General features: G+C 37.0%; 3 protein-coding genes and 1 pseudogene across 11 annotated transcripts in view; 1 reads left to right on the forward strand and 3 right to left on the reverse strand.

The window, feature by feature from the left end:
• tor2a (torsin family 2, member A) overlaps positions 1-3,310 on the reverse strand; it is a 3,989-nt gene extending 679 nt beyond the window's left edge. Inside the window, exons 1-5 of the mRNA XM_052557147.1 lie at positions 2,808-3,310; positions 2,017-2,282; positions 1,730-1,905; positions 1,057-1,184; positions 1-934 (exon numbers count right to left, since the gene is read on the reverse strand). The exon at positions 1-934 is cut by the window's left edge and continues 679 nt beyond it. Coding sequence (XP_052413107.1) covers positions 690-934; positions 1,057-1,184; positions 1,730-1,905; positions 2,017-2,282; positions 2,808-3,030 — 1,038 coding nt within the window. The 5' untranslated portion in view covers positions 3,031-3,310 and the 3' untranslated portion in view covers positions 1-689. The remainder of the gene's footprint in view (positions 935-1,056; positions 1,185-1,729; positions 1,906-2,016; positions 2,283-2,807) is intronic.
• Positions 3,311-3,685: 375 nt separating this feature from the next.
• On the reverse strand, positions 3,686-14,641 carry LOC127958322 (SH2 domain-containing protein 3C). Of its 8 annotated transcripts, none has more exons than XM_052557143.1 (11): positions 14,482-14,641; positions 9,180-9,219; positions 8,004-8,132; positions 7,231-7,664; positions 6,489-6,565; positions 5,924-6,405; positions 5,440-5,555; positions 5,174-5,345; positions 4,879-4,990; positions 4,601-4,801; positions 3,686-4,336 (listed from the first exon to the last, which is right to left on the reverse strand). In XM_052557143.1, exons 2-11 carry the CDS (start codon positions 9,204-9,206, stop codon positions 4,167-4,169), a joined length of 1,920 nt encoding a protein of 639 aa, XP_052413103.1. In that variant the 5' UTR covers positions 9,207-9,219; positions 14,482-14,641; the 3' UTR covers positions 3,686-4,166. The 8 variants fall into 8 exon arrangements, with proteins under 8 accessions (XP_052413103.1, XP_052413104.1, XP_052413100.1 ...); XM_052557144.1 differs by lacking the exon at positions 14,482-14,641 and adding an exon at positions 10,655-10,828; XM_052557140.1 differs by lacking the exon at positions 14,482-14,641 and adding an exon at positions 10,338-10,628 and having other exon boundaries at positions 5,924-6,402.
• On the forward strand, positions 14,061-16,776 carry LOC127958180 (cilia- and flagella-associated protein 157-like; annotated as a pseudogene).
• Positions 16,777-21,422: 4,646 nt separating this feature from the next.
• Positions 21,423-100,617, reverse strand: col27a1b (collagen, type XXVII, alpha 1b). 2 transcript variants are annotated; one of them, XM_052557044.1, is made up of 61 exons: positions 100,126-100,611; positions 96,663-96,733; positions 90,991-92,243; positions 85,955-86,008; positions 79,154-79,207; positions 77,033-77,086; positions 76,194-76,247; positions 66,116-66,160; positions 64,927-64,980; positions 63,848-63,892; positions 62,837-62,890; positions 61,982-62,026; positions 59,280-59,333; positions 57,112-57,156; positions 56,937-56,990; positions 56,366-56,410; positions 55,233-55,286; positions 54,901-54,954; positions 54,727-54,780; positions 54,146-54,199; positions 53,987-54,040; positions 53,007-53,051; positions 52,175-52,228; positions 48,402-48,446; positions 48,249-48,302; positions 47,978-48,031; positions 47,240-47,293; positions 46,574-46,627; positions 40,585-40,638; positions 39,947-39,991; positions 39,579-39,623; positions 39,417-39,470; positions 37,811-37,864; positions 37,312-37,365; positions 37,083-37,136; positions 36,037-36,090; positions 35,804-35,911; positions 35,243-35,296; positions 34,996-35,103; positions 34,611-34,664; positions 32,888-32,941; positions 31,474-31,530; positions 31,039-31,092; positions 30,880-30,933; positions 30,426-30,479; positions 30,255-30,308; positions 30,077-30,184; positions 29,857-29,964; positions 29,631-29,738; positions 29,177-29,230; positions 28,343-28,405; positions 28,196-28,249; positions 28,064-28,099; positions 27,937-27,954; positions 27,794-27,829; positions 27,646-27,672; positions 26,117-26,182; positions 25,761-25,929; positions 25,535-25,644; positions 25,120-25,338; positions 21,423-23,196 (listed from the first exon to the last, which is right to left on the reverse strand). In XM_052557044.1, the coding sequence occupies exons 1-61, from the start codon at positions 100,176-100,178 to the stop codon at positions 23,050-23,052; spliced, it is 5,052 nt and encodes a 1,683-aa protein (XP_052413004.1). In that variant the 5' UTR covers positions 100,179-100,611; the 3' UTR covers positions 21,423-23,049. The 2 variants fall into 2 exon arrangements, with proteins under 2 accessions (XP_052413004.1, XP_052413005.1); XM_052557045.1 differs by lacking the exons at positions 21,423-23,196; positions 25,120-25,338; positions 25,535-25,644 and having other exon boundaries at positions 25,770-25,929; positions 28,196-28,266; positions 100,126-100,617.
• Between the last annotated feature and the right edge of the window lie 21,279 nt (positions 100,618-121,896).

The raw sequence follows: 121,896 nt of genomic DNA on the forward strand, positions 1-121,896 counted from the left end.
ATTTCATTAAAGTGCAATTATTGAAGGGTTATATAGGAGCCTGATAAAAATGCTAATTTTAGAATAAAATATCTAACAGCACTTTCGCATCTTGAACTCTTCAAATGATGACAAGAATTCAGTTTGTGCGAACTCTGACTTTCAGACATTATTATTATCTTTGTACAAATACTTTCAGATTAATCTGGTTAACTATTTAAATACTAAAAGAAAGCTATTATACATTATTTACAAATTTAATATGATAAAAAAAATACAATGGTATTGTGGGACAAAAGAAAACCCTTGCTTCAAGTAGGCACTGCTGCCACCCTGTGGTCAGCATAAGAAATACAGCACTTCGTTCCATAGTTAAATGAATATCCCATGATGAAGTTCTGAGAGCACTTGATTTGTAGTTAACTGCACACTGAAACTGTGTGTCGTAGGCTGTTTCACTGGTCACACGGCTCTCCTTACTGTCCTTTAATTAACTAGCAACAGGCTTAATCCATGCTGGATTAAAAATGGTAAAACCAGAGCTAAATTATCAAATTCTGCTCACTCTTCATCAGACCTCATCCATATGGATGAAACATACAAATAAGAGAATGTCCCCAAATACAGGTGACTCTACTATGTAGCTCCATCATCAGGGGCTCTGTGCTCGGAGTTGCTGTTAAGATCCTAAAGGGATTTCACTTGGACCCTCAAAGGAAAAAGTTAACTTTAGCCGAGACCAATTTGCAGCCAGTGCTGGAGAAGTATTGGCTGTCATTTGGTGTGTAAGTCATGGCGCCCCCTACCGCTGATGCCAAATCTGCCCGCTGACACTCCCCACGCTGACAGAGCTCCCGCTGGGCACAGCGCTCCACGTGGCGCCGCAGCAAGGGGAGGAAAGGCACAAAACGTGTGATAAGCTTTTCTGTAATTACTCTGGAGTGGTAGAACCCACCTGGGAAACAAAGTTCACCCACAGATTAGATTGACTTAACAGAGGAAAATTGTGCAACATATAAAGCACTAAGATTAGCAGCTACAATTAACATGATTAAAATGAAGATCTATGACACGCACTGTTCTTGTTGTTGTACACCGCATCAGCAACACTGTCCTCCAGCTCTTTCGGGAGAATGTCCTCTCGATCTCTACCTGCCTGGCGGCTCTCCAGCGCTACTCTGTTAATTACCTCCTGCCCTACAGTACTGAGAAAAAAAGAAAAAAAGAAAACCGGTAAAGGGATATGGCAAAGTTCATCCAAACATGAAAATTCCTTTATCATTTACTCATCCTCTTGTTTTTCCAAACTTACAAGACTCCAGTTAATCTTCAAAAACATCAATTAAAATATTTTTTTTTATGAAACCTGAAAATTTTGAAAGTCCAAGTAACCAAAACTTAATCCAAAAAGGTCATAAAGGCAACGGAAAAAACTAATTTATATGAATTGATTAGTTTCAAACAAAGCCACTGTTCAAATGGATTCATTTTACGAAGCATATATGACCTTTTTGGATCCAACCCAGACTTTCACTGGAGGGACAGAAATCTCTCACGTTTCATTCAAGTAAAAGTCAAAGATTAACCAAAATAATAAGGGCTTGGATTGATATAATGGACAGGATAAGAGTATTTTTTTGGTGAACTATCACTTTAATACATAAAATTATTTGCTTTGAAATGTTATATTGCACTGAAGGACGGAAGCCTGTCCCATATACGCATTTAAAATAATATTCGATTGATTTACCTGATAAATATATAAATGGCTTTATGGTAGTTTGTCTGGAACAGAACATGAAAGGGGCCTAAATGTTGTTCTAAAACATCGATCACCCCAGGAGGCATTTTCTCCATCTCATCGAAGATGAAGATTGAGCGAGCACAAGCTGTGAGGTTTCCCTCGACCCAGCGTTTTAGATCTGACTGAGCGCAAAAAAAGGACAAGTTAATGAACAATATCTAAAGAACTGTATGGATCCAGGAACTAAACATTAAAGTGTTAACTGGTGTAAATATCAATAAACACACACATACCCTGTACTGCTGCACCCTGTCAGCCGAGGGGAAGTGTAAGGTGGGAATAAACTGATGGATGTATGGACTGCCCATCGCTGTTCCGTAGATGTGTCGTCCTATCATAGAGCTGACCAGACTTTTTCCAGTCCCAGATGCTCCGTGGAAAGACAGCACTAGTGGTCTGTCTGGGTTTTCATCCTGTAAAAAATTCACCACTGCTTCCGAGACAATATCCTGGGCCACATGTTGACCATAAAGGTTTTTATAAAGGTCCCACTCAAAACCTGGGAAAACACAGGCACGGTTGGGATGATTTCAATTAATATTGTTTAATATAATCACTGATGCATTTATTGTTATGATAAAATGTCTGTTACTCTAAAATATGTGTAATTTGCCCAGCTAAATTGATATGTATATAATTATGTGCACTTCAGTATTACATTAAAAAGTATTTATAAACATAACAAGTAATAATAAGTCAAATAATGGAGCAAACATCAGAAAGAATATATCGCAAATGCATTTTAGCATTTATTCTAGTCAAAAAGTGATCTGTGTACAAAGCTGCAGACATATACTGTGAACTATGCAGCATTTCGTTTTACATTTGTCATCTACCATTAATGGTTGAGTTAAATCTGGCGTATGTGGTATAAAGAAATAGTGTTTCATGTTTATCTTGAAAGAAATCCTTTGGTTTCATCTGCTGAAGCTGTAAGCCCCACTGAGTAAGTTACTAGAGAAGCTAATGCTAGCTGTCTTCATTCTGAAGAGACAGCTGTTCATATCCCACACACACACCTTACCTTTAATGTCTGGTTTGTAGTCACAGTAGCAGCTGTCAGATATTGAACAAAAAATAGACTTCATCTCAAAAGCGGTACCTAAGGACGTACAATAAATTAAAAGAAGTATAAGTATCATTGTAGCTATACCCTCGGAGCACCGCTCCAAGATGATGTGGCTGGAGGAAGCACAACTGTTACAGCTCCACAAGACACTAGAGGGCAACAAACTGATCTCACACATTCCCACGAATCGGTTCTTTCGAGCGGTTCGAGCAGAAGGGCGATTCACTGAATCTTTTACGTTGTGACGTAGTTGCGTAAGTCCGTGGCCCCAAAACAAAATGAAACCTTTTGTTTTTCTTTTCAAATAAGTTTCTTAACGGTATTAATTGTAATATTACGTGCTCCAATACCTTTTTTTAATATGCAGCCATGATTTTTGTCATAAAAATCATAATTTACAAACGAAATATGCATTTACAAACTGTATTTGCACCTCTTTGCAGAATTATTTAGCAAGTTTTAATAAAAAAAAATATTAGGTTAGACTATATTCTTTGTATAGCCTTAGTGGAAAATCAAGTGGTAAACATATTTCCAGTATATAAGTAACCTTTCCCCATATCAGAGCATGACTGTTACAATCATTACGAACCGGCATGAACGAGAGAAAAAAGTGTGATTATGATCAGCACGATAAAAATGAAAGTTCTTACACAAGAACTAGGGCTGTCTATATAGGCCATGACGAGAGAAAATGATTCTGAATCAATAATGTTTAAATCAATTAGACATTAAGAGATTCACTTCACCCAAGATTCACATGAATATGATGTGGCGACTGGTATCAAAGTACATGCACTATAATTACAAATCAGTAAATGTTTGACAATAAATCAGATAAACAAAATTTTTTTACTTGGAAACATACACCACTACACAAATGGAAGAAAAACAAAGAATAAATCATAATTTTTAAATGATGTGTAAGTATGAAATAATATATAGACTTCAAATCTCCAAAAACTGTACCAACGAGTAAATATTACCCATTATCTGATTATTATTGATTTTAAGAACCAATAACAGACAATTAAACACATAGTTCAAAGTTCAAAGTTAACGATATTAGCAAAGTTAAGGTTATTTTGTCTTGAAAATATAACTTTGGGTATGAATTTTATATACACTATGTAAATAATAACACTGAAAATCAAATAAGTTAAAATTGCAAGAAATGATGAGTTTATATACAGTGGCAGTAATTTATCCCCTTTATAAACCTATGAACAAAAAATAAAGAAAAATCAACATAACTAAATAAATTGATAAAACATAGTGGATCTTCTGAAAATAGCATGTGAGTCATCCATTCTGTCATTTTGCTGAGTCTGAAAGCTCAAGCCTGTTGGATAGAGCTGTTAGCACTTCATCAAACTTTGAATAACGTTCATCTTTATTTCTTTCCACTCCACGGCTTCCCCACAGGAGACGCATCTGAAACTCTGTGAGGAAGACCTCCCAAACATCTGCTTCCTCCTGAAATCCTGCGAATGAAAAATTCTGAAATAAGTAACATTATATATACCTCACCTAAAGCATAACGTTCACTGGGTGTTACTCAAATGACACCCAGTGAACTCAAATGACATTTCATTTATAGCATGCAAATTTTCTGATTATTTTTATACCTTGTCTTTAAAGCAGTCAGGGTTTAATAAATGCAACCATTTGTTGTCTTTATGCAGATATATTAAATAGTACAAAAATTCTGTACCCATTAGAAACTGTTTACGTAATGAAGCCATTACCCTGCAGTTTAGCCTCTGCATTTGCACTGAAAATCCTCCCATTGCATGCGATCATACGTGCAGCATCCAGATGGCTCAAGACCATGGCCACTCCGGTGTCTGCACTTTCCCATGACTCCTCAAGAGCCACACTATTTCTTTCAAGAAGAGACAGCAGAGGGAGCACATGGGGAAAAGTTGTGTCTGTGGGTCTACTTATCTCTGAAAGAGAGTTTGAAGTTGTCACTTGAAATGTTAAGCCAACAAAATCTTTAAAGCAACTTTGTGTGAATGAATACCTTCTCCGTCATTCATCATCCTCATTGAGGGTCTAAGGGTTTTCTCATAAAGAACAGCACTTTCGGTGTACTTCTGACGTAAAACTGCCCATGTCTCATCCAAGCGAGCAATCTAAAAACGAGAAGATTGATTCATTAGAAAATTATAAACACAGCATTTACTATTATCATTTTTTCTATTTATTCTTACGAAAAATTATTTTCATAAAAAATTTATTTTTATTCATTAAAAAGACTACTTAATAAAACGTTTTCCTCATAGTTCAAGAGAAATGTTTTCATCAGTCTTCCTAACCTGTGGTAACTCAAGGCATTTCATAACTGTGGCAAAGCCAAACAAATTGCCCAAACTGCTCTTGAGTTCAGAGGCCAGGCAGATGGCTCTGTGCAGCAGGGTGGCTCTTTCATCAGCACTTCCTGTGCAGCCCAGCAGCTGAACAGCCAGCATTATGGACATAGTGTGGAACCTGAGGGGCAAAAAAAAGAGTTATTTGGTGTCATTTAATGTACAGGTTGCCATCTCACAAAAATAATTAATTGAACAAAGTGGGGATCACCAACCTTTCAAGCAGATCTTGACGGAGATGATGTCCATGTGGGAGGGTAAGCAGCTCCAGTCCTGAACTCACCCCCATCCCTTTCATCATATCATCAGATGTATCCAGAATTCGAGCAACCTGCAGAGTGAAGATGAGTAATCATGTTATTCAAATGCACAAATGTCTTATTTGTCATTCATAATGTAACTGAAAAAAGAACATATTTAAATGTTCAGAAAATCAAGTATTTTTGTGATCATTTATCAATATGACTATAATAACAATAATAAACAAATTGAGAAATATTACCATTTTAATATTTCACCTTTAAAAATAAAAAAATATTTTAGTATTGAAGAAAAATAATAAAAACTGAATTATAAGCTGGTTGTGTATACATTTTCACTCTGAAACATTATGATTAACTGTGCAGGCCTTATAAATGCCAGTTATTTGAATGAATGAAAAGTAATCTAATCACAAAACATTAATGCAATCAAACTTGCCATGCAGTCAACTTTGGTGATATGTAATGCCATTGTCTTTATATCAACTTCAAACAGGACATGCTTCACTTTTTTCAGTATTGTGGTCTCCAAAGGTTTATTTTCTGGGGGCATCAATGGTGATTGGTACACAATAGGTTTGAAACAGGAAACTGTGTCCATGGTGAAAGGCACTAAATAATCCTCATCATACTCCTCTCTGCGATCCAAAGTCTGCATTTCATGTCTTACAATGGAATAATTTGTTGCCACAAGGTCATCTTGAGAAATTGCTAGGTGATTTTTGGCATGGTTTGCTACTCTGCTGTTTTGATGGGAATGTGTTATGGAGGACAGAAGATGCTCTGTTGGCTCCAGATATATGAGAGTGTTTTCAGGGGGAGATGAACAAAGCCGTATTTCACTGGACTTCTGGAGAACAGGTGATGAAGGAACTATCACAAACTTCCTGTTTTCAGAGGGGCTTTGTCGCCGCCTGGCTACTGGAGACATAAGCAGATGCACAGTCACAATGCTATTCTCATACTTTCTGGTTTTACTTGATTTGATGGGAAATGAATCTTACATGTGCTCATTTTTATTGGGGAGGATGACACTGCAACACACTGCTCTATGGTACCTTCAAAACTCCTCACAACATCACTGTGGAATACAGGACAGGGCAATCAATTATTAAACCAAAACCTAATCATTTACAGGATGAGAATTATGAAAAAAAAAGTTTTAATGTTTTTGACAGAAGCCACTTCTGCTTACAGAGGCAGCACTTATTTAAAAAAATACAATAAACATAGTAATACCGTGGAATATTATCACAATTTAAAACAACAGTTTTCTATTTGAATGTATTTGTGATTTATTCCGGTTATGGAAAGGCTGAATTTTCAGTAGCCATTACTCCAAGTGATCCTTCAGAAATAATTTTAAAATGCTGATTCTAATATGCTCATTTATTATCAGTAAGTATTGGTACTCCATTGCTGATTAATGTTTTTGTGGAATCTGTGATACATTTCTTTAGGACTCTTTGATGAATGACATTTTCAAGTGAACAGCAGTTATTAAAAATCTTTGTCTTTACCGACAAAGGAACTGTGTCGCCATCAAACATCGTTTGTTTAAGCACCCTGACTAGCCCAAAAAACCAATGGCTCAACCAATGGGATGTGTTAGGGGTGTGGCTATGGGTTTGACTGACCAACTGTAGTCATTATTTTTGTTTGTCGACGCTTAAGTATCAGAAACGACACAGTCCACTTTTAATATCAATGACTGATTTTCTGAACAACTTCTATCATGGAACTCACCTCTGTGGTCTTATCAGCTCAATTCCCAAAGCCTCTGTCACAGTTATGCTTTCCCTCTTCTTTTGGCTTCCCTTCTGTCTGGTTGGTGAGTTCACTGGGCTGTTTTCCACACCTGGAAGCCCAAACATGGTTTCTAGGTATCTGAGTGGAAGTGTCCTGTTAACTGGTGAGTAAATGTAGGCACCACTCTGCTTTGTCAGAGGCCTTTTATTTCCAACACAGGACTGGACCAGTGCTGGCAGAGAATCAAACGTTTCCTCCTCCAGAAAGTACTGTACATGAGTATATGTCTTATAAGATCTGAGCAGAACCTTGTGGATGAGGAAATGAAGAGCTTTCTGGTTCCAGCAGCAGGTTAAGACATAGTCTCCAAGGCTAGTGAGGGAGTCACGGACCAGAAAATCCCCATCCCGTTGCAAAAGAGACTCAGAAACCTGTATTTTAAGATGGGAAAACAATAGTCAAAACAAGAACATGTAAATATGTGAGGATGTTAAATATTACTCTCTTAAAATAATGGTTATCTATCGTTCCATGAACAACCTTTAACATCTATGGAAGCTTTCCATTCTGCAAACATTTTTACGATTAAAAAGGTTTCTTTAGAATACTAAAAAGTTCTTCACCGAAAGATAAAATGTGGTTCTTCTAAGAACTGGTAACTAAAAGATTATTTTGAGGGAACCAAAAATGGTTCTTCAATGGCATTGTTAGGAAAAAATCTTTTTGGAACCTTTATTTTCCAAAAAGAGTACAAATATTTACAAACTCACCTCCCAAGGTATGCGACCATGGTACCAGCCATGACTTGATAAGTTACAGCTGCTTAATTTCAACTCTTGTTCCAACTCTTGCTTCAGTTTGTCTGATGGGGAATTCAGTTGGCATGTCTCTTTAGAAAACTAAAGAAAATAAAGCAATGATGAGAAACCATAAGAACAAAGAAATCATGAGAACCTTCCTTTGAAACGAATGACTCAGATTGCGGTTCTCAGCTGTTAAGGTAACATCACTGTGTTTAGAGTTCTTAATAGACCAATATATATCACTGCAGTAATATATGCTAACAGCATTGTGTAGAGTCTCACAAGCAACAACTGGCCCCATTATCCAATCTATTTATATGTTCTTCTGGAGCAATAAAACTGATAAAGTTCGACTTAAATGATGGGAAAACGTCCTGCATGTTAAGTAACTATTGTGCAGAAAGATAAACGACAGTAATGGTGAAAATACTGCCTTTGTTCTAGATGCTACAACAACTATCAGTGGTATAATGTGAAACATTTTTAATTAAATGCGAGCCTGTATTCAGTTGCTCTAAAATAAACAGCAACATTTGGCACCGTTGGTTGCCTACAGTAACCCTGTTTGTCCTCGGCCATTCTGAAGTAATGGGCAGCAGTCCAAGCCCTTTTGTGTCACCCATCCTAATTCAATTAGAGTTTAATAGCGAAGCTCTCAAATTCCTTTGTGACCAACACTTTGTGTCACCAGCAAAACAAAATAACCTTCATAATGCAGCAGTTTTTAGCTTTAATTGCCAGTACTCAACCTAATGTTGAAGGGATAATTCATCTAAAAATGAAAAGTTTGTCATTTGTTTATTCACTTGCATGTCATTCCAAACCTGTGACCTCCTTTCATCTGCAGAACGCAAAAGGAGGTATTTTGTAGAATGTTGATAACTAAACAGTTTCAATTCTCTTTAACTTCTACCGTATGAAAAAAAAATACAATGGAAGTCAATGGGAATGGTTTGGAATGTAAATGATGGCAGAAATGTCCCTTTTGTGTGTACTATCCCTTCATAAAAATGATATATATGACTGAAAGCCATAAACCAAAAACTGAAAGTTTCCATTTAAATAAATTTCCGCATAATAATGTCACAATGTCACCCTAAAATCTGTCAAGATGTAAATTACAATTCTCAAATGGTAGCCTACCTTTACATAAACGCCACTGTTTTCCATGAGACCTGAATGCCTGTAAATGCAGAAAAGTGATAAAATTAGACCGGTGTCGTAACCAGTGTCAAAATATTGTAATGAGCTATGAGTCATGTGTTAGTTGCTGAGTGGAAACACTTATTCATTAGCATAACTTCACATAGAATATGAAGTGACAGTCAGGTGGCTCCAAGACAGCAAACTGTCACCGGAAAAACACATGCTGCTCTTTCCCATGAAAACTATTTCATCAGTGCATTAACTGTGGACCACAGACACATCTGACAACACCCAGTTACAGCCTGCTATGTCCATTCCCAAACAAAGAGCCTCCATGCCAGACTGCCTGAATATCTTAGAGATTACAACACCAGTTCCCTCTCACGGTTTCACAATCAGATATTTAACGTTCTGTACTGAACATGGGTTCAACCTCCTGGGGTGAAAAAAAAAGCTACTTAGAGAACAAAATGCTACACACATTCCTCAATGCAAATTCAGAAAAAAAAACACAAAAATCATGAAATCTGAATTTCTTAACAAGTGTTTTGTTGTTTTCCAGTATAAATGTAAAAATATATTTTTTTGGTTATAGAAAGTATATTAAAGTACCAATAATATAGGCCTACCACAATTTTGTTTGCATTGAAATGTAACATGTTACTTTATTAACTGGAAAACAAAACAAAAAAGCTCATTAAGCAAATGACTTTCCAGTACATTAAGACATGTGGCATAAGAAGACACTTCCACACCTTATGCTGATGTTTTCATTATAAACCAGACTTCTCCTATACAACAATAAATAACCTCCACTCAGAAAAGGACTTCAAAAATCACTTGTTCTCAGTAGAAAATCCCTCTGCTCACAAACACAACATCCTTTATAACTGAATGAGGATGAGCATGCTTTGTTGTTCTGTAAAAAAAAATACAGTATCAAAAAGTATATGGCATAAACATATTAAAAAAGACACTTTAACTCCTTAAACCAATAGTATTCAGACGTCCTTCAAACTGATTTTAATCATTTTAAAAACCATGAAATAACCTCCTACCGCGAAGGGATTCTCACCAAAGTCCTTCTCTTCCTAAAACCTTTGTTAGACCCTCCAGAAGAGCGACATGCGATGTGACAGGATGAGGAGCACGCACTCTGCGCACATAGTTTCTCTGTGATCTGCTCTCGCTGTGTTGTCGAACCGAATTCCACTGGAACTGGAGGAATGTCAGACTCAAAAAGCTGAGCGCGAAAACACTTTTCCAAACGGCAGTTACATAATAAGCAGACTCCCCTCCCTGAACCTCTCTACTCCTCTCAGACACTCATAAACAAGCACCATCTATCACTATAAACACAGAAGTCTTACGGACAATGTAACTTTACCCTAACATACCCATACAGGGAATGCAACTTCTATGATTAGAAGACCTTAAAGTTACATTTTCAAAGTAATTTTGTAATACCAGACCTCAGCGATCAGTGTAGAACGCATTGCTATAGAATTTCACTTTCATTCCATGTTTTAAAGTTGTTTAAACACCCTCAGCTGTCATTAACCACTACATGGCCATGAGGTTTGTCCCGCGGTGAGTGAGGGAGTTCATCGCTGTCATGTGTGCATTTCACGCGCATCTCTTTTGACCGCTGACGCGAAGCGCGGCTATCATTCTTTGCTACAATGTCATAGTGTCTCATGAATCATGAAGACATCGTTTTTTTCTGTTTCATCGTTTTTTTCTTTATCATCAATGCCCCTACAACTTGGAATCATCATCATACTCAGAAAATGGCTGTTATTGTACACCAAAAGCGTTTGTTTAGACAGTTCAGCAATTATTCGCAGATGCCCATGCTCTCATTTAAATCACTAGCCTATATTATTCCCTGTGCCAGTCTCTGAGTGGATCAGCTTGCAGATAAAGCACAGAGGTTTTTTTTTTTTTTTTTTACTTAAAAAAGCGAATTATTATTTAGCATTTAAAAATGGCATAAAATAAATAAATAAATAAATAAATAAATAACCTATAGGGGGAGACCTGGGATGATAGTAACACTTTTTATTTGAGGGTCACCAACTTTTAGTGGTTGTTTAATTATACCTCTCAAACTTTGATACATTGTAGCATGGCCGCCATGAGGTAAACGCGGTCCGGACCTCTGTAAATTTTTCATGTTCGTAAATAAAATGTGTTCTCTGATTGACTAATTTGCTGCTAGACTCCTCATATGAATGTCTGCATGTATAATTCAGAATGTTTAGCGTCCGTGGTATGAAAATGATCGCTGCGAGACACTTCCGAAGTGAACGAGTCTTCAGAGAGTTGTGAGTGAGAGCGCGAGACGCAGCCTCCGTGTGATCCAGCTTTTATGAGCGTTTTGTGATTTGTTTTTTTCCACTGTATTTAGTACTTTATAAAGTTAATAAAGTAGGAAGTTGCAGTTTAGAGTCAGCGATAACTTTATCATATCTAATTTTCAAAATATATGAAATAATTTCGGTTTATTTTATTTATTTATAGGTTTTTGTTTATTTTAATAACAACATTTGGCAACATTGCATCACCGGCATTAGTCTGGCAGTTTAAAAAAAAGGCAGCAGCTATTTACACTAAGTGCAAATATCTATAGATTCCATATATACTATATTCAAATAGCAGGATTTTCTGCTATTTATACTAGCTACTTACTGCAAATAGTGGCAATCTGCACCTCAATAGTACATAATAAAACAGTTTGCAATAATAACTAATTGGGTCTAATTCAATGGATGCCACCTTATTGGGACAATAAAGCCCTTCCTACTCCTAACCTTAACTTTTTGGTTTAATTAGAAAAGGGAGACATTTTTTTTGCCAAAAGGCGGATTCGAACCCGGGTCATCAAGTCAAAATATGTATGACACACAGTTTGTCTGTCTTTTGTATTCTTGACTATCCGAAAATAACACCTTTGGTGGGCAATATGTATGTTTGCATGAATAATAAACAACTGATAAAATTATCCACCCCATAAATATAGTATTAACAAACTTTGATGCAATAGGGCATGATTTAAAAATGAGCATCCCTCCAAAAACATCTACATTTCTGTCTCTTTTCAAGTGTTTGAGTATATTAGTTGTATTTATAGGGGTTATTATAGCACAATTCAATAATAAGGGGGTTATTATCACTAATTTTCAAAGCCTGGCAACGGCCATGCATTGTAGCCACATTTGTCTACTACAAATAAAACTCACTTGAACTTGTACTACACACTCAAAGATCATATGAGTTAATGTCAAATGCAAAGAGTTCTGTAGTTACAACCTACCCCACTACTGGGGTGAGTTGTAAAACTAGCTGGGGGTAGATGTAACAATAGGACGTACTGTAAATTGGTGAAACAATATCCACACTTTCCAGATTATGCAAGAACTTTATTGAAGAACAAAAATGAACAATTTAAACAAAACTATTCTGCAACTTTAAACTCAAGACTATAACAAATTGCTGTGTGTATGTATATGTGTGTGTTGTATTTTGTTAGAACTTTCATCTTAACATTATATAAAATGTGTGTGTGTGTTTCCTTTGGAACTTTAAACCTAACACTATATCAAAGTGCTGTGTGTGTCAGTGTGAGTGTGTATTCAGTGTATTTTTCATAAGGGTTCAGTCAGTCTCACAGTTGTGACAAATGTAGATGGCTACCCCTGGGGTGCAGGCTTCGTGGGCCCAGAACTGACCAATTGGGCTTTTTGCTTGTTTACTTAGTTTTTTTTCTTCTGTCTCTTCCCAGACACCAATCTTTTTTTTTTTTGCCCTTTCTCCAGTGTTCCTAACATTTTAAATGAACTGTTACAACTATCCCCAACCCTAGCAACCATTACATAGCTAACCCTTTTAGCATGTGGGTTTGAAGTTAGCATTAATATCTAGCATCAAATTAGCATTAATATCTAGCATCAAATTAAACTAGAGAAACTGCTAATTAAGATTAAGTAAACTTCACAAATTATTTTCTATACTCAAAATCCCTTTTTTGGTAAAATTGACAGTATTGCTCACAGACACGTCACTTCTCTTGTAAGCTCAAAATGGAGATGGGAGTACAACATATGATATGGATGACATCACCATAGGTTGTTTCTGACTGGTCAAACTGACAGTGTTACAACTAACCCCATGTTACAACACTCCCCAGTCTCCCATGCTAATACTGTTTTAAACTTATTTACTTTATCAAAATGTCATGCACACCAATGAAGCTCATATGTGAAGATTCGGTAAAAATATAGGCCTCCTATTTTAACATATTAATTGTTTATAACTTAGTAAATAAAAATGGGAGTTCCTTAAGGACAATTTAGGAAATTGCAACAGTTGTGGGCAGTGTAAAGCAAATTCTTAGAAATGCGTAAGGATGTGAACAATGAGAATGAGTCAGAGTCCTTTTTCTCAGAGTCATTAGTTTTTAAACTGGTTCTAGAAAACTGCTCTCATGTCAACCTCAGGTCAAATTTGACTCATATTAACATTTCACAACTTTTGGGACAAAAACTTAAAATCATTTATAACATTGCAAATCTGTCATAATAACCTCTGCTAACTGAACAGTGTAAATCTTAAAGCTTAAAATAGAGTAATAATAATAATAGAGTAACATAGTTAATTGTTGCACATTCTTTGCACATCCGTCACAACAATATGCTGTATAGTGCTATTAGTAGCTATGTTTAAAACATAACTTCACAGGGTGACCTTAAGCCCCATTGTGACCTGTAGAGAACAGAACCCTATGCATGAGCGAAATATTAGTAAATGCAAAATATCCAATTTTGATATAATATATATATATATATATATATATATATTCAAACCTCACATCCATGGCAACAAGAAACAATTGCATTTGCAAGTTTGTACTTCTCAGGCGGTTTCGTTTAAAGTAGGCTATAGCCTACGTAAAAACTCAATACCTCCGAAAAATGATGGACAGGGGACCGGAGATAAATTTTTTAAAAAGGAAAGCATGAATCCTGAGCAGAAAAACGACGAAGAAATGACAGAGAGTGACAAAAAGTTTTACCGGGCTCAAATACGCGATTTCGAGGAGCGACTGGAAAGGTGAGAGTCTTTTGCAAGTTGACACAACCTTTTTTTCTACATGGTTGTTTATGTTACATTAGTCACAAGTTTATAGGAAAATGCTTCTGATTTTAGGCTATCTCAGAAAAAACTCCCCAACCTAAAAACAAAAATGCACTCGTAGGCCTACATTCTAGAGTAATGAGGACCTGCAGCAAACACTCACCCAATGACGATGCTGATTTGACAGCTTGATTGAAGTCAGTAAGATAGTTTTGGATTAAAACATAGGCCACAAGATTTTAATAGCATCAACAGAATTTAGCTCATAATATTTAATTTGAGTTTAGGTTATTGTGCTGCTAATGTCTGTACCTTTGAGGAAACTAAAATGAAATAGACTTTGGATTATAATCTACTGTTAATAATTAACCATGGCAACACACTTCAACAAATATGTCATAACATATAGGAAGTACTTGCCTTTTATACGTTATTAAGAACTGTGACCATGTCTTTTTTTCTTGCAGATACCAGCAAAAATGTGATGAACTGGAGGTTCAGGAAGAGGATTTGTACTCAAAGATCAATAATGTGGAGAAAGAGAAGAAAGACATAGTTATCTACCTAAAACGCACACTAGCTCAAAAAGAAGATGAACTGATTGATCTGGCTGAGACGTTATCAAGACACCAGCAAGCTCAAGAGGCTGAGAGAGAGTCCTTTGAGTTACAACTGAGCCTGCTTAGACACGAGCTTCAGGAAAATAAGGAAAAATTCACATCATGCTTGGTACTTCTAAGGAGTCACATTTACACATAGAATACAAACATCTGATAAAATAAAAACTTCTATGAATGATCAATAACGGGATATACTGTATATTACAATTCAAAATGTCACATAGATTTTTCAGGTCTTAGCTGTACTGAGTCATTAAACATCATCAGTGCCTGGTATTAATAAAATAACCTTACAACCTAAAATGTGTTTATCTTTTTGTGTTCAGCTGGTAAACTGGCGTCTTTGGAGGAATTTTCTATGCAGAAAGAGAAACTTATGGCTGAATGCAGGTGTTTGGAAGAGCAGCTTCAAAAGCAAAAAGAAGAACATCAAGCACAAATCTATAATCTGGAGAAAAAAGCTGTACTGGACAATGACAGGTGAGCATGTTCATACTCATTGTTCAGAGATCATGGAAAGTGCAAGATGAATATGATTGGATAAATAATGAGTAATGACCACTTTCATAAATATTGTGCATCATTTGAAGTCTGAAGCCATCAGTGGCGAACATTAGAAATGTCACACATGTCAAATGGGTGATTGTTTTCCATTCATCTTCTATTTTCAATGCAAGATTGCAATGTAAGGCCTTATTTATAAATGAAATAATACAATTAATTGTTTTAAAAACACATACAATTCTTGATCTTAATAATGCATTAGTACATTTTTGAAAACAACATTAACTACGATTCATAAATGCTTTAGAAGATTTTTTCAGTGTAAGTTCATGTTAACTAAGTGTTACAATATTAAATATTTGAAATATTTATTATATTATTACCTTTAGTGGTCGCCACATGGAATGATCTGTCATTTGGCAAAGGTTTTAGGAACAAAAGACAAACAAAAGCTGAAGCTAAGAGATGGAAGAAAGAGCTTGAAGAGGAATGGATGTTAAGAAAACAGCTAAAAACAGTTCTTGAGGAAGCAGCAGTAGCTTTAAAAGAGGCCCTAAGGGTAAGAGTGAAAATAAACAGGTCAATTATCATTTGGTTTAACAGCAAAGTAAATAAGCAGTAGTTACAGGAGGTCCCTAAAGAGGAAGACTCAGAACTGAAGATTACTGTCAGACGAAATCAGATGATGCAGAAGCTGCTGGCTGTGCTGAACAGCCAAGCTCTTACTGACTTCATACCAGAGGCGACTTGCAGTCATGATCTCAAAAAAGCCTCTGACATTAAAAGGTACACATTCATTCATTTTAATTCAGTGTTGTGGATTAAAATAGAAATGTAACCTATTGCAAGACATGCTATTTAATAACAATCATTTTGGCAATGTGATTCAGTGACTCTCATGCTTGCTTTTAATTCCAGACCAAGTGAACTCCTGCAGAAATCTACTTCATATCTGTCTTACTTCAAAACTGGAGATCTGGGATTGGTCCCTCGCAAAACAGCCACTACATCATCAAAAACAGGAAATCTCTCTAGGAGTGCTTATATCTATGTACATAAGTAAGTATATAGGTTATGGCACATCAACAGCACACACAGCATGTGATTATTAATATAACATGAAATATTAGTGCAGATTTTGATCAAGCAATTTAAATATTTGACAGTTTTCTTGTCTTCTAGGAAACAATCAAATGATAAATAACCTTTTTATTGTTATACTTGATCAAAGGGGTTGTGGGAAGTTGGCTATTTTTAAATAAGGTACTGTTGAAGTAGGCCTGTGTGTCATTCCAAATTTCATTGTGTTATTTTCATGTATTGTCACTAGGTGACAGTGTTGTGTCATTATGGATAGATACGTGACCGTGGCCTGAAATAGAAATAAAGTGCCTTTTTTTAAAGGATAAGGTGTACCAATCTTTCCCCTTCTGGTTCAATGTTATAGTTATTCAATATCAAACAATAAAATGTTTTATTCTAGACTAAAAGAATTATGGGGCAAGCAGATGAGATTGTGGTTTTATACTAGCTACTTTAAACAGGGATCTTTCAAAGATTTTCTGCTTGGTACGGTCCCATCACCCCCTGCTGGTGTGTTGTAAATACAGCAGACTGGTACTAAAACCAGAGGCAATCAAAGCACGCTCTGGGATGAATGATAACCTTTACCAGGCCCGGCTCCAGGAATGAGTCTGTGCCCATCCGAATGACTGTCTTGACCACCAAATCAGAATTAGATAAAGATTAGCTTTTTTTGTGCATAGATTAAAACTTACCTGAGGCCGACTGTATTCTGAGAAGTTTAAGATATAGCTTGAGACTGCCCAAACAATCATAAAATAACTCCAGAAAATTGCAGTATATTAGCTGAATATAAAAAATGCTGAATTCACGCGCCGCTTCAGTCTGTTGCAGAAAAGCAAAGGCTGAAAACGGGCTGCTATCATGGGGCGTTATGAGGAGTTTAATACACTAATATGCAGTTTTAATGTTTTTTAAAAAAAAAACTTCATTCAATAAAGTGCGGTCACTACATGGACGGGACACAATACAGGTGCATCTCAATAAATTAGAAAGTCGTGGAAAAGTTCATTTATTTCAGTAATTCAAATCAAATTGTGAAACTTATGTATTAAATGCAGTGCACACAGACTGCTGTAGTTTAAGTCTTTGGTTCTTTTAATTGTGATGAATTTGGCTCACATTTTAATAAAAACCCACCAAATCACTATCTCAACAAATTACAATATGATAACATGCCAAGCAGCTAATCAACTCAAAACACCTGCAAAGGTTTCCTGAGCCTTCAAAATGATCTCTCAGTTTTGTTCACTAGGCTACACAATCATGGGGAAGACTGCTGATCTGACAGTTGTCCAGAAAACAATCATTATACCCTTCACAAAAAGGGTAAGCCACAAACATTCATTGCCAAAGAAGCTGGCTGTTCACAGAGTGCTGTTTTCAAGCATGTTAACAGAAAGTTGAGTGGAAGGAAAAGGTGTGGAAGGAAAAGATTCACAACCAACCGAGAGAACCGCAGCCTTATCAGGATTGTCAAGCAAAATTGATTCAAGAATTTGAGTGAACTCCACAAGGAATGGACTGAGGCTGGGGTCAAGGCATTAAGAGCCACAACACAAAGATTTGTCAAGGAATTTGCTGAACCACAGACAATGTCAGAGGTATCTTACCTGGGCTAAAGAGAAGAAGAACTGGACTGTTTCCCAGTGGTCCAAAGTCCTCTTTTCAGATGAGAGAAAGTTTTGTATTTCATTTGGAAACCAAGGTCCTAGAGTCTGGAGGAAGGATGGAGAAGCTCATAGCCCAAGTTGCTTGAAGTCCAGGGTTAAGTTTCCACAGTCTGTGATTTGGGGTGCAATGTCATCTGCTGGTGTTGGTCCATTGTGTTTTTTGAAAACAAAAGTCACTGCACCCGTTTACCAAGAAATCTTGGAGCACTTCATGCTTCCTTCTGCTGACCAGCTTTTTGAAGATGCTGATTTCATTTTCCAGCAAGATTTGCAAAACTTCCTGCTGTGTGACGAGTGTGCGCTCTGGTTTAGTCTGCGCAAGCGCCGGAAATCACCGGAAGTGATCTCTAGTGCGTGTACGTCACTCATTGTTTACACAGAGATTTCGGAAATCTTACCTTTCACTGTTAAGATCTAAACATATTTAGAAGTACAGGAAATCGCAATGTAAGACGATTTTGATGTATAAACAGACAACATTGAATTTTTTTCACAACCATATTTATTTGAAACAGAATACACAGATCAAGTACAGAGCGATGGAGGAAGCATTCGGTGCAGCAGCACTTCTTCAAGCCTCAGAGAGACAGAGTAAACAGTAAACAATGAGTGACGTACAAGCACGAGAGATCACTTCCGGCGCTTGCGCAAACTAAGCCAGAACGCGCGCACATGTCGTCACACAGCAGGAAGCACGCGTACACTCAGATCAGTTGGACGTGGTTGTGTACAAGAGTTAAAAACGATATAAATACTGTTCGTTTTACACAAACCGCTCGTTTCGTCTCTTAAGTCATCAATGTGTACTTACAGAATTGTTTAATTTGGACTTCTCTGTGCATGCTCTTTGAGGTGGTGACCATAGACCTCCATTATGTGAGTCACAGACAAGAACGGTTTGACCTAAAAATATCAAAATGGAAACTACTGCGGAAACAAAGACACATACATCAAGGAAGACCTTGAGGTAAGCTAAAACATACCAAAATTTAATTTGAAAATTAACCATCCCACTGCCAGCAAACTCACCAGACCAGTCCTTTTTTGTTTTGAATTGAAAGTTGGGCTTTCATTTATGGTAATTCATAATTATTGTGACGACAATAGCATTTTTCTGTCTTGCGCTTTCAATATATTAGAAATACAACTAAAATTGAATGGGTGCATTCAAAAAATATTACTTGCAGTTCAGATTGATTACTTTATCATTACCATAGTGGTCTGGTCTTAATATTTTCCTCAAAACAATAATGTGATGTACTAGATATGATTATGGCCTTGTTTGGTATAAATAAAAAGTTAGTTGGAAAAAAAATCACCAGTGTAGAAACAATGAGAAAGAGAACAAAGGTTTTATTTTTATTATTATTATTCAATAAAGAAAAAAAAGTTTATTTTGTTGTGAAAGTGCATGACATTCATGACATTGATTCTGAGTCTTCGCTCACAAGGTTATAAGCATGTATTAGGCTACTATGTGTTTGGAAGGCTTTAATCTTTCAAACACAATACAATGCATATGTTGATGTAATGCGTAAATTCCCCAACTTTCTTGTGATTTGAACCCTTTTCACCTGATAATATCTATTTGAAGTCCCCCTAAGATTTAAAAATAAATATTTGAATAATTAATATAAGTATCACATTTCCATGTTTATGGTTCTCTAACGTTGGTTAATGGTCACATGCAGGTAAACAAATATTTAATTTACTGTATATATATTTTTTATTTCTTTGATTGATGCCAATTCAAAATGATTTATTTTAACTTTACATTTTATGATTTAATTAATTATTAGCTTTTCATTAAACCAACGAACCCCCTTCAGTTCATTTCCAAACTTGTTTGGGAAACATTGACGTAATGCAATGTTTAATGCACTTCTTGTTGTTATTCACAATGAATGGAATCACTTTCTCAATATTTGTATATCAATATGGTACAAGATTATCCTATTTTAAATCAATGTGACAAAATAGTAAAAAGTAATCTATAAGTAATCAAAAATTAGTCTGATTATATTACCTCAAATGTGTAATGGGAGGTCATTACGTTATTAACTACAATTTTTTTGGATTTTGGAATCAGTAACGGACTACAACTTGTAAGTAATCTACCCAACTAATAGTCCATGGTAAGATTGTACATATTCTTGTCACTCTTTCCAATTGATAACTGTATAAAAGCAGCAGTAGGCTATTTTATCATTCACTATGCAGTAATATACTACAGTTTAATAATACACACGTCTATAGAGACTAAAATATGACATGATCTTTTACATGGAAAGAAATGACAACAGAACTGCTTACATAAGTCAAAAGTGACTGTCACTTTTTTTTCTTTTTTACATATATTCACGATTTCATGCTTGCATATAATTAGCTGAGGTATGGTATGCGTATTTGGCGTGCTGTCTGGGGAAGGGCTCCGAGCTTGGGAATGGCCCGAACCTAGAGTACCCCCCTTCCCCGTCTATTTATAAAGTGAAATCGGAAGTGAGGAGATGGAGTGAAGGAGGGATGCTGCTAAACCATCAATTTATGTGGGGAAGTCGTGGCCTAATGGTTAGAGGGTTGGACTCCCAATCGAAGGGTTGTGAGTTCTAGTCTCAGGCTGGATGGAATTGTGGGTGGGGGTAGTGCATGAACAGCTCTCTCTCCACCTTCAATACCACGACTTAGGTGCCCTTGAGCAAGGCATCGAACCCCCAACTGCTCCCCGGGCGCCGCAGCATAAATGGCTGCCCACTGCTCTGGGTGTGTGCTCACAGTGTGTGTGTGTGTGTTCACTGCTCTGTGTGTGCATTTCGGATGGGTTAAATGCAGAGCACAAATTCTGAGTATGGGTCAACATACTTGGCTGAATGTCACTTTCACTTTTTCACTTTAAATTGATAGAGGTAAGTCAGTGATATTTATACTGTGGTATTGATTACTTGATTGTGGTCCACCCGTGTTGATTAGGCTAAGTATCTGACGCGCTCCTCCCAAATCTTGTTAATAAAACATCATTTACAATATAGGAAATGACATATTTATATCCCAACACATTACAGAGTTGAATTGGATTGTTATGTAATTATATATATAATAATTATGGAAAGCCCTTTTTTTCACCTCTCTGTGAACTGACGTCATATGGTCAGAAGTGTGATTCTTGGAGATTTCTATTTTTGCAGCATTTTTGGAATAAAATGAGGGTGAGTGTGAAGATTGCAACATGTTTTTGTAATTTCTTTATTTAAATGACACACGGAAATGGCCAAAAAACAAGAACTTTAGTTAGGCAGAGAGATATAAAGACTGTCTGTTTCTGTGGTATCAATGATTTAATTCATACAACACTGAAATCGTTGTTCTTTGGTGTTTGCTGTTTTTGGAGGTAATGTTTGACCATAAAAACATTAATTGAAGAATATCCACCTTTCTTTCTTTGTTCGCTCTGAAATGATAGAACATGCATTACAGCAAGACCTCAAATGTACACATAGAAAGAACAGATATTTAACAACCTCCTTTGGCAAGATAAGATGGCTCCTGGCAGTATTGATCAAAACAACAGATATATTTCACAAGGATATCAAACAGAACTCTTTTTGGTCACAGCCACTGTTATAATTAACTTACCATGACGTCCAAGTCTTTCATAACAGACCCAATATAGTGGAAGATTCTAGTGTTCTCATTTTGATCAACAACTCCTTATTACACATTGGATTTGCAGTTTCTAACTGCAACATTCAGCTTTGCACACGCACCTTAACAAAGACATACAAAAATCAGTAATTATGACACAGACCATGTCAAACAATTACTTCTGCAGTCAGATAGGGCTTATGGAAATGCATATATGTACTTAATGATTCAAAGACCTACAGTCGAGTGATATAAAGCACTTTTAACACCATGTCTGCTATAATAATATAATTCTTGTGCCTTTAATGTTCAAACAGGGCATACTAGAAGATAAAGGGTTAGAAATATGTTTGGCTGAAAAAAAACTTTTCCGTTTTAAAAATGTATACATAAATATTCCCTTTTTAAGTCTAAAAGGCACATAAGTTAAAAACATTTGAGAGAAACAAAAATCTAACCACAGGAGATAAATGCATGTGAATTCTTTTACGGCCCCAAAATACCAAAAAATAAGATATGGGAGGTAGACGTTTACATGTTGCTTTTCAAGTCTGGATTCCCCTCGACTCATATTCTGGCGATGAATGAACGCATATGTGTGTTTTTGTATGCATGTTGGTTATCTGAGGCTTTAACAACAGACCTGCTGGTATACACAAGTACACACAACAATGAACCTGAATGAATGATTTAAGTGACAGTAAACCTCAATTACCTAGAACAGCCAAACAGAAGATTCATCTTTAGAAACAAAAAATCTGTTCATTCTCTATTGCACTTTACAGAAAATATACAAACACACATGTACAGGTATAAATACACGATCATGTATAACTGTAGAATACAAAAGAAGTACTTCATTGAAAAATAAATGTCTTAATTGTTCCTTGTCCATGTGGATCACGTGGGAAAAACACAACTATGAATAAATTAAGACTTCTATTAGAGTTTAAGAAGCACCTCTAACCACATATCCAGGCCTTGTTTCCAATCTGAAAAAAACAGCTCTGAAAAGAAAGAATCTGTCATCCCGAGCTGCTCGCATAGGAAGTCTTGTTTTCTCCGAAGCTGCTCTAGTTCCCGCTTTTCTCATGTTTAAAGGCTGCAGTCCATGCTTGAGAGGAGATGTACAGTCTTGTTGGCCTCTAGGCCACAGAGAGGCTCTGTAATGGCTGCTGATCGGGGTATTTAAGGCTTTCATGGTTGCTTTCTTTATAAAAAGCACACAGTGCCGACTTCAAGGTGGTAATGTGAGCCAGATTTTGTGCTGGGCAAGTTGTAGACCTCCACAATAGGCAGTAAGTTTGGGTCTTCTGTCTGGAAAATGAACTGTGTCTGATGCCATCGGCCATCTGTGATCTGAGAGGACAGAAAGAGTGGAAGCATTTAGTTGTGATAATGAGGTATCCTAATAATGACGGGTAAATGTTTTGTTTTTTACATTGCCAAACAGCATCAATCAAAAAAAAGTTACAATACTAATTCTGGTGAAATACTGGTGAAAAGCTGTAAAATTGTTAGAAGTTCAATTATGTGTGCAATTAAAGTAAAGAATAGTGCACGTTGCGTTCCCAAATGCTAATGTTAAATTTGCAGCACGTGGACAGATTTAGCAGTTTATGAAAACACTGTATCATAACACAGTGCCAGGCTTCACTCTGAAACTGTCACAGTGTCTGGGTGGTGTTCCCTGGGTGTCCACTAGATGTCCTCTTCTCCCACGGTGTCTGTCACTTCATTAATCACATTCCTCACGTCCCTGCTTAATTATTGCACCCAGCTGTCACTAATTACTAATCATCACACTCTGTCAGTTTCCCATTAGCGTTTGCCTCTCCTTGTGTATTTAACCCGGTCTGTCTTAGTATGTGTCACGGAGTCCTTGTGAATTCATGTCCGTCTTTCAGTCTTGCCTTTGCCTTGTGTTCTTGTTTTGTTTATGTTTGGATTGCTCTTCTGGTTTTCGACTCATGCCTGGGGCCTGTTCTTTGTACGTCGCTTATTACATCCGAGATCAAATGACACATCCAAGATGATATGATCATGCTAATCATGATCCGGCTAATTGGGTTCTTCCAACACACCTGTTGTGTATGATTAGTATCTCTGGATTGAGTTATCTGAGATAATTGCGCCTTCATGTGTTGGCTTAAAAGGGGATATGTATCGATACTCGAAACCATGATCAGCAGTGCAGCGATTGGCTGGTAACAAAACAGTGATGTAATGACGTCATATAATTTAAAACGACACCTGACGAAAAACTTGACAAATTTCTGGACTTTTATAAGGAAACAGCCAAGCAAACAAAACTACATAAATATGATAATAGATACATGAGACAGATAATAGATACATGTTTTTATTTTATTAGAATTTTTTTCATGATTCCCAATTATTTAGATTCGCAATTTATAATAGTTGTGCAGTCTTTACATTTTTATTTCAATGTAGAAATTATCTATTCATTTCATTTTATATTTGGACAGATTTGTTACGTGAGAGCATTAATGAAAGTTTCTTAAGGGTCAATATCATGTTATCTGCATCTCCGGCGCTCCATCAAAACACTCTTATAATAGCAGTCATCACTCAACATAATGCACGACTCTATTATCTGTAGAGCATGTGTGTAAGACTCTAATACAATTATGAAGTAATAATTTTATGACAAATAAATATTTCAGTGAGTAAAACTGGCTGTGTCTATATGGACTACACAGCATTTTTATATTATTTTTAAATAAATTTTTTAATGTTTATTATTTTAAATTATTGTCCCTGGATCAATACGATACTCTTGTAATAAAGTAGCGGTGGTAGCAGGCATATTTTGAGTATCATTTCTGGTTGAAAAGAAGCGATCTAATCCTGTTTACATGAAATAAGCTGCTCCCGAGCAGGTTTAATCTTACAGACCTGTTGCTATTTCGAAGAACCAAATGATCTAAGATCATGCTAAATCGTCAACAATCAAATCCAGCTAACTGAGTTAGCGACGTACGAAGAACGGGCCCCTGGACTGTTTATTCTCCTTGGATTACCCCTTAATAAAAACATGCTCGCAATTGGTTCTTTCTCTGTGGTTTCCTGTATCACCGATCGTGACAGAAACACACAGTGCATCAGACTATAGTTGTTTTAATTTTACATTTGCTATAATTAATTATTAGTTTTTTTATTAGCTCACAAACCCCTGTTTGGGAGTCCTGAGCTACACAATAAATAAAAAGTTATTCACTAAAAAACAAGAGTGTTTTTTGAATATAACTTTAGGCATACCCAGCAATCATCCTTTATCAGCTCAGGCTCGATGAATCCCCCAGACTCGATTATCTGTCCGTTCCAGGCTTTAAAGTACACCGCACTAGAGGAAGGTGTTTCGGAGTCCCCTGCTGCCCAAACAGAGACGTTCAGGCAGTGAATGGTGATGATCTGCACAGCTTCAGAGCTCAGGAGGTGGATGAAGTTCATCTGGATCAGACTAACTCCAATCTCCAACTTCAGGAAGGAAATAACCACATTAAAGAGAAGAAATCTTGATATTTTCACTGAACTATTTTGTAAAGGAATGGGCAGGAAAGCAGAGTTTGCTGAATTATGGACATTTAAATTGAACAGATATCAGTATTCTGCAGATTCAGTGCAATCCTGCTCATAATGTCACTCATAATGGCTAGTTGTCAGCTTTACAGACCTTGGAAACAGCGACTGGCTTAAGGCAGGTTTGACCTCCACTCGTGAAGTTGCAGGTCACTTCAATATTGTCAGAAGAGCAGCCCAGGTTAGGATCTATCCAATAAGTGCCTTTAGTTAAATACAAAATAAAAACAAAATGAATGAGTCCATAATTGGTGGTGTTGATGTAGCTTCAGTGATAAAACAAGTAAATTTACAATAATAATGTCTTAGAAATGTCTCACCGTCGTTCAACCTGTGCTCGCATTCAAACAGATCTCTGCACATTCTGGCAGGATTCTCCTGTGTTCCCAGAGGATTCCTGATGCTGTGGATTAGAGTGCTGAGGTAGTGAAGAGTCTTAAAGATCTGGGTTCCCTGGTCCAGCATTAGAAGCTCAGTGTCTTCATACATCTGTAGATTGGGATGAAGCAAAGTCATGTCTATGATGTCCTGACATAATGTTAATGTTCCTTATCTAACCTTTAATTGATGCCATGAAATTGACTGTATAAAATGTATAAAAACAAATGTCTGTAATTTATGATTGTTTATGCATTCAAATTAAATTAAAAGTATGTTGAAGATGGTTGGCACTTACCTCGGACCGTAAAGTAGAGCGGGAATCCACAACAACATGTAAAGCAGCACCAAGAGCCTCATTTTCCTAAGAGATGACAAAGTAGAGCAGGGACGTCAAGGAAGTTGAAAGTAAACTGATTTTAATATAAAAAAAGTGTATTAGATCACGTTTAATCAATTCATAATATGTGATGTATCAGCTGTCATGTAGGTGTTGTTGTTTTTATTTTATCATTGGTGGACAGTAACTGTATTTTAAAAAAATCTACACACACCTGTGGTCTTAATGACAGCTTTTACACTTCAGTAAAAAACAATGGAAATACAGTATGTAATGTAAGTAGACAAGCGGTCAAGTATAAAGAGCAATTTTTGCATTGGTTGGTCGTTTTATATGATGAAATAACCAGTAAAATTCAGGACAGGTTTTTAAATCATTTTTGGAAGTGTACCTTAATTTTTTTTTTTTTAAATTGTAGTAAACAACAGTAATTATAGTATTGCACTTTATTTCAGTGTACCAGGCATGCATGTATACATGCAGGAAAAGCACAAAATGGTGCCCTAGGGTGATGAGAATTGTTGACTGTTGTTGTTATTTTAGTTTTCTTGGCGCACAAAAAGTATTCTCATATAGCTTCATAAAATTACAGTTGAACCACTGATGTCACTTTGATGTCTGATGTCACTAAACATTTTAATGATGTCCTTCCTATGTTTCTGTGCCTCGATCGTGGTAGTTGCATTGCTGTCTATGCAGGGTCAGAGAGCTCTCGGATTTCAAAAATATCTTTATTTGTGTTCCAAAGATGAACAAACGTCTTACAGGTTTGGAATGCCATGAGGGTGAGTAATTAATTAAATAATTTTCATTTTTGGGTGAACTATCCCTTCAACTTTTTTCTTTTTTCTTTCAGTTTTATTTATTATATACATTTTCAAACCTAAAGTCAGCAAGCTTTTATTTTGGTGAGTTGCTGGGAAGAAAGAACAGTATATGCATTGCTGGTTTTCATGCTGCTGTAAAGCGTGTCAGGAAAGGAAATGTCACAGTTTTGTGTTTTGCTCCGCAACTGGCAGCACTTATTTACCCCCCAATTTTTTTTTATTTTGCTCGTGTCTTGTACAAATAATTATAAAATGCTACAGACTGCGAATAAGATTGCAGTTTCACATTTTGCATATGCATTACAAAGTTAATTATTTTCTACATGCAATTATAAAAAATGAAACCAAAAAAGATTTGTAATGAAGATAAAATATGTAGACAAATAAGAATAATAATTGCGCATCACATTCAGCATCATCCACGCCACGGAACAATTTCTTGTATTTTAAGAAATAATATACATCCTGCATTTAAATATGGCTGCATTGTTTTTAATGGTTTAATTTAGACTGTATAAAAGCAAGTAAATGATAACTTGTGGTTAAAGTGCCACTCAGCATTCAAAAGTTGCAAATGCACTTTGCAGCCGCGGCGGCACTCATAGCAGTAGAAGGCGCACTCTGATTGGCCACCTACTGTACAATACAAGGCATACTTACATGTGAAAAAGATACACCAGGAAGCCCCTATAAACCAAAGAGAGATAAAGAAACAGAAAGCGTTGATTACAATCAGCTTCAGCTAAATGCAACTCAAGCATGAAACATACTGTTCACATGGTTGTTAAAATGCCTCAAGACTTCTTACTGGAGGTCCAGGTGGTCCACGAGGACCTGGAAGTCCCTAGTGGAGAAGGAAAATAATTTTATTTATGTTGGTTAAATAGTACCACTTAATTCATCCAAATGTAAAAAGGCTAGTAAGTTTGAAGGGCATTTGGGGAAACATACCCTGGGTCCCTGAACACCCTGTTGAAAATAAAAGGAGAAACATAAAATTAAATTTTTAGTAGGTAACCCTTTGCAACCATGAATTCAGTTGGAAATCACCCCGAATTTGTTCCCGCTAGATTCTTACCATTTCCCCTCTATTTCCTTTGTCTCCTTGTGGTCCCTAATACAAAGAGAGGAAGAAAAGGGTGTTTTTCAGAGTATGCACCTAATTAAAAACCACCATCAAGCTTCCTTAAGTGACTCATGTCATACATACTGGGTTACCACTGGGACCAATGATACCAACAGGTCCGATGGCTCCTTGCATACCCTTAAAAGAAGAAACACCTACAGTAGTTGCTGATCAAGAACTCTTCATCCATCTCAATCAGGTTTTCAGGACAGTGCTCACTATGGTACTTACCATTAAACCATGAGGACCCTTTGGGCCCTGGATACCCACTGGGCCAAGGTCTCCGGGAGGCCCCTGTGAATGACAGAAACACTTTGGTCATAACTGATTGGCCTTACAATATCAGAAAATCATTACACCACAGCTTTTGCTTGGTTATATTGTCTGACTAGCTCTCTTAAAGCTGCTTAAAGACACTATTTTTCATCTTAAGCTATAGTGCCTGTACAGCTGTAATGAAATGCCAGTTTGCACTGTTGACTTCAAGGCTTAGCATTAAAGTAATCAATAACTGCTTGCCTGATTAATTGGATTTTGGCATATTTTATAAAGGCACACTTTCCTTTCAATTTATACTGTTTATTAATCACAAGACCATTCACTGATCTACTTAATGTAAGCATCATTACATATTATTAAAAACCTAAAAACTTAAACAGGTTCGATCTGTGTTGTAATTATTGCATCTATCAGTCTCTTTGATAGTTTTGGTAAAACAGTAATTCATTTGAATATCCTCAGAATACAGAAGAAACCATTTTTCTTCTATAATGCGAAATTGCCATGTAAAACAGGATATTTACCTAGAACAAATATACTCTATATAGCAGTTTAAGATGGGCCTGGTAACACCAGTTAAAAAATGACATGGAGGAAATGATTACCTTTTTAAGAAAGATTGTGAAGACTTTTTTTATTTAGAATATTTAGATTAATCATTCATAATAAGACAATTATATTAATCATTCAATTACATTAAAGCAAACAGGATACGTTTTGATCATCATTTGATAAGTTGACTTTCCGTACTGTATATGCTGACGGTGGTGGAAGAAGAAAGTTTACCTTTGGTCCAAATATTCCAAGAACTCCAGGAAATCCCTGTTCACCAGTATCACCCTAAAAAAAAAAAATAAACTGACGATAAATAGATGAAAAAATATAAACCGATATCAGTAGTAGAATAGAATATGAAATTATTCTTCAGGATTTGTTAAACAAATATATTATCATTTATTCATCAACTGTTAAATAGACTGTAAACTACCATTTAGAAAGTTTAATTCCAAATTAATACTTTCATACAGCAAAGATGCAAATAAATGGATCAAATGTAACAGATCAAATGAGACATTTATAACGCATTTATATTTACGGTTTCTACATGTATAAAACAATGCAACTGTTTTCAATAATGATTATAATAAGAAACGTTACTAGAATGATTCTGGACTAAAATAACTAAAGATCCATTCATTGGTGTGTTTTTCATATTTGGAATGGATCAAGCAATATTTACAGGTTGCCCTTTGACCCCTCGGTCACCCTGTTTTCCAGGAAATCCCATTCCCCCATTAAATCCTCTTTTGCCTGGAGCTCCAGTTTGGCCAGGGATGCCCCTTTCACCCTAAGTCAGAACATCGAGAAATATTTCAGCTAAAACCAGCTAATACTGTTACAGATGGAGAGAATGATGACACACAAACATAAAAAGAGTTAACCATGTATGCATACAAGCAAGGTACCTTTGGGCCAAAAGAGCCTTGAATTCCTGGCAGACCTGGTGCACCTGGGTTTCCTTGAGGACCTGGTTTTCCAGGCAGACCAACCTCCCCATCGCTTCCATGCTCACCCTAATGTGAATAACAGGGAAAAAACAAACCAAAACATCACAAACAACAAAACACACCTGGGCGATTTCAAGTGTTACATTGAAAACATTGAGAATTACATTCATTGTCTTACTGGCATTCCTTTAACTCCATCTTTCCCAAGGGCTCCTTCTACCCCAGGGTCACCCTCAAGACCCTCACGACCAACAACTCCTCTGGGGCCAGGGAGACCAACAGGACCCTATGAGAGAAACACAACTGTTTATATTAACATCAGCTTTAGGTTCTGTTATGATGTGAGAAAAACTTACAGCCGAGCCTCGATTTCCAGATTCACCACGTGGACCATTTTTGCCTTTTGCACCCTAAAAAACAGTTATTCACTTGGAAATGGATATTGTATGGTTTGAAATAGAAGCCATATTTGTGCATTATTTAAACAAAACAAAATCCACAATATGTTTGTCTTGGTAAAGTCTTACTTTATTGCCTTTAGATTCTTTAGGCCCTGGAAAACCTTTTGGTCCTGCATTTCCCTGTGGTTAAAGACAAAGAAAATAAGATGACGAAAATATATATTTTATAGCTCAGCTTAAAGCAGGGTTATTATTAATTAAAATGAAAACTAAAATCATAAAAAATACTTTGATTACTTTTAATGAAATAAACATAGTACAGAATGTACTAGATTTATTTTTTTGAGGTATTTGCCAAGGCAACATTTTTCATTTAACTTTAGTTTAAGTAACTAAATAAATGAACTAAATAAACTAAAACTTCATAAAAAAATTACAGATATATTTAAAAACTAATAAAAAAATTAAAATGACAAAAATACACAACAAAATCACCAAAAAATACAAGAATAAAATGTAACTGAAAATATGAATAAAACTATAACAGCAGAAAGATGTCATTGTTGGTAGATACACTCACAGGGAGTCCAGGAGCCCCTGGGTTTCCTCTTTCCCCGCGAACACCTTCATGACCCTTGAGATTTGCAAATCGAGATTCGAAATTGACATAGAATGTATATTTAATTAGTGATCTATTTTGGAATTGTCTAAAAAATATATTTCTAAAATCAAAACTCACTGGGTATCCAGGGTCACCTGGCTGTCCCCTTTCTCCTCTGTTGCCAACAGGTCCCTAAACCCAAGTGAAATCCAAACACATTGATCAGGCTGCCATAGGGCTGCACGATAAATTCCATGCCATTATCATGTGCATCTCGTCAGTAAAGCCGGTTCTGTGATAAGTAGTAAATCAAATAGAGCAGCATTTAATACATGAAGCTGTAGTTACGCAATATCACATTCATTATCACAGATGAATCGCATTCAATTATGAACACGATATTGCGTAGCTTGTCCGTGATCTACGGCTCTGTGTACTAAATGCCACTCCATCTGAAAGCATGTGATGGAGTTTTACTACTAATCACAGAAACCTTTTTACTGTGTTGGTTGGCATCCAGAATTTGTATAAAACAACGCAAAAATGTGTTATAAATCAAGTGGACTGACTCACGATGTCACCTAAAGGACCAGGTTGACCTTCAACCTTCCCGTCTTCACCTGGCTCTCCCTGAAAAGCATAGAAATTCATTTCAGTATTGATTTCTGGATAGGGCTGGGATAAACGATTATTTTTTAAACGATTAATCTAGCGATTATTTTTTCGATGCATCGATTAATCTAACGATTATTTTTTTCAGACCGATTCGATTTCGATTGTCTCCCCATTAATTGACTACTAACAATTTATACATGTTGATTTACATATCTGAATGAAAAAAACATGAATTCCTTAACATTGCAATATATGTTTATTGCTCTTAAAATTACAAAATAAAAGACTGACTAAGAATGCATTACTTTGCACTTGTATAGAGATAGCATTTATTAAAACCTTGAAGCCTTGAAAACACATAGCTTACTGAAACAAGTTTACTGAACACATGGGGCCTAGCTTATTGAAAAAAAGTTCTTCTTTCAGATGAAAATAACAACAACTTGATGTCTAGCATTCAATAAACAAGGCCACCCAAAATACTTGTTTAGAGCAATTGAAAGAATACAGTAACCAATGTAAACTTGAGGGCTTTAAGCTAATACAAGATAGTGCTTTTCCAAAAAAAATAAAAGTAAAAATAAAAACTAACAGTGGGAGCCAGCAGCCTGTCATGGAGAAAAAAAAAATATCCGAATGCTCCACGTGAAACTTTTTTGTTCCGCCCTTTTTCTATCATGTCTAATGATTTTGGTTAATATGCACGAGGGAGAGAGAGAGAGCAAGACAGCGCTAGTGTAGTTTGAAGACTGTTAGCGCGCGAGCGCGCGTGAAACTTTGGTGTTTCGCCCTTTTTCTCTCGTGTTTAATGATTTTGATTAATATGCACAAGGGAGAGAGAGAGCAAGAAGCGCTCGTGTTGTTTGAAGACTGTGATTGTGCTCGGGCAACCGGGGCTCTCTCTCTTACACGCCCTGTCAGGTGCAGCAGTCATTCTATTCTACATCACTCACTGATCAAATAAGGCTTTGACAGCCGCCAAAAAAAAGATCAATGCAGAAAAACCCCTGGATTGGTTATATAACGTTGTACAGAATGTTGATCCGGCCATCGCGTATATTCAGTGCACATAAGGTAAACGTTTTGCAAACGTTTTTTAGAGAAATAAAAACAGGTCGACGAATCGATGCGCATATTTTGCGACTACGTATTTTTTGCGTCGATGTCATCGATGACCTTGACGCGTTGTCCCAGCCCTATTTCTGGATTTTTCAATCTGGCATAAATTTGACCTTGTGCTATGGATATGCTAAGGTTACATTAATTTCCAAATTAATTTGGATTTTTGGAAAAAGACTGTTTGTTTTTGTTATACAAATACAAAGAACACTGCTAAATGACCTTCTGGTTATAAGGCCTTTTCATTTTTTACCTTGTCACCTTTTGGTCCTGGGGATCCCAGTGGACCTTGTGGTCCTTGATGACCCTGCAATAAATGAGGAAATAAAAGAAGAAATAGTGGAGTATGGAACCAATTGAATGCTTAAAGACAGGTAACTAACTCTAACAAGCCTTAGTAAATTAAAGGGGTCATACGATGCGATTTCAAAATTTCCTTTCTTTTTGGAGTATTACAAGCTCTTGGTGCTTGTGGAGATCTGTAAAGATGCAAAGACTAAAGTCTCAAAACCAAAGAGATATTCTTTATCAAAGTTAATGTCACGGTTCATGAATTCGCTGTCTCTCTCTCGGCTTGTTTAGTGTGCAGGTGTGGGTCTGTGGGCGTGGTCCTTGATCACGTCTGATTAAAGCACCACCTGCGTCCCATTGTGTGTGTCTATTCAAGTGCAGTAACTGGTGTTTCATGTTGTCAGATCATTTGGTTCTTCCCTGTGTTCCGTTCTGTTCCCCTGGCTGTGTTGGATCGTGGATTCCCCCTGTTATTCTTCGTCATGTCTTCTTGTTCCCTGCACCGGAATCATGAGCAACTTCACTGGGATTACAGAACTGGATCACCCTGCGTCATCCATCATCAGAGCTTGTGATCGTCGCCAATCTCCATCTGTGTTTCATTATTCATTGTAGTCTGTTTGTCTGACCTATTATATATCTTGTCATTAAATTGCCTTGCACTTGCATCCTGCCTCTGTGTCGTGATAGTTAAGACTTGGCCATGCCCCCCTAAAACGGCTCATTCAAACACCCCCCCACATGTCTACGTCACTATGTGGCAATATTTGCGTAATGCCGCCCAAATGTTCATGCAAAGAAAGAAGACATGGTTTCAGTAACCACAGTTAGTGTTGAAGCAGCCATGTCAGGGAGATGCTGTGTGTATCTAGGCATAAGCAAAAGCACTTTATCTGGCCTTCAGAAAGTAGATGCATTTAGGAATCTTTAAGATTACTTACAACAGAACAGCAACGCATTTTATGGATGACCGTTTCGTGAACCCAGGAGAGAAGGTAATTCTACCTTTGCTATGACAACCTGGCACTTCTGACTCAGCTACTGGAAGTATGTTTTGTTATTAGTTTAAGTATTTGCTGTTGAATGATTAAATGCTGGGTTTTGTGCATTGTGTGTGTGTGTGTGTGTGTGTGAGAGAGAGAGAGAGAGAGACGGTCACACAGTGGAGTCAGCTGTCTCAACCGTCCCTGGATTGTGTACTGTAAACACATACGAGCTTCATCACTGTTTCTGTCATGTGACCCTGTTCCCCTTTCGGCTTGAACTGACGGTTAAACTAAGGACATTATTAATTGTCATTACATTTATTTTGAAAGATGAAGCTTGCTATTATGGAAAGGGGTATAACATGGCTGACGAGTGACTGGCCAATCACAATGCACTGGGTCATATGGCCAATCAGAGCAGATTGTGCTTGTCGGAAGGAGGGACTTTGAGTGAGGCGGAGCATAGATGACCTACAATAATGTACAGTATTTAAAAAATAAAGTGGTTTTTTTTTTTTTACTTTAAAGCATGTCAACATATTCTGTTACACCAAATACACTTAATAATGATCATTAAAAAGCATTATATGACCCCTTTTAGAAATTCACATAAAGTAGAGCAGCTGTTTTGATTTTGTACCATTTTTGTGCTAAGGTAAAATAAAGTCTTATAAGGGATGTCTGTTAAACAAAACTTACTTCATATCCCACTAAACCTGGTTCTCCATGCTGACCCATTTTTCCCGGAGTGCCCTGAAAATGATAACCATGGGATCAGAGTTAGCTTCAGATAGCATAATCAGAAACTCAATTTTTGCCTAAACGAAACACAATTAAACGTTACATTTTCTTTTGTGTATAATAACATAAGTATCAGCATTTTCTGTGGTTTGTAAATTTTGTAATACAAGATGGTTAAAATATATCTCTGGCAAAGGAAAGGCTATTTCAGAGAAAAGCATCTGTAATTATATATTTCTTCTTTCAGTGACATCATTAGACCTTTGTAATCAATGGACCTTAAGTCGTTTCGGTTTGCTAATAACGTTGAACGTTTAAAAACATTTATTTTTTATTTTTTAACCATAAACCCAGTAGTTCCTCTGCTTCCTTTTGGCCCGATGAAACCCATGGCAGCTTGTTCTCCCATTGGTCCAGTCTCGCCAAGGTGACCCTGGTGACCTTTGCTGCCCTGAAATGAAATGAAGCATCATTTATACTCTACATATGGACATACACACACACACACACACATTGATATCTGATAATAGGTACTGACGAGAGAGTAGTGACGGCTAACCATGTAAACTAAAATGTCATAAATGAAATACCTTCTCTCCTGGTTTTCCCCTCTCACCAGTTTTTCCAGGCTTGCCCTCAGGGCCCTGAAATTACATTACAGAGTTGACACACTGCAAAAATGAATTGAGAGACATCTCTGAATGAACACATTCAGTGTGACTAATGGCTTTAATCATTCAGAACTACCACAAGGAGGTGTAGTTTGTCTCTGCTGTCATCCAACATCACTTTGTCTTCAACAAAACCTTAAAGCATGTACTATGAGCAATAAAGTGCTCTAGAGTGAAACGGTTTACACCAGTCCAGCTGAGAAACTGCTGAATCCAGTTCAAAGCTTATCCAAAACTTTCTACAAATAAAATATGGCAAACCAAACCAGCCTGACTAGATGAAACAAAGAAAAATTGTTAATACTATTTATTTTTTTCAGCAGGCAGTTTTATTTATTTTTGTTTTATTTATTTTTTTAGAATTGAATACTCAGCAAAATATCTCAACTATTTAATTTTCACTGATAAATCCACAAAATCAATAGCACTATGGGTGTGATACACATGAAAACCTTGACAAAATGATCTTTGATTTCGCACCTTGACACCTGTCAAGCCAGGATCTCCGACACGGCCTTCTGTCCCTTTAAATCCGATGGCTCCTTTTTCACCTGTTTCTCCTTCCATACCAATGTCACCCTTTTCACCCTAGAGACAACAACACCCATTGAATCTTAAGCAAACAAACATAATGTCTACTAACATTTTTAAATACATGTTTAAACATTTTTAAATAAACATTTAAAAAAAAATGTATTTGGTATTTTTCGGACCTTAGCTCCATCAGGGCCACTCAGACCAGCCTCCCCATCAAGCCCAGGGTCGCCCTGAACAAGAACTTCATTAAAAAAATTCACTGAACTACTTTAAAAAGACTCAAATGTGGACTTTAATCAGGGTAGATGCCATATTTAGCTTGACACAAATGAAAACAAAGCTGTGAAGGACAAATGTGTTGAGTTTCTAGGTTGCATGTAATAAACCATCCCTTGTGAAAAAGAAGTACACTTTAGTCATACTTTTAAAAAGATCACTTGTTATGGAAATAATATATTTTTGACAAACAGATCAATGAAATCATCAGAATGATGAAACTTGAGGATGATCTCTAAGATTAAGCCATTTTTATCCCAGAAAGATTTGGAAAAGGTTATTCATGCATTTATGGTTTTGAGATTAGATTACTGCAACTCTCTATATTATTGAGCTCAAATTAAAATTTAAGACGGATTGCAGATGGTCCAAAATGCGGCTGCAAGAATTCTCACAGGCACGTGTAAATTAGATCATATAACCCTGGTGTTAAAATCATTGCACTGCTTGCCTGTTTCTTTTAGCATTAATTTTTAAATTGTATTATTTGTATTTCATTCTCTACATCGCATAGCTCCATTGTATATTGCGTATCTATAATAATGTATTATAATTTAAATGTATTTAAACTCAATTCAATTAGCTAAAATTTCAAGAGCTTTTCTGACCCACTGCAGCAGGACTTAAATGAATCTTTAAATAAAACTGCAATTACAGATTTGTAATAAATTTGTACAAATATAACATTTGTAAAATAAGTGTACTTCTTTCAAGCACAATAAGATTATTAAAACATTTTTTATAATGTACAATGCTGTGTATAATGTATTTTATGTATGCAAAATCTACTTTTAAGATTTGAAGCACACATTCAATATAATTAAGCACATTTAATAATAGCACATAAGCGCCTCAGCGACTGAATGATTGAGACTGAGGTATTCAACAGTAAAACCCACTGAACTGACAGTGAATAAAGACTATTACACCTAGCAAATGAACCTACTCGAGGTCCAATCCAGCCTTGCTCTCCCACATTCCCAGGAGATCCATCAGCTCCCTAAAAAGTGTGGAAAAAAAGTTAAAACTAATTTCAGCATAATTAATTTGTGCTTTGTATAAAACATCTGCATATGACCACAGTAGCCTCACTATGGTACATTTTTGACATGACATCATTACAAATCAGCATTCAGTAAAATGTACAGGATAAGAAAACACAGCAGGTGTTTCACCTTCTCTCCTGGTTCACCTGGTAAGCCTCGCTCCCCATCCTTCCCAGGTAAACCCTGTCAAACAAACCAGGAAACTAATGAACTCGGACTGTTTCAATTTCTGTATCTTATTACAGTCTTTGGTCCCTCACAGCTAAGAAAACATGTGGGAATAATAGAAAGGTAATTAGAAACAAAGGGACAATGTGGGACAAAATCTGTCTCTTATTTGGTTTCATTCGTTAAAGTATTTTAATTGACAAAGCCAAGCTAAGTGTTTTCTAGTGCCACCTGAGGACATTGTAATTGTATACAGGAACCACAAATAATCTGGCATTGGCTAAATTAGGGCATAAATAGAATTGTTTAGCAAAAAAGTAAGAGAATAATAGGACAGAGGGGTACAATAAGAAATAACCGCAGCTGGAAAGAGCTGGAAAAATAGACAACTGATCTAATAATGCTGGAAGTACAATATAAAATATCAACACATATCTGAATATTACGGCAAGAATCTTACCACTGCTCCAGTCTCACCCAATGGACCTAATACTCCCGATGGCCCTTGAGGACCCTGTTTAGAGACAGAAAACATATGGCTGTCATATCAGCTACTGAAACAATGATACAAATCTGAACACTGGTGTTCAAAAGATTGCACTCAAGTCCAATTTTTTTGAACAATTGTGTTTAGATTTGTTACACTAATCAAAAAGAAGGGAATTTTTTTATTTATAGTTTATTTATATATATATATATATATATATATATATATATATATATATATATATATATATATATATATAGTTACAAAAGAGTTCAATTTCAAATAAATGCTATTCTTTTTGATAATCAATGAAAAAATACTTTTTTGTGCTTTCCACTTTTTAGTACCGTATTTTTCGGACTATAAGTCGCATCAGTCCAAAATACGTCATTACGAGGAAAAAAACATATTAAAGTCGCACTGGACTATAAGTCGCATTTATTTAGAACCAAGAACCAAGAGAAAACATTACAGTCTACAGCCGCCAGAGGGCGCTCTATGTCTTCAGTATAGACTACAAGAGCACTGAGCAACATAGAGCTCCCTCTGGCAGCTGGAGACGGTAATGTTTTCTCTTGGTTCATTTCTCTCGGTTCATCTCAAATTAATTTTGATAAATAAGTCGCACCTGACTATATATATATATCGAGTTCTATATATATATATAGTTCGACTTATAGTCCGGAAAATACGTAAGCTGCCCAACTTTTTTCGTCCCTGATAATAATGTTTACTGAGCATTATATCAGCATATTTCTAGAGGATCATGTGACACTGAAGACTGGAGTCACATCACAGGAATTACAGGAATAAATTAAACTATAATATTTCACAATATTATGGCTTTTACTGTATTTAAACAAACATTTGCCTTGGTGATTTCTTAAAAAAACATTTTGAAAAATCCTACTGCCCCCGAACTTTTCGACAGTGGCATATGTTTACCTCATATTTATCATTGTCATTTAATGTGGACTGGCACATCATCTCTGTATTTTTTTAAGCAAAGTTTGATGTGATTTTATAGATTTATTTAAATATGACTAAAACAAAAGAAGATATTTTGAGAAATGCCTTAGTTTCTGTTCAAACAATGGAAGTCAATGGGCACCAAAACTATTTCATTCAACAACCTATTTGCTACTTTCCAGACCATTTAATAATATTAACCCTTAGCCAAATAGCTATTCAGGCCTTGTTTTTGCAAACTCTTTTCCAAACATGGCTCCGTTCTGGTACGGAACAGTAACTTATCACAAATCACTCATTTCCAGATGGATAAAATTAAGTGCTTTTTTTTTTCTTTTATGTTTGAGATTCTTTTACTCAAGAATAAATGCTGCCATTAGTTGTCACATCACACTGACATCATCAAATCCGATATGCCACATGCAATAGTACCATTTTAATCGGATCTGAACAGTGGAAGAGAACATAGCCAGTTATTAAAGGCTTAAATTTCAGTCTGAAATTCAAAGGAAAAAATTGACTGCTTCATAAACATTTAATGGTGGTTTTTTGCTGTTTTGGAGCTTGACAGTCCAAACCCTCATTCATTATATATGAATGATGTACTTACAGGTTCTCCTAAGATGCCCTTTGCGCCAGGAGGTCCTGTTGGCCCTTGAACACCCTAGAAAATGGATGTACATATTTACTTAAAAAAAATTATATATATTATAAACTTTTTTCCATTTTTTTTAAACTTTTGAAAATGTTTTTTAAACAATCAGTTACTTACAGGAAATCCAGTTGGTCCGGTTTCACCAGTTTCACCAATTTTACCCTATTACACAAGAAAGAATCTCAGTGTCTCTGCATCTGGTCATTGGGGCAGTTCCCAGTTCTTTACCCTTAAAAGATGCATGGTAGTACCCTAAGTATATATTACTATCTTAAGGGTACATATAACTACTGTAAGGTACAAATATGCACCCTTTGGGCATTAGGTACAAGGTACAAAGGTGTCCCTTTTGAGGACACTGCCCCAGTGACACGCTGTTGTACACCTAAAGGCACAATTTTTGCACAATTTTTACTTATTTATTTTTTTGACAGTGTCAAAATTTAAGAGATAGGCCTGTAAAACAAATAGAACTCTAATTTTACCATTTGTCCATTGAAGCCTTGTTTTCCCAGTGGGCCTTCAGGACCCTGCAGAAAGAGCACAGTCACCAACTATTTTCCATTGCAACAACCAAAATCTAAATATTCTTTATACTGTTTGATCAAACCAAAACCAAGTATTTTGGAAATGTTTTGAGACAACCTTCAATGCACCCTGTTTCCAGGATTGTAAGGTTGATAAAATGTTGTGCTGACAATTTAGATGTGTTTCATATGTTGTTTTGTTCTGTGGTAGGGAAAATGAGGTGCATGCCAGCATGGAGGAAATCGAGTACTTCATCTTGAAAAATAGCATAGCATTACTACGCCGCTCTCAACAAACACCATTCACTACATTTTGGAGTTACTGACATCTCACGAGGATACAATTGCAAACAATTACTAAGCTAAATGTTTCAAGATCTCAATATCAACCTGCCAGTGAAGATTAATATCAAATGAATCATATGCAGCCCTAACTGTACTTATAAACAATAGTGAAAACAAGGAAAAATAATGTCTTTAGTACAAAAAGGTGACTATTACTGATGAAAGTTTAGGACTATCTTTTAATCAGTATGATGACTGTAAGATATCATGCAGGAACTTAGCTCTACTAGAACCATTGCTGAATATTTCACCTTCATTCCCATCACTCCTTGGTCTCCGACTGGTCCATCTGAGCCCGTCGCACCCTGTGTAGAATATAGAGAGATGGAACTGGCATCATGGAGCAAACACATTTGGGTGTAAAAAATACAATGAAAAACAGCAGATGGCACACTTGTACAAACAAAGACATCAGTGGTAATACTCCGGGTCAAGAGAACACGTTTACTATCATATATATCAAACCTATATATGTCAAAGTAGTTTATATTACGTATGGTTGTGAATGGGTCAAATCTCCAGCACACCAGGGGCAAAAACCTCAATGAATACAGCATTAGCCTAAAAACTTCTGTGAAACATTAGCCTTTCACATCAAGGAAGTTCAGTCACAGTAAAATGGAAAGCTGCCATTATATTTCCATTGTGATGACTCATAAGGCTTATGAAAAATGTAGAGCCACAGCTGGGTGATCTCTGACTTTGAGGGATTTCTTTGTCTGGAAGGTGGAAACAGTGATCAATGGGCATATTATGATGGCTGCAATGGCTGTGGCTCCTGCTGAAGAACAGACGTGTGGTGCTCCTTTTGAGGGCCAGTGCCACACTGCTGCCTCTGTTCTTGTGATCTGATGTCATTCAGCAAACCTTTGACCTTTCAGGGGCTAATGACAACATTTGGACTGATTGGAATCAGGCCTGGACAGAAACTTATATTATAAAAAGGAAGTCAAAATAAAACCTCAGAATCTGAATCCTTATTCTAAATAAAAGTCCTGTCCTTGTTTCAGTGGCAATGGTTTGTAGATTTTCAACGAAAGCATTTTTCTGTAACACTTTATTTTAAGGTTTCCTTGTTACAAAATTACTATTATAACAACAATAGATAATGCATATTTACATACAAGTAACCCTAAGCCAAACCCTAACCCTAATATTAAGTACATGCAGTTAATTAATATTACTGAGTACTTAAATGTGGTATAGTTACACTGTAACAAGGAGACCTTAAAATAAAGTGTAACCCATTTTTCTTTGAATTTGATGCTTATATAGTTATTGCTATCTTATTATAAAAATTAAAAAGTTTTTTATAAATGGTAAAAATGTATTTTTTACACCATAAGCATCACCAAATTGAACTGCAAAACCTACGACTGGTTTCCTGAACATTCTCTGATTTTGATTAGAAGACTGATATCACTAAAAATCACTTTATTGGTTATCAGTGTTGCTTTGTTAAGCTGATTAGAATGCTCTACAATTGTTATTTACAATAAGACAAGCTGCTTTTAAAACGAAACTAAATTGCATGTACAAAATACAACAGTATAGTGAGTTCAATTAACACCACCAGCATAAATTAAATAAAAAAATAAAGCAAAAACACCTAATGTGCATTCTTTCATCATTTATAGAATCTTTCTGTATTGTAAGAAAGGTACATTACCATCTTGCAATGCTGCAATTACAGCTTCCTTACTCACAAATACAAACTTTCAAGGACTTGAATGTCTAGGAAGTTTTAAACATTTGAGTTGATCTGACAGAATGCCCCATGAACTTTTCACTTTATGATCAATATTTCAAACTATTTTTAATTTGACTGTGAGGTGAGAAGACTTTCTATTCTTCAGTAAATTACATGAATATTGGTCTCTAAAGAGCAGCGAGATAAATGGATCTGTCTGTGGGAACTAACAGAACTGAGCATTTTGAAAATGACAAGGCTCAAATCCCAGACCTCCACGTTTTCCATCAGTGGTAATTCAGTCCTAACTGCCTTTCATCTTTTGTTTGTTGAAGGATTAATGTTTCATTTGTAATGGTAAATTAAGTTCATGAAATGTGTTTTTGTGATGCGAGTAAAGACGGGAAGCTAGAAAGCTATTGCAGATTGTATTAACACATTATACAACATGAACTTATGTGAAATTCATTATGAGTGAAGCTTCAATGCAAATGTCCACACTTAATCATAGTGGACCCTATTAACTTTGTTCCTAGTCTTACTGTGAACAATATATCAATGCAGGTTATTGCAAAGAAATAGAAACAACGTTTAAACAAACTAAAATAATAATACTCAAGTGCTCTTTTCATCTAGGCTGTGCAAGCTATTGGATAAGGTTAACCTAAAGGCCCCGGTATACTTCAAACAAAGTTCATTTTCGTTCTTCGTTTGGGGGCAAAAAGAAGTATGAAAACGCGACGGTATACTGTTTCCAAACATTCCCTTCACACCCGCACTGCTGGAGGGGGGGGGTGTAGATTAATGTAAACAAAACTTGCGATGTTTGCGCATATCCCCTTAAAGCTGCAGTCGGTAACTTTTGACGCTCTAGCGGTTAATAAACAGAACTGCTTGCGTCTTGCGGAAGAACATTGTAGCTGGATCTACTTCTCTCTTTTTATGTCTATGAAGAATCACAAAGGTTACTCCACCGCGGTACCCCCGAAGCAATCTAAAATTGTCAGAATATAAACACTTATTATAGGTGTACCCTAGTGATTCAGGACAAGCTAAAAACACGGTTTGGAAAATGGATTCATGGTATAGTCACTTATTATATACATTTTTCTACATTTTTAACACAAACAAAGTTACGGACCGCAGCTCTGATTGGTTGTTTCTTACAGGAGCGATGTATTTCTGCAAATGGCAATAGGACCACTGGGAGGAGCCAGAGGAGCTTGATTTTTTCACAGATTATCTGTCTCATATTCTACTGTCAGGACATAATGACAGGTTTAACAAATATGTAAAAAATATATTTTTACAAAAGTTACCTAGTGCAGCTTTAACACAACAACTATGAAATTATGAAGTGTAGGCAATCTAGGTGTGAAACGGGCAACAATGGTCACAATATTGTCAACAAAAGAATAATGTAATACAAAAGAACTTGTCTCGGATGTTTATCTGAGTCGCTTTTTGCATTACTCTGTGTCATCGACACCAAGCTTCATTGCTATTTCTTTCTAGGAATTAGTGCTTTCTTTGAATCTTTAAAGGGTTATTTCACCCAAAAATAAAAATTATGTCATTAATAACTCACCCTTATGCTGGTCCAAACATGTAAGACCTCCTTTTATCTTCGGAAAACAGTTTAAGATATTTTAGATTTAGTCCGAGAGCTCTCAGTCCCTCCATTGAAGCTGTGTGTACGGTATACTGTCCATGTCCAGAAAGGTAAGAAAAACATCATCAAAGTAGTCCATGTGACATCAGAGAGTCTGTTAGAATTTTTTGAAGCATCGAAAATACATTTTGGTCCAAAAATAGCAAAAACGACGACTTTATTCAGCATTGTCTTCTCTTCCGTGTCTGTTGTGAGAGAGAGTTCAAATCAAAGCAGTCTGGATATCCGGTTCGCGAACGAATCATTCAGTTCATCAAATCGAACTGAATCGTTTTAAACATTTCACATCTCTAATACGCATTAATCCACAAATGTCTTAAGATGTTAACTTTTTTTTTATGTGGCTGACACTCCCTCTGAGTTCAAACAAACCAAAATCCCAAAGTAATGCATGAACTCAAACAGTACACTGACTGAACTGCTGTGAAGATGAACACCGAGCCGAGTCAGATAATGAACAATAGACTGACTCGTTCACAAGTCAAGAACTGGTTGCATCGGTGTTCGGATCACCAGTAGTTCTTTCGGACAGTTCGATTCAATAAACTGGTTGAAGAAAACGGTTCACCGGTTCTTTTGTGCTCAATGGCGTCTTTTGCGATGATTGCCCTTGATTCAAGCCTTCGGTTTACCCGCACCCATAACACTAGCACAGAATCAGTTCAGAATCAATCATCAAAAGAATCAGTTCAGTTCAGACGCTCTGTGTGTCAGTCTGCTTCACGCTGAATCACACATGCGCAGTATCATCAGCTCCTCGGTTCACGAATCGGACGCGTCTGACAGAAACGGTTCTTGACTCGTGAACGAGTCAATGGTTTGTTCGTTATCTGGCTCGGCTCGGTGTTCATCTTCAATTCTCTCTTCACAGCAGTTCAGTCAGTGTACTGTTTGAGTACATGAATTACTCCGGGATATTGGTTTGTTTGAACTCAGAGGGAGTGTCAGCCACATTAAAAAAGTTAACAGCTTAAGTAATTTGTGGATTAATGCGTATTAGAGATGCAAACCGTTAAAAACGATTCAGTTCGATTTGATGAACTGTGATTCGTTCGCGAACCGGATATCCAGACTGCTTTGATTTGAACTCTCTCTCACACAGACACAGAAGAGAAGACAATGATGAATAAAGTTTTTGCTATTTTTGGACCAAAATGTATTTTCGATGCTTCAAAAAATTCTAACGGACTCTCTGATGTCACATGGACTACTTTGATGATGTTTTTCTTACCTTTCTGGACATGGACAGTATACCGTACACACAGCTTCAATGGAGGGACTGAGAGCTCTCGGACTAAATCTAAAATATCTTAAACTGTTTTCCGAAGATTAAAGGAGGTCTTACATGTTTGGAACAGCATAAGGGTGAGTTATTAATGACATAATTTTTATTTTTGGGTGAACTAACCCTTTAAAGTCTTTCTACGAGCGATCTTGCCTGACCTCCGCTGAATGAGAAATGAACCAAAAAAAAATATAAAATTGCACGTCAAAGAAGGTCTAGTTTCAGAACACACCCACCAACTGCATAACCGCCACGGACCAATAGAAACTCAAAGGTGTTTAGGAGCCGAAACAAACAGAAAGTTCGCTTTGGTCAGCTGTTTAAAACTGCCGAAACAAACTCAAAACGAAGATTGTTTCAGCCTGATTCTGTTTGAAATTACATCATATCAGTTCGTTCTTCGATTTCGTTTGAAGTATATCAGGGCCTTAAAGCCAATTAGGTCATAGAAAGGCCAGTTTACTGAAGGATAAAATCCACCAATCCTAAATTTTTTCTCATTGAATATTGTGTTTCTCTTTGAAATTTGTCACATTACAGAAGTAAAATTGGTGCAAATGGTTTTCATATTGACTTGAAAAGTTTTTTGAGTGTTCTTATCTGCTGAAACATCATAAATCTGACATCACTGACATAATTTCCCATCAGTACTTGAAGGCTGAACTCTTTAGCAACCCCCACGTTCCTATTACCCATAACACCCATAACCTATGACACACGCTAAAACTCGACTTTCACAGTAAATTCGAAATGCTTCAAGCTGCTCATGAGTATTGCCTCTTCTCCACAGCTGATCGGAGACTGTCTTTTGTTTGCCCTTAACTCCCATGGCTCGCTTTGATTCGGAACAGATCCCTGTGGGAGGCACTGATTCCTTCATTGTGTTAGTACTTTTTCACTTCTAAAGAAGTCTAACTGCAGCTGGACTTTTTTATATATATAGTTTTTTTTTTTTACATTATGTGAAATAGATTTTTTCCCCAATCATTGAAAGGTTTTTCCTAATGTTTTGTGCTTGAGCTTTGTAGACAGTATCATCACTGTGGGGATTATCATTACAGTTGTGGGGATAAAACTAAAATACAGGAAATTTGAATGTAGAAGTGGCGTGTCATTTAAAATGTTTAATTAGGTTTTAATGGTAATGTAATAGGAGCTGATGTAAAGATACCATCTGTCAAGCTCTTCTGCCATGATGCTGTCACTGACTGTAAATACAAAGGAAATATAGCCCAGTATAGCTTCCAGTAACCACTGCATTAGCAGGATGCAATACCATCCAAAGATGACAGAACTATATATATATTTGCCAATGCAAAGCTCATTACAGGCCTTTGTGAACTTCAATGGCCTCTTCTTAAAAAAAAAATCTTGAGTATACAGTGATAACGATCTAGAGAGATTACAAAAATATGTTAATTTAATATAGATTTGTGAAATGAAGTCTTCTGCTGATGAGCGTAGCTTGAACATTATACTGTTTTACAAAAATACATCTTACTTCCATCTTACATTCTTGAGCATTTTGACTTTCCAAAGCACATGTTCATGTAAGGACCATCATTACTAATAGTCAAAATGATCTGTTCTTACCATTCTGCCTTTGGGTCCTCTGGTGCCGCTGTGGCCCCTAGACCCGGGAGGCCCCTGAAAACACACAACAGAGTCCTGAATCAGGCAGCAGGAGAATGTTCCCTGAGAAAATCAGTTAGAGCTGGCAAGAGTCTCTGGCAGGCAAACAAACATCTCTTGACCCGATTACAACTACAGGGTCAAAGCTCTGTCCTTCAAAGGCTAGTGTTTATGTTTGTACTCCGCTGCACTTTTTGCCCTCCTCATAGGGTCATCAGAGTGCCTTCAAAAGGTATTTCCTGCCAAACGTTTGCATGATGTCAACATTCGTGTGAAAAGAGCAAAGAAGCCCAAGGAGTTGTCAGGTTTCATTCAGTAGGACTCTAATGATGCTAGTGTCTGAGTCTATCATCAGAGTCCATGGACAGCTCTAATGAGAGAATGTAAATAGTGCTGTGTGGAGGCAAAATGTTAATTTGATTACTGAATAAAATGAGACAGACTTGGCCGGTTATGATGTTTCTGTGATCTGGATTTACCTGACGACTGCACAAGACGTGGAAATTACCACAGAAAAGTAAGACGCAAAACAGAGCTGATTTGTGCTGATGTTACTTTTTGCAGAGACTCTTGGCCAGGGATAAATTAAGTCAGTTTATATATACTGAATACATAACATTGACTTACTGGTGGACCTTCTGGTCCAGATGGGCCTCTCTCACCCGGGGGCCCTGGGTGTCCCTAAAACAACAATCACAGACACATCATTATAGAACAATCTCTATTACAAGAACTAATTTCTACAAAACTCTCACTCAGTTGTGTTTGCTTTATTGTTCCGTTTCAAATTAACAACTCTACACCATTGCAAGTTACTTTGGTGGTGTGGCAATTTACACAAAAAAGCATGTGATACTATTATTAAAATATTTGTGCAGCATCGAAGAGCTCTTACAAGCATGATGCAGTAAACTACACAGAGAACAACTCCTATGTTGTTCGTTGGCAAGCGCTCTTAATTAACAATGGAAATGAAGAAGGACTATTTTTTGAATTGCCATGGACAACTAATACATACAGACAGTTTTACGTGTTATAGGAACTACTGAAACACTGAAATGACGACAAAACTTCTTGGAAAGACTGGAGGGCTGCTGTTGGAGTTCTTTGGAGTGGCTTGAATTTGGTTTCAACTTTGACATTGTTCCCAAACCACTTCGCGCAGCAAATGGCTACAATTTTCTTATGTCATTGAAAGGGAAACGACTCTTGCAGTGGTCTAGCTGATTATCTCATGAATGGAAAATGGCTGATGAGGCATTTTCCCACATACTACTACTTTCCAACCATTGTGATCTGTGTGAGTTATAGTGACTGCCCAAGGTTCCCCTGAGAGCGGAGACGTGATCCAGACTTACTCCTTACCATCGCTCCCTTTTCTCCAGCTGGCCCGGGCAGACCCATCTCACCCCGATCTCCCTGAGAGCACAAGAAACACATCTAAGCCAAACAACACAGCAGAAGATAACACTAACATCAAGGAAAGACAGCATTGACCATGATACAAAACCAACATAAATGTCTGATGATTGATTTAAAACACATGCCATATATAAACAGGAACCAAGATTAATCTGAATTTAACATGATAGATTAGGCGGAATGCTGTGAAACTGCTGTGAAACAGAATGCTGACCTTTTCTCCAGGAAACCCCACCTCCCCGACAGGTCCGACAAAACCAATAAGACCCTATGGCGCACAAAGAAATAAGGAAAAAGAAACTCATCGATTATTAACTCAATGTTAAAATGCATAGAAATATAAACAAGTATAGGAAAAATCCTTTACCATCTCACCAAGCATCCCAGGATTTCCAGGAAATCCAGGCTCTCCCTACAGTAAAGGGACACGATTTGCAATTCAGAAACTCAGATGTTAATGTATTCATTAACAACATAACAATCTCTAATAAAGAGGACTCATTCACACATTATTGGGAACAGAAACAAGTAAAAGGTGTTTCTTCAACTATGACACTATATTGCCCATAATTAGGTTTATTCCGACATTAGTGTGCTTGTTTACCAAGGAGACAACAGCGTCAGTGAAGAGCTTGGGATGAAATAAGACACATGTGATGTGTGAGAACAAGAAAAATTAAGGGCAAATGTTACAAACATAATTTTGTAATTTAGTCAAAAGTACACAATGTGTAGAAAAAATATTTTTTCTATTGTATTTAGAATACATTTTTGAAATTAGTCTTAAATACTATATTTATTAAAAACTATTTTATTAAAAAAAATCTTTTTACTTTCAAATTTTGTATTCAAATGTCATTTTCATCACAGAATGCTGTTAACTCTACTGTATAAAGCCATCTGTATGCAAACGTCTAAAGCCTCTAATTATCAACATTATTAAAACAACATCTACTACATTCTTCTGTTGTCTGATTTTAGCTTATACTTTTTTGCAAGTAAAACATTTAGTAGTATAATTGTAAAAATGTCCAACTTCAGGTTGTAGTACATGTGTCTTTTTGCTATGAAATATTTACAGATTTTTACGAAGTAAATGAAGTAAACATAACTTTTAAAAAATACCTTTTAGTACTATTTCAGGATGGACTGAAGCAACTTCCTTGATTATCCATACATAAAAAAAACTGATTAACAAGCTATTGATGAACATTTTCTTCTATCTCTTAATCATCATTGTATTGCATTTCATTACATTAATATTACAGAGCTTTGATAATAAAACTAAACATTTAAAAATCTTATAAGACATATTATTGGAAGACACAGAGTGACCACTGATATATTTATTTACAGTATTTTTATGTTTTTTTGTAAGGAGTCAATTATGGAACTTATAACATAGTTACCGCACCTCAAATATTGCTCAGATGTTGCATTTAAAGATATTCATCAGGTTTTTGTCCTTAAAGCGCTCCTGTGAGTAGGATTTATTTAGTACATATCTCATCTACAACACCTCCATTGCTAATTCAAAAACGTCACTTTAGACTTTGTAACGGAGGATTGAGTCTTTTATAGCAGACTAATGCAGTTCCAAATACTTAATAATGAAGTTGTTAGACGGACAGAAGGATAGGGAAATTAAGCATGTGTAAAACACATGTCTGTGCGCCTCTCAATAGTAACTAGCAGCAGCATCTCCGCTAATAGCCAGAATGTAAGTTTATCTGTTTTAGCGGTTTATCTGTTATCTCGTTGTTTACTATACTAAATTGCTTGGTCATTGTCGTTGTGGGGTTTGGTTCTTTTGTTGATGTAAATTATAAGGACCTTTGAAATAACAGCGAAGTGATATGGACATGTTATGTGGTCAAGACCTGCCTGGAACTATTTTATCCGTGTGTTTCCCTGAAAAGAATTGCTCACCTTGGAACATTTGTCAATCAGATTCAAGCAGTTATAAACTGGGGTGCACATAATTTTTTCAGCCTGGTTCTCATAAGAGAACCTGCATATTTGGTTTGGTCCTCACACTGCAAATACTGTGACCCATTAAATATTGGGACCCATTGAATATTATATAACTATAAAAAAATGAATTATTATTATTATAAATAATGAATTAATATTATTGCACTATTTTATTTAATTTTTTTTTAATAAAATTAACTAAATAATAATGTTTGTTTACTATTATTAAAAACAAAAGGTAGGCCTAGTATTAAATACAAATACAATTATTTTATAGCTAGTAAATTTTAAAATAAAATGCTAATATTTACTACTACTTTCTTGTTTGCCTCTTTAAGAACAATCACTTTATGTATTCCGCAATTGTACGTCGCTTTGGGTAAAAGCATCTAAAAATAAATAAATAAAAGCTTTTTCATAATTTTCTAACTTAAAATCTGTAGGCTTTTATTTTGAAGGGTTGCTTGCAAGTAAGTAGATGTGCTTCTGGATTTAGCGCTGCTGCTGATTAAAGAGCGTCAGTAAATGAGTGTTACAGTTAAAAGCATGGGATAGCCTAGATTTATGCTTTCAGTTTGAAAATATATATCGGCATCGGCGAGTACATGAACACATATACCGATCCGATACCATTTTCTTAAACAAGACCTAGTTATGAAAGCTAGCTTTGCCTAACCGCTGCACGGTTCTTCTTCGCTGCTCAGAATGAATTGCAAACACAGGAAGTTTTGCTGTGTTGCCACAAGCAACCCCTGTTTAAAGCAGCGAAGAAGAAATGAAGACGCGTTAGCAGCACTGATCTATATATGACTGGATCGCTCATCGCGTTCTAAACTGCCAACAGACAGTGAAGCCGCTTCTATATTATAGATCAGTGTTTAGCAGTATGTCTCTGTAGTACCGGTAGTAAGTTACAGACTCCCGAGTATATTCGGTACCCGACTCCCGAGTATATTTCGGTATATATATATATATATATATATATATATATATATATATATATATATATATATATATATATATAATATATATATATATTAAGCTACTGTTGTAGCCTACAGTAGATTTAGCTGTGTCTCTATGTAGTAATAATAATACGTCTCTATTAATAATTATATTTATGCCTAGACGGTTGCTTGTTTTTTTATTTGTTTTGTTGTAACGAGATTTTCTGATTAATATATAATTTTTTATATTCCTAGACTTATTTGTTGCCGTTTTTTATACAGTTATATTGTAAAACTAAAATACCTTTTTTAGTTTGCGGTGTTAGATTTTTGGCTGCATTTGAAGTTCTTTTTTGCTTAAGAAAATAAATAATACTGTCAAATTTATGTCAGATAATAAAAATACTGCAATGAATACAGTAGTTCACCATGTATTTGTTCATGTTTTATTAAGGGATCAGTCTGAAGCACACCATAAAATAATTCTAGCAATTTACACAGGGCTAGTAGTATATACAGCTGTATATACAGATACACACCCAGGTATCGGATCAGTACTCGGTATCGGCCGATACACTGAGCCCAGGTATCGGTATCGGGAAGAGAAAAAGGGTATCGGAACATCTCTAATTATATAGAACAGTTCGTCAATCTAAAATGGTAATTGTTTATTAACAGCTTTCAACCATGTTGGTACGCAATGGGCTGTCAGTATTTATTTATATAGCGCATTTTTTATTTTGGTCGCGCATGCGGCCATGCGGACCACTTATGTGCACCCCTGGTTATAAAGATCTCACTGATTTACATTACTAGCTATCAGAATTTAATCTTATTTCTCTCCATCAGTAACTGCATCAAATTGCATATATTTTGGGCCCCTGAATAAAACCGATGCCTTTATGAACTCTATTTTCTCCTACGCCATACTATATTAGCCATAAATGCCTCACGTTTCAAGAATGATACCTTTATTAACACAAATTATCTTGGATATTATTTCATACATTAGGCTTTATATGGTTAACATGATGTGATGATGAAATAATGTGGTGAGAATTTTCATTAAGAATAGATTACTTTTAAAGAAAAACCTATGGAGATTGAGAGTCTAAAGATTTTCCATTTGGCCAAACTTGGCCAAATAGTTGAAGAAACACATTTAATGGACAATTGGAGTCTAAATTATAGTAGCTATTTGGCTGTCATTAATTCTTACCTTCATTCCATCCTCCCCTGGTTTCCCAGGGAAACCCTTCCTCCCAGGTCTGCCCTGAACAGAAAGTAGAAATGACCCATAGTACTGGACTCCCAGGCCTCTAAATCTACTCCCTGACATCTCATTAGCCCCTGTCCCTGGGACCAATCTCCTCCATTCACCAACATATGAGCTCTCCCAGAATAATTCAGAAACAGATGCATCACCTCCAGTCTCACAGATCCAGTGAACAATACTCAGAAGTGTTTATGTTGGAGCTCTGATAGTTATCCCCTGGTCTTCTCTTAGCTAATGTCTGACTCTTTTGCATCATTAGCTAAATTATCCACACTGGCCTCACTTGGACAGACTCTTTGGCAAGGTTTGTACATGAAAAACTGGGTTAAATGCAATGAACTGTTAATTCGAATCCATCTCTTGTTGTCAGGTACAGGCAGCTGTTTGTATGACAAGCTTTGGCATGAGGACAGACATTTTATTTTATGCCATCATTGCTGAATCAGAGTCGAGTCTGTATGGTGTTGTGAAATTGGTTTGGGAGAGAGGGAGATTGTTGTATTTGGAGGATTTTAAAACTAACACATTATAAAAGTCTTTGCTGAGTGACATAAACCAACAGGAGTGCCTGAAGTCTAATACTATATTACACTAAATGCTCAACTGTAACACACAAAAATTAGAAAATTATAAGAAAATATGAACCAGCATGAACAACTTTAAAGGAAGCCTCGAGTCAGGAGCCGTAAGGTTCCTTAGAAAGTCAAAAGGCTATAAGTCAATGTGATTGCTAAGATGTCTAATTGACATCTAAGTGTATCAAGAAAGCACTCACCTCTAGTCCTGGACCCCCTGGTGGTCCTAGTGGGCCCTGATCCCCCTGTGGTTTAAAAAAGAGGCGTTGTCATTTTTGAAGAAGCATCTACAAAATGATACTGATTAGGATATTAACCTTTTTGATATGCATATGAGCAAAAACCTTTTGAAAACCCCAGTAATAAAATGACATCTTAGATTCTAATAAGCTTTTAATAAACTATGTTTTATATTTAAAACTGAATTAAGATTGTTTTAAAATGTGGTGTTGCTTATTCTTTGCTATAGAAATGTTATTTTCAACACCAAAAAATGCAGAATAGCTCTAAACTGGTCTTGATCATTTGATTAGATTAGATTTTGTTAAAGTTGTGCCTCATTGTGTTGGTACAGTACTAAGTACTAATAAACAGCAATAGTCATGCTAATAAACAACTAGGTAATAATGAGAATCGGTCCCTGTACTGATGTGGTATCCAAAATTGAAACATATCTAGTTGTTGTTTGCATTAATGTATCACCTGTAAATTGCATACTGTAATATATCATAGAAAAAGTATGTCTATTCCATGGAATCTCAAGACTGTGTAATGGTAAATAATCCAGGTCTTGATGGGTTTACAAAATAATTTTACTGGCCTAGCACAAAAACGAATGTACGCCAAACATGGATATATTTGGCTTTACCCAAAGGCTTATATTTATCAATGATACTTCCAACTGGACATATTAGATGCTGTTTTTGTGACTACAAATTGCTTCCTTGTATATGCCAATAGACTTGCAAATGTAGCTGCAGCATGAAGTAACTTTTTATGTTTTTTAAATGACAGAAATACAGTTATGCACAGATGATGATTATCACATAAACATGTTTATATTACACACTGTTTATAACTATATATGCAGATACTGCATATGGGTGCACATTCCGATTTACAGCCATTAATTTATTCCTAAACCAAAGAAGGGTCAGAACTTGTCCGGATCCTACTGTACCTCAAGTCCAGGAACCCCTCCAGGGCCTGGAATCCCTCTCGTTCCTGCATTCCCCTGCGAGGTATTAAAAAATGATCATATTTGCCCCATTTTACAATTTGGGACCCAATTATACATTTTGGAAAGGGGACCAAAAGCTTAAAGAGGAGAGATTCACACCTTTGGGCCCTCAGCGCCATTCTGTCCTGGTGGTCCAAAATCCCCTGGAAACCCCTGAGAAAAGACAACAACACTAGTCTTAGCACTACATTCATTTTACTTTATCTAAGAAGACTCCCTTAGCTACTCAACTACAACTTCTCGCTCTGAAAGCTATTGGGAGGACTGTGTGAGTTTCTAAACAACTGCAAATGAATGTCCATCTCTCTGCAGTTATTTTAAATTAACACAAAATGAAGGAACTACAGCCAAGTGCACTACAAATGGACCTTTATGTTGTAAGTGTGCAAGTTGGATAAGTTTTTTTATGCCAATTTAAGACATAAAATGTGCACTTATGTGCAGCTAAAAGACACTGTGTGATGTTTTTATGCTATTTTACTATAGTTTATTTCTTGTTGGTTTGTGCATGGTTTTGTTTGCGAACTAAACTTCAGTAGGAAGAATTGAATCTCATAACAGACACAGCTGATTTGTGATTAGATGTGTAGTGTAAAACAAGAAATCATTAGTCTTTAATTGTACACAAGGCAATGACCTTCTGTCTTTGTAAATTTGGCCTGAAATGAAAGCACAATTACCTCAGGGCCAGATGGGCCTGGCAAACCATCTGGGCCTTTATCTCCAGGCTTCCCCTGAAAGACAAAAAGCTATAATTGGACTCTTTGACAAATCAGAGCTAAAGATTTAAGATTAATCAACCTGCTAAAATACAATGAAATAACAAGAATCATTAAAAAGTTGTATGAATTAACCTGTGGTCCTGGCTTTCCTCGAATTCCTGGTAAACCTGGTGGGCCCTGATTACCCTGGAAAATTCAGTTATTTATAAGTACATAGTTAGTTAATTTAAAACCTCTGTTCGGGTCTTGTAAAGTTGTAAATAAAAGATGACTGCAGTATGATTTATAAGAAAATACAGTCTTTCTATTTCAAGATTTCACAGTTAATTCAATGATAAGGTTTCTTTGTACTGAACTGTGAAATTGAATAACAGTTTCTACACTATTCTTTATTTATTGAACAGTTTTTTTTTATATTACTCACTGTGTGAACACATCAAAAGAAAAGCTGTTTTCTGAAATACCTTGTCACCTTGAAATCCAGGTTCTCCCGGTTCACCTGGAAACCCGACTTCACCCTGTCGACAGAGACAAAACAGTGACAAAACATCACTCTCCGGCCTTTAAGTCAAGATGTCCCAGCAGTTCAATCACAGCTTTAGTCCAGTTACTCCAGATACTGTCTCTATGTCTGTATTGTATCTGTACCTATGTTACAATGTGTCTGTAACTGTAGACATGGAGATCAGAAAAGCTGGCCAAAACAAAGCCTTGTTAATATCTAGCAACAAAATACAACATTTGAGTACAGGGCTGCCAGCACCTGTCCAGCTGGCAGACAGAGAGACCGACACAGACCAGCGTCCTCTAATATTAAATCTTGCATAAAAGCACACCTCAGTAACAATATTATTGCTTTACTATTTTGCTAAAACATATTGATCAATACTTGATAGAATAATGTTCATTACTGTTTGAATTTTAAAGCAGATTTTATTGAAAAGTCACACATATCTGAAAATCTCTGTCTGTTTGTTTATTTATTTATGTACAGTCACAGACAGATAGAGAGAACTCTTCTGAGTTATGTATGGATTATGTGTCATCATATCGAATCAATGGTTTTGAATGGTCACTGATGCTCACCAAGCTTTATTTGTTAGATCAAAAATATAGTAAAACCAGTACTATTATGAAATATTACAATTTAACTGTTTCCATTTATATATTTAAAAATTTAATTTAATTTTGTAATGGCAAAGCAAAATTTTCAGCAGCCTTAACTCCAGTCTTCAGTATCAAACAATCCTTCAGAAATAATTCAGATATGCTGATTTGCTGCTCACGAAACATTTCTTATCATTACTATTCATGCTAAAAAACAGTAGTGCTGCTTAATTTTTATCTTCCATGATGATAGTTGAACAGAGTTGAAATCTTTTGTAACATACATGTCTTTACTGTCACTTATGATCAATTTAATGCATCCTTGATGAAGTGAAGTGCTTTAAAAAATTATTCCTCCTGACTCTTAACTTTATGTATCTGTGACTGACAGCATCTTAGCATGTTACAGCTAATCTCAGTCTCTGTTAATAGTGGCTCTGTGCAATCAAATACAGAAGAAGCAAAAGCTAATAAAGGTTATTCAAATCACCTTATCACCTTTCAGTCCAGAATCGCCTGGGTTTCCTGGTATACCCTGCAATACAACAAACAGACAATTGTTGAAAAGAAGAATTGGTAAAATTGTTTTATGAATTGAAGGCCATATGTTTTAACCATCAGCAGCTCCTTAAATGCAAACCGAACTTGTCTGTACAGTTCATTTATTAAATAGTGTTGCTTAAAACATTTGTAGCTATGAAAATAATCCATATTAATATATGTCACTTAAATAATGTGTTGAGAATTGAAGTATTATGTACCACTGTGTGTGATTTCAATTGTTAAAATAATAATGTTAACATGTATGTTGTTATTCCAGTGTAGAGTGCAAAGACAACTATAAGAAAGCAATTTTGTAAGTTAATTTCCTCTGATTTCTCCCAGCCTGACCAAGCTGGTTAGATTGGTGTGTTTTTCTTGTTTTAGAAGGGTTTTGGCTACTTTTTAGGCTGGGAGACCAGCCAAATCATGCTAAATCAACTAAAACCAGCAAATCCCTTTAGGCTAGTTTGAAATAGTCTTTTCAGCATGGATGTTCATAGCAATTTCAATGTAATCACCTTTGGTCCTATTAATCCAGGAAGACCCACAATTCCAACAAGACCCATATCACCCTGCCATGAAATATAAAAAGCATAAACAAGCATGAAAATGTACAATGCACACATTACATTCACAGGCCAACAGAAAAAAAAAAAAATTTTAAAGTTAATAAGTGAATGTTTGTTTACTCACAATAAAACCAGGGATGCCAACAGGACCTGGGGCACCCATCTCGCCCTGTGAGAAACAATGAGCAGATACTTAGTGTTACTGGCACATCATTCGCTCTGAGGATGCTGGATCTGTAGTATGTGGTGTGGGGGTGACTGGCCCACTGATAGCAAGCTAATCTGTTGCCTGCATCTACCCCTCAGTGAGCCAATGAAAGAGGCATGCTGTGGAGTACAGAGACAGGCTTGTTGTGTGGCGTGACTGGCCCGCTGCTACCTGCCATACCTACTTCCTCTTTCAGCAGCAGGCCAAAAAAATCCCCTGTGTATTTTCGCTTTCCTTGTTCTTTGAAAGTGAGCAGATAGATGTTACGGGGTCGGCTGCTCTTGCTGAGTGACCACTGATGAATAAAAAGGATTGAGGTGAAGGCGTGCGTGTCCTCTACGTTTGCGATATGGTTAGGGTTACACTACTGCAGGCAGTCAGGCGGTCTGCCTAGCGCTACGCTAAGCTAAGCTACTGCCAGCTCAGCTTTGGGAAAAAAAAAGTTCATACAAGCGTATATTTGAAATGGGCTGTTTCCTAAATTCCCAGGATTTTTTTTTAACAAAACTTCATTGTATGTGAATGGTGCACCTTCCGCGAGCTTTCTGCAGTCCTCTCTTTGCAAAAAAGGCGCAGCACATGCAGGTTCTACATCAGAACGCCGGCTCCTGCGTCAGCAGCAACACATGCAGGCGTCATGGAACTTTTGTGAATGTACGTGAAAGACACGGAAGAGAAGAATTGCAGAATGAAGTCATTATTTTTGTTTTCTTTGTGCACAAAAAGACTTCTCATAGCTTCATAAAATTACGGTTGAACCAATGATGTCACATGGACTGTTTTAACAATGTCCTTTTCGGGCCTTGAACGTGGTAGTTACATTCCTGTCTATGTAGGTTCAGAAAACTCTTCATCTAAAATATCTTAATTTGTGTTCTGACGTGAGGGTGAGTAATTAATGACACAATTTTCATTTTTGGGTGAACTATCCATTTAATGGCTACTAGGATGTTGCTAATGCCGAGTTCACATGGTGCAATTTTAGCCCCGATTTTCACTGGCCGACAAGTTTTGGGAAATCACCAACAAATGCTTGAAATCGGAGGCAAATCTGTGCTTGTTCATGCAAGTGACGATCATTCAGTGTGTATTATCAAATTATTGTTGATTGGATGGGGACAGATGTGAACATGAGCTTGCAGTCAATTGTAAGAAAGAGTAGGATTTAAGCAGATGAGGATTTACTCATTCTTGTGACTGTCTTTTGTCTGCAGAACACAAAAGGAAGTAACCTAAAAAATGTTCAGTGGGATGAACTCAATAGAATGGCACAATGGCTCACATCTCTTTAACAAACCAAAATACTGGATGTTCAAAACAGAAATTGTGCAGGACTATCTGTAGTCTAATACTCAAGGTTGAATAGTTTTTTTTTTTTTAATTCCTAACTGTAAGAATGAGCAACAGTGACTGTAATTAAAGGCTTAGCAAAGGCCACTAACAAGCTGATGAAATGTGGTTTTGCATTAGAATTTTCTGCTAATAATTTTTGACAATGCACATTTTATAGATTGCTAAGATACTGTATTCTACTTATGTATATAAGATGTCATTTCCTAATATTCAAATCAGTGACAGAAAAATGACTTGTCTGAATATTATGGTACATGGAAACATGAATAAGATGAAAAAAGAGGTAAAGAATATGGCATAACGTTCAGAAGTGAAGCAACCCCTGTAATGGCTAAAACAGATATCTGCTGTAGACTCCGGTAGTGACAGCTGATTTCCTCATTACCAATATTACTCAATGCTGAGCTGCACACACTGGACGCCCAACTGGCTTGTGTGTGCAATTGTGGTGGCACAAATCAAAGGTATTTATAAGAGTGTAGCGGTTTGCGTGGCCCGGTCAGCTTGTATAACCGTATGTGTATAACAGTGTATGACAGGAAGGAAAAGGGCATGCAGAGGCTAGGAGACTTTGGGATGACTTTTTTCTCTCACTGTGCAGCAGTATTCTGATACATTAAACCTGATAATAAAATAACTCCAAACAACTATACTTAAATCTCTCTGAGTATTAGAAAACTGGAGTTCCCCCAAATGGCAGTTGGCCAGGTGGTTGATGTAGCACTACTTACTGGGTTTCCATCAGGTCCTGGTGGTCCTCGCTCCCCAAAATCTCCTGGAAAGCCCTAAGCACACAAATGTGAGAGACAGCAGAGTTTAGCAGAGCGAGACTTGAAGAAACCGCACTTAGACTCAGGGCAGATACCATTTGTGCATTGCTCTTTCCAGTTGCCCACATGGTAAACATTGTCCCTTCACTCTAATCCTGCGCAAACCTCTGTAACTCCAAAAACACTCCATAATCATGGGATATTGAAAAACTGGATCTCAAAAAATAAATAAATACAAAAAGCCACAGGAAAGCAGCAATAGGATAGAATAAGTTCTAACCACCAACTATATCTCCTATACAGCCAACACGTTCTAGAAAACTGGGAGACACTGCAGCATTGTTCATTTTACAAAGGTGGTTTTGGATTGAGTATATTAGTGGCCAGAATTGTTTTACCACTATTGAAGTACGTTAATAAAACAGGTTTTTGTATTACTATTTCTACTGTGGATAGTAAGGTTGAGTAAGAACTATTTTTTATTTTGCTTTTGAACTTTAGCCATGCTTTCCATATAGGAAAGATTAACAATAAATACTGACAACACATTAAATGTTTTAAATTGTTGTAATGTGTGAATGAACTGCTCTATACGTAATGAAATTTTATCTGAAAAAGTGATCAATAAATCAATAGTAAATGTGAGTATACGCCCCAAAAAATTAATTAAGCAGCACAACAGTTTTCAATATTTATGCTAATAGGAAATGCTATTTGTGCACCAAATCAACATATTTCATAAGAATGATTTCTAAAGTATCATGTGGCTGCTGAAAGATCAACTTTGCCATCACAGGAATAAATAATATTTTAAATCTTAAATAGTAATATAATTTCACAATATTAATGTTAATTTATATTATTTTAGATGAAGTATTTGCAGTCTATATAAATAGATAAAAGTTAAAAAAAAAATGTGTAAAGTGAAATATTTTAAAGGATGCCAAGACAAAAATACCTTTTTTACAACAACAATTAAGAATGTACTAATAAAAATGTAAGAATGTGGCTGCGGCTGCCCTGAAGTTTTGTTTTGTGAAAACAGAGCCTGATGCCGAGTCACAGAAACAAGCAGTTCTCGTCTCTGTCAGCCCTGCAGGAAATTCCAGTGTTTCCTTGCACTGGCAACGACCAGGAGCAGCGAGAGGAGGACCGGCAGGGATTCGCTGACAGCGCTGTTTCCCCTCTATCTACTGTTACGTTATATAAGAGGACAAGAGCTATGACGTCGCACTTCACTGTGTGCTAAACCTGTGCTTGTCTCGAGGCCAAAGTCAACACTTGCGCTGTGCGGAGATCTTTTTTTGTCCTCGGCAAACAGTGAGTTGCAGCCGAGGTGCATGTGCTGCCTATCAAACAGAACTGCAGAGTCTGAGAATTGCTGATTAAGAACAGATGAATCTGTGCTTTGGCACTGCATGTGTGCCTTAAAGTCTAGAAGGAACTGCACATAATTGGAAGTTGTTTTGGAAAAAGATGAGCCTGAATTCTTAATGTCTAGTTCTTTTGAAAATATGCAGACTTAGAGCACCAACGTCATTTTGGTAAATAGAAAATGTTTATGGGTGTGCAGATGGAGAAAACTTTGTAATTAATTAGTAGGAAGTTAGTATTACTCATCTAGACAAAATAAAACAGCTACTGCCAAGACAGACTCTCAGCAACAATGAAAAATATCTATCCATCTATCTATCTATCTATCTATCTATCTATCTATCTATCTATCTATCTATCTATCTATCTATCTATCTATCTATCTATCTATCATGTGGAATGTCAGCTGCAATGTGATCATGATTTTAAAAAAAAAAGTCACAAAAATGTTAGTTTGCTTAAAAATATAACACGTAGATGAGTTTGTTTGATCTTTGGAACAGATCTGGAGAAATTTAGCATCAATAACTCACTTGTGGATCCTCTGGAGTGAATGGGTGCCGTCAGAGTAAGAATCTTAACAGCTGATAAAGAAAGTGATGTGACATTCAGCCAAGTATGGAGACCAATACTCAGAATTTGTGCCCTGCATTTAACCCATCCAAAGTGCACGCACACAGCAGTGAACACACACAAACACTGTGAACACACACTCGGAGCAGTGGGCTGCACCCGGGGAGCAGTTGAGGGTTCAGTGCCTTGCTCAAGGGCACCTAAGTCGTGTTATTGCCGGCCCGAGACTCGAACCCACAATCCTAGGGTTAGGAGTCATACTCTCTAACCACTAGGCCACGACTTCCCTAAAACATAAAAACATCATAATAATCCACACTACTCCAGTCCATCAATTAACGTCTTGTCAAACAAAAAACTGCTTGTTTATAAAAAAATAACTGCATCAAGATGTTTTTAACTTTAAACAGTTATTTCCGGTTAAAATATAAGTCCTCATTCTAATGGCCAATCTGTTTTGATGAAAAAACAAACTCATCTACATCTTGGATGGTCTGAGGCTGAGTAAATTTTCAGCAAATGTTCATTTTTGGGTGAATTACTCTAATGTATCCATCCAACTGGCTGTTGAGCAATGGTTGAGAAACCCTGCTTTAAGATTGAAGATAATGAGGGTCATAAAGTCAGCGCATACAGAATCAAACTCTCTCACACAAATCAGAGGCAAGTCATTCACATCAGGTTTCTGTAGATAGGATGGTGAAAGAAAACTTTACCGGCCTACCCATCTTGCCCTTCTTCCCAGGAACACCAGGTAAACCCTAAGAGAAGACAACAGATAGAAGGAGAGCATGGAAAGACAGGTAAAAAAGAGAAATTAGAAAAAAAGCACACAATGAATTAATCTATTACCAATCCCAAGACTCAACAGACTGTGTGAATGCTGAAAGGTCTTAGTTTCTGTTGTTCTGGACACAAAAGGGTCTCTCAGATCTCTATGAACTCTGTCCCTCTGGGCCTGAAAAGAGGAGACATGATCTGGCTAATCCGCAGCAGGCCATATTCCAGCTCCCGGGGGCTTATATTGCTATTTCCACAAAGTATTGCGGGCCGGAATTCACCAGCTCGAGGTTCCTGAGCAAATATTGTGAGAACTGAGACTAACTACTGTTTTGAAGGGGGATCTCTGTGGTTTTAATGGAGCGTGCCCCTTTCACCAGGATTCCTATTCAAAGCAAGTGCTCTGGATTTACAAGCCACCATTATAAAGAAGAATGATACATGGAAGGCACAAATGGAAGTGTGTGGGCTTTGCCTAAGTAATATTTCCTCTAGGGGAATTTAAAACCAAGACTATACATCTCCATTATGCCACACTGTTTTACTAAAAACTAGAGATCATCGATGGACTTATAATGCACAACTTTAGTAACAGTTTTTGTTTGTTTTGTTCATACATTTGGTGTGTTATCTTTTTTTTGTTTTGTTTTCTGTGTTCAGATTTGTCTAAATCTGTGCATCATTTGAATATTTCTACTCCATTCAAATTCAAACTATTTGCTGTGCATTTCTTTATGACATCCATAATTAGCAGAAAATCACTTGAGTGCAGAAACAACAGCAAAACTCACTCTTTCTCCATCAGGTCCAGGGAGACCGAAGACGCCTGGGATTCCAATGAAGCCCTAAAAATGGGGAGTGTAAGAAGACAAGAAATAAACAGAGAGACTTAAGAGTGGTATGGTCGGAATATCCCTTGATAAAGTGCAGATTAACTTGCAAAGGTCTTTTGAGGACAGTGGACGCTCGGTGAAGATCTAGGCCTTGAAGCAAGTGTATATGCCCATGGACTGCATGGTGCTGGCTTCCACGATGTAGTCCAAGGGCACATACCCTCACACCAGGGATCACACTGGCATTCAGCTGGATGGCTAAGGTTGGGGCACAAGGTTAATACACATGAACATTCAATAAAATCATGAAAAGAAAAAGACAAAGACTGATGAGAGAGTTATGCATTTTATGATACAAAGCACTATAAAAATTAAAACCATTAAATATTAACTAACTAAATGAAATAAAACATTATTACAAATATATTTATTACAAATGCATTAACATATTCTTGAATACAGTTAAAAAAAAAAACATTACCACTAAGGGAAATAATAAAAAAAGGCTTTGGATGTACACTGCTGCCATATACTTTACAAGACCAAACTGGTTTTAAAACGTTAGTGGAATTATAATATAAAACCCAGCTGACAGCGGTATACTTTCAGAGTTGATGTTCTGAGGTTTTATAATGAAAACAACTCCCAACAACGGATCCTTAAATGTCTACAACCATTTCCTTTTCTGGTGCTTTTCAGAGTTTCCAAACCGGAAAAAAAGGGTTTCAATACCAAAAATGTAGCAGTCCTTACAAAACTTCCTGAACATAATAGCTCTATCACTTTTAGGCAGATTTATAAGTAGGAACAAACATGGAATGCAAAAACATCTCATCTTAACTGAACTCAGCAAAAACATGAAGACTCATTTATAGCCAACACAGTCTTAATGATTTCAGGTTAAAAACATATATCAAGACAATACAGGTATATCAAAACAGGTAATAGAGAGTCTCATTTATGCCTTACCCATACACCTTTTGGTCCCATATTTCCTATAGGCCCCGGCAAACCCTACCAAACAAAAACACAGCAGTTATGATGAGTTATGTTGTGATTTTACAAATATGCTCATGAAAGCGAAAACTCCATAGTACTCTGTGTATAATACACTAAAAAAGTGGAGAAAAAATGGAGTTGGTGCTGAACAGGTGGAAAGTAGCAAATAAGTTGATCTAGTGCCAATAAATATGTCCTCCTGAAGACTTATCAAGTGTTTGGAGGACATATTTGAGAACTGTGAAACAATTCTGGCAACACCTCTCACAATTCCCACTTTAGACTTGCCAAACTTTAAACATAAACTGAACTGGGATGTATACTTTTGTAGCATGTACTGATTTTACCAACCTTTGCCAAGGATAGCTCAACCAAATATGAATATTCTGGAATCAGTTGACGGTACCCATTTACTTCCATATTATTTTTTCCATAGGAAGTAAATGGCTACCATCAACTTTTTTGTTACCGATATTTTTCAAATATTTATTTTGTTTTCAGCAGAAGACAGAAACTCATATAGGTTTGGAACAGCCTGAGGGCAATTAAATGCCAACATTTTTGGGTGAACTATCCCTTTAAAAGTTAAATCAGCTGATTCTCTGAAAGTCCACAAAAAAATCTACATACATCTAAATTCCAATATGATTTTCTAAAACAGGCCTCATTGTGAAGTTATGTAAGACTGGAAACTAGCAGAATGTTTAATTGGTAAATTGCATATGTGAATCTGGTAATCTGGAAAAGCTGGGGCTGATCACATGCAGACTCAGCACAGGGAGAACATCTATCAAAAGTGGGAGAATCATTCTTTGCAAAATACTTTTCCAAAAGATCAGGTATTATTCATGCCTTTGCACCCAAAAGATGATCAGTTTAGTGCTAGCACACTAAGCTCAAAATATTAAATTTTCATTGCCTTTTAATTCCAAAAACAATTCTCATTTTTCAAAATGATGTCAAAATAAGTAGTCACATTGGCAGAGCATGCTGTTTTAGTCTAAAACAAGCTCTAAAAAGCCAGCAGCACAACAGAAGATTTACTGCACCTGCCTGCCAGGATAACCTTTGGCACCCGGGCTTCCATCCGGTCCTCTTTCTCCCTGTGGAGAGAGGAGAATGAACAGAATACAAGCAGGAAAAAATCCATTACAATAAATATGTCATTAGCATTGGAAGCTCTACTTGTGGAAAGCCATAACAAACAAAAAGAAAGATAAAAAAGCACAACAGAGAGAGAGAGAGAGAGAGAGGAGTGAATGGCCTTTCTATTAAAACAACATGTTTTTCTTCTGTGTGTCTGTAAATAGTTTCAGTCTTTTTTCATGTGTTGCCATTTTTGTCAATATGACAAAAATGGAGCGTGTGTGGCCGACCACAGAATTGTGAGATTATGAAACAAAGATAAAAAGCATTAGATATTATTTTTATACTACTATAACTCAACAACTTTAAATTCCAAATATCTGAGGAAAGTCTACATTTCTAAAAATTTTTAATATATATATATTTTTTTTATCAGTTCTACAGTCTCTTTTTAGTTTTCAATGTGTCAATTGTTAAGCATGTTATTTATTATAAATGCATGTGTGGATAATTTGGAATGCATCTCAACTGAGTAGCAAAGAGTTTTGGTTAGATGAAAGATTTGTTGTCACATGCATATTTTACAAGGGATGTCAATTAATTTACTGTCTCTAAAATCTTGCAACAAAAGAATTAATGCATTTTAAATCATTTGTGTGAGTCTGTAGTCTGCTACTTTCTTTAATCCTACAATTTTTCAGTTTTAAAAAAAGTACTCTTGAGCTGTATACATACATTCCATCTAAGGTCTCAAAGGATCTGAAAAGTTCTAAATGAGAGCCCAACTGAAATCATCCTGTCTTCTAAACAGACAAGATGATATTCAGAGCTAAGGTGTGGTTACATCTGCACAGTCAAATTTCCCAGGCAAAAGAAAGCCACAGATATAATAATGGGAATAATGACATAATAAAACCAAGCTATTCTGCCAACCACAAAAATAAAATTGCATAAGGAAATCCTTCCCAATTCACTTCAGAATGAATGGATTTGCCCTTTCAAAGTTTGCAAAGCAATGGTGAATGTGATGGCAGCTTTGGGCTTTTTACTTTGGTTGTGTAAAGATCATAGTTTTATCAATCCTCTAGTTTTATAAATTCCTTTAAGTCTCCTCTTGTGGAAAGTTTAAAAAGTAGTGGCATAGGAACTCACTTGATCTCCGGGGTGGCCAGACGGACCAGGATGACCTTTCTGTCCCTAAGCAGAGACAGAGAGAGAGACAGCTTGAGTGTTGCGAAAGGATATAAACACTCCCATTTCTAGTCTGTAAAAACAAGAGGAGGTAAACTACAAGAAGGATAATGTGCCTTTAAGGGAGTCACTTCTCAAACATTTGCTCAGTCACATCCTGGGGGGTTTCCACATACAGAGCGAATAGAAAATAATCATCATTTCTGAACTTAAGTAATTCTAAAGGAACTTAATCATTTCCCACAAACAGCTATTAAATGACCATAAGCTGACAGTATGCTCTCGTTACACAAGTAACGTCATTCTTTTTTTGACATAATGAAATGAAAATTTGCTTTTGCATTCAATGTGTCTGCCAGTGAGTCACAGGAACAAAGTGAAACCAGCATGTACAATCCCAGCGGTTTACAAATGTTCCCAGGACGGAGGGATGGAAAAGTAATAAATGTAGAGAAGCATAACAGGTCTCAGAGTGCACATCAGCAGATTCCACTCTAACAACGAGCCACTTCCGAACTAATACCATCTCATTAACGGCTGAGCAGATGCTTAAATGATCTGGGGACAGGCCAATTAGCTCTCATATCAGCCCATAATGAGGGGAGGACAACATGTTATGGTTATTTGGTAGCTACCTCTCCAGGATTTATATTTATGAGTTTACCGCATGAACTCAACTATGCACTGTAATTGCTACATTACAAATTTCTCGTAAAGGGCAAAAAATTGTAGACGCGTTAATAGGTTACAGTATATATAAATACTGTAGATGTTTCACAGAATGTCCCAGCTGCTCTTTTCCATTTAATAAAAGTACAGTATATTCAGGATTCCGTATTCAGTATATATTGGAATCACTCCTTTCATTCTTGGGTGAACTATTACATTAAGAAGAACAAGAACCAATGAACAAAAACAATTCAGAATCGTCCTATGGAGCTCTTCAAGGTCCAAAACAACAGGAACATTCATGGCAGTCCTCAACTCCTCAATGTGCAGAGGTACCACTCTAAGAATCTTTCCTTCTACCAAGACATCTAGGGACTGTAAATTTAATGAAGACATCATCGACACCTTCACAGTGAGTGAAAAATCATGTGGTGTTATGTGTCTTGGCTGGGTACTTGGCAGTAACCTTTGGGATTACAATAACAGAGAGGAAACTTCTATTGACTAGAATTCAAGAAGAGGAATGGAAATTCTATGGCAAGGTTCAGCGCTCACTGAATAACACTCCAACACAAGTACAGTATGCATAGAATTTTTTTTCTATTGCAGAACATATATATATATATATATATATATATATACATATATATATATATATATATATATATATATATATATATATATATATATATTAAAGGATGCATTCAATTGTTCAAAAGTAACAATGGTAAATCTTAACTGTCAAATAAATACAATCTATTCATTAAAGAATCCTGACAAAATGTATCACGTTTTCCACAAAAAAATATTACTCATCAACTGTTTTCATCATTGATAATAATAAGAAATATTTCTTGCGTACCAAAGCAGCATATCAGATTGATTTCTGCAGGATCATGTGACACTGAAGACTGGAGTAGTGATGCTTTTACTGACCTAATAAACTCCTTTGGAGTCAAGCAAAATGTCACCGGGCCCACTCATCGTTTTAATCATACACTAGATTTAATTATATCGCATGGAATCGATCTTACTGCTATAGATATTGTACCTCAAAGTGATGATATTACAGACCATTTCCTTGTATCGTGCATGCTGCGTATAACTGATATTAACTATATGTCGTGGGTTACCGTCTGGGCAGAACTATTGTTCCAGCCACCAAAGAAAGATTCGCAAATAACCTGCCTGATCTATCTCAACTGCTAATTATACCCAAAAATACACACGAATTAGACGAAATTACTGACAACATGGGCACTATTTTCTCTAATACATTAGAAGCTGTTGCACCAATCAAATTGAAAAAAGTTAGAGAAAAATGTACTGTACCATGGTATAACAGTAATACTCACTCTCTCAAGAAATTAACTCGTAGTCTTGAACGCAAATGGAGAAAAACTAACTTAGAAGTTTTTAGAATTGCATGGAAAAACAGTATGTCCAGCTATAGACAGGCTCTAAAAACTGCTAGGGCAGAGCATATACACAAACTCATTGAAAATAACCAAAACAATCCAAGGTTTTTATTTAGCACAGTGGCTAAGTTAACAAATTACCAGATGCCACCTGATTCAAATATTCCACCAACGTTAAATAGTAATGACTTTATGAATTTCTTCACTGATAAAATAGATAACATTAGAAATACAATAGCGAATGTAGATTCTACAGCGTCTAACACTTCAGTTTCATCCATCGCACCCAAAGATAAACTGCAGTGCTTTACAACCATAGGACAGGAAGAGCTAAATAAACTTATCACTGTATCTAAACCAACAACATGTTTATTAGATCCTGTACCCTCTAAATTACTGAAAGAGCTGTTACCTGTAGCCGAAGAACCGCTTCTCAATATCATAAACTCGTCGTTAACTTTAGGACACGTCCCAAAACCATTCAAGCTGGCGGTTATCAAGCCTTTAAGAAACCAAAACTAGATCCTAGTGTACTGGCAAATTATAGGCCTATTTCAAATCTTCCATTTATGTCTAAAATCTTAGAGAAAGTTGTGTCTGCTCAATTGAGCACCTTCCTGCATAAAAATGATCTGTATGAAGAATTTCAGTCAGGTTTCAGGCCCCACCATAGCACAGAAACTGCACTTGTTAAAATTACAAATGACCTGCTCCTTGCGTCAGACCAAGGCTGCATCTCATTTCTAGTCTTACTTGATCTTAGTGCTGCGTTCGACACCATAGATCATTACATACTCATAGATCGATTACAAAACTATACAGGTATTCAAGGGCAGGCTCTAAGATGGTTTAGATCCTACCTGTCCGATCGCTACCATTTTGTTTACTTAAATGGGGAGTCATCTCATTTATCATCAGTAAAATATGGAGTGCCACAAGGATCCGTCCTAGGTCCCCTTCTATTTTCAATATATATGTTGCCCCTTGGTAATATTATTAGAAAATACGGAATTAGCTTCCACTGTTATGCTGATGATACTCAGCTATATATCTCAACGAGACCAGATGAAACTTCCCAATTATCTAAGCTAACAGAGTCTGTTAAAAATGTAAAAGATTGGATGACACACAATTTTCTCCAATTAAATTCGGATAAGACAGAGATACTAATTATTGGACCAAAAAACACTACACAGAATCTTGTAGATTACAATCTGCAACTAGACGGATGTACTGTTACTTCCTCTACAGTCAGAAATCTGGGTGTTATATTAGACAGCAATTTGTCTTTTGAAAATCATATTTCCAATGTTACAAAAACTGCATTCTTCCATCTTAGAAACATTGCCAAGCTACGAAACATGTTATCTGTTTCTGATGCAGAAAAGCTAGTTCATTCATTCATGACCTCTAGACTGGACTATTGTAATGCACTTCTAGGTGGTTGTCCTGCTTCATCAATAAACAAGCTACAGGTCGTCCAAAATGCAGCAGCTAGAGTCCTTAACAGGTCAAGCAAATATGATCATATTACCCCAATTTTACAGTCTCTGCACTGGCTACCTATTAAGTTCCGTATCAGTTACAAATTATCATTACTTACCTATAAGGCCCTAAATGGTTTAGCTCCAGCGTACCTAACTAGCCTTCTACCACGTTACAACTCATCACGCACCCTAAGGTCACAAAACGCTGGACTTTTGGTAGTTCCTAGGATAGCGAAGTCCACTAAAGGAGGTAGAGCTTTCTCTCATTTGGCTCCCAAACTCTGGAATAGCCTTCCTGATAATGTTCGGGGTTCAGACACACTCTCTCTGTTTAAATCTAGATTAAAAACACATCTCTTTCGCCAAGCATTCGAATAATGTATCTTTTTAATTGTGAGTGTAGTTGCATCTGTTCAAAGGTGCATTTTTATTCATTAACTTGGGTTAAACTAATTTTACTTTGTTGGATCAGCAGCTATGCTAATGATGTCTGTATTTTGTTTCTATGTTTCGCCACGGGATTTACATCCCGTGGTAACTAGGATTTACACAAGCTCCAGTCTGGATCCAGAACACCTGAGAAGAGATGATGCTGACCCTCAGAGGACCCCAGATGATGCTACCTTGAATCAACAAACAGAACTAACAATTATTGCTAAATGTGTCACTGAATCATATAATAACTTAATTAATAATATTGATAGTTCATCGTCTAGCTGACTACGTCTTGTATTATTATTATTATTTTTATTTTTTCTAAAATCCTGTCAAATGTGCACAAACTACTAGCTACTACTAAATATTGTAGAAACATAATTTTCTGTAAAGTTGCTTTGTAACGATTTATTTTGTAAAAAGCGCTATACAAATAAACTTGAATTGAATTGAATTGAATTGATGCTGAAAATTCAGCTTTGCCAATACAGGAATAAAATACATTTGAAAACATATTTAAATAGAATACAGTTATTTTAAATTGTAATAACATTACAACATACTATTTTCATGGTATGTTGATCAAACATTAGTAAAGCAGTATTTAGCTCTGTGAAAAGTAAAGCCAGTACTCGCCATAAACAAATCATTAGCTATGCCTTTTGCCTGAATAAACTCCTAATTTTCTGCGTATTAATAGCTAGTAAAGTCATTGTTAAATTCAGGTTTTGGGTAGGATTAGGGATGTAGAATATGGTCATGCAGAATATGTGCTTTATAAGTACTGATAAACAGCCAATATGTTAACAATGTTAATAAGCAGCTAGATAATAGTGAGAACTGGTCCCTATACTAAAGTGTTACATACTGTATGTATCTTTATAAGTACACTTATTAATGTATTAAACAACTTAAAACATGAACTATTTTTTGTGAAAAATCTTTCATTAAAATAAAAAAAAATGTTCATTTGTTTCTGATATTTTGTTATATAATTCAATCACATTTATGCATTTTTAAGTATGGTTTCAGCATCCAAATAGATTTTGTAGCTATATACTGTATGCAATTTAGAGCAAACAGTCTACCCACAACTACTGTGCCAGTATCAACTGTTCCATCGACTGTTTTCGGTGTTTATTTGTGCCTGCTGGGAAAGATCTCTTTACAAAACACTGCTTATAGAAGCTTAATTAGTGACTCTTCTGAGTAAACAAAAACAAATCATAGTTTGGCACAAGTGATCAAAGACAGGTTAAATGCATACAACACAGTCTTGTGATCTCCACACTGGAACTGAGTGCTCTTCTGTGGAGGACAATGAACAATGCCCTCCCTCCTTCTTAACTATGGAAATATATTGCATAAGGGGAGGGAAGTCCCCAGTGCAGAACTAAGAGTCAGAGTAGGAATCAGGGCCAGGATTCATTGCCATGAAAAAGAGAATGTGTCTTGCCATTGGTGCTTACATTTGTACCATGCATAAACAGGGAACAAATAGATTGCACATGTGTGCGCTATAGGGAACGTAATAAAAGGAAGCAACTGTTTCTGTGCTTGTATGATGCTGTATATGTGTGGTGGACTTCAGAAATTCCGAAGATAAAGCCTCCATTCTGTGTTTGCCTATTTTATGTCATATTTTTATTCAGTTAAAAAACTTGGTACACTATTGTATCTTTTATACTATGATCATTATCAAGTTATCAACACTATACTTTTAAACTATCACCAATAGTTTTCAATGATTACAACCAAGTCATAACAGCCTCATGTTTTTTTTTTAATTGCAAAAGCATTTTCTTTTACATTGTTTAAAAAAACAAAAAAACAAAAACAAACTACAGTAACTTATCGACAAGTATTTTTTAGAAATTGTTTTCTTTCTTACTAAAACTGATATTATTAATAATGATTACACTCATTTTCAGACCATTGCCATTAAAACTGGCAAACCGGCAAAACTGGCAATTACTTTTGCATATTTATTTATATGTATTTTTTTATTCATATTTATTTAGTTTCATTTAATGTTAATGTCTTACTTTTTGACATGCTGTATTCCAACTGGCATGAAATCTGACATCTGAAATACAACCTGATTTTAATCAGATTTTAAGCCATAAGTAAATATGGTTTCCAAAATTCAGATTTCATGCAGACAACAAACAAACAAAAAAATTCTGCATGGCTTCACAAAGCCCATTTGATGATACAGTTGAACAGCAGACAGCAGACTTAATACAATATCTCAGTAGCACTCCATTGGGAACTTGATTCATAAATTTAAATCTCAAATGCCTATTTATGTGATTTCTGCTGATATTGTGTGCTACTAAATAAACCAAGAAAGCTTAGCTCTTAGCCACTCAATTTAAACTTGATTTAGTTCATCTTTAAAAACATCTGACAGTTGGAGTTTTGGTCCAAAACAAAGACAATCCAAGACAGTCTGTAGTATCTGAACTGTTTTGCACTATTTATGTTATGTAATCCTTAGCTACAGAAAAAGGAACAAATATGTTTTTTTCTCTATTGACCCGAGAATGTAGCTTCACGAAACTATTGCAGACACAGATGTTCTTCCAGGTAGCTATGAATGGACGCCTCCAATTCCAAAAACGCAGCTTGTTCTATTTCCATTTCACAGTCTGGGCCAAAGGTCTTCCTCCCAATTGGACATTCACCTCTTGCTGAGTAAAAGCAAAATGCTTTTTTTTTCTTTTCCTGCAGTAACTGCCTCTTTTTTTCCATCCCATTCAGTAAATCTGTGACGACAATAAAGTTTAATATAATTACACTATTACAACCAAGGACGTCTATGAGACTGATATCCAGTAACAGATGTGGTCAAGGGGCTGAGTTTGTTAATGTTGAATGAACATATTCCTATTACTCAGGTGGCAGGGAATGTGTTCAAAAGGCCAGTTATAAAAGAAAGAAAAGCAAGACAATTTTTAGCTGAGAGAACTTGGAGTTAACTATGTTTTATAGCACTCTCATCCCTGTCGAAGATTTATTTCCAGCCAATGCTTAAGGTCCAAATATTAAGAAAATTTTCTTTCAATAATGCTAAGTTTTCCACTTAAACCATGCCACATAATGTCAGCACAAGGTTTTTGAGTCTACTGTACTGTTTTGATGCAGTTTAATAATGGTTTGACTGTCTTCACAACCAGGTCTCTTACTGGCCTGAATTTAAAAAAAATTATGAAATATTATAGACAAACACAAGTGGTTTTGCCCAAATACATTTTTATATGCAAAGCATAGTTTTTTTTAAGTGTTTTCTTTCATTGCTATTGGGTTGCTAGGACATTTAGGTGGTTGCCAGGTGGTTATTTAATGGACCACATCAAAAACTCCATCCTATACTTAAAAGAGACAGCTTTAACCAGCCTCCAAGCCAGACTTAGCTGGTCTTTAATTTATATACTGTAGCTGGGGTCTAAGCCTGTATTAGAAGTGTCCAAAAATTATTTAAATCCAGCAAACCAGAATTTTATTTATTTATTTGGCCTGTTTTACAGCCTTCATGGGAAAATCTGTGTCCAATCATAAAGAAAAAGTATTTGTACACTATTATAAAAAAAGGAAATTTACATTTTTCACAAACATGTAATGGTAAGGGTTCCATTTGTTAACATTAGTTAACTATTAGTTAACTAACAATTACAAATACCTCTAAAGCATATATAGTAACAATTTAGATTAGAATATTTTCCCCTCAATAAACTGCTAATTTGCTGCTTATTGATAGAAAGTAAGGTCATTGTTGTAGTACTCATGTTTAGGTATTGGGTGGGGTTATGGGATCTAGAATATGGTCATGGATTAATATATGCTTTGGAAGTACTAATACACAGCCAATATGCCAGTAAATATGAATAAACTGAATAACTGCTAATAGTGAACAGGTGCCCTTATCTAACGAGTTATCACATTTATTAATCTTACTTACTTTTAGCATTTACTAAGACATCATTAAAGTCATCTAAAATAAATGTTGGTAATATTATTTAATGAACATGAGCTAATGAAATAAATAACATTAACAAAGATTACTATAATGTAACAAATGTATTGCTCATTGTCGCTTCACGTATTAACTAACATTAACTTCAAGGACCATATTGAAAAGTGCTACTAGTTTAATACTTTGGGTAAGGAGTTTGTTGAGATCCTTTTACTTCATTATGAGCACTAATAATAGTGTTGCTTGCCTTAGATGCTTTGCTTTGAAAACACACAAACTGGTTCAACTATGTCTGAGAACTTAGATAAGCAATTGAGCACAGAGCAGCTGAGTGTGATATGAGTAAGAAGAAAGGAATCTGGAGCTTGTAATGACGAATGACGTGGAGTCAGCTCTACAGAAATCACTTCAGGACACATCACAGAAAAAATACTAACATTTACATGCCGTGCAACGGTTCACCGTTCACATCTTGGGTCTATAAAACAGTTACACAAACCAAATGACAAATATAGTGTATAAACGAAGATTGCCAAAAGGGTCCCAGTGAATCTAAGTGAGAAACAGAAGGGGAGGAGCATTCAAATCTCCAAGCAGACGTTAGTAGCCCACACTCATCCTATTACAGCATACCGTCCAGCTGTGCCAGAGTCCACATCTGCTGATCCCCAGAGCACGAGTGTGAAGCGATTGAAAGACTGTACATGGCTTAATATTTTTAAATTAAAAGCATAAACCCCAATCGATCATTACCTGCTCATATGACCAAATGTGTCACTGCTACTTACTGTACATGTGTTACTTCACAGTACATTTGAGCATTACATTTTTCATTTATTTTATTTTTACAAGATTTTGTCTTTGGCCACGGCCCATGGATGGAATAACTTTATGGTTCGTTGCCAGCAGTAATTTAGCACAAGTAGTGTCTGCAACTATTTTCCACCAGCTTTTAATATTTTGTTTTATATCTGTGGCCGTGTGATTGGAAACACATGTAGAAAAAGAAAATGCCAGGTAATTCCATTACTTTACAATGTTTCAGGGAGTCGTTTTGATCCAAATGTTCAAACAAACACCATTGATTATAAATATATGTAAAACTGATGATGTAATACGACGCACATGTATGGGTCTCTTTGTGTGTGTTGCGTGACTGCGTGTGCTACTCAACAGCACATAAAATGACTTCTTAGAATGCCAAAGTACCCAAAGTAACCCAATTGAAAATGCCATCTGTGAAGGTTTTCTAAAAGCTAAATAGCAAATTTTCCCCTTTGGAGAAAGTGAATATGGGCGTCTTTTCAATTGCAAATGGCTGTCTGAAAGTGTTAGTAGAGGAACCTGGCAGAGCCAATTTCATCTCATCAATGTAGACAGTGTATATATTCACTGGAAATATGACTGTTTGAAGCAGGACTTCTGCCCTGGCCAAAGTGTTGTCTGTTCATTTGATTTGGAAGCAATTACCTCTTCTGTTGTACTATAATGACACCTATTTGGTCCTGTTAGGTAAAGAACATTTCAAAACAAAATGCACACACTACATGGAGGTAAACCACAGTATTTTAAAATGAATTTTCCACAGACAACCCTTGGAATTGGGCTACAATGAGGTCATGCGCTGGCTATCCCATTCAGAGTGGCATCCAGGACATCAAGGTCAGGTGGACATGTCTGAAACAAATTGGGTTTCTTTCTAGAAAAGCAGGGGAAATGCTCTAAGCTTCCGTGAGGTCTACTACAAGAACCTTTTCCAATGGGATTTCAAACAACTGATTTTAGGAGGAGTTCAACACATGAACCTGTTTCACATTTGCTGAGTTAGACTGATGTCTCGCCATCCAGAATAAGCAGTGGTATGACTGAATGTAAGGGATTACTTTAGCATAGGGCTGATAAAGCAATAATGTTTCCTGGAAAAACATGATGCTATGCTGTTGCAAATTAAGTGTGCTGAACATTTCCAAACATCTGGGTTGGGAACTATGCTTAGATTCATTCTGTGACGTGACATTGGTGGAGTTTCCCTAGAATCAAAGAATGACTCTTACCTTCCGACCAGCTTGACCGGGTAGGCCGGATAGCCCTAATATCCCAGGGTCCCCCTAAGAAGGCAAAACACAAAAAAATACTCCTGGTATGGTAAATTAGGCAGTTTTATCATATTCAGAGACACCACACATTGTAACTCAAGTTCATAGTATACTTCACATACTATTCTGTTACACGTTGACCCTTGCTTGCGCATTAAAAGCCGAAGTATATGCTACTTGTTTGTTACTACAGTATGTGATTCTTATATCTTCACAATTCATGTTTGATCACACAAGTCTACATGAGATCTCGTCTCACAATGAAAATGATACTACAATTGACAGGATTATAATTTTAAATGTCAATTAAAACTGTGGTGGTCTCCACCAGTTTTAAAACCGGTCAAGATGTCCCAGGCCTTAAGGTAGGGGTGAAAAACTCAGCGCCACAGCCCTAAACTCTAATTAAACACACCTGATCCAGCTAATCAAGTCCTTCAGGCTTATTAATCGTGGTTTCCACATGGTTTGGAAAACTGAGCACCAAATGTTCTCTTTTCTTGAGCAGCAAATCAGCATATTAAAATGGTTTCTCAAGGATCATGTGACACTGATGAATAAACTACATTTATAAAATATATAAATATATACAGTTAAATAAAATACTTATTTTTTCTATTTCAGTTTTTTTGTTTAACACGTCCTATAACCCTACCAGCTGCTATTTTTTGTTTTTATCTTTGGTTGATTAATCTAAGAACTTCTGAAGAACTGAAAGAAAAAGTTTGTTAGTGCACATACTTTATTCTATTTGGTTCTGTTCTTTATTCCATTATTCCATACTTTAAAACCCATACCTTTATCCCATTTGGTGCTCTGCCAGGTGAGATTCCAGGGTCTCCCTTTTGTCCCTGTAACACACAGAAGACAAATAACTGATCCAAACTACCACTCATAGAACAATGGAAAATATTAGAATGAGGTGTACTTAGATTATACAAAGCTTTCATATAAATTAAACTGAGTATACCATCCTGAAAGGCCTTTAGATTAAAAAAACTTTTCTAACTACCTACTGTACAGTGACACACCACTCACTTTTGTTTTGAACCATGCATACAACACACAGGAAATGAGGAGGTTACTGGGGAATCATTGTGACCCCTGCTCTAAAATCCATTCCAAACAGAACACAGTAACATAATTCCTCTCCTAATTTTTCCATATAGTCTACATGGATAAGAGTAATGCAGGTTTGCAAAGGAAAGGAGAGCTGTTTACACAAGAGAGTGACCCATGTACGTTAGTGAGAATAAGTTTACAGTAAGCCTCTGCAATGACACTGGGGTTCGCACACTACATTCTTCTGCCTTTTCAGGCAATGGGATGAAGCCATGCTTCATGGTTATGATTCAAACACATGTACAAAGTGGTGGCATATTTTCTCCTCCAATCAATCTAAGCAGATAATCTGCTGTTTTTTGTTTGACAAAGTTCCTGCATTGTTTTGGCGGCTGTTTCACCAAAGTAATTATGTAAATAAGGTGCAAAACATGCCCATAAATCTGTACTGAATGCAGTTTGCATGGCATAATCTTGTAGGTTTTGAGCATGGTTGTGAAGAATTCACCAGGCTTTTACATTGCAGTGAATGTACAACTTCACTCCAACGCTGCAATTCAGACACACCAAAATTGGCTCTTAAAAGCCAAAAGTGTGCTTGTCTACACCAGTTATAATGCTCTTATCCATCATTTAATGGTTTAACGCTCAATGAATGACAAAATCATTGTTATTTGAATACATTTATAGAGAGAAATGACTGCTAGGAAGCCAACAACAAACACACTGCACTGATGTGTTCGTTTTGTGGGCTGTCTCTCTCATTTTGCTCTTCCCCTCATTCTATTTGTCTCATCCTTGTCCCAACTGGCAGTAACAGTAAGTGAGGGGAATTCAAATTTGGGCTCGCCTTCATATGGCAAAGAAAGATCTTTGCTCCCCTGGTCTAGTGTAAGACTTCCACAAGCAGCCATATGTGGTAAAACGAACAACTGTGAAAAACGTGAATGGAAATAAACAGGTCCAATGATGTCGTCAAACTCATACTTCACCAATATTTCTTGCCAACGTTCATCAGAATTCAGTTACTCGTGTTTTACTGTTTCTCTTTTAATTGAAAACAGCTAAATGTAGATGGCAGAGTTACTGGTTTTCTATTAGTCCCAAAGCAGTATTTTTTTTTAAATGGTAGTAGTCTACTGACAAAGTCTACCTTGTGACATCAATGTTGTAAAAATACACAATAACCCATTAAAGTGCTACTTAAAGTGCATATGGCTCATAATTAAAAGCCACTGAGTAGATCAAAGCTCATGCATATGTTTAATGATCCCCTTTAAGTTTCAGGAATTCGCTAATAAGTTCAAGACTAACATCTTACACGCATGGGTTTTTGTTATGGTATGTCCAAACATACTGGTCAACGTCAACACAAATCGCTTCGTAAAACAAAAAAACAAACAAAACTAAACAAGAACAGACAAAAGTGGGGTTAACACTTTATTTTGATTGTCCACTTTAGACATTCTACTAACATTAAGTAACTTTACAGCTACATGTCAACTGCAGTCACTAGAGTATTAGTAGACTGTCTGCTTAATATCTTCTAACACTTTGTTTTGATTTGTTGTTTTCCACAACATACAACATACCAACTTTGAGAAACTTTGCAAGTATACAGTATGTCAACTTTCTCTACTAACCCTAAACCTAACTTAACAGTATACTCTGAAAGTCAGTAGACTTGAAGTTGCAAATTAATTCAAATTAGTTGACATGTAGTTGCAAAGTTACTAGTAAAATGTCTTAAGTGGACTATCAAAATAAAGCGTAACAAAAAGGGGCTTCACAGTTCCAACAAACTAGTTTGTTAGCATCCACAAATGCATTACAAATATGTATTCAGTGGTACGTACCTTGGGTCCGGGGGTCCCTGGATAGCCTGGGTTTCCATGCGGACCAGGGGAACCCTACAAAACAACACAAAACATGTTCACTTGTATTTATGTGCTGTCTCCTCCATAGTTACTTTGCAGTCACTGCAGGAGACTTAGGCTGGGTCATAAGCCTTGAACCACATTACTCTTTTTTCTGAACAATAAAAGGCCAATAAAAAGACAAGAAAGTAAAGGAGAGGGGCATAAAAGAGAATAAGATGTACAGAGAGAGAAAGAGTCAGTGAAATGAATACTCGTGTTCCAGACTGTTTTAGAAGCAGATGACGATGACCAGTCCAAAAGCTGCTATCAGGGTCCCAAATTAACACTCACAAAGCGCCAATGTGTGCAAAATTGGCTTTGGCATGTAAAACGAGTAACTTCCCCAGTAAGGAACAGCAATAAGATTTAAATCAAATTATAAAATGATAATATATTCGAACCTCAGTGATGTAAGCGCCATAAGCTAATTAAATCAAAGACAATCCACTTATTAAAGAAAACATCTGTCAAAACTGATCCGTCTTCAAACAACTTTTCCCTTAGTGGAAATTATATTGTCAGGCATTTTGGAAGCCTAAAAGTTATTGTAGTGACACATTTTGCTCAAATTGTTTCTCTCCCAAATCTCCCTGGGTTTAAGTAAAAGGATAAATGAATTTGTTATTTTTTAACAGATCAGGTAAAATTGCATTTCTATGCCAGTACATGTATAAACACATAACATGAAATTAAACCAGTGATGAATCCGCTTTAGCAGTCCCATCTGTAAATGCCTCATAAAAATATATATTGTGCACTTAAGCAACTTTATAAAATTCTGACAGAAACTTGGAAAGAATGATTGCCGAAAATTAAAAAAAATAATGTCATGGCACTAAATAAAGACTTATAGTGGATCCCTTAATTCTTACAGTGATTCAGGACCTCTCAGCTCCCCAACCTTTAGATCAAACCCTGGAAAATGTTTATTCCTTTAGTCCCCTAAAGTTGCCAACCCTGTCAGAATCTGAGGGTAGCAGCTTAGTCAAATTTTGGGAATGAAGCAATGTTAAAAAACCTCATCCATTTTTCATTATTCTGGCCCTCATGGTAAGTACTATACATAAGTAGCAGTTTGCCCAAGGCATGCATTCAGAAAATTGCCCTCCACTTAAAAAGAAAGTGTTGTGTTTTAAAGGGTACTTCTGGCATATGCTTTTGGCATATACCATATGGACATGATTTTCTTCATTAGCTCACTTTTCCAGCAGCGACCAGGAGGTTTGAGTAGAGAGAGTGCAAGAAAGCTCCATAGACACTGATTTATATGCTCTGTTAGTAAAGCAGACAAAATGGAAGTGATCTTAAACAACAAACTGCAAAATATTGTCACAATCCAAATGGGTGTCACTTAAGAGGTTAATATGTGGCAACTAAAACTAAAGGCCAAACTGATAGGGAACAAATATTGTGGGGTGGGCTTGATTATGTTTATGCACATGCTTTCTGCATTGTTTAAGCATCCTTTTCACTCAAGAATAAATGCAAATCAGTTAAATAAGCACTCCTCCTAAGCATTCCTTATCCAAAGTAAGCTGTAAAGGATGCAGCAGACTGCAATAAGGCATATTTCTTCACTCCACTGCTATGATGCAGAAAATGTGCACAACTACATTTCATGTCTTTATATATACTGGTTATGCTGGTTATAACTCTTCTCTATTGTTTAATCATTATTTAATAAACTACTGCTGCCAAGATCACTAGAAAATGTACACAAACATCTCTCATAAATTAAATTCTGTTTACAGTTTCTGGCACAGCCCTATTTCAGCACATTGAGCGGCTACTTAAAATGGATCTCTGGTCAGTTTTTGTGCTGAAAAGACTGCTCAAATGTTTACCCTGTGTTTCCTAATGTGTAAAATGATTGCAGCAAATACCTTGATATGTTTTTAGATACACTCCAAAAATATTTAGGCCTAAATTAAAGTAATATTTCAACGGAAAATGTAATTTCTCCAAATCTGTTCTCACAAAGAAACAAACTCATTTAAATCTTGAATGGCCTGAGAGTGAGTACATTTCAGCAGATTTTTCATTTTTTGTTTGAACTACTAGTTTAAATACAGTATTTATGTATTTGACTTGCATATAATAAACAAATAAATTCCATCCATTTGGATTATACAGTATTAACATAAAATGAATGTGATGATTATTTGTCAGTCATACATCAATTAAACAGGTTAGAAACAGGTACACTCAAAAACGTCATGACATAGTTTATTAAAAACTTTATGCATATATTAGATTTTTTTTAAACAATCATATTTTCAAATTGCATTTATTCAAATTTGAATACATAAGAATCAGCATAAATTAGTTTAGAATCACTATAGTTTGTAAAACTGTGTAATCCAAATGGATGGAAGTTTTATATGAAATTAAAAAACATACATCTTAAATCTTTTTTGAATGATAGCTGACAACCGTCAGGGAAGTTAGTAACGCTGTAGAGCAAATAACAAGCAATGGTGAGATTCAAAGACTAAAAGCCGAGAGTCAACGCTAAGTCTACTTGTCAAGGAAGCGCTATTATTTACATATGATCCACCTGGGGTTAGCCATGAGTGGGGCTCTTATTCATTGCCCTTCCTGCCGAGTACACACAAACTGGCCATATGGTGATACTTACAAGAAGCTGATGTACAGATTTCCACCTCGTTTTTATGTTTAGTCAGGTTTTCCACATGTGGCCGTGGTTAGTGATCAGAGGAGAGTGAGAGGGGGTATCAAGAAAGCCTATCATGTTACATATTGGTTAATCTCTCCTGCTCACTCTCAGATCTCCAGCAGGCACTCGTGTGGGCAGACGAGTGTGGTGGTTGTCACTTTCTGCCTCATATATGGCTGACTTATGGCGGGGTTCCTTGACCTGGCTCAATGGAGGCCTCTGCTAATGTTTACCAGTGCACTAGAGGGAATATCTTTCTGGCCAAAGATAAACTACGCTTAAAAGTTAACTTTTTAGTGTTGGCATTGTAAATTGTACATAGGAGAATTTGACTGTGTTGGAGTAGTGCGTCCAACACTCTTGTCTCTCATCTGTGAGGCACTGATTCACACCAGACAACCCTGACAGACCACATGACCCAGCACATGGTGACACAGAAGGGAATGGTTTACAGTTCTGTGCAGTTGTGAGACACCTTAGGGATGAATCACTACATAAACACTACCATATTTGGTGGAGTCACTAAAAAAAATATATGGAAACTGTCGGATATTGCTTTTTTGTTTTCAATAACACTTATAAGACAAAATGTCCATGTGGCCATAAGGAAATTACAATGCATTAGAAAAAAAACACTTATCCTAACTGAGCTTTAAGAAGAGGCTAACAGGAATGGGAAAGTAATTGACATTTACCACTATTAAACAAAATCCAGTCGTTTCAATCAGAATCCAAACATTCAAAAAATTTTATAAGTGCAAAAAATTTTGCAACAGGTTCCAGATGATTACATGAATTTGCCACATTGAGCAACAGGAAACTTCTTGGTTTTGACTATAGGCAAATTCTCTGTACATTAATCTACAGTAAACATACCTTCTTCTCCAGAAGAGAAAATCTATGCTTGATTTGGAGGGGTTTTTTTAAACAACAATTTATTCTCCCATTCAAGTTTGGCATATAGGATTTAGCATTGACCGTTTTAATGGAACAAAAGTCCATTTACCTTCAGCACAAACCAACACTTAGTATCTGATTCAAAAACCAACAAGCACTTTGCTGATGTTGTAAATGTTTGTAAACGACTGAAAGAGTTTGGCTGAGACTGAACATTTACCATCTTATACCATCTTGCGGAAAAAAAACGGCTGATTTTACATTAAATAATGTAACTTAAAAAAAAAAAAAAAGAAATTCAATAAGATAGTTAACTGAGATACAATAAATGAAGAATGAAAGCCCTGTGAATAAAAAAGTGCCTGTAAATGGTATGGATCTGCTTTATCACCATTGTGTCTTTCAGTAAGATGCTTTAGAAATCATACCTGTACATCTGTGAATTTATAAACTCTTTCTAAGTTTAGATTGTGTAATTGAGGTTAATTTGTTATCTTAATCTTACATTATAGTGAAGATACTGTAATTATATCCAGGTGTTTCATGGTATATTCTGGGTAATGGTACCTTACTGCACTGATTAATGATGTGGGATCCCAAGGCTCTTGACCAGCAACTCTGGAGAGCTTAAGAGCCGGTGAGCAATGATGGGGCTTTAAATGCCTTTAATAAGACTGCTACAAAGAGGCCTTTCTTTAGCTCAATGGATTGAATTCCCACAGTCCAGCCCACAGGGGCCTCTCTAAAGGGCAGTCTCATAGGCCAGGGCAGGTATCTTACACACAAAACATCTAGACTTCCACCCAGGGAAGTCTCTTTGAATCACTGACTAACTGATATCTCATTGTCTCCTGCTTTCTTTCACTCTCAATTACAACCTTACTAGCCAAGAGACATTTCTACAAGGTACTTGTCCTGATGACAAAATATCATCATTTTAGTGAGTTTACATACTGTAAATTGAGGAAAATGGCCAAAAAAAGGTCTATTCAACAAAAATGTGTTAGCCTTGTAGTATGAACAAATAATTTCACTACACATTTTAAATGCATTTTTCTTTTTATCAAACCTTGGATACAATTTCCGAAATACAATAACCTTAGTAAAAAATAAGAAAAAAGTAATACATTTAAAATGTATTTTATTTCATACTAATTCAAATCTATTAACATATTTACTGACATACAGTTTCACTCAAGACTTACTGATATAAAAATTATAATGAAACCAATTATTCTAAACTCCAATTATTTGGAGTACTTCTTATGCACATTGCACATTTCTTAATATTAAGCCTAAGCCTTTTGATGTCGCTATTGGTGAGGATTGTATCCTATTTGTGATCTTTGAGTAATAGCCTTTAAATGCAAGATATTCAAAGTTCTACTTTAGCACAATCAAATATACTTAAAAACTATATCTTTAATTGGCCTCGGCGGACTCGCCATCACAATGCCTTGCGTATGAGGAGCTTGTGGAGGTTGTGATTCATTCTGTAACCAAACTGAACATTGAATGGCCAGCCGAGAAAAATTGCGCTCATCCCAAGAGCAAGCTGGATGAGTGCTTCCTTAAAGCTAGATCACATCCTTCACAACGGGGCCATCCATTTTTCCCAGACCTGGGGTTACGACTGAATGTTGTCATGTAACGCTAATGATGAAGTCTCCTTCACGGGTTGGGGAGCGGTCATGAGGTCTGTGGGAAGGCCAGGCGGAAGTGGATCTATTTGCATTGCAGGAAACAACACACTGTCCGCTCTGGTTCTCTCTCATGGGATCCAGCTCCTCTTGGGTTGGATGCCATGGTGCAGACGTGGCCTAGGCTTTGTCTGTATTTTTCCCTGTTCTGGCCGCCCCGCTAGTCGGCCCGTTCTGGCCGGCCTGAGAATGTTTCTTGGACCTGGTGTCTCTTCTTGACGGCTCTCCGCTCTAGATTTTTATCAGGAGGGACCTCATCACTCAGATGGGGGGCACTGTCTTTCACCCTAAAGTGCCCACTTTCTCGCTGGGTTCCACTGTACTGAAAGCCTTTTGTCGTCCTCCCTTCCTCAATTTTAATCTGCTCTGTCCAGTGTCTCTGTGCTGTTCACAGAGCTGATGTGCTTACCAGATAAAAACCAGACAGGGACTTGTCGTATGGCGCAGTGGGTATTCTCTCTCCCAAAGCATTCAACGCAGCTCAAGTTTCTGAAAGGGAAAGTCTCTAGGTTATATATATATAACCATGGTTCCCTGTAGGGAACGAGACGCTGCATCTCCCTGTGTCCCTGCAGACGTTTGCTTTCACAGAAGCTAACATGTGTGCTTGCTGGATGCTTCTTTATGCTTCCTGGTTGCTCACGTCACCTCGCTTGTGACGTCTCACTTCTCTGTTGGTCTGATTTCACACATGCTTCAGAACATGGTCTTGCTGGAGGCGTTCCCAAAGCATTCGACACAGCATCTCGTTCCCTTCGGGGAACCATGGTTACATATGTAACCTAGAGAAGTTTTCACTAGGGAAGCTAGATTAAAATAACCATATATTAATTTAGTTTTTCAATTTTCAACATATCTGTGTTGGCGTTGCTATGAATGCCAATGAAAATGATTCATAAAGTCCCGATGCAAATGAAATAAGCAAACATTCATTTTACAATTGAACTGACGCCACAGAATCTAGAATCTACATGGAAGTGAAGCAAGCAGTAAAAATAAATGTTTGAGAGCTGGCCATCTGAAATGCAAAGTTACGCCGCATATGGCTAATTAGTGTTTAATAGGAACAAATTGTCCTTGATCATAAATAAAAATATGCACCTCAGCCCAAAAATGAATAACATAATAAGGCATAATCTGTTTGCAATATTTGAAACATGGACTTCAGAACTGCTAATTTATTTTACAATGTAGTTACTCCATCGAAGATACCTGACAAACAGAACATGTTATTCTGGTCTCCTAGATGGAGTGACAACTGAAGTGATATTGAAACTGGAACATGGCTGTCTGGTTTGTGCTACTATAAGTACAAATCCCATCACCATTTAATGCAGCTTTGGCAAGCTAAAGTCTATTAAAGTAACAAGCAGAGAAATACTAAAAGGACTTGTATGAAGTAAAAACTGAGATGTCTTAAGCAAAAGAGACATGAAAAATAAGTGAAAGATTTAACAATCTTACCCTGGGCCCTCTCTTTCCAGGTAATCCTGGCTTGCCAGGAGGTCCTGGAGGTCCCTGAAAGACAAAAAGGGAGGGAAAATTGTGACAAAGGGTCATTTAGTGGTAAATATCTACCTGCTGACATTGAATGAACTCCCAAACAGGGCAGTAATCAGACTATTGGATGGAGCTTATGAACCCTAGTCAATGTTATATGATACATTACTTAAACCATTAAACATGCACAGTGTTTCAGTGGCTTGTTTAAGAAAAAAAAGAAGATTAAATTAAAAAGAAAAGATAATTGCTGAAGCGGAGTATTTTTTTAAAATTGATAACAGATTTAGAAAAGCCAGTATTTTTCTTTGAAAACGTCTTTGGCAAAACTGAAGTTATATTTTAATCAAATTGAACAGCCATTGTTTTTAATAATCTTTGTCCATACTGCTGCACTTACTGGCTTGTTTTAATGGAACTGGTTTCAGTCACTGGTGCTTTTGTTCACTTTGTACATCATCTAGCTCTGAATCAATGACACACAGGAATTAACTGAACTTGCATTTAACAAGAGGTCAGTGTTCATAGAATTGTGTTTTCCTTTCACTTGTTAAGAAGAGAAAAAGAATAAGAGTCCAAGCAAGTCTGAAATATCATATCCAGGATTACCTGTACATCTGGCAAGAAAGATCACAAATGCTCACCAATGTCAGTCAAGGACATTAATCATTATTGTCCATTTTGATATAATGTAGCTGCAAGATTCTTCAAAAGTGTCAGTACCCATCTACAGTAAGTAGCATACTGTACACATCTGATGACAACATTGAGCAAATGGAAAATGTTGCTTTAAAAAGTGTTGCTTACAAATAAATTCTATGAGACAAACTCTGGCAATGTTTCGTAACACCTGTAGAGCTGGCAGTATCCCACATACTCATACTGAGAGCGATACTGCCAGGACTCCACAATGTTTTTCAGCTTTCCTGTTTCTACTCATTTTGTAAGTAGCATGAACTAATAAAACATCATTTAACAGGTTTATGTTACTAATGTTTCCAAAAACTCTGCTATAAAACTCTAAATAAACATGACTTTCATGAATACTGTATGTTGACCTTTTTGGTTTTTGGACAATAAACGCCATTGTTCAAGTAAAGTGAGCTCTGCTTCACTCAACATTATAATAATCATTAGGACTCTATGGAGTAAGATCAACATAATAAACCAAAAGACATTGTGCACCTGCTTGATATGAATGAAATTAATATAATGAAATGTAATTTTAAGCTCCAGAGAGAAAGAAAGACAGAAGATCCCCATTGAGCCCCCTACTCTTTCTCTTCCACGTGGCAAATTTCCTGAATAAAAGCAATCTCTCTTTCTCTCTCTGCCTCCAGGAAAGAATGAAAAGATTAGAAAAGGAGGAAACAAGGCCTTTTATAGTAGTTGCTTAAGGGGATCACTCCTGAAAATGAACAGTGCTATCTGTGTGATAGCCATACTGAACGGCACATCTGGAAGTTGTTTGTTGCTGGAAAATAGTTCAGGACTTCACCGTGACTGTATGTACAGTACCATAAACAATATACTGCATACTAGTGTTGGACGAAGTTTGCAAGGAAGACTTTATAGCAAATATAACCTCACTTTCAGTAGAGCTCAATTCTGCTCCCATATAAGTGTGTTTTAATACCTGTCTTGGAAAAGGTGCCACTTAAGCACAAGAAATGGAAACTAAGACTTGTAGTAGTGACTAGTAAGTCTGTTACATGACTGATTGATTTAATTAATTCTTAACCAATAACACTGCATCCTTTGTTTAAATGATTCCCCATCCAACTGATATTAGTTGCTTTACCATACCAATGTTGGGTTGCAATGTTTGCATGCATCTATAAACCCACCCCCACCATTTTGGTCCCTTGTCCTGGTGACAGCTGTTAGGCTCCTTTCCCTGCTGACTTCAAAATATAGTCACACTATAGTCCTAAAAACATACTAAATAACAAACCTTTTAATATACATCCTACCAGTTCATTTTAACCTGTTAGCCAGCACCCCCCATTATGGGACTCACAGTTAAATGTGCTCTACCTAACTCATAATTGTAACCGTTTCCTTCTTCAGTGTGTTACAAACATAATTTTGGTGTCTTTGGAAAGAAGACCCTTTGTGCTTTACTTTTTATCAACCAGATTTGATAATGCTTAAAAATATTAAAAGTTATAGACACTGAAGTACCTTGAATTTTATTTTTAACCACACTTAAATATTTTTTTTATTTAATATAAAAACACATGAAATGAGTCCTGGAGCAATCTAGAAAAGTAATGGTTTGAAAGCCACATATCTCATGAGTTTGAAAGTCTGAAATCTGAATAAGAGATCATGAAAAATGAGACTCCTGCAAATATTGTAGACTATGTCTACACCCCCCACCCCCCAAATATAAGAAAATATATTTCCCAATAGTATTGAAGGCTTCTACAAACTATTTAGTCAGTAAACATACCACTGCATAGTTTTTTTCAATTATAAAACACTAGACAGAAACTTAGACATCATATAAGTGATTTATTTGAGCACTAGAAAAATACAATAAGAATAATTTGAGTAAGAAAAATAAGAATAATAAGAAAAATAAAAACAAGATTTAACTTTGTTTGCCAATTACAGAAAATCCTGAGATTGCTAGAAATTCATCATTTACAATGAATTACGATGCAAATAAGTGCTGATGTGCTGATGGCCACTTATAGAGATGGTAATAACACAAATGTGCCATAAAAGTAAATAATCCACTCTACTAGCTGTGATCATACAGTAATAGTGAGCTGATTTGGGCTGATTTGCACTCAAACAGATGGTAATCATGCAGATACATTCACATTCAACATAAAACACACTCTCACACATATAAAAACTGTTGAAAAATAAAAACAAACAAAGAAAAAGGCGATCGCTATAAGTTCTGCCTCCATCAGCTGACAGGTGCGTCAGAGCGCGTCACGAGGGAGCGCCAAAATTCAAATATACTATCTTTCGCCTATTTTTCATTCATTCTTTTTTCCGGTGGATCATCTCATTCTGTTTGTGACAGTGTACGCTGCAAAACCATGCCGTGTATTTACTACCAAGACGCAGTTTTCGACCATGAGTTATTCCATAACGGATGCAAACAGTTCTGTCGCTGAAGAACTGAAACGTAAACAAAGGAATTATGATCCATTCACAACGTTATTGCTTCGTTGGACTAAACGTGCTTCATGAGATGTCGTTCTGTGGACTCTTACCTTTCCAACTAAACCGGGATTTACAGATGTGGATGTGTTTATGACTCGTAATTATGACGAAACTGGTATGTACTGCGCTCCTAATGTTCATGTTTTTATGTGTACTGCTTACACAAATGCAGTCTTTATAAGCTTTCCATTGAAAAACAGCGATCTGCCGTCGAAGCTTGAGGCTTAGATCTTTATAATGATACATAGTTTGTCAAGATTAAATTTGTCCCGTTTCATTTAATCTATTCATAAACACTGACACGTGCAAGTTGAAAGGCGTTCAGGACGAGGGCGTCGGGGTGCTGGCTAACGGGTTAAACTAATGAGAATGTTTTAGGCTGCTCCACACTTTAAATTTAAGTTTAAGTTAAATCTAAAATGCTAATAAATGTTTTTGTTTTTCAGTAAACATTCTTAAATAAATATAGATGTACTTGACAAATGAAACTGCATAAGAAATGTAACACTTTTACTTATTTTAGAGAAATAAATCTAATCACATTTAAAAAGGTTTACATTTAAAACAAGAAAAACATATGGCAAGATAAGGTAAAGAACCATAAATAATTCAAGATATTCTCTGAAAAAATTTTACATCTCAAGTGAATTTATTTTATTTATTTACAAGGACGTTTACATACGTTCAGACAAGCTGCTGATTAAGATTTCTTTTTTTGCAGTGTCTCTCCAAGCCTCTGGCTTGTGACCTCATTCTTTAACTACAAGGAAAAAGTGTGTAAGCATTACACAGACAAAAACCCACCGGCCTGTAATGCCCTTCCAAAGGATTTTATAAACTAGGCTTAAGACCAAGACCACCAAAAGCTCAAAGGCAACAATGATGACACCATTTTCCAGCCTTCAACCAACACTTTGCACCCAGACAAGGTTGTTTAACTAGTAAAAGATGTAGTAGTGTAGTGTGTGGTGTATTATGCATTGAACTCCCTTAGAGTTAATGGAATCCAAATGACAAAGAATTCATATTAATGCATTGCAACAGTCAGCACTTAAATATAACATACGTATGAAGGCAGATGACAAGGCCAAGGCGCACATAACACATGGCCACAGCCTATAATTCACATTTCACCATTCTTCAAAATAAGCAAAGCAGCACACTTGCCATCTGGCCTCCATAAGTATTTGTTTTAAAAGAAAGAAAATGGTCTTTATACCATTAAGTGCAAGTGGTGAGTATTTAAAAAAGTAAATTCCCAACGTCTTTAAAGTAATCAGGAAAAAAAATCCTGCTAGAATAACATTTTACTGTAAAATAACTGGATCATTTTACTAGCTGACAAACAAATTACTTGGCTTTTTTGGGGGAGTTGCACCACATGGACATTTACAGCTTGAACTAAATGCCTTGTCATAAAAAGGTCAAATTATCTGATATTTTAAGAGACTTATTGATTTCCCTGTTGAAAAAAACAGCAGATGCTGGTTAGGTATGTTTTGAAGCATGACAGCTGGTTTGAGCTGGTCATGAGTTGGTTTAAGTTGGTCATGTGCTGGTCCTAAACTGGTCCTAAGCGACTAGCTCCTGCTCAGGACCAGCTCAGGAAAAGCTTAAACCAGCTCAGTACCAACTAAGGACCAGCTCAAACCAGCTGCAATGCCTCAAAACATACCTAACCAGCAAATGCTGTTTTTCCAACAGGGTTGACTCACAGTCGTGGGCACCTCTCAATGATAACATTGTCATGTTTTTTGCATATTTCTCCATGTTGCTTGGACTCCATGACTTAAAAAAAAGAAAGAACATCCTACCGGTGGTCCTGGTTCTCCTTTCTGTCCTGGTGGCCCAGCCAAGAGGGAGTATTGGGTTGGTTCAAGGTCAAAGGTTTGGAAACCATCCGTTGCTGCAGGGGTGACGGTCTCAAAAGAGCTGGGTTTGAAGGTCTCCTTTGGTAATGGTCTCTGTGATGCTACTGTTGTCATCTCCAACACTCTGGATGTGCTAGACGGTTTAGGGTTTGTTGTGGCAGGGGTCTGGATATCCAGTTTGTTCTTCTGTTGGCCTGCTGGTGTGGAGGTGACAGTCATCCCATTCTCTTTTAGTATCTGGGGCTTTACAGTTGCATTCATGAGGTTCTTTCCGGGACTGCTTTGTTGAGTTGGCTTTGAAGATATTTGTGATGTCCTACTCCCAAAGGAGGCCAAGGCAGTTTGTGATGTGGCCTGCAGGGGAAGCTGTAGTGTGGGTTGGGCTATCATCGGTGGCACTGTGCTTTGTACAGACTGAGATGCAATTAGATCCGAGGTGTTTAGGACATGTGAGGTTTCATGATTCGTGCGTACTTTGTCTTGTGTTAATGAAAGATGTCTTTCGTTTACCTCTGTTACAGCATGTGGGGTCTGAACGGTAACAGATATATTGGGATCCAGGGACAATAGCGGTAAAAGAGGAGGGAGGTTTGGCCGATAAATGTCAGCTTCCCTGCACTGTTTTTTAATGTACTTACAATAATTGTGAGCTGCCTTAGCAGAGGGATGAATATCAAACTGACAGATGGCTCCTTCAAACTGCACTGAGTTCTGGCTCGTTTTCCCCAATCGAAAGGAGCCCTCTGGATCCAGCGTTTCCTCATTTTTAAAATGCAAATTTGCATGTACACTTGTCTTCCCACAAGAAGTATGCAACGTAACCCTTTGGGCCTGGATTTCCAAAGCCAGGGTGTGCCACTGACCATTGTGAACATCATAATCAAAATGTACAGTATTCTTTTGGCCCAAGTAAACTAAGATTTGCCCAGGGATGAACTGCACCCCTAGCTGCAGTCTATTCCTCTTTGTCACAATGGTGAAGAGGAAAGCATTGTTTATGCGATGCGAACATACACTGAGGATGAGAGAGAACGCCAAGCCCAGTGATGCCGGGATGACGGAGCTCACTGGGACGTCAATTCGCGCCCTCTGGGTTAGGATGACTCCTGATTTGAAGGGGATGACACCTTGAGGTGTGGAGCGTGTCCCAGACGGTCGTTTCCCAACCAATCCCAGTCGTTGCAGCACGTCCACATCTGCAAAAAGGAAAACCACAAATAATTACCAAAGTAATCACTACATGTACATGGATTTAGGATTTAGGAGCAAAATGGATTTCATTGCAGCCGACTGAAGACTTGCAGCTGCTGCTCACACACTGAGAGACTGAGCTCATTACAGAAACAGATCATTAACAAAAGCATATGTAGAACAAATGCGCCAACGTTAATGTTTCATCTTGGGTAATGCTTCAGTTTTCCATTAAATGCTCTGCTTATACTGTTACACTTAGAAATATAATACTTACTGTGTAAGCTTATGTGAGTTTTATAGATTGATCAGCTCTACTATGAATTCATTAGATCGTTAGAGGTCTTCAATGAATTAGGTCAAGTGAAGTGAGTGGGAGTATGCAGCTCAAACATCCCTGTAAGATTTACCAAACCACCAGCATGTTAATCTGTATTGATTAAAGTGTTCCAGATGTGGATTTGGGTATAAATCTGTAAAAAAATATATTCTTTTTAATCTGCATTTGTATCTTGTTTACCAGTAAAATTATCTAAACATTCTTAAAACAACAAGATAAACTTACTTTCTAAGCAAAGCTGTGTGCGATAATAAGCCCCTTTTCTTGTTATAGTTATTTTTACTGGCAACATTTTAGCATAACTTGCTTTGTATTATTAATGGTAAAACATTGGGGTTAAGAAAAATTAACTTCTCTGGAGTCAGTTTTGCTAACTGATATTTTCACTTTCAAATCATAACACTGATTATGAAAAATTCTAATGATATGACAATTATCAATAGCACCCAAATTGATTCCTTTTATTACAAGTAAATGCAACAAAATACAACGCGTAAGGCGGCAGAAGAAACATTCAATGCCTGTCTTCAGACTCCCCCTTCTAAACAATCAGTAATGAGTTTAGAATAAAAACAAATGAGAGCATGCATCACAAAACCAAATCTAACCCAAACACATATCAACTAAACCAAATCCAGCTTAACATTTGCAGTTATAAAATATACCAATGGGTACTAAATGAAAGGCACGTGTAAATGGAATAATGTGCACAGACTTTCTTCTCTCTATGCCCTGTATCATTTAACAGATGATGATCAGCAGATTGGACGGGATTGTTGAAAGAAAGAACTATATCTGCAGTATTATTATAAGCAAATCTAAACAGAGTTACTAACAAATTGGCCACTTATTGAGCATGTCAGAATAATTTGACAGAACATCCCCTGACAAACAGCCGGAAAACAACTGCTCTGAATTCAGAAAATTAATGATATGAATAATTTCTCATAAATCACATGAGATCCGGACAAAAAACTCAAACAATAGCTCAACTCCAACGGTGCACCTCAACAGAACACATGTTGAACATCCATTGGTTCTACTCACAAATCACAGTAAGGGGTGTTGTCTGAAAGAGTCATAAACAGCATGAAGTAAAATTCTTTAAAGAAGGGTTCAATGATAAGCTTGACCTGCCGACCCTGACCAGTGTGAACGGGTTAAGGACCGCTTGACGCAATTGATACTTGCCCTATCAGGTCACAGCTGCACTGCCATTACATCTTACATTTGTTTTTATGCTTTGAAGACTTGTTTTGACCATTTCTATTGCAAACTCTGAACATTTACAGTTGTTATTTTGAACTTTACATATTTCACATTCTTTTGAAAAACTAGCATTTAGTTAATCCCTGTGAGTGCGCATTGTCACAGCTGTAAACAAGACAACTTTCTTCTTCCACGAGGAGTTTTGGCTACATGGCATCTTTGTTTTCATTCTGAATGTTAAAGAACACGACACACACATCTCTCAGAAAATCTGTAGAATGTAACCGATCATATGACGACTCCCTGAAGTGTTTCCAATTTTGTGTGCCATTTGCATCAGACTTTCATCAGACCTTTTTGTCTAGAACAAAAAGTTGTGATTAAACACATCACAAAGACTACAGCCAACTGCCAATTATCATGTACATTGTGCTCCTGTGTAAGTGGAAAAAACTATTTGTACCAGCAGGTGGCAGTAGTCTATATTCATCTGCTGTGACATCACAATTTTGTTGCATTGTGTATAGCTGCCTGAAGTGTACACATGAGTAGACCAGCTCCCTCAGTCCAAATCAAGGGGTCAAGGATCAGCACTACCAAACTGCGGCTGAGGGGAAGCGATTAAGGAATTTTGGAAGAGTGTGTCTAAGAGTAGTCTCAGCCTCAGACGTCACGCCCACCGATCAATGGCTGAACATCTGATGCATATGGCACACAAAAGTGGAAACACTTCAGGAGTTTCAAAGTTGTCATCGGATTAGTTGAATTATACAGGATTTCCTGGAGACATATCTGCCTTGTCCTGGAAACAAAGATGAAATTAAACAAACTGTGATTGGTTGTTTGACATGTCGGTCACACGGCCTCATGGGCGGGCCTTAGTCAATGAAAGTAGCCATGGATTCCAGACCTTCAGTCACAGTCTGAAGGTCTGGCTATGCCAGTCTGGTCTAAGAGTTAAGTGGAATGCCCCCTCTGTGGTTTTAGAATCTGTAAACAATGAAGTGATTGCTAATCATTCTGAATATGAATCATGCTTATCAATTGCTCTTTACTTTCTTCATAACAGTCCGACTTGGCGTGTCATGGCCTTTGCATTGCATTTATGGCTCATGATGTGAGTGGCTTAAAAAAAAGCGGGCTGCAGAACTGGATGCCCATGAGCAAAGATGGCAGATTTTACAGTTTCTTTCACAGTTGAGTCTTTTTGGCTCGTTGAATCACTGCATTCAGCGGGAATCCTAACTCCTTGCATTCTCCATGTTAATCCTCTTTGGCCAAGACGTACTATAAAAATCAAAGGAAAGACCCTGTTACAGGTCTTAAAGGGAAAGTTTGTGCTAAGCCTTCGTCCTACATCATCCGCTGGAATGCCACTTTCTCATGTACATGCCTATGACAGTTAGCGGAAGCTAGAGTATACAGTTCGCAAAGTTTTAAATATGGAACCCATCAATTTGTGAGGCATTTTTTTATGATGGAAAGATGCACTTTATTGGAATATTGAATACCAACAGCCATTCACTGCCATTATGAAGCTTGGAAAGACCAGGACATTTTTGTATATAACACTGATTGTGCTATTCTGAAAAAATAAAATCATATACTGTACACCTAGATTGGCTTGAGGGTGAGAAAATCATGGGGTATTTTTCATTTTTGGGTGAACTATCCCTTTAATGCTCTGCAGATTTTAAAATGGGATGCATTAAAAATGGAGCTGTAAATGGAGTGCTTGAATCAGCATTAGTTCCAAGAATCAGGCTAAAATTTACCAAAACTTCCTTTTGCCCGTGAAATTGATGTCAAAAAGAAATGTCAGTGGAAAGTACAACATCACATACTGGAAGTCAAATTTTACACTAAAGATAAGAGCAACGGCTAGATAAGAATTCCAGAAAACTCTCTAGATAAGATGATTTGATCATAAGTCATGCAGTGGATACCCAGAGAAATCTAACAGCAGAGGGAGAATGTGCTATTTGGACTGTCTCACATATGGTAAAAACATCAAACATACACTAAAGAACAAAGGCATTTTTCATGACTTGTTTAAAACATGATGGCTGTTGCATTTCATTAATGTCTGACACAGAAGCACCATATGTTACATGGTGAATGTTAGACTGAATGTGACAGATAATATGAACCTCCCACCACATAAATTCTGTAAAGAGCAGATGTGGGAATTCTAGACACCTTGAATAAGAATCAATGCGTTTAGACTACTTGATTGAAACAAAAAAAAAAAAATTGCACATGCTGGTTATGCATACTCAATGCCTCATAACCTCAATTTAAGTGACAATTTTACATTGCAGGAACAGACCACCAACATTATGTATGTTAGAAATAAACACACGATCTTTCCAGTATTAAAAACTCTAAACATCTACAGTCAGTAAACTCAATGACATCCAATCAGGCACAATGCCATTCAAATGAGGCTGGAATCAAATACAAAACATATAGAATTGTGCAAACTATGGCTTATGATTATTACAGTAAAATAAACCAACTCAGACCAGTTATATGTTGTTGATCAAAGGCTCCTCCATATGTCATCCGAATATTGTTAACTCTGGCAAATAAGGACCACACTGCTCTTACAAATATAGTACCTGTAGCCTCTTTCACTTCTGACTCATGGAAAACTCCAATGGGTGGTAACATTAGAGGTGTATTTATCCAAGTCCTGTCAAGTGTCCTCAAATTTTATTCCAAGGCAGTGTGAGGTCTTTGGACTTCAATGAACCCATGTGCTCATGCAACGCACAGGGTTATGACACAGATGTCAAGACCAGGGTAAAACTGAACAGACATTTTGCATTTGCACATTTCACATGCTGATCAGGCACTAAAATTCATGGCTTACCTGCAGACTGTGCTTGTGTAAACATCAGACAGCACGTACAGTAAAGAACCATGCAGAGAAAGACAGCTCTCCTGTGAAAAAATGAGAAAATATTTACATATACAAAATTAACAGATCAAACATTTAGCTTGGTTATGACTTTTGGGATCTTCGCGACTCAAGCAATAATATAAACAGAAAATACAAGTTAGTAGCATGAATTTGACACATGTAAAATATGACTGTGTTTGGGCTCGGTAAGTTTATGCTTTTAAAAGAAATTACTTATCCATACCAAGCCTGCATTTATTTGATCAAAAAATACAGTAAATACAGTCATATTGTGAAATATTATTACAATTTAGACTAACCATTTTCTATTTAAATACATTTTAAAATTTATAAATTGTTCCTGGGATGGCAAAGCTGAAATTTCAGCAGTCATTACAGTTTCGGTGTCAAATCAAAATCATTCTGAAATGCTAATCTGGTGCTTAAAGGGTTAGTTCACCCAAAAATGAAAATTATGTGGTTAATAACTGACCCTCATGTTTATTGCACAAGTCATACATAACTTAATACATTCATTCATTCATTACATACATGAACGAACAGGACAGGAAGAAGAAAATCTTATGGTACCTGTCGCTTATTTGTGCACATCAAGAAAACAAAAAAAACAGCTACTTTATAAATGGATCAACCCCAATCGTTGAGCTGACGTATGACGCTGCTGACGTGTTATCTTTGTAATTGGGTGCACCCGAAAACACGTCAGCAGCGTGGTACGTCAACTGTCACAGCAGTCGCACTCACAACAGAACCGGGAGAGAACACAATGCTGAATAAAGTCGTGATTTTTGTTATTTTTGGACCAAAATGTATTTTCGATGCCTCAACAAATTCTAACTGACCCTGTATACCCCACATACATTTTCAATAGAGGGACAGAAAGCTCTCGGACTAAATCTAAAATATCTTAAACTGTGTTCTGAAGATGAAAGGAGGTCTTACGGGCTTGAAACGGCATCATTTTCATTTTTGGGTGAACTAACCCTTTAACAAACATTTATTATTATCACTGTCGAAAACAACTGTTCTGCTTTATTTTAATATTTTTGTTTTTTTAGGGATTGTTAAATAACCTGAAACAGCATTTATTAGATAGCAATATTTTGAAACATTATAAATCCACTGACTGTCACTTGTGATCAATTCAATGTTTCCATGCTGAATAAAATGATTAATTTATTAAAATAAATCTTACTGACCCAAAACATTTGGACAGTAGTTTAATATATTTCAAAAATTTCCCACATGAATGCTGACAAGAAACTTTCAAACCCAAGAATGGTCAAACCAAAGAATCAAAAAGCCTTTGCCACTTTTTTCTTTCAGCTACCAAAAGAAAACAAAGTATTGGGATCACATTGTTCCATTCTACACTAAAGCATCACCACATCCATCTAAATTACCAGTCTAGTCAGTGTCCAAAAGCAGCGCTCCAACTGCCTGTAGGCCCAGTAACACTTGGCAGCAGAAGCAGCCTTTACTGTAAAGCCCTAACAGCTGTTTCTGCTCAGTGAGCAGTCAAAGCTTATCATCTGCCTGGATGCCAAAAATTTGTGATGCTCCATATAGAAAGTGAGTGTTTCCTCTCAATATGCCAAGGCTGTGAAATTCAGAGAGCTTCATTCTAAGAGCTCTGAAGTCAATTGAATCAATTAATACAGCAAAAGGAGTGCAGTGATGTATGATCAAAGCTAAAACCATTAAGTAAAGCCCTTCAAAATATTTAGATTAGTGCTGAACAAATAAGTGCAGATTTTTCGATTATTCAAGGGATAGTTCACCTAAAAATGAAAAAAAAAAAAATATTATTTTCTTTCTTCTGTTAAACCCAAAAGAAGATATTTGTAAGAATGTTGATAGCCAAACAGTTAATTCTGTAGTATGGGGAGGGGAATAAATAATAATAATGATAATAATTGTGCACTAAGTGGTCCTGCAATGTTTTTACAATTCTAATGGATACCCCAAAAAACAGCTTGACGAGTGCAGTTTTCTTTCCTGTGTTGATGTATTTCTTATTGAAACAGGAAGCTGAGGTTAACATGGGCATATTGAATGAATACCCAATATCCTTTAGTTTACAGATGACAAACATGATTTTCTACTTGCTATTGCTAGCCAGAAGTGGTATCGAGGAAGGAGACATTATCATTCTAAAAGGATTTGATAAGAGGACTGAACTTGCATAATGCATTCTGCTAAAAGTTCATTTTGATAACATAGCATTCAGAGGGTCTTAAAGCTAAAACACATGGACATAAAGTCAAAATAGCTCCATGGGGTTCTGATACTGCGGTAATTATTTATAATGAGAGTTGATCAATGATGATAAGCAAAGGTCGTACTACATGACAATCTAAGCCTCTCCTCCATCACTCTGATGTTCAGTTATATATTCTTTTTCTGCCCCCATGTGCTGACAGGGTGGATTTGGGAATGCAATTCGTGACCAGATATTGTACTGTGCAGTTTTACTTTAGTCAGCATTTTCAGTCATAGCCACAAGAACTGTACGCTTGCCATGCTCCCCCCCTCCCACTCATAACCACTTTCATACAGTTCCACCATGGATCATGATACATTTCAGAGAGTGCAAGAGAAAGCGAGAGAGGACTAATCTAAAGATTTCACCCCATCACCCCTAACAAAGTTTACTACAACGGAAGTTGTATCCAAATGCAGTCAAGATTTGTAACAGCTGATTTCTCTATGCCAATTACACATATGAGAAAAGGTGGAAAAAGACCAAACATGTATTTTGAGAAAAGCTTAAGCCTATATGGTAAAACAGCATAGCATATAGATGCAGAATTACTTCTACATCGCAATATCCTTTAATATCCACTGAAGGACTTCATTCATAAATGAAAAATATTATTAAGATGAAAATAATAAAATATTAATGAATTTATTCCACAAATAGTCATTGAAAAGAAGACTTAATGTGTTACACAACTTTCATTTTTAGTAATTAGATTTTGTTTTTAAGATGTTTTCTATATTTTTATTATAAAAAATTGAAAATAAACAGCTGAGCAGGGCTGGTCATTCAATCATTGAGAGGCTAATGAAATATGAAAATCCTTTTCTGTGTTAAAACGTCAATCTTTACAAAGCATAATAAGTAATTAATTGTTTCATTAAATTAGTAAAAAGAAGTTCATGCAAAGCAAATAAGGAACTCATTTTCTCCAGCAAATTATATAATTCTGGAGGAAGACTTCAACAAATTTAAACAAGTTTTCTGTGTTCCATTCATTCATCAAGTTTCCTCAAACTCCAGAATGGATATCATAAACGACCTCCCTTCGTGAATTCATTCGTCCTTATGTAACTGAGATGACAGCCAGAAGTCTAATTAATGACCCATTAAACGTTTGTGTGAAATCTATCTATCTGTGGTCATACTCACCCCCCGACTCCAGCTGCTTTGACTCCGGAGTTCGGGGCATTGTCCGGCTCCATCGCGCTTACTTCATTCTTCCTCGGGAGGGTTTGCTGCTGCAGTCAAGACATGACAGAGTCGCTGAATTACTTCCATATCACAATGTCCTTTAATAACCGCTGAAGGTGTTCATGCAACACGGTAGTACAATACTACATGCCGTGGTCTTTCCCAAGTGCCAATTGTAGTACTACTTTCCAAAGAGAGGAACCTGCGAGGCGCGATGCAGACTTCTCCATCTGACAGCAATTGATCCGATGATGCTGAAAACTGGAAAGTTACGTCCAAAGCGTCACAGACATGGTTTGCTTAGGTGAAGTACAAGCGTTTAGTCAAGTCGCTGACTAAATCTGAAGTACTTAGTAGGCATGCTGAAGGTTTGGGACACTGGAAGCATAATTCCCTCTGTCGCCCTCAGCTGTCTTCTGAGAAAGAAACAATTCGCTCTGAAAACTAGAAGGGATTCAGTGGAAGGAGTGTCTTTCCAAAAGTAACCCGCTTATTTTCGACTTCGTCAAAAAAAAAAAAAGAAAAGAACAGAACAGAAAACAACCTCACACAAGACTATTTAAATGCAAAGCTGGTAATTTATCACAGATGTGGATCTTTCTCCAACTTGCTTTTCATGGTGATTTGGCCATCTTTTATCTTTTATTTTTTTCCTTTTTTTTAAACATCTTAAAAGGCAATTGCAAAGCCCTTTAATTCCGTGCACAAAATAAGGAAGTTCACAGTCAAAGCAGGACAGAGTCCTGGTAGAGTCCGCAACAGCAAAACAATACTTCGCAATCTGTGAACACGCTGACTGTTAAATAGTGCCAAACAGAAAATGATTGTAGAAGCAGAGGGAGACAGGCAGTGAGTTCGTAGACGGCCTCAGTGGCCATGACAGGACAGGCAGAGAGTTCATGGACTGCCTCCATGGCCGTGACAGGCAGGGGCGTCGCACCCCTGGGGGATGTGGGGGTTTTAACACCCACACTTTTCCCGGTGAGAGGGTTCGACACCCGCACATTTTCTGCAGTTTTTCCGTAGTTTTGCACAAACGTCTTACTACAGTCGTTCGTTCCTCCGTTTCTCTGACCGCTCTGTTTCTGTGCTCGTTGCGGCTGCCTCCTCCCCCCTCCCTCTCAAACATGACACCTGCTTTGAGTGTGATCGGCTGATGATTGGCTGTTTTGCCTTAAGTCCCGCCTCTCTTGGGGTGTTATCGGTCAGCTCGTGCTGAGGAGGCGGGAACTTATGGTTATTTACATCTCCCTTTTCCAGGTACTTTGAATGAGTGTTTATGCTTTAGAGGTTTTTAAATAAGCTTGATATGTGTTTGGGAAGATGTTCTGTTAATCGTTTTGTTGACATGTCGAGTGTTTTCGGTATTATATTTCGTTTTTTAGACTAATGCTATTTGCTGTTATTGGGATATTGTTTGCATACCTGTTTAAGAACTATGAAATTAAAGTGTATATTATTTTAATGTTTAAAAACAGTAAATTGTTACATTATTTATACCACCAGAGAAAAAGCTTTGTGTGGGCGTTTTTTTCTCTCCTTTTCTGATTTTGCGTTTTTTTTTCTCCCCTTTTCTGATTTTTTTTTCTTTTCTTTTTTTTTAATGTAGGATTATTTTTTTCCCAGCCAAACGCTGCAAGCCGGAAATCCCGCACAGTGCCAGAGAACTTTTAAGCCCTGCATTTTGTACCCCTCTGTCAATGTGTTCATCATTTTTATTGTTTATAAACAAACCACATCCATCCCCCACACTTTTGAAAAGCTTGCTACGCCCCTGGTGACAGGACAGGCAGAGAGTTCATGGACTGCCTCCATGGCCGTGACAGGACAGGCAGAGAGTTCATGGACTGCCTCCATGGCCGTGACAGGACAGGCAGAGAGTTCATGGACTACCTCCATGGCCGTGACAGGACAGGCAGTGAGTTCGTGGACGGCCTCAGTGGCCATGACAGGACAGGCAGAGAGTTCGTGGATGGCCTCCTTGACCATGACAGGACAGGAAGAGAGTTCGTGGAAAAGACATAGAATTCCGAAGTGACCTTCGCTGTCTCTGGAGGTTCTGCAATGGATGCCGCCACTTCTCAGGGCACAGGAGTGAGTTCACATTCAGAAGCAGCATCAGGAGCAGACTCGTGGACAGGAGAAATATCCGGAGAACAGTGTGCAGCCCACATGCTCAAAATGGCGACTGCCATTACTGGAAGTACTGAGCCAATGGGACAGTCTCTGTGACTGCCAAGACTTGACGATACTCAGGCGTGGTGGCCATCTTGGCCGGGGACTCAGGCATGGCAGCCATCTTGGGTGAAGGTCCAGGCTTAACGGGCATGTTGTGACGAGTCTCTGGAATGGCGGCCATGTTGTGACGAGACTCTGGAATGGCTGCTATATCGTGACAAGACTCTGGAAGATCAGCTGCGACATTCCTTGACTTGTGAAGATCAGCAGTGACTTGATCTGAATCTGGAAGATCAGCATTGACTTGACTTGAATCTGGAAGATCAGCGGTGACTCAACTTGACTCGTGAAGATCAGCGATGACTTGACCTGAATCTGGAAGACCAGCAGTGACTTGATCTGAATCTGGAAGATTAGTGGTGGCTTGACCTGAATCTGTAATATCAGCGGTGACTTCACCTGAATCTGGAAAATCAGTGGTGACTTGACTTGACTTGATTCTAGAAGGGCGGCCATTTTTTTCTAAAGAGACTCTTGTGTGGGGGCCATCTTGCGATGAGGCACTTGAATGGCTACCATGTTATGAAGAATCTCTTGTGAGACCGGAATGAAGTGAGTATGCTCTGGCTTGGCAGACGTGACGTGACCAGACCTTGGGGTAACAGCCATGGCGTGGACAATTCCTGACATGACAGTTGGGATGTGAGATTGCTCTGGTACAACAGAATTGTGGGGCTCCTCATCCGCAACTCCCACAGTAAGAGGTGATTGAACCAGATAGAAAAAGAGCATGGTCCATATATTCGGTAGCACAGCATGTGTTGTCTGGCATCAGATCAGATAAACAGTCTTTTATTCCCTTAAAAAAAAATTAGTCCCTTACAAAAAAGGGCAAATTTTACATTCATAAATTCCATGTTACTAAAAAAATGAAACTTGGTTTTGTTGACTGCTGTATATATATATATATATATATATATATATATATATATATATATATATATATATATATATATATATACACACATATATATATATATTTATATTTATATATTTATGTGTGTGTGTGTGTGTGTGTGTGTGTGTCTATCTATCTATGTCTCTCTCTATCTATCTATCTATATATCTATCTATATTTCTATAGCTATTTCTATCTATCTATTTACGTACATGCATACATACATACATACAGGTTTATTAGGGGCTCATCAAAATATGCATTTAACTGAGGGTTTTTGAATGACAATTTGATCTTGTAAAATACTTGCTCAGATCCTCTGTCTGAATGTAGTGTGCTGGTACAATCCTATGCTGTGAAAAAAAATTATTAAAGAAAGTCCTAAATGGCACAAAGTGAACAAATGACTGAGGCTGCTACATATCTTTAACAGCAGGACTTTTACGCAAACCTCCAATAAAACATATGCGTGTATTTTCCCCAGTTTTTTTTATGCAGGTTTGTGAATCTAATTCAAACATACCTTAACTTACAACATTTTTGTGAATCACCAAAAAAATATTTCAGTTGCTGTTTCTGTTCATAATTGTGGGATACTGGAAAAAAGACACATGAGAAGAGGCAACCTCTACATTGTTGTCACTGGCTGATTAATTTGTCTCCAACAATGCTTGCTTCTTCATGCTAGCGCTCCACAAAACAGCACTTCTCATTATTTCTCTCACAAAAGACTTGCTTATTAACATGCTAACATAGCACTTCCTGATGCGCTTATATCATGAGAGAATTTCTGGGTGGTGTATCCCTTTTATTCTCTGGAGTATTGCAGAAATTATGATTCCTTTAAGCAGGTTGTTTCACAACAACAACAGTGGCAATATAAGCACACTGCCGCCATCACAGTTTACTACTGTAGATGTTGTTCTTACAGCGTAATGTGTTTTTTTCTTCCCTCAAGACATAAGAAGACCTATCCTCCAAAAACGTTTAATTTTGACTCATCTGTCCTTAGAATATCATCCCAAAGGTTTTGGCCATCATCCAAATTGTTTTAAGCAAGCATGAGAAGAACTTTGTTGTTCTTCTTGGTAAGCAGTGGTTTCTTAAAGCTGCAGTAAGTAACTATTGTAAAAATATATTTTTTACATATTTGTTAAACCTGTCATTATGCCCTGACAGTAGAATATGAGACAGATAATCTGTGAAAAAATCAAGCTCCTCTGGCTCCTCCCAGTGGTCCTATTGCCATTTGCAGAAATACATCGCTCCCGTTAAGAAACAACCAATCAGAGCTGTGGTCCGTAACTTTGTTTGTGTTCAAAATGTAGAAAAATGTATATAATAAGCGAGTACACCATGAATCCATTTTCCAAACCGTGTTTTTAGCCTGTCCTGAATCACTAGGGTACACCTATAATAAGTGCTTATATTCGGACTATTTTAGATTGCTTCGGGGGCACCGCGACGGAGTAACCCAGTACCTTTGTGATTCTTCATTACATAAACAGAGAGAAGTAGCTCCGGCTACGATGTTCTTCCGCAAGACACAAGCAGTTCTGTTTATTAACTGCTAGAGCGTCAAAAGTTACCTACCGCAGCTTTAAGGTTGAGTTATGAAACTGACCTTAGCCAATGCCCGAGAAACCTTTTTCAGAGATCGTTTGAAGCCCTTGTTGAAATTTGACAGGTTGGTCCCTTCTGGGAATAATCTTTTCCATTTAGTAATGGCTCACACTGTGGTTCAAATGACTCCAAGATTGTTAGAAAAGGGCTCTGTAAATAAACTACTTTATTTTTCTCAACTGTTCTGCAATGTTGTTTGATTGTGGTATGTGTTAAAGCTTTGTGGTGATGACCTGTCACTGATGAAAAGGTTAAATATGTGCTATTTTAACTCAACATGACAGGTTGCAGTCAAGATTGACTGTGTTAATCTCAGATTACAAACTCTAACCTGCCTGTTAAATCTTTGAATCACTTGTTGGATTATACAATGAGGAAACTGTATCAATAATGCAGATTTCAGATGCACTGGCTTACTGTGAATGTGAAACTGATGCATATTTGAGCCTTTTACTACCTGTCATACAAAGTGCAGCATAAAGATCTCTGTTGATGCTTACAGGTGCCAATTTAGTTAAATTTTTTTATTCTTAGAAGAAGGATAATAATGGTAACCTGTTCATTTTATGTCTTATTATCATAATGAATTTCATATGTTTAACCTGTGCTTAGAGGGTTTTGTAAACAGATATGATGGCGCCAAGTTGGAAGTCCATTGGAAATGATGTATATTAATGAAATGACAAAGTTCCATTAATATATTGATGGCAGACGAATATGTTTGGAGTTTGCACATAAATCTAGAAATGTGATTTACCAGTAAATTTTAATTTAAGCACATCCTCTAAATTAGTAAAATGGCAGTGCCTTATGGTTAATTGCACACTGTAAGACACAATTAGTGCAACATAAATTCACAAAGTGCAGCCATCGCCATTTTAAAAGAACAACTGCAGCTTAACTTTGGTAAACACCATGCACAGTACCACCACAGAGCTAAAGCATCTGTCTGTGGTACAGCTGTATTTAACAAGTCCACTCTTTTTGCAATATTTATTCTTTCAACATGTAAACAGGAAATTTGGAAAATATTGTCTGCTTTCCCAATGAGGTAGATTTACAAAGGGCAGAATCCTAGCCCAGCAATGTTGTTATTGTCTGAGTTGTGAATGTACTGTACCAGCTGTGGCAACTGACCTACTTCCATAACCCAAAGATTTTTAGACTGCAAATTGAGAATATTAAAGATACTAATTACAATAAGAAGTGGGTTGATTTTCCATTTAAAGTGTGTTTTCTCTCAGGTTATAGTATTAGGTGTAATTTTGAACTTCCATCCTAAAGCTTTGAAAACCTTACTACCATAAAATATGTTTATTTTCCCCTCTTTTAAGACCTGATTAACGGACACTGGAAGCTTATGATGTTAGCTGGATCAGAAGGGCCTATGAAGGGGCTATTTGTCAGAGAGGCATTTCAGGTATTTGGGGCTGTAAGGTATTTGCATAGATCCTACTTGTGAGAAGGTGTAATATTGGGCCAAAATCAAAGAAAAGGGGGTTAGTGTGAGGTCATTCCTCCATTTGAGTCTCTTTCTTCAGAAATTACTGACACAAATATAAATTATGCTCATTTTGCAAATCTCGATCACGGAATTGCTGAGAAAGTCCATTTAAACTTACTTAACCATTAAAACACAAGACATAAAAGCATGACTTCCCGTTATTTCTTTCTGTTTTAATAGCTTCTACAACTATGGGAATATTTAAACTTTAGAATGAAACTTTGTTATCACATGTAAGAAAAATCCTGATATTCTTTTTTTCTCTCCCTCTTTCTTATGTGTTCAAGAGTACAAGGACATGGGTACTATGGGGATATATGTTAAAAGAAAAATTTAAGTATTTAAAATTTTCCTTTACTACACATCTTTTTATAATTCATAATTTCTTACTACATTCTACAACAGTCCTCCCAGTCTAAAACACACATAAATGTTCCTCTCTTCTGTAAACTGATCCTTTACAGTGGTCTGTCATGAGCCATGACACTTTACAGAAAGATCAAGTAGCAGTGAATGAATGAAATGGAAAGAAGGCTTTTTGGAAAATGTCAAAAAGCAGTGAAGACCCATGAGACAGTGTTGCAGGAAGAAAAAGTTTCTTGCTTTTCCGTAGGCGAATTCAAGCAAAGTCTGCAAAAATAGCTTCATAGATCAACTAGACTTTATTGTCTATAACTATCAGTTGTTGTTGTTTTTTGGCAGCCCAATAATCGTGTTGGGTCACACTTTATATTAGGTGGCCTTAAGTACTATGCAATAAGAATTAAAGTTATCATTTGAAACAGTGCACTTATACATGTTTTTACATTGTACTTATATTCTAAAAAATACCTGCATGTAATTACATCTATTAATTTCTGCAATTACATAGTCACACTGTTGACCCATCCCATCCTTTACATCTTAACCAACCCTTAAACCTACACATACTACCAAACCTGTCCCTAACCTTACCCGTATCCCGCACCTCTATAGCAGCAAAAGTGTTTTACAATAAAGTGTACCGGCAATATGTACATTGTACTTATTTTTATGGTGTAAGTACATAGTAGTTAAAGTCACTTAATATAAAGTGGGACCTGTGTTTGAAAGAAATGTAGCATTGTCTTCAGACACGGCAGGTCAGCACTTAAAATTCAGATAATCCTGTTGCTGGCTCAAATCAATACCACTCCAGGAAACATTGCACAAGAAAGATTTTAAATGTAAATTTAACATGGATTTACGTATTCGGATTATAGTTGATAATCTCTATTCACTGATGCAATATAGAAAAATATTTCAATATATCTTCAGTTCAATCGAATCATTAGCATACTCACCCAGGCATAACTCAAACCCAACAAACAGATGAGGACATCATATCTTTTTTTTTTTTCCAGTACATTGATCTGGAGCTAATTGAAATTATTTGGCAGGGAATTCTATTTCAGATTAGCTGACTGGTAGCTGGAAAGAAATTAAGCCCGCTCTATCAAAAATCAAAGAGTTTGAGAAATCCATGATAGGACTTCCTATTTCAGCGATTTTGAGTTATCAGCCACTTGAACTCGTGCCAGTAACACCATGCTGATAAATCTCACAGATAAACCGCCTCTCTCATTTTCACCCAAACCCAAACTGAATCCTACCTGAGAGGTGTGCTTTTCATCAGGCATCTGTCTAGTGCTACCACAGAAATATTCAATATAAAAACATTCTGATTGATGAGTTTACAGAAAAGACAGCAATAGGTTCCTTGGGAAACAAACAGGATATCATTGATCCCGCTTGGGTTTCAGAGTACTCACTTGTTTTGTTGTAGTCAGTATTCACAGAAATATAAACTTGGCTGCTCTAGATGCACTTGCCCATGAACAAGTTCTGTGTATCAGATTCAGCAAGGCATTCCTCTGAGTGTTTCATTTTGTTGCAGAGCACTTCCTGACTTATTTGGACATCAGTTACTTGGCAGTGACTTGCCCTAAACAACAAGTGTCTTGTTTGGAATTGGCTGCAGTGGTATGCAGTTAACCACATGCCTTGAGACCTGCACTTGCTTTCAGTCAGTATTCTGTCCTGTGCATTTTAACAACATACCAAGAGTGAAACGAGCATTAAGATTTTGAAGAAATGCATGCTGCTTCATAGAGTCCCTATAGGATTTTGACATGTTTGTGGTTAAAATATTAAATATCTGCATTTGTTTATGAGACCAAATACTGTCAAATAAATTTCTAATGACCCTGTGGCATAAGAAATTAAGGTTGCATGCGGTATAGTATACTGGGACCTCTTTGGTACTTTTGTTTCTTTTTTAAGCTTGAAAACTTCAGTTCACATTCATTGAAGGGGAAGGGGAAGTTGTGGCCTAATGGTTAGAGGGTTGGACTCCCAATCGAAGGGTTGTGGGTTCTAGTCTCGGGCCGGACGGAATTGTGGGTGGGGGGAGTGCATGTACAGTTCTCTCTCCACCTTCAATACCACGACTTAGGTGCCCTTGAGCAAGGCATCGAACCCCCAACTGCTCCCCGGGCGCCGCATGCATAAATGGCTGCCCACTGCTCCGGGTGTGTGCTCACAGTGTGTGTGTGTTCACTGCTCTGTGTGTGTGCATTTCGGATGGGTTAAATGCAGAGCACAAATTCTGAGTATGGGTCACCATACTTGGCTGAATGTCACTTCACTTTGAAATTTTATGCCTTTAAAAAATATTTTGTGTTCGACTAAAGAAATATAGCAGAAAGTTACTGATGTAAACTTTAATTCTTTTACACAAGTTGAAAAAGTTTTTAAAAAGTCAAGCAGTGATAAATCTCTAAAGCTCACACTTGCACTGCGTTTAATGCATACAAGGATTATATTTGGAGTTTGAAAAAATGAGCTCTGCAGGCTCTCTTTGAACGGTACCCTATGTCTAGCAGCATGAGATTCCCAGTTTGCAAAAACTAGATAAAAACAGAAGAGCTTCTACATGAGTCAAAGGCATCGAGTAAACTGAGGAAGCAAACAGAGACTCTGCTGTCTGGTGTCTCAGCAAACAAAAACACATGCCAGCCGAAACTACACAAACACACCCTCCACACCAAGTCTCTGTTTGTCTGTTACCATCAAAGAAATGCATTTATAGTAGCTCACTCACCTTGCTTTTCAAACAACTGTCCATTGAAAACGAGTGGATCCACTTTCCATGTTCTTGCACATAACTACAATGGAGTGGAATGATGCAAACAAATGTTTTAAAATACCGAAAGTCTTTCTGAACCACATTGCTTACAGCTTCTACCCAAGGGGGGGGTAAAAATCATCTGTTTTATTCTTCATTTTTGTTGTTATATAGACTTTTTTAAACAGATGCACATTTCTTTTTCTTTCTTTTCCGCCAGACTTCATTTCTCATTTTGTTTTTGAATATAATGGCCACAGCGTCTTGCTTAAACTAGCAAAACCTTTGCATACCCACAAAGGCCATGGATGAACAGAGTGTACTGTCTCTTGGCAAAGAAGTTGAAAAGGCTTTCTCTTCAAAGCAGATAAATTTTTTTAAGGCATTAGGATCAGAGCTTTGAATCCAGGAATGCTTTAGAAGTTGGGATCTTATTTCATTGCTTTTAAACATTTTTAAAAAAATCTGTGCATGTTGAGATTAATGAAACATTTTTTGACCTGACATTGTTAATTGGATTATTTATACTAAAGTGGCACATTTGATTTTTCCCATATCATTGGTGATATATCTAAGTTCTTTTGCAAATCCTTAGCAGTCACATAATATGACTGAATATTCACACCTTAATGACCACAATTTCTACTAGCCAGAACTTCAAACTGACAGCAGAAGGTCTGGAATCCAAAGCAGCTTTCACTGGCCAAGGATTGCTCGAGAAGACATCTTACCGAAAGGCATAGCAACAGATAACAGTTCATTTCAGCATCATATTAAGGGGTGTGGAAATATAAAGTCGATGTCCCTATATGATGACAGATTGGCGTGCAGTTTAATCAAAAAAGTCATGCAAATTTCCTGCAAAAATGGTGCAAGAAAGGTGCTGTGAACTTCACATACTTTTGAAAATCCAGTGGTTAGTTTATCATGAAAAGCTCTCATTGTCACAGCTGTAAACACAACGGCTTTCTTCTTCCATAAGAGGCTTTGTCATCACGACTGCTTTGTTTCCAGAGAATTAAAGAATCCTGTAGAGCTCAACCAATCAGACGACGACTTTGAAGTGTTTCCCATTTTGTGTGTCATACGTTGAGCCAGTGGACTATGAGCATGACGTTTGAGGCTGAGACTAGGCTGGCATTGACACTAACCATGAGTATTATTGTGAAAATGTTCACACAGAAATGGATAAAAAAAATTATATTATGCCATTAATAGCTTCTCCATCTCTCAGCTGAGGAAGACATGACATGGATACTTATCAGCAGATTTATGACATGCTGGCATCTATGATCTATGATTTCTTGCTGGCACAGCTACAACCTCCAGCAGAAATGACTTCTGTGAAAAGCTTTGATCAAGGTTTTTCCAAATGTCCCTGCTGATGGAACAATGCCATGCCACTGTAAAGTGAATGTCTGAAACTCATTTAGTTGTCTATGAATCAAGGCATTGTACTCAAGATTTCAACAAAAGGCCCCAGCTTGCTTATGGGTTATATGTTCATGGAAATTATTTTATTTCAAGTTTCAATTGTATTTCAAAGGTGAAATCACACAAAATAGTGATAATGTGTGTATTTCATGTGAAAAAAAGATTCTACATTGTTCCACCAAAATCTCTGATATCACACTGTGAATATTGGTCCCAAAAATGTATATATACATATATTTATTTTTACTGTCAGCTTTTATTTCACGCGGGTCAGGGGGTGAAAGCATATGAAACAAATAATATCTATAATAAGTATTTAAAGTTATTTTTTACATCCAAAAGTGGTTTACATCAACTCTTCATCCATCTCATCATTTATGAATACAACAATCATGATCAACAGGTATGTAAAAATTAAAAAATAAATAATAATAATTGACTTTGAGGGCAGATATTAAATTTTCTGAATTTATTTATAATCCTTTATTTGGTAGGGTGGATGCACCGAATGTGTGAAAATAACATCTTATATCTAGAGGTCTGTTCTTATCTTTATACCAGAAGCAACAGGAAATACAGTTTTTTAAATGATATGAACCTAATAAATATAACTTTAATTACAGTCCACTGCAACACATTTCAGTGAGAACTTAAGGCAGAGTCTGATCAAGAACTGTATTTCTGATCATCTCATTTTAGATATGATCCCCACCCAAAAAAAGGTCTTTCTCAAATTTCCCCGAACCAAAATGAAAATCTCACCTTCCAGATGCACGGACAATTCACAAGCTTCAAAGACATGAGTGGGAGAATCTGTTGGCTTGTGGCGTAAAGACCGGGTCAAGAGCCCAAGCAAATATTTCTCTAAAGTTTTGCCTCCACTGTTAAAACTCCCAAATAGATGGATCACAGAATAAAGCAATCCATTTCGAATGTTTGGAAGCCACCCATGTGCTGGCCACAAAGTTTTTCCCTCTGTCCTGCTCTGAAGACATCAGGCTTATTTACTGTACATCCCGCCAGAAGTTTGAGTTGTAAAGCACAAGTTAATTGATGATACATCTCAGTTTACAGAGCAGCTGGTTTGTTAGATTCGAGCTCCTGCTGTATGTTGGCCATCAGTGTGCTGCTGAAGTAGTTACCTTCCAAGCTGAGGTTCTCAAGGGAACGTTTTCCCCCAGAGCGTAAAGCCTCAAGGAGATACTGTCCTCCAACCTCGCCGAAAAGATTATTATCCAAATCTGCCTTCCTCAGGGTCTTATTTGATCTCAGTGCCTCAGCAAACAGCTTGATACCATTGTCCCCAAGGTTGCTTTCATCTAAGATGATGTGTGTCAGCGTAGTGTTCACTTTCAGGCTTTCAAACAAGACTATCCAAGCCTCCATGTCTGAACATGATGTCTGTGCCAGGCCCAGATACTGAAGGTGGGAATGATACCTCATGAAAGTGGCCAGCACCCTCAGGCCCTCGCTCCCAATGCCGTTTCCACCTAGGTCTAACTCTTTGATCACAATGCTAACTGGAGAGAAGTAGATGGGTTCAGAGTTTCCAGGCTGCGCTGCTGTTTTATCTTGAAGTTCGGCCAATCCACTAAGCAGGGTCTGTACTCCAAGATCGCCAAGTTGGTTTCCAAACAATCTAAAGAAGAAAGAAAATGACCTTCATTATTCAGAATGATTTATAACTACCTTCAACAGTTTCTTTTATTGGAGCAGTTTTGAAAAGTCAGCTTATTTTTGGACATTTAGAAGGTCGGCGTGAAACATACAGTAGTTCTTTGATCTGTGGTTTGGCCTGCAGGAGGTCTAGCAAAACATTGACTCCAGGGGGTCCGATTTGGTTCAGATTAAGGTTAATCACTGTGACTTCGGATGGGCTTCTCTTGAGCGCTATTGCCAAACTTTTCAGCAGTTCATCAGTCAGACCTGTGTTCCTCAGTACTAGTTGATCCACTTCGTCAGATTTGCTCAGCACGTCTGTCATGGCATCCATCTGAAGCAACGACAACAGATTCTACTAATAATATGAGCCTGTCCTCCAACAAAAAACAACCATATAAGTCATTTGTGCATGCACCTTATTATGACCTATATTTACGTTTTAAAGTTAAGCGCTCTCTAACAAGTGTAAAAATAATGACAGTGTCGTGTTGCATCTGTGGTCATGAAACGACACGTCATTACCAATCAAACTGCGCGTTTATTTAAATGGAATGTGTGGACTTTTTACATCGATCTCACAGTAATTTGTACATATTTTACAAGGTGGCTTATTCGCTCGAATGACTACACCGAACCCCACCCCTAAACCTAACCCTCACAGAAATCATGTAAAATGTGATTTATAGACCATATACTGTACACTTTGCGTTCTTGCATGTGCGTTCTTTGAAATCTAACCCATAATTGCAGTATTACATATAGTTGTATAATGCAACTCCACCAACTGAGCTACACAAAACCTGAATTATGGTGCAAATAAAAGAGTACAAAACATTAATATGAAAACGTTCCGTTGCCGATAGGGGCACAATTGTAATATATGCTCTGATGTGTCATATTTCAGGGATTTGAACAAACGACCTATAATAGGGGCGTATTGGTTGGAGGACAGGTTGAAAAATATTGTAAGTGAATGTCAATAAATGCATCAGTTTCTCATATAAAAATACCAATTTGCATGGATTTATTAACATGGTAGTGTAAATCTTACTCTCAGAAAGACACTCAAATTAAATGTAAAAACCAGGACTAACTGTTTTATTCAATACTGTGGCTTTCTGCTCGTTACATTTCCCATCTTGATTTCTAAAATTGAATTATTGGAATATTAACTTAATCCAGCACATTATCTCTGAACTTACTGACTTGTGAAGACTGTGTGTTATATAGATAGGCTATAAGATACTGTTAAGATGAATGTTTGAGTAAAGCCAGACTGACTTTGACCATTTTCTCTCTTGGTGCAAAATCATGCTATGCCCTTTGCTTAATTGTGCAGAACAAAAGCAGAGCCCAGTAAGACAGGTATATATAGATGTATCTGTAGAAATATCTATGGATTTAATTTTGTAGGCATTTTAGCACTTAATTTGTAGAGTTAAGATTACCTGTTTTTGTAAGTCTTGTAAGGCATCCTCTGGACCTTCATGAAAAAAAGAGAGGGAATGACTTAACACTTTTACATACTGTGTGTGTGTATATGTGTGTGTGTGTGTATGTATATATATATCACACAGAGATATATAAGAGTTGATCATAAATTAAAGGCACATACTGCAGAGCTTGATCTTATCAGAACCTTGGTTGTTATTCATTTTAGGTTTCCTTGCTTCTGTAAAACTGCTGTCACTTTCCTCACTAAGTTCCACTTCTGATGCCGAGCTATTGGCAGTGAGTCCTGAAGTGAGTCGCTCTTTGATTTTGTTCCTCTCAGACTCTAGGAGATGATAAAAAAATACATATCTGTTTCACTTTTCATCATATGTCTCACCATGATAACATCACAATTCAGGTTTTAAGAACTAGGAAAATTATGTCTATACATTCCTGCTAATACATCAACTGGTACATTCAGTCATTTTTTTTTTACTGTATTATATTTCAACTGTTAAATATGTGAAGCAGTTGTTATATATGTGTAATAAATATATATATATATATGTTCTATATTGCCCTTAACTATAATACAAATGTATTAATTTTTGTGATAACTTTTGCCATACTGCATAGCACACAGATTATTCTGATCGTTAGTATAAAAGGAGCCTTGCAAAAAAAAAAAAAAAATGTGAAATTCAGATCTTGAAGCAAAAGTGGTCTTTCTTTGAGGCCCTTGTCCCAAGTTGAGAAGCCCATAGTTAGAATAATGAAACCAATTCTCATGGCCTTCTAACACAAACCTTAGTTTGAATTAGAAACTACTTTTTATCATTAAATGATTGACTCCCACTAAATCAGACTAAAAGACTCAGGGGAAACCCTGTCTGTGAGCAACGAGCCACAGTTCTTGACTCACTGTTTACTTTGAACCACCTCTGTTGGTCTTGGCCTGATTCCAGACCAGTGCTCATTTCAACACATTCTTCATAGAAGTCCCTCAGCCTTCCCCTGTTGCTGCTTTTTCCATTTGATTGCGAAGCATCCATCGTTTTCTCGCCATCGCGCTTAGTCAAGGTTTTTCCTTCCTGCAATGAATCTTGAGAAATGCAACTGTCTCTGATAGTGCTGTCTATAAAATAAAATACAACCTAGTGATTTACAACAAAGCTTCAAAGTTTTACATTGCGCTGGCAAGCGACTCCATCCAGCGGCCTTGAGAGTTGGGAACCACATCGCTGGAAAAGATTTGCACTCACCTGGCACTTTATTTTTATTTTCGGTGACTGAATTCTCCTTGTCTGGCACATGTTCTTTTACTGATGTTTGCAGCTGTTCTTTGGTGCTGGAAGGTGGTTTGTTTTCCTTTTTATGTGCTTGCAATTCTTCTAAACCTTTGCCCTCTCCTCGCAGGCTGTGTGGCCCTTGATGGCGTTTGTGACGTTTTCTTTCTTTTGCACTGCCATTTATGTCTTCACTGTCTGTTGACAAAGCACCTCCATCTTTAGAGAGCTTTCTGGTCTTCTGCACCGATCTTTCCATTCCAAGAGGGACAAACAAAGGGGAAGAAGGGCACGACTCCATAACACCTGCACAGAAGGCATGATTACTGTGAGGCATTCTGGAAATAATGTGCCCTTGTAGATTATTACTTTGAAGAATGCCAGTGGTAAAGTCTAACAGCAGTCGCATTAACACCAACCTTCATTAGAATTGATGGCTTTTTGCAAGACTGGAGCTGGACTATCAATCGCTGGGGTACCAATACCATGCCTTGAATTCACACATCTGTAAAAGGAGAAAATGTTTATAGTGGCAACCCATTTGGTCTTGAGAAGAAACCTCTGCTTTAAATCTTTTCTTGATCTTGCATGTCATCATATCTCACTTGTAGCAGGGTTTTCCTCCATTTAGACGGGTCAGTCTGAAGCAGCTCCTGCGGCCTTGCTGAAAGCCAGGGGCGTATCTGTACTCACAGCAGGAACTGATCCTGGCTGCTATGATTCCATTCACAAAGACAGTAGCACTGAAGGGGAAGCCCAGGTGTCTCTGCGATATGAACTGAAATTGCTCTATTGGGGAAAAATATTGTATTATTATTATTATTATTATCATTGTTTCAAATGTATTTAACCATTGTAACATTTTGTTTAAAATTTAATTTTATTCATTTATTCAGCATTTGTTTTATTTTAACTTTAAAATGCATTTAACGGCACTATTTGTTTTACCTTTAAAATATTTTTTACTTTTCATTATTTATTTTTGTATATATATAAAAAAAAAATTGTCAGAACATCTCAAGCAGTGTATCAGGATCATGAGCTTTACCTCCAGGTTGGACAAATCCTTTAAACACACAGATGTTCTCCCCTCCACAGATCTGTTGAAGCACTTTCATCTCATCCCGAGAGCTGCCAGGAAGCCCCTGACCCAGGTACATCATCGTCACAGTCACATTGGACTTCTTGGACTCTTTCTGTGCTTTGAGGTAACTCTAAAAAAAGAGAAGTCAAATATTCTTCACATGCAACACTTTCAGAAACCAGGTTACAAAGAAGGTACATTATATGACAGTGAAAATGCTCTAAAACAAATTTTCCCAAAGCATAGACACTGTCAGTCAGAGAGACCAACTAAAACGTATAACTCAACACTTCAATCTGGTTCAAAGCTGCAGTGTAATCTGTCAACAGAGTCAGAGGCGACTCGCCTGCTTGCTCTTGAAGTCAGGAGCTCTCTGTGAGTTGATGGAGGAGGTGGAGCCACGACGTCTGCTGGGGCTCAGATAAGGACATGAGTGACTGAGTCTGGCCCTTGCTGTCTGCAGGTTTGACATCGTTCCTGTGATAGCAGGAAGGTACAAGTCACTCAACCGTCCTCTGATCGCTGGCTGGCTTGACTTGTTGGACTGCACAGATTAAAGCAAAGAATTTCAACATTAGAGGAAGTGAAGAATAATTATTTTGTCCACTTGTCAAATAAATGTCACTGTCGGTGTGAATCCCAACATGCAAGTGCTGTATCTGTTGCGTTACTTTATAGATTTCCACAGAATTGTTTCCATCCAGCAGAATGTGGCTGCCTTTACGTGGAAAAACACTATCCAGAGAATTGTGCCATTTGGGAGTCAGCGGTCTCTCGCCTCTACGACCCCGAGGAAAAGTCTGCTTTCAAATACAAAAACATGGAGTTTTGTAACATAAGTTATGCCCAATAATCATTTTTTAAAATTTTTTATTTGTAGGAATAAACAGAAAACATTCCATATGATTTCTGGCCAAAGTATATTTCAGATATATGATAAAGTATATTACAACCAGTGCAGCTTAAATAAATATATTTTTTAATAATAAAAAAAGGCGTAGATTAAACCTTAAACCTTCCAATGCCAAAACATGAATATAAAATGTACATATTTAATCTGAAAATACGTATTGGGTCAATTTTAGCTTAGCTAAAAGGAAATAGCAGCAACTGAAACCTTTAATTATACATATACAGTCAAATCAAGAATTATTCATTATTCATTTTTGATATTTTTTACTAGTGGGTGCAGAACACTATAGTTCATTTATGTAAGTAAGAATAGCTAAATAAAGTAAACTTTGACACATTGACCCCCCCCCCCCCCCAAAAAAACCCCTCTGTTTTACTATAGTGAGGACATTGCATGGACTTCCATTGATTTTCTATCAGGTTAATGATGTTTTCTATTCCCTAATTCAATCCCTACTCCTCACAGAAACCTGTGCAAAATGCTACATTTCAACAAAAGCATGTTTTGTCTGGTTTATAAGCCTTTTTAACTAGTGAGGACCAGTCAAATGTGATGGACACGTTCTGATATGCAAATGGGTGTAATTTTATTTTAAATTATCACTCTGTGTATCCACACTTCACAGTTGGTAATTAAGTTAACATTTCATAAAAAAAGAGAACTAAAAATTTAAATCCAACTCATTGTTCAGTAAGATACATGTAACATGTAGTAGGGTCTTGTGCGATTTCATCAGGTGCTCAGTGTCAGCAGGAGGTTTGAAAAAGCTCTATTCTACTTTTCCACATTTAAAACTTTTATGAAAGGTACGTCAAAAGCCTGTGGCATCAACAAATCTAAAAAAGTGACATAACTGCTATTATAAGGCAATTTCGACTGTTTTAATCAAACACAGAGAAAGTTTTATTACTCAGCTGTTGTTTTTGTGAGGCCAAGGAAATTTATTTTGTTGCCATCTTACACAACAGCTGAAATGGTCTTATTACTTACATCTTTGACTTCATCTTTAAATCCTTTGATGAGCAGGTCTTGAAGGACACTCTGACTGTGCCTGCGGATGCGCTTCATGGAATCTTTCTGATATGTTTCCATCCTTGCTCTCTCTTAAACACAAATATGGGTCATTTTATTTTAAATTAGCATTTTATCCACACTTTAAACATTTTGTTTTAAAAAATACCCTTTCAACTTCTGTACAATAAGATGCATGTTACATGCAATAGAGTCTTTAACATTTTCATCGGGTGCTCAGTGTCAGTTGCAGATGGCAGGAAAACAGCCAAGGCACAGACACATAATTAAATAATGCATAAACACCTACAATGCCTGATGAAAACTGTACATGTGTTTTAGAAAGATAACAGTCAAATGCCTATGTGGACACTTAAATCTGGTTTGTAACTGTTGATTCACTTCTGGAATTGTATACTGTTGTTGATACATATTACTTAAAATTCTTGATTATTTGAAAAATACATTTACTATACTCAATTTTTATAGAAAGACATTAGATTTGAAGATTTGTATGGAAAATAGGCAACAGTCATCTATCTCAAAGAAATTTATTGATAGAGCTTACATTTTTCAGACCACAAAACACAGCAAAGTATTTATATTTCAAGATATCTAGATTATGATTACACGCTCATTTTGTTTTTTAAAGTTAGGCTAGTAAACTTACCAGCCTTTTCTTCACAGCTTCATCTGGGTAAAGCAGCAATATTGTAGTTTTACCCGTTGTTCCTATCTCTGTCGTCAAGGAGTCATCTGATACCTGGATGGCTTTGACACCCAGGTCTTACACTCTACACTAGCGTCTCATGCATGTTTAATTGGCAGTCTTCAACAAGGGCCATATGCAGAACAGAGAAAAAGGTATGCTGCTTTTAGGTGTTGCCTAGTTTGTCAAGGCCTGTTGTGGCCATAAATAAAAAAGTGACATAATTGCAACCTATTTCAACAAAAACAACCGGTGTACTATTAGAGGCATGTTTTAATCAAATGCAAATTGAATTTTATTGCTCAGATGTTTTTTTACATGTATTTTTATTTTTTTATAATATGCTGAGGAAATTGGGATTGAATTCTCAATTATTACAACAGTGAGGAGATAAGTGTCAAATGTGATACCCCACACCTACCCCCGTTTAATTAATAATTGTTTTCTTTTATATCTTTAATTATCTGAGAAACCAGATACACTGTGCTGGACAATAACCAATAATTTGTATTCTATAATTTTTTCCCCTTAATGTTAATTTTAGGATTTATGGTTTACATACTGCAAACACGTTTTATCACCAAATAAGGCAGAAAGTATATTCCTTTTCTGTCGTTCACTCCGATGTTGTGTGGAGTGTAGGACACTAAGGGTTGCTCTTTGGAGCTCTTAGGAGCCTATCGGCAGTGTGTACAAACATCAACTTTCGCTGGTGACTACTGAGAAGCCTCTGTCTGCTGCTGAAACCGAACCCCAAAACATCAGCGCCGCCTACTGATGCTACCCGCACAAAATGGCAGCGCTGTCTATGTGAGATGGGTCAAAAGCACGGCAAGCATGGAGGCACACGAGTTAGGCTATGGGCTAGACTACCGATTCCATCACTCATGCTCTCAAATGTTCAAACTTTGGAAAATAAACTGGACTTAATTTAACTCATAAGTCGGTCAACACAGCATGAGACAATGGATTGTTGTGTGTTAGTTTTCACTGAAACATGGCTAAATGACAACATCTCAGACTCCGCTACTCCGCTGCAAAGACTTGCCTGCAATCAAGAGGACAGGCACAAAGCACTGTCTGGTAAGGCTCACGGGGGTGGCTTGAGTGTGTACATCAACAAAGAGTGGTGTAACAATGCTGTGGTAGTGACAAAACACTGTTCATCGCTGGTGGAGTTTATGTTTGTGATGTATCGACTGTTCTATCTGTCACGGAAGTTCACAAACATTGTTATTGTCGCAGTCTACATCCCCCTGTGTTAACGTGAAGTATGTGCTTAGCCAGATGTACACCACCATCAGCGAACAACAAACAAAAAACCCTGATGGCTTTTTCATAATAGCTGGTGACTTCAACCACACAAACTTAAAGACAGTTTTGCCAAAGTTCTACCAACATGTGAACTTTGCAACATGGGGAAAAACATACTGGACTTCGTTTACACAACAGAAAAGAAGGCATACAAGGCTGTACCCTGCCCCGACCTCAGGTACTCGGATCACTTCTCTGTTATGCTAGTCTCAGCCTCAGACGTAATTCCCATGGACCATTGGCTAAAAGTCTGAAGCATATGGAACACAAAAGTGGAAACACTTCAGGAATGTCGACGTTGTTATCAGATTAGTTGTATTCTACAGGATTTCTTCAAGATGTGTGTGTATTGCGTTCTTTAACATTCCACCTTAAAACAAAGATTTTTAAAAGGCGCCAAACCCCCTCACGATAGATGAAAGCCCTCGTGTTTACAGCTGTGACGACCAACACTTATCAGGATCACCATCACCATGGAGAGAGTGCTGACCAGCTGCATCATTGTCTAGTACAGGAACTGTAGTGCAGTAGACCGCAAGACGGACAGTGAACACAGCTGCAAAGATCATCGGTGCCCCTCTCCCATTTTCCTTACACAATGCTCCAACAAAGCAAACAATATCGTGAAGGACCCCACCCATCCCTCCCACAGTCTTTTCCAGTTTCTACCATCAGGAAGACAGTACCGGAGCATCAGAGCCCGCTCCACCAGACTGTTCAACAACTTTTTCCCTCAGGCCGTGAGAGCCCTGAACTCAAATCATCCCACCCTCCTCTGAAACCCCACACAAAGCCCCTTCCTTCTAAAAACATGAATAATCTCAACTCCTCCAAACACCTCCAACCTTTACTCATCACAGAAAAACTTTCCGTGAGCTTCCCTTTCTTCTCTTGCTTCGTACTTAACAGTCTTTTTGAGTTTGAGAGCCTGCAGTGGTCCTATGCCCTCCGGGCTATGAAGGTCATGGCGCCAGCTCTGGGGAAAGCGATATCCGCTTTATTGATCCAGGAATGCCACCAGTACCTCAACCTGGCTAAGATGCAGGAAGCTGAGGAAGTACCCTTTTGTGACATCCCCATTTCACAGGTTGGTCTCTTTGGCGATACAGTTGAAGAATTTGCCCGGCAGTTCTCCATGGCGAAGAAGCAGGCAGAGGCCATCAAACAAATCCTGCCTCAGCGTGGGTCAGGTCCTGCTCCTGCACCCTAGAGTCAGCACTCCTCGTCTTCTTATTGCTGGAGGCAGCCCACTGCGAGGACTGCTGAGGCCCTTCAACAGCCTGGGACTTCAGTCGCATGAAGGTGGCACTGCCAGTTTGTTATCAGAGCACCAGGAACCCTTGCATGGCTTCAAAACATTCCTGAGACGGGCAACCCAAGGAGGAGGGACTGTCTGGCCAGCCTGGATCGTGGACTCTCCAGAGTCGAGTCAGGTTCCCGTTGACCCTCCAGAGTCGAGTCAGGTTCCAGTTGA

Source organism: Carassius gibelio, chromosome B5, assembly GCF_023724105.1.
Source record: "Carassius gibelio isolate Cgi1373 ecotype wild population from Czech Republic chromosome B5, carGib1.2-hapl.c, whole genome shotgun sequence".
In the NCBI taxonomy this organism is placed as follows: domain Eukaryota; kingdom Metazoa; phylum Chordata; class Actinopteri; order Cypriniformes; family Cyprinidae; genus Carassius; species Carassius gibelio.

What these genes read in the sequence shown, in the direction of transcription:
- LOC127958322 (XM_052557139.1), bottom strand. An exon ending in ATGGTCGCATACCTTGGGAG is followed by an intron (nt 7,665 to 8,003) that starts GTGAGTTTGTAA and finishes CTTAAAATACAG; the next exon opens with GTTTCTGAGTCTCTTTTGCA. An exon ending in AATGCCTTGAGTTACCACAG is followed by an intron (nt 4,991 to 5,173) that starts GTTAGGAAGACT and finishes TCTCGTTTTTAG; the next exon opens with ATTGCTCGCTTGGATGAGAC.
- col27a1b (XM_052557044.1), bottom strand. Translation starts at nt 100,178, where the DNA reads ATGGAGCCGGACAATGCCCCGAACTCCGGAGTCAAAGCAGCTGGAGTC. An exon ending in CAGGGACCCCCGGACCCAAG is followed by an intron (nt 77,087 to 79,153) that starts GTACGTACCACT and finishes TGTGTGTTACAG; the next exon opens with GGACAAAAGGGAGACCCTGG. An exon ending in CTGGACTGAAAGGTGATAAG is followed by an intron (nt 55,287 to 56,365) that starts GTGATTTGAATA and finishes CTCTGTCGACAG; the next exon opens with GGTGAAGTCGGGTTTCCAGG.